At 37.6% G+C, this 144,179-nt stretch overlaps 3 protein-coding genes across 6 annotated transcripts; 2 read left to right on the top strand and 1 right to left on the bottom strand.

Annotated features, from left to right (window-relative positions):
• Positions 1-5,494: 5,494 nt before the first annotated feature.
• On the bottom strand, positions 5,495-29,463 carry HSF2BP (heat shock transcription factor 2 binding protein). The gene is made up of 8 exons (XM_070943581.1): positions 29,413-29,463; positions 28,279-28,429; positions 26,154-26,257; positions 23,871-24,020; positions 21,025-21,163; positions 17,278-17,395; positions 10,204-10,307; positions 5,495-5,703 (listed from the first exon to the last, which is right to left on the bottom strand). Exons 1-8 carry the CDS (start codon positions 29,461-29,463, stop codon positions 5,495-5,497), a joined length of 1,026 nt encoding a protein of 341 aa, XP_070799682.1.
• A 4,876-nt stretch (positions 29,464-34,339) lies between these two features.
• On the top strand, positions 34,340-52,609 carry RRP1B (ribosomal RNA processing 1B). 2 transcript variants are annotated; one of them, XM_070943476.1, is made up of 16 exons: positions 34,340-34,537; positions 34,923-35,005; positions 37,876-37,933; positions 38,791-38,876; positions 40,988-41,049; positions 42,802-42,931; positions 43,960-44,024; positions 44,419-44,585; positions 45,198-45,289; positions 45,838-45,935; positions 46,102-46,121; positions 47,482-47,607; positions 48,913-49,622; positions 50,715-50,849; positions 51,230-51,296; positions 51,706-52,609. In XM_070943476.1, the coding sequence occupies exons 1-16, from the start codon at positions 34,393-34,395 to the stop codon at positions 51,894-51,896; spliced, it is 2,235 nt and encodes a 744-aa protein (XP_070799577.1). In that variant the 5' UTR covers positions 34,340-34,392; the 3' UTR covers positions 51,897-52,609. The 2 variants fall into 2 exon arrangements, with proteins under 2 accessions (XP_070799577.1, XP_070799578.1); XM_070943477.1 differs by lacking the exon at positions 51,230-51,296 and having other exon boundaries at positions 51,706-51,828.
• Positions 52,610-71,486: 18,877 nt separating this feature from the next.
• Positions 71,487-140,655, top strand: PDXK (pyridoxal kinase). 3 transcript variants are annotated; one of them, XR_011600377.1, is made up of 12 exons: positions 71,487-71,883; positions 86,603-86,657; positions 98,028-98,132; positions 103,275-103,358; positions 105,771-105,817; positions 106,601-106,686; positions 107,788-107,833; positions 109,688-109,799; positions 110,965-111,101; positions 111,584-111,650; positions 113,341-113,448; positions 140,605-140,655. XR_011600377.1 is itself a non-coding variant. In XM_070943475.1 (11 exons), exons 1-11 carry the CDS (start codon positions 71,791-71,793, stop codon positions 113,260-113,262), a joined length of 945 nt encoding a protein of 314 aa, XP_070799576.1. In that variant the 5' UTR covers positions 71,487-71,790; the 3' UTR covers positions 113,263-113,334. The 3 variants fall into 3 exon arrangements, 1 of the variants encoding a protein (XP_070799576.1); XR_011600378.1 differs by lacking the exon at positions 140,605-140,655 and adding an exon at positions 116,638-116,677; XM_070943475.1 differs by lacking the exons at positions 113,341-113,448; positions 140,605-140,655 and adding an exon at positions 113,150-113,334.
• Positions 140,656-144,179: the final 3,524 nt, after the last annotated feature.

Raw genomic sequence — 144,179 nt, 5'->3', positions numbered from 1 at the left:
TCTGTCCAAACTGGGACATTTTGGAAGCAATTTGTTCAGCTCAAAATGCTAGTTAGTTTCTTAATAGCCAAATCCTGTATGCCAGGAAATAATTGCCAATTGATTTCCTTTCTATGGATGGATTTTATTAGATTTATACAGTATGTTACCCATTGGGTCATCCTTTCAGAGATATTTTCTTACCAAATGTTATCAACAATGGCAGAACTTCTAATGTGTTTCCTTTACTGAAAAAGTTGGGATACATTCAGAGATGTATCTGCCTTGAAAATAGCACACATAGAACTTTTTAGCACAGTTAAACAGCAGCACAGGAAAGTTTTACATTTTGTAGTATGTCATAAATTATTTTATGTTAAAATATTCTATTTGTATAGTGATTATAAAATTTGTTTAAAATGCACAGGGTCAGATTAAAAACCCAGCAGAACTTTTTAAAAATACTATTTTTTTCTCCTGAACTATTCACTTTAATGATTTTTTTAAAAGTATGTCCATCAATATACTAGCTTAGCATTTTTTCCAGCCACTGCAGATAGAAGTGTTTCCAAACAGCTGGAAAAAAACAAAAAGGCCCAACAAAAAAATATTTTAAATTATTCTACCATGTTCCTAACCAATTATCCTCTGCCTGTCAAGCAAGATTTATAACTAGCTGCAGTCGACATTAAAGTGATAGGCAAATCCGGGTGAGGGGGGCAGAGGCTCTGTGCAATAGCCAATCAAAATATATGTTTATCTTAAATGGAGTAAAATGCAGCAGTGCTTGAGCCAGCTCAAAGTAGAAAACACTTCTTTTAATATAGAACAGGAAAATATGGGAGGTCTCATTTTTATAGCCTAGAGTAACAACCTTGATTCCTGTGCCCCAAATACAGCTGATGGACTATACTCATGATGGGACAACCTGGCCGTGCAGATATATCCACAAGCAAACTCACATGAAACCTAAGCTAGGAAACATAGAAGTCATACCAACTACATATCATATATAAGATATTTGAAATATTTAAAGATTCATTTTTCTTCCCCCTTTCCCTAACAGAATACTCAATCTTCTCTTTTAGCAGACTGGCTTGCTTCCATCTGTTAATATAGGCAGGTTTGTTTTTATCTTGTTTTTCACTGACTCCATGAAAAAGACTTGCATAAGCAGGTTCGGTAAACGCAACCCTCTGGAAGCAACATTTTTCAAATCATTTCATAGGACTATTGTCTCCTGAGAGATCAGTAGGCTTGTCAAAGAAAGGTATCCTGACATACATCTACATCAAACAGCCCCATGAAAAATTCTGCCCGAGGGATTATATGAGCTGATCTCAGAACTACAAATACCTTGTCCGAAATAGAATGCAGACAAGCCTAAGCACCATTATACCTCTGGATCTTTTTTCCATTCTTCCTTCTGAAGCCAATTTTCCCTGCTAACCATTTTTGATCACCAAAAAACCTCTTCTCTTAGCCATCCATTTCTACTTTTGTCTCTTGTACGTATGCATATTATGCACATTAACTATTTTGTTTTTTAAAAATCTTATTATGGCCCTTTTTATGGCATATGAGCTAGCTCCATATGGCTCTTAGCCATCAAGCCACTGGTACACAACTTGAGGCCAAGTGTAGAATAGACGTCAAAGCTGCCTACTATAAATACCTACTGGCTGCTGCTACATGTCTTTAAACTCCAGAATGGTTTGAATCTTAGCCTACAATTCAAGAAAGCATGTACGCAAATGGCAGAAGTCATCCCAATTCCATTTTAATTTTGTATATTTCTTAGTATTTGCTGACAAAGAGTTGTTCAATGAAGTAAATTATTCCCAAATGCTTCAAATCATAACAGGAATTAAACTTCATGTCTACAGACTTCCATTTTAATGTTAGAACCTACTTTTACACTGTAAGCCTAACCTTAGTTCTTTTTAAAATTTTTCATCTGACTCATATTAAATACCAAATTTGAGTATACCTCAAATTAATGCATAGTCCATTACTGCAACCCATGAAGGCATGATTTTTTTTGATACCAAAAATTAACCTAACAAACTATTATATCATCTTGACCATCCAGTCACTACAGTATTGCTCATTTCAAATTATAACACAATCTTTGTCAACATAAAATCATCATTGTAGTATTTTAGTAAGCCAAAAGACATGGAGGATGTAGTTTTATGTGAGCTTATTTGTCTAGTGTTAGTCTGTTAAATATTCACTTCCTTTTCGTTTATGTGATTATTTATTTACAATTAACAGCTATAGTCTCTTTCAATTTCCAATGTCCTTAAAACTACTTAGGAAAAGCAGACAACAAACTATGAGGAAAAATGCTACAATAACTAAAATAATTTTTTAAACAAATTAAAGAAACATAATATTAAACATTAGAAGAGGATGGACTTTTCTTCATATCTTAAAAAATAACACCACCAGTGCGAGATAAATATATCTTCTCTATAACCACTTCTATAATATTCAAGTCATATTAAAGAACAAAAATTATTTTGACTTGAAACCATTTAAAACTAGAAGGAGCCTATGACTTCTATGCAGGTATATAACTTTCTCAATGTTTCCAATATTGTTATCAATGAAGATAAAACAAGTTATATCATAACTGGATCTTCACTTAAATTAGTGAGTGCATTTACTTCTGGTACCTATTGGCTACTGTATTTTTTAAAATCAGTTTTGAGACTAATATACCATTGGCCACATAAATGGGGATAGCAGTGGAGAAACAGGACAGCCTGCAATATAACCATTCTTTTTGGTTTTATTATTAACTTCTCTTACTGAAAAAAATCACATTCAGGTCTCAGCAGATTTATTTTTTAAGTTAAATATATTTATTATTCCTGTTAATTATTCACCTACATCTCAGTGAGCTGTTGAGTAACTTAATAATTCTCACTGTCTAGTTAAAACTGTATAAATTAATACCATGAAACATACCCTTATCAGGTGGATTCAAATAATTTTTATCTTGTCATTTTATTAGCTTTCTTTTGGTGTTCCCTTTCTCCAGAGAATAGGGATACTCTTTCTAAAAAAACTGGTTTTCCAGATGATTTTTAGACTGCAAATCATTAATTACTTTTAAATATGATAATGATGTGATGCCTCTTTTAATGAAGTGTGTGCTCTTTTTTAGTCTTCGCCATTCAAAATTATAATATCAACTCCTTCCTTGCTTCTAACTAAGATTAATCCCTTGTTGAAAAGTAAAATTTCTGACTATTCTAAAATTATAAACTTTTATAGATTTTAGGTTAGCACAGTGAGTATTAAAATTTGAAACCAGAATTCAGCACAAACTTGAATGGACATAATTCAATACATCACTGAGACATAAGGATAGATTAGATATAATCAAATGCAATTTTATTCATTGTATTAAATCTTTGCCTTCTAACAATTTTAAGCCAAAATGGCAACACACTGTAATTGGGGGGGGGGGATGAAAATGTTAACATATCAGGACTAAAAATATTCAAGCACTCAAAACTATTTTTATAATAAGTATGCATATTACTTCTTTCAAACAAGACACAATAATTCAATATTATTTTCACAATGCAACTGCATCTTCACTACATTTGTATTTTTCATAATTTCTGAATTTCAAGTCAAAATCCATCTCAGAAGAAAATTGGAATTCATAAAAACAAACAATTAAAGCCAAAGTAGAACTTTTGAAAATAAGTTAAATTCTTAGGACATGTCTCTTCAGTTATATTTCTTAAATGTAACAAGGCAAGAGCTTGGGGGAAAAAAACATAAAGCAGAAATATCAAAATCTATGTTTTGCTCTTACTCATTCTGGATGTTTCCTAACCACAGTGGACCTTTGCTCAAAAGAGAACCCAGAGAAGTGCAGAACTAGTTACCCAAGTTATTTATTTTATTTCCAACAAAATTTCCAGTTTTCAGCTTTTTCATGTTCAGCCATTATACAATATTGGCATGTTTTGAATTCTAAATAATGAAAATTAAAAGAGAGCAATACTTTTACACATTCTAATATAAATAGCTTATAACTTCAGAAGATAGGTATTCTCAGTGCAAAGACAATTATGAGGGGAAGACATGGAAACTTATCAATAAAAATGCCCCCATTTCAGATTGAAAATTTTCTTATAGAAAGTTACACTGCAACATTTTAGACAATTTAAAAACAACATGAAAGACTCTCTTAATCTTAAGGAGACAAAATAAGTGATCCTTTTTCATTTTAGCAAGGTACAGTCAAATTCTTATATTCTTAATAAGTAACTATTGAAAAATTGTTACTAATATATTTGTACTGTATGTCCATGAATTATTTATTACCATACTAACAACCTAGCAAACCTAGGCCTAGCAAATTGTCCTAGTTACTTAAAGCCCAAAGGAGGATGCTAGTGTCTCTTTTTAAATTAGTTAGCACTATACAAAATCATAGATACAGGATAAAAAGTAGCTATCTTTTCAGTTTCCCTGACTGACCCTGGAAATAGGAGGAATGTGGCACAGAAGCATTGAAGAGCAAGAAATATGATAGTACCAAACTGAATCAGCCAGGCTAATAATCAAAGAGAATGCTTGTGCCTAGACCACTATGGGTGAGGTGCTAGGGTAAAATGAGCTGTGACCTTTTGTTGGTTGTCTCCACTTACATGCTCTCCCTGTCCCTAGAACAATATAAGAGGCAATTTGCAGGAGTCACCCACTATGCTGGTAAGTTCAACTTTGGAAGGTACAGAATGAAATGAAAGTCTACAGCCAGCAATGGAAAAAAGCTTTACAATTTATGCTACTCCATAGCTAATCTTTCTAAAAATCCTAGGAGAGTACCAGGAAAGGAGGAGGCTTTTCTAATGGCAATGTTCTTTTGTCCCTTTCCAATGCAGTAAGCTTACATAGTGTGAGGAAACCAGGGGTGGGTGTGTGTGGAACAGACAGCCTTCTGCCCAGCAACCTTTCACCCAGACAATTCTGTTGATAATTTAACTTACATAGTTTTGATATAAATATTTACAAAAAACGAAGTCTCGCCATCCTTTACTAAATTTTTAAGCTAAGGTCATTTTTGATGTTAAAACTCAAAATTTAAAGACTATTCTCACTGTTACTAAAATAAGAGGAAGTCGAATGAAGAATAAAATAGACCAAAGGTACTTGATTTTACCTTAACAAGTTATGATATGGAAAATATAAATTCTGAACTATATCCCTTAGCTATCAGGTAAGATTCTAATTAAGGGAGGGTTATTAGTAAGTCTACCCATTCCTTACATATTAAACTCAGTATTTCTAAGAGACTTGATACATCACAAGCCTATAAATTCTGAGGTGCTATTTATGGTTGGGATTCCTGTGCAGGAATGCCAAGCATATAAACTATTTAATTACAATGACTAAATGTATTAGAAAGCAGGTATAATATTTTACAAATTATTACATAACTTAAAAGTATGCTTGAAAAAAATTAATGATATCCTCAGAAAGAGTCTTACATTTCACCTTCTAATACTCTGAGGTCCTCAAGCAGTTCTTGGGCCAGAATTTGTAGATCTTTATTACAGCTCTTTGATAGCAAAAGGATTCGTGGAAGTGGTAGGGAGTCACGTATTTCGAGAGCTGACTTAGTTAATATCTCTGGCTCCATAATCATGGACTGGAGAAGTCGTAATACATGAAAACATACTTCTGGATCTGGATCTAGAAGAAAAAAAGAAAATAGTATAGCTATGTGGCTTTAAAGAATGGTCACCATATAAATACAATAAATGGCAATAATAAATAATTACCATTGTTATAATTTAAAGAAGCAAAGTTCTAAATTATTCCAGTGAAGTCCTTCTAAAACTAATTTTTCAGCTGCCTATTTACCAATCTTCTTTACATTAAATCCACAAAGCACAGAGATAGCAGTGCTGCCTTTAATGTTCACTGACCCTGAACTCAGTGTTAAAATGCTCTCTGGCTCAATATGTTTGGTAAAAATCCTAAATTGGAACACTATTCCAGACAACTGGGAATTCTGATTGTGCCAATAAGTGCAATTACAATAAGGGTAAAGACAATCAGCATGTCTAGGTTCCTTTTTCTCTTATTCTGTGATGCATGGAGAGATATTTTTAAAAAGGCTGGTTAGGACTCCCTACATCAGACAAAAGGGGAAAAAAACAAAACAAAAAGATCCTGGATTTTTTTATATATATATCTAGTATTTGCAACTCTGGGATCACATTTGCAAGTATCATATTCTACTCTGAATTAATGTTAAATAATTTAAAGAAAATGTTTATACAGTATACTCCTACTTCAAAATTTCCTATATAAGATATCTAAGGTATTTATCAGAATTATAAAATGTCCAGTAAAATTTGATGTAACTAGCTTTTAAATATTAACAAGTGCAACTGATAGGCAAAATGAGATTGTAATCACGTGTCATGGCACTATATTCCCAGATGAACTACTCTCTGAAATGGCACTTATAGAATAGAATAGAATAGAATGGAATGGAATTTTTTATTGGCCAAGTGTGATTGGACGCACAAGGAATTTGTCTTGGTGCATATGCTGTCAGTATATAAAAAAAAAGATATGTTCATCAAGAATCATAAGGTACAACACTTAATGATAGTCATAGGGTACAAATAAGCAATCAGGAAACAATATCAATATAAATTGTAAGGATACAAGCAACAAAGTTACAGTCATACAGTCATAAGTGGAAGGAGATGGGTGATGGGAACGATGAGAAGATTTAATAGTAGTGCAGACTTAGTAGCTAGTTTGACAGTGTTGAGGGAATTATTCGTTTAGCAGAGTGATGGCGTTCAGAAAAAAACTGTTCTTCTGTCTGGTTGTTCTGGTGTGCAGTGCTCTATAGCAAGGGTCCCCAACCTTTTGGACCTCAGGGACCACCAATTTCATAATTTGAAATCCCGTGGACCACTAATACGAATCCAGCGCGCTGCTTACTGAAGCGCCTGGACTCCCAGTGACTGGATGGGGTCCTTTAGGCACTATCCCTCCTCTCTCTCCCTCTCTCTTTCTCCCTCTCTCTTTCTCTCCTCTCTCATTCTCCTCTCTTTCTCTCTCTCTCTCCCTCCCACTCTCTCATTCTGATTCTCTCTCTCTGATTCTCTTTCATTCTCTCTTTCATTCTCTCTGATTCTCTTTCATTCTGTCTCTTTCTCTGTCTCTCATTCTCTCTCTCTCTCTCTCTCTCTCTGATTCTCTCTGTCTCTTTATCTCTTTCTCTCTCTTTCATTCTGTCTCTTTCTCTCTCATTCTCTCTCTGTCTCTTTCTCTCTCATTCTCTCTGATTCTCTTTCTATCTTTCATCTCATGGGCCAACTAATGTCTTGGGGCTGAGAGGAAGTCAAGCATCTCCCCAAAAGACCGAGGTGCACAGAGCACCAACAACGGCCAGAAGAAGTGTGGGAGCGAAGCACTACTTGCACTTACGCGGCATCAGCATTCGGCCTCAGTATATTTGCCGGTGGTGTAAAACAGCCTCGTCTCCTGACGCTTGGAACTCAATGGACTCTCCATTGTGGACGCCAGATTGGCCCCCTGCAAGCTCTTGTCTCTCGAGGAGCACTCACTGAAGCAGTGCAGGAAACTTCAGCCGGGCTCCTCGAGAGACAAGAGCTTGCAGGGGGCCGATCCGGCGCCCGCAATGGAAAGCAAAATCCGGCTGCTATCCGGACCAGTTGCCGTTTACTGTTCCGAGTCCCAAACGGCAGGAGATGAGGGCTGCTTTACGCCACCGACTGGTGCAAATATACCAAGGCGAAATGCTGATGCCGCACAAGTACAAATACTGCTTTGCTCCCACAGCTTCCAGTCTTATAAATGTGAAAAATGGTCATAAGACACTTTATGGAGTGCCACTGTAACTTGAAATGGACACTAAACAAACTGTAAGTCGAGGATTACCTATACCTACTAAACCTCAAGAATTGTATGGTTAGAGGTTATAATTTTACCAGGTATTATCTGTAAAAACAATGGAAAAGGTAAAGTAAAACAAGAATTAAACTGGAGATACATATTTTGAGATATTTGTGAATTATTTCCTCTTTTAATTCCCAGTATCTTTTATGAGTGTTTACGTCAGATACCTATGCACTTAAAACCTGGAGAGAGCCACAAAGAAAATAGAGAGGACTTCCAGTGAATATGGCCAACTGATCAGTCCACAAAGTTATTTTTGGACTGAAGTTTTCCAATCTTCAAATAGGGAACTGAGTTCCCTAAGTTTATATGATTGTCCTGTGCTAGGGAGGTTAGTTAGCAGTTTGAAAGCAGGCAAATGTAAGTAGATAAATAGGTATCACTTTGGTGGGAAAGGTAACAGCATTCCGTGATGTCATGCTGGCCACATGACCACAGAAACATCTTCGGACAGCACTGACTCAATGGCCGTTGAAATGGAGATGAACACCACCCCCTATAGTTGGCAACAACTAGCAGAGTAAAATTCACACGGACTCCTTTACCTCTACCTGGGTTAGGAAGAGTCCCAGAATCACCCACAAGTGGCAGCTTGCGAGAAGTCTCTGGAGTGGCACTTCGAAGTTCTCAGGTGAGTTGTCCAGCTGAGACAACTCACCTGAATTGGTTGCAATCACTTCATTGTTGAAAAAGCAGCCATTTTGGAATTTATTTTTCGAACAGAAAATAAGTCATAACTTTCACTTCTTAAACACTTTGATTATTATCTTTACTAAACTAAAAAAGGCTCTTTTTGATCACAGACTGCTACTTCTTTTTGAAAGTCTGCGCCATTTTGGGGACATTACAGGGATGAAATTCAGCCAGTTCTATCCGGCTCGGGTGAACTGGTAGCGGAAGCTGCGGGAGGCTCCACCCACCTGCGCGGACATCATGACATCGCTTTTTTGCGACAATTTTAAGCCTCTGTGCATGTACAGAAGGCTTTGGGCATATGCAGACAACAGCATGCGCGCATTTGCGAACCAGTAGGAAAGTAAGTGAATTTCACCCCTGGGACATTGTTATTGTTAAACAAGGAGGAGGATTACTGGAGGCGAACTAAAATAAGGAAGTGTGGAGTACTTTTTCCTTTCTAATTTTGATGGACAAACAAGGATTTTAAAAAATTCTTATTTTATTTTTATCGTTTTCATGGATTTGTATTTGACATTGGGAGTTACAATTTGCAATTCTGGATTGTTTGTTTTGGGAGGCTGAAATCTTTCCAATTTTTAAGGGCCAGGAGATACCAGCTGATCTAAAAAAAGTCTTTTAAGAAAAATATTTATTCTTTGACCAGCAGAGGGAGCTAAAGAGATGAACCAATATTGAAAGTATCTAAGTCGTCACTAGTTGAGATGGGCAGCAATTGAAATCAAATAACAAACTAAAATTTCAATGTCAGGGCTCTACAGCAGTATTATATATATAGTGCAGTCCTATGAATGTTTGTTTAAAAATAAATCATATAGTACTGTGTTCAGTGATCTTTTCTGCTTAGGATTGCAACCTCCATTCCTATGTACATTTATTTGAAAATATATTCCAATGAAAATAATCACATAGCTAAATAAGCATGAACAATATTGTGATTTTAAATCAGAAATAATGCATACTGGAGAGCCAATGAGCATAATAGTAAAGACATTCAGTTGCAAATCAGCCCTCTAATTTCAATGTTGCTTCTGCTTCAACTCACTGATGCAACTATGTGCTTTCTTAGCTTCATTCATTCCATGTGCAATATTAAAAATGGCAACACTGAAAATTATTCAGTAAAAATAAAAGCCTATTACAAGGATTACAAGATAATGTATCTGTGAATATTTGAAAGGGCAGTAACCATAAATATAATAAAAATACTAATACATTATATTAACATCATTCATCATTACACATCAGAATTTAAACCTTGGTTGTTCTCTGTATCACATGCTAATTACAACTCTGATATGTTTTTCATCATACAGAGAGCTCATCCTGTTGCCTTTCTCTTTCTTGTCCCCTTATATAAACCTATCTTTTACACTGATCCTAAAATACACAATTTCTTGGCAACATTTTAGGTATATAAAATATTGTTCTAATAAATCTAAAGGAGCAATTTTAAAAGAGTAATGCTATTGAGCATTTTAAACTTCTATTTATTGTAGATTAAATATTGTACAATAAAAACTATTTTTATTGTATTTATAAAAATCTTACCATTCAGGAGCCACCAGATTAACGGGAAGAATCCTGCATTTTCACTGATGTACTTCATACCTTTCATGTTGATACTAATATTATATAAGGACATCAGCATCAGCCTGCAATAAAAGTTTAAAAAGTGACTGAAATGCATAGATGTATTTTTTGGGCAAAGTTTATATTGTACCTTTTGATTTGATGATCTTCAAGATACTGTAGTAGCATATATATACATACATACAAGTAAACCCTTGAGTAAACTGCATTTAAAGAAAAATGTGCTAGATTTGTTTTAAATGTAAGGGCATCCTGATAAATGAAATTAAGTATAAGGGCTTAAAACCAATTTAACTGATTATATTTGCATATGAGTAAAACTAAAACTTAATCTTTAGACTGTACAACACGAATCATATTATAGAAAGTATCATGAGAAAGAAAAAGTGACATCCATATAAATATATGTGTATTTTTAAAGAAAGTTTCCAGTTGAATTATTGTTTCAATCAGCTGTAAGTATTTTTAAGTATAATTAACAGATGATTTCTTAAAACTCCACTCAAGAATTGAGAATGAACGATGGTCTTGAAAAGTCAATGCCTCTATAACAAATCAAATTAGAACTGGAGAAATTTTTTCAAAGAGCTGCTTTGTAAGGCTAATACAGGATAAACATGTCATGGCCAGAATACAAGTCACAGTGCATCTTGTCTGTTATTGTCAGCAACCCTAAGAGTTTCATAAAAATTGTACCACCACAAACTGGATGTATTTGTACAACTTAAACCTTTGTTGTGCGCAAAATTTCTTAACAAATAAATCAACTGCTGCAGGAGAAGTACTTTTTAACTATCAGATCCTTTTAGGATACCTTTTAAAATAACTATAGAATTTTCTCAGTTTGGAAGAAAGTAATTTGTCTTGTTATTGCTGGATACTTTATATTGAAATAGCGCTATCAATTACCTATTTAGAAACTGATGAACTGAGAGACTCATTTCTAATTTCTCCTATCTCAGCAGAAACAAATGGTACTGAAAGAGGGACCACAGAATTGTTTTCTGACACTGACATCTTCATGCTCAATTCTCTCAAAAATTAATCAAAAGAAATCTAAGAAATGCTATCAAGCAAATACTATACATTTTATGGCAGAAACATACCATGGTGAGAAAAATATATGCCATTTAAAAAGAAATAAATACCAGATACCAAGATACCAGATACCAAGCAGTCATACTACAAGCGGTGAGTAACAGCCATATTCATGAAATGGAAATTGTTTTCCTATCTAACCGTTGCATTGGAGTTAGACACTATGATCACAGATAGGGAGAAATATAAATTTTCCTCTCATTTAAAATGCTGATACCAACCACCATAATCAGGAATGAAGGTATTATTGCTCAAAATACCAGAGGGGAGAGGGGAGAAAAAATATTATTTTTTTTATGCCTAAGTAGCTTGCTTCTCATGGAACTGCTGTCCAAGCTGACTCTTTACCTGAATAACTTCATCAGGGGAATGTGTATCTATGGAAGAATGAAAGACAGAGCTATTGTTCATTACTAATACAATGTACTTTGTATTAGTACCTGTTTGATCAGGAGCTAGCTAAAATCTTATTCCCCCTTAAAGGCAGGAAACAGAATGGTATTCCAAAGAAGCTTCTTTCATCAGAAGAAATAATCAGTTTTACTCCTACCTCCTTTCATCCTAGATAACATAGTCTTCCACGTGATTCAACTTTTATAGAAGAGCAGACTCACATGGGAGAGGCTTTTCTGACCACATTTTAAAGAAAAATAAGACAACATGTCATCACATGGCTCATTTTGAAAGCTCCAGTCCTTTGATTTTTTTTACTTAAGATTAGTTTGAAGGATCAAATACAATAGTCCTTGACTATGACTATAATGGAGCCCAGAATCTCCGTGGTATGTCATGAGGATCATAAGTTGAGATACCCACATGACCAACATGATTTTACAACCTTTTATGCAGTGGTTGTTACATGAACGCCACAGATTTAAAGCGAAAGCGGCAATTATTAAGTTAGTGCCATGGTTGCTAAATGGTTCCATTGTCTGCAATGGGTGTTTTTTGCCAGAATCCAGAAGTAAATATTAGTTTCCAGTAAAAAATGTTGTAAATTGTGGTCATGTGATCACAGGATGCTGCAAACTGCTATAAATGTGGACCAGTTGCTAAGCACCCAAAGTGCAATCACATGACCACAAGGGAGTTCCTCATCTTGAAAGAGTGCTTCAATGAGTATGAAGTTACTCTGAATAAACATTACAAACCTGTAAAGTGAGAAATGGTTTTTAAACCCCTCCAAAAATAAAAAAATAAAAAGGGGCCTTTACAAACAACAGCAGTAAGATACACATTGACAGTCTAGCCTCTCTAACTTATAGATCAGTATGCCTATATGAAGGAGTAGATTCAAAACATTCAGATTCACATCAGAAACAGTTAAAAAAAGACTTCCTTACAGAAATACCTGAATTATTTGAAACCTCTTTATTTCCTTACAACACATCTGGTTAATTATCTTTTCTTCTAGTTATTGTAATAATTCAATCTCTGAAGTAAAATCCCATCACATTTCACTGCCCATACTCCACATCCTTTCCATATCACCTCCCTTTACTTCGCCATAGAAGCAGCATATCTCATACTTGTGTAGTTTAAGAGGACTACTACTTCAATGTGCACTGTACTGACCGAATAGGTACTGGAAGAACCAATAGCTCTGAATCTGAAAAGTCTGCCTCTTTCCTGTAAGTACTCCTCTACCCAGACCAGCTAAAGATACAAAATAATGGGCGAGTGCCCCTTCAAGTCATTCTTGCCTGGAGGACAAGTTTCTGCAGTTTTCTTGGTAAGTTTTTTTGGAATTGGTTTGCTACTGCCTTCTTCCCAAGGCTCAGCCCAGTCACCCAGCTGGCTTTGTGCCTAAGTGGAACTATAACTGACTGCCTTTCAATAAAGAAATGGCATACATGGCAAAGTCATAGATAGAAGTGTTGTTGTCAACCAATCACATCCAATAGTTTTTATGCTTAGATATTAACTTGACAGTTTAACATGGTAGAGCATCAATGTTAATATATCTTCATCTGAAGTAACTACTGTATATGCCATGCAACGATGCAGTAATCTGCTTGTAAATCAGCAAACTCAAAGAAGAACAGACAAATCACTCTGGGCACTGCTGCTATGGGACCATGGAAGGATTTCTCATGACCTGCATGGTATGTTTATGAATAAAAATAGAGAACAACAGTAAAGAGGTGAAGCACATTTAAACCTGGAGGTACTGCAGGTACTTGTAAAAAAAAAAAAAAGAAAAGGAATGGGTTCTTTTGAGAGCTTTGTAATTCTCATGCCTTCTTCTCCTCACTACAGAAAGGAGATAGTAATGGTTCTAAATGTTTTGTTTCTTCTTCCTTCATGGGTTGTAACAAACACCACAGTGCCTGGAGGCTCTGCTCCATGCCTCCAGGCTAGATTTCATTTTGAATCCTCAAGTAATACACCTCTGTAATTTCTACATATAGAAGTGCTCATAAAGTCACCTTGTGGAATAACATTGTGCAAAAAGCTCCCTTATATGCTGTTTTCTTACCATAATTACCTATCATCTGAATTCCCTGATATGAAGTTAGAAAGATACCACTCGAAGCTGCAAGATTTATCTGAATTTGCTTCTCTGTGGGTTTATGAAAGTATAGGTGTCTATAATTTGATGGCCGCAAAATGGAAGTTCACAGAGACATCTAGTTTCCTATCTCAGCAAAGTCAACTGCAAAAAAGTCTTTCTCCAGATCTTGGTGACTATTCTTCCAATTATAATAGAACTTTGCACATAGACTAGAAAATTTATGGGTTTGGTGTTTTTCTGGGTGTGTTTTGTTAACACACTTGATTTTTCATAAATACAATGAAAAAATGTTTGTTAGCAGCAAACAGATCTAGAATATATGACTGTGCATTACATCTTTTATTATTTACTTTTCAGGGAGTAAAGTTTTTTATTTATTTTATTTATTTACCATAAATTACAAGAAGTAATCTGCCATTATTTTTGCATTTGATTTGATAACTCTTGTCAAACTACTTGTTGCTGTTTACACAGCACTCTCAAAATATACAGTGTGCAAATATTGTTCTGAATTCAGCAAGTTTCAAAAAGCCTAACAGAAGTCTATTTCACAATGAATTCTTACACAAACTTGCAGATTTGCTAACCCTCAAACATATCTTTAAACTTCTATTTGATCAATTGAAAGTTATTTCTATTGCAATATTTTTTCCTAGGAAAATATAGATTGAATGCCAATATAAAGATTGTAATAATTTCTTGTTACTTAATAATATACCACTTATGGGTCTTAATTTGCTTTATATTTTCTCTTACGTTTCAATCTTTTTAAGAATTTTTTTTAAATGAACTCAGAAGAATTTCGATCAAACTAGACAACCGATGAGTCCTTGGGTCATTACTTCAGAGATATTTCCTTAGGAGATTTCACAATGCCTTCAACAAAGGCAGAACTTCTAATATGCTTGAAAACTTCTTTAAAATTCAGGGAGATATTCAGAGATGTAGCTGCCTTGAAAATATGCAGTTGAACTGTATCCAATCAAATATCCAGAGTGGACCATAGGAAATGTTTAATGACATTTTGTATTATGTCACAAAATGTTTTATAAAATTTGCCAAATTTTAATTCTATTGGAATCATGGATTCTGGATTTTGGACACATTCTGTAAGTTAACCCATTGGAAATATCTAGATTGAAAAAGTATTGCCCTATGAGTGTCAGCCATCAAGTAGATTATAGAATTTTATGAGGGAGTAAAAATGCTAGACCACTTTGAATAAGAAACACATCTGAAATTACAACTGCATTGTACCTGCAACCATTTTTTCAATATATCATCATAATAAAGGAGAAAATTAAGAGCTTGATTTATAGAAACTTCTTAGGGAAAAAAACTACAATAATTATCACAGGGCTAGAGTTCTTATTGAAAAGAGAAGCCAAGCCTGTCTGTCTGCTGAAGATCATACATAGCAACATTGGGGACAATAAAGCTTTTTTTGCCTGTCAGTATCTGCTACTTTGTTTCACCATTCATACTCTCCTCAATACTAAATCATATTTGTAATTCAGCTTTTAAACTGAGAGCAATCTTGGTGTAATTAGGAAGTTGAACTTCAAGTAAAATCTCCTCAAATGTTGATGTGACAGCCATCTCATTCCCCTTCTTGATAGTCTTTCAGTATTTGATAGAACAGCATCTGAACATATATATGTTTCTGGTAGATTTTGCCTAGATAGCAGGCTCAGATGTAATGGTATATGCCCTTCTTCTTTCTTCAGGGTAAGGTCAAATAAGCTCTTATCCATGGCCATAAAGGATAAAACACATTCTAAAACAGCTTGGAGAAAAATATAGAAAAGAATAAATATTTTCTCCAATGAAGAACAGAAATGAGGGGAACAATAAGAAAAATGTTCCAGTTTGTTTCTATTTATCAACTTCCAGAGAAGGCCATATACTAATTCAAAGATCTTCTTGCTTTCCCAGAGAAAATATGAACAGCTGCTCTACTAAATCATTAAACAAAGAAAAATCATATTGAATTTCATATAACAGAAAGGATTAACACTTTGCAATACATTTTTACTATCTGTTTATCAGCAGACACAGGACACCAGATTAAAAAGAGTTATAGAAAAGCATGTCTGTGCTTGTGTTTTTCAGCTGTTATTTTTCTAGGCAATTGATAAAGGTGAGCAATGAGGAAATGTTAAAATATGGAAGTTAAAGAGTTGTACAAAGAGCAAAGCTCACTATTTAGAATAGGGGTGTCAAACTCAATTTCATTGAGGGCCGCATCAGGACTGTGGTTGACCTCTGGGGGCCAGGTGGGCAACCAGGTGGACGTGGCCACCTTGAAACCACTCCCCAAACTGCTAGCATGTTTCCTCTTCACACTGGGTAGACTGGGCCAAAGATACGTTGGCTTGATCTTTCCTCTTCGCGCTGGGTAGACCAGGCCGAAGCTACACTGGCTTGATCTTTCCTCTTCGCGCTGGGTAGACCGGACCAAAGCCATGCTGGCCTGATCTTTCCTCTTTGCATTGGGTAGACCAGGACAGCCCCATGGGCCGGATCCAACCACATCAGATCCGGCACGCAGGCCTTGAGTTTGACACTCCTGATTTAGAACATTAGCCTAGGAAATGCTTAATTCTTTAGAACTTCGTCCTATCATCACTACTCTAGCAACTTTTACATCACAATGTTATATTTATACTTGCTTAAGCATTTTCATTAGGTATCACTTTTTTATATATAGTCTCTTAGCCACAAAAATATAGTTCTATGATCCACAATCTCTGAAAATCTTAATTTAGAATTAAGCCTATAACACCCTCTGCTGTCCATCCTTTAGAATAACATAAGACACTAAAATCTGCATAGTGTAATTTTGTTAACTAGCAAATGAAAATTAAATAAATTATTTGTAATTAAAAACTAAGGAAATTTTTTCCAGGCTAAGTTATATCAAATAATTTATTGTAGAAACCTTTTGTTAATATATGCGTAAATAACAGTATTCATGAGCTGGAACTTGTTGCTTTATCAGTCCACCCCTTATATCTGATAATCTTTACACTAAGAACAATATTTCTGGAACTTCCTAGAGTTTTGAAGATGGCTTACAAGTTTGCACAGAGTTGTCTTTTCAAAAAGAAACAACTTAGAAGTCCCAATTTATGTGTGGATAGGTTTAGTATTATTCCATTTTTATTTCAGCTTGATAAAAAAAAAATGCTCTCCTAATTGGATTGATTAGATTGAGGGTTTTGGATTGACTGGTACTTTCTTTTCTTTGGAGAATTTGCTATTTACAGCATGCATTTTTAACTGTTCTTCCAGAACACTTTAGCAGTGGCATATTAAGATAAATTTGTTTAATATAAGATTAATATTGTTATTTAATGTAATATTAATATAAGATATTGAAAATAACACTTTAATTCAAAAATAACCAATTATCATACACTTTCAGTTTGGTGCAACATCCTGGCTTCATGTCTTTCAGCAGCTGAATCATTGTGTCCAGCAGTACCTGATTTGAACCAACAAGGAATTCACGACCAACTGCTAAAGCAGCAACATCTAAGAAAAGACAAAATAAAACATAAAAACTTTAAATAAATTGTGTTCTTATTTAAGAGCACTACTGAAAAAGTAACTTTCAAAAAGGCTGCTAATTAGTTGTTGAACACACACACACACAAATCATTCATTTATATTATTATTACTTAGATTTACTGAAGATTTATATCCTACCTTTCCTCCAGTAGATAGTTATTAAATAATTAATTAAATGTATATGCCGCTCTTCTCACCTACAAAGCAACTTTCTTACTAATATCTACATTGAAGGGAAAGGGATCAGACTGATAAAATCACAGCACAAGTTCCACCTCTTTCTATATGTGTCAAGAAACACCAAAGATGTTGTACATTCCAAAGAGGCGGAACTTTGTGGTTTAATGCTGTGGACACTGCTGCATCCCCTATAATTTTTCACACAAACACCTTGTGCACTTGGGTAGGTTGGACTCAAAGACAATTAATCCAAATTATGGTTTTATTTGTTAAATTTATATCATGTTCTTTGTCTGAGAGGGAAGGGAAGGTTTTAAAAGATTGCTTGACAGTAGGCAAGAGATCCACACCATGGAGGGAAACTGCTCCAAAGGCAAAAAAAAATTGGCTTCTGGGTCCTATTGAAGGACACTGCTTAGTCAATGAGACCTAAAGCATGCTGACAATGTCGAAGCATGCAGGACAAGCAGACAGGCAGACATTATGGGAGACAGGAAGTCCTTCAAACAGCTAGGCAAAAGGTGTCACTCAAGACCCGTAATCCAAATCCTGCCCGCAAGGTGGTAAGATCTGGCCTGCAGGGCCACCCGAGAAAGTGAACTACTAGCCTGCAAGGCCTCATCCAGGCCAAGCCAATAAGGCACTGATCTGCAATTTGGTGGCAGCCATCTGGGCCGTACCGCAGCCAGCCTTAGATCTGTGGCGCCGCCTCAGCCCCATCCCTTGGGTGTGCGCACAGGAGGCAACGAGCGAGTGGGGCCTGGCATCCCTAGGAACTGCATTCTGAGAGATTCCCTTTCATCCAGGATGCCAGCCCTCGTGTGCTCGCTGCCTAAGCGCATGGCTAGGGAGCAGGGCCGAGGTAGCACCACAGATCTAAGGCTGGCCGCAGTCCGGTGACTGGCCGTCACTAGGCTGCAGATCAGACCTTGCGCACCTGACACACCTCGGCACCTTGGTCTATTAGGCTGTTGCTGTTCCTGCTCAAAGCACCAGGCCCACCAGCACGAAGAACGCAAAGCGACAAGTTAGAATGCCAGCTGGTAGAGCACACTCAGGCCCAGTAGGCAAAAGGCAGCCACCGCAAGTGGGGAAAGCAGGATCCCCATTGGCACCATGGCCACACAAGCCCAGCTGGGATCGCATGTCTAGCCCCCATCTCTGCTGGGCCTGGGCGGCCATGGCACTGATGAGAATCCAACTTTCCCGGCTCGGGATGGCCGTCTTTTGCCTGCTGGGCCTGGGCATGCTCTACTACCTCTACTCGGCCTTTCTAGCTGGCTGCCTCACCTCCTTCTGGTTGGGGAGCTCTGCCAAGTGGCGATGGCAGTAGTCCACAAGGTGCATCAGGTACACAAGGGGAACACACTCCATGCACTCCATGCATATGCCAAGGGCAAGACCCATGAGGCAGCCGAGGAGATGACCAGCGGCAACCTGCTCTCCAACCACAAAACAGACAGTGGGACAGAGTAACATGTCCAGCGATCTGTAGCACGTGCCTACCCCCGCCTCTACCTGCTGCTTGGACAGTCAGCCTGGTGGTGGCAGCGGGCTCTGGAGCCGCAGAGTGCACCAGCTGAGGGGCCGCAGCCTGCCAGAAACCATTGGCCCCCACGCACAAAGGGTGGTGACCGTGTGGGGGCCGTGTGTTTCCAGCTGCAGCTGCCCCGCCCCCTGCCTCACCTCACCTCACCCGACGGGATGAGCCTCCCACCCACCCGCCAGAGACACCTGGATTCCATTCCCTCCTCAACCCTGCCCAGCCTCCACAGGCGCGCCCCATGCGAGCAATGTCAAGCTGGCCACATCCCAGGTACACCCAGTTGGCTGCGACCACCACGGCCACGCCGTCCTTCCCCCAGGCCTCCAGAGGACAATCACAATGCTGATCTGTCCCTCAATGAAATCAAGTTTGACACCCCTGCCCTATGCCATGCCATATGAAGCACTCACAGCCATTTAGTCTTCTTAGAGCTGAACCTGAGTCTATTCCTCCATCCCTAACAGTCTCCAGGTAATGGGACAAGACATCTACAAAAATTAATAATCCAGAATAATTGTAATATGCATATGAATCCCAGTTCGCAAACACGTCACCAGCAAATCATGAGAAATAATATGTAGCTAATAAATAGTTCTGCTACAGAACATCTGAAGTATTTTAGTTTGTTTTTTTATTGAGATGGGACAGTAATTTGTACGAATTGTATAAATATTTAGAAATATGTTTTTAAAATATACCTATGTATATTTTAAAAACATATTTCTAAATATTTATACAATTCTTCTACAGTTTTACAGTTTTTACTGTTGTTGGTCTAGAATTTCACCTGACATATAACAATGTGACTCACTTTGTTAAGAATTAATCTTAACTGGATCTGTTCTAAGCAGCTGCTAAATTCCCCGCTGTTTTCTAGATAGAAATCCTGGTTAGGACACAGAAACAAAATGGTCTTTGTCTCCCTATGTATCACTATAAGTTTTAAAAACAACACTGCTTTAGAAATAAGCACATGTAACTTTGGGGAGAATTCTAAAAGTGTACAGGAAAAATATTTTGATTTCACTAATAGTACATGTAACTGCCTAGAACATTTGGGATATGTCCTCTGTCATTATTTCTTTGACATATTATTTATACTGCATTAATCACTGAAATAAAATTTGAAAGAAATATTAAACTATATAAACTATAAACTATGAACAGGTTATGTTTCCTTATTTCAAAGAGAAAACTTTGACTGAATATCAGAAATTTTGAAGATACAGCATAGCATAATCTGAGGCAGATATAGCTCCTATAGCTTTTCTACCAGAGGGGAAAAAAGAAATATTTTATTTGCCAAATATGGTTCTGGACAAAGTAAGTAAAGATCAGCGGTGAAATCCTCTGAAGTCTGCTACCGGTTCTGTGAGTCTGCTTACCAAGCATGTGCTTTGCACGCACAGGCGCATCTAAGGCGCATGTTTTAGCAGCGCTAAAAAAGGAACATTTTGAAGCCTTCTGAGTCTGCAAAGGTAAGTAGAACAGCAAGGGGGGTGAATCCGTTGTGCCACGCGATTTAGATTAGCTAGAAAGCAGGAAATCCGAGGATTCTAGCTAATATAAATCATGCATCACAGCTGATTGTCGCCCAGCTGATTGTCGGAAATACCTGTTTGCCCAAACCGGTAGCATTTTTTACTACCAGTTTGGGAGAATCGGTCCGAACCAGTAGCATTTCACCCCTGGTAAAGATGCATTAGTACTAAATATATTCTCAAGGAGAAAGACATTAATATGGTATGATCAGTTTTCATAAATAACATGGTTATACTAAAATAAGCTAAATTAAAAAACAAATTTGAAGTTGTAAGTCAACTTAAGTGATTTCTTATTACTCTATAAAGTATTAGAAGTTACTTACTTGTAACAATTCCAGCCAAACCTAACACAAACTGACTTTCATCAGAATCCATATCCTGATGTTTGCTATCTTCATTTAAAGAGCGGACAAAACTCTCCATTGTTTGTCCAGCAATATTAAAAAACTTCACAGCTTGAGCCTGAAATTTCACAGGGTAAAATAACTATTTAATAAGCCAACAAGTTTATAAAAATTAGCATTTCAAACAATGAAATGTAAAAGGAAACATATAGTTACATATTATCCATTTTATAAGGTATTTCCTACCCTAGGACAAAGGTTTTTTTAATTATATAACATAGCAAATCTAGTAGGATAAATAATTTTTCCATAACTAAAAAATTGATGTTTATAAATATTTTAAAGCTAATAACCAACATAATTCTTCAGTTCATATATCATAAATAATTTATATTCAACGCAAACTTCGGTGTGCACTAGAGATGGCTTCATTGACACATTTTGAGATTTGATCACTTATGTAATGGGTAAGAAATTTTAAAGAAGTAACAGTTTGTTGCTAGCAAAACAAATCTTGCAATAAGCAGTCTAAGTTACTACAGTACAAATTACTTTGTATTATGATAAATTATTAGTCTTTAAAACAGTCCAATCTCAAGATTTAAAAACAATGTTAAAACAACCATTCACCATGTTTGTTAGGGATAACAGCAGCTATATTTTAATAAATCTAGAGAAGATTAAAACATATGAAGAATGGTTTTCAGACTGAAACATATGATGAACGGTTGCAGGATTTGGGTTTGGGTAGTCTAGAGAAAAGGATTGCGGGGACACAATAGCAGTATTCCAATATTTGAGAGGCTGCCACAAAGAGAGGGTGAACTTATTTCCCAAAGCAGCAGAAAGCAAGACAAGAAATGATGGAAACTAATCAAGGAGAGAAGGAGAGAGAGAGAGAGAACAATGACCACACAAAGAAGACAAAATTCAAGTACCAATAAAGGATAAGACAGGTCCTGAAGAGTCATCAAAGCCCTGAGCACAGCTGCACAAGTACAGGCCCTAAGCACCAGATCCATAGAAGCAGGGTCTACCACGCTAGACAGGACCCAAAGTGCAGACCTCAGAAATAGTCCAATACATAGTGGCAGGGAATAAGATGCAAGCAGGAGGATACACTGAATGGCACAACCGAGTAGCTGGCATTGTGTACAGCAGGGGGTCTGCAGCCTTAAACACTCAGAGCCATTTGGACCTGTTTCCCACAGAAAAGAAAACACCAGGAGCCACAAAACCCTTCCCGTGCCTGACTATTTCTTGAGCGGCCACAAAACTAGCATATATAGTTGAATTAAACGTTCTGTTTTCTTTTGAAACTTTTCTTTTCTTGGATTTATCCATGGTTGGCCTACCGAGGATTGAAAAGCTAAATAAATCACGTGCCGGCGGGTGTCACACATTGGTGGTTGTGACGCATATTTTGAGTGAAAGGGAGCTGCAGCAGAGGGGTGAAAGAGCCACATGCGGCTCCAGAGCCGCAGGTTGCTGACCCCTGGTGTATAGAAACATCTGCTTGGTGTATGGGATAGACCCTCCCAAGTCCAGATGGGAGATTCCACAGAAGGTTGTGGAGAATAATAGGGCTAAGATCCCGTAGGACTTCCAGCTCAAGACAAACAGGCAAATTAATCAAACAGTATGATAGCAGACAAGTATAAGACAACAGCAATGGTGATAGATGTAGCATTGCTAAGCAGCAGCAACAACATCAAGAAGGAGTATAAGAAGCTGGTGAAATACCAGGGTCTAAAGTCTCCTTTAGACCCTGGTAAATATCCTATATTTAGGTAAATATCCCTATCCTGTAAATATCCTATATTTACAGGATAGGGACTGTAAAGACCAAAGTCGCCCCACCACTGATAGGATCTTTATCCAGTCTTGGTACATCTGCTCAACAGAAATTAGAGGATCTTGCAACAGTAACTCATAACCTCACCAAATGTCTGGACTATAATGAACTCTACATAGAGCTCTTTTTGAGAACTACTCAGAAACTACAATTGATACAAATTATGATAGTCTACCAACCAGATGTTACTGGGAATACATTACACCTATGCTGTAGGCCTTGCATTGGTTGTCCATGATTTTCTGGGTGCAGTTCAAAATTCTGTTTTACTTATAAAGCCTTACATAGTTTGGGAACCAGCTACCTGCATGATCATCTTCTCCAAACAGAATTGTATCTGTGTCTTAGAAGTTTATTGTTTCTCTCCATTCTCTTTTTATGAAAATGAAAGAGTGGCAGTTTCAGGCCAGATTTTTGTTATAGCACCAAGCTTATGGAATAGCCTTCCCTTAGAAGCTAATATGCCCCATTCAAAGAAGCATTCCTGAAGATGGTAAAGACAGACTTTTTCTAGATACCATTTAGAAGTAGTTAACATTAGTATTGTTAGTTATTTATTATTTAATATGGTTCCATCTGTATCTGCTTAACAACATATCCAATTTCTGCTTATTTCTTTTGCATCTGAGTATTCAACGGATAACTTATATACAAAAACACAAATTTAATTCCTAAAGATGTCTTCTAAATTTCTCCATTTACTTTAACATTATTAAGGGACAGCTTAAATTCTACCAATCTTGTTGACTTAGTTTGGACTAATATTTCACCTCAAATGGAACAAATTTATCATAATGTAGGCTCTAGAAAGTCTTTAGCAAATATGTCACATTTGACTGTAGTGTGTTAATTCCAACTAAATTGAGAAAAAAAGTAAGCTCTTTTAAAAAGGATTTTAACAAGGCTGATAATGGTATAATCTTCAAAAAGTGACTAAATGATTTAATATCCCCAAAGTGGCTAAACTTACACTTCCTAGAATATTTTTAACTGCTTCTTCATTATTAGAAACACTCCATAGTAATGTGCATACTGCAGCACCCATTTCTGTACAATATTCAGCTTGTTGTAATAACTGATGCTTTGCATCGTTCAGCTGTTGTCGAATATTTAATTTTTCCTGAAAATAATCAAAATATGAAGAGGTGATCAGTAGTACAAATTATAGTATTCAGTTAGTTCTAATGTTTCTCAAGAAATTGCAAAAAATCTCTTAGCAAATTTTAAATAACAATTATTTAAGCATAGCCGTTGAGAAACTTAAATGCTTCATATTGGATGTTAAAAAGAGAGTATAAGAAGCAGGTTAGACCTGACCATAGTAACCAAGTTTATTGTATTATATGTAAAAAAGAAATTATAATTTTCTCAACTAAAAAGGGGGTATGGGTGAAGGAACTAAATGCTCTTTTCTACTTTTTTGTGTTGCCCAACATTTTGTTTGGTTACAAAATAATAAAACAAAGACAATAGACTAAAATAAGACTTATAATTCTAATCTTTTATGATCTTTAAAGAAAGACAATGTAAACCTGAAATGCATTATATTATTTGTGATTACTTCAAATGTATATACCTATACTGTGTCTGATGTTGCTTAACTTATGGAGAAGACTTCAATATGTTCATCAGCAATTCTTTCCAGTTTTATACATCACTACTTCAAAGAGTTAACAGAAAAAGTTAACAAGTTTATGCAGTCTTCTATAAATGACTTAAACCAAAGAAATGTTTTCTGCTCATCAGTGTACACCTTCCTAGAGAAATGGGCAGTCTTGTATCTGATATCACAACGAATTTTTGGCTGATTCATTAAATAATTGTTTAAAACTTTCTATTCGATTCGCATGCAAAGGGTAAGTATGCAAGAACTTCTGACAACATCTGATATTTTAAACAGTTTTCTTATTGGCCATGCAACCTGGAAATAAGGAAAGTTGTATACCAACATGTGCAAAGACATTAGATTGGCGAAAATTGTTTAACTATAGGCAGCAATATCTTGTGGAAAGTGGAAATTTAATTTAATTTATTTATTTATTTATTTATTTATTTATTTATTTATTTATTTATTTATTTATTTATTTATTAATTAATTAATTAATTATATTTCTATACCGCCTTTCTCCCGTAGAACTCAAGGCGGTGTACAGTCAAGAAAAATATAGACACACAAACATCACAAAATTGCCAATCAAAATTATTACTTAGTTTGGTCAATTAAACAAAACCCGGAATTAGATAACATTTAAAAAATCATTCACATGTTTGTATGTTTAGCCCTGCCTGTTGGAACATCAGGGTCTTGAGGGCACGGCGGAAAGCATGGAGATCAGGGATATTCCGTATCTCCGAGGGCAGTTCATTCCAAAGGGTTGGAGCCACCACAGAGAAGGCCCTCCCCCTGGGAGTCGCCAGTCGACATAATTTGACTGACGGTACCCTGAGTAGTCCCTCCCTGTGAGAACGAACTGGTCGGTGGGAGGCTATTGGTGGCAAAAGACGGTCTCGTAGCAATAATAAAAATAACTAATAAATATAGAAATAACATAGCAGTGAAATTCTGAAGATGTCATCTCTTTGAGTCCAGCTGGACTTATCTAGATATACATATACATAGGATTGGCATCTTAATTCTACAAACTCTCTATGAGAGAATAGAACAATCATGCTAGAAAAAATATCAAGTTCGAGAACTTATTTAGTACAGTTACTTTTGTATACTAGTGTCCTCTCATACAAAAATTCTTTGATTATTTGGTTGTCATGAAAATCTTACAACAATAAGCATGTTTCACCTTATTAAAAAAGCAATCCTAGGAATAAAATATTAGCACATATTGTCTCACATAACTTTAGCCTGTTTGTGTATATTAAGGTATATATATTCCACTGATTTATAAAAGGTAGTATTCTCAGGAAAACAAATACAGAATTGCAAAGTAAAAGTCTAGTTAAGACTGAATTTTTAACCTTATTTGCCAACATCCAGCGTATAGCAATTGTCTATGACAAAGCAGATCTATGATCCAGTCCATCATCAGCCATGAAAATTCACTGGCTGGGTTTGGGCCAGTCATTCTCAAGACCACAAACCTTTTCCTTTACGGATAAAAGGAAAAGCACATTAAGCTTCAGTAGGAGAGCTAAGATGTAATTTTAATAAATAATAATGATTTCTAATAAGTCCCAGCAAATTTAACAGAGTTTTTTAAATATATAAACTTGGTAATGAATAGAAATCCTCCTTTACCTTTCTTTCTCTCACACAGTCTGCCTGGGCTGCTTCCAAGCGAGCTTTATAGTGTTCACAATCCATTCTCAATTGTTCCAGTTCATTACCTTTCTTTTCTACAACTAAAAATGGAGGACCACAAGCAAAACATTGCAAAACAAATCAAGTCATTCAAATACTACCACTTAAACTGCAACTATCAGATAATATGTTAGACATCTTCAAATATTTGAAGACTAGTCATATATAGGACAAAGCAGTTTTATTTTCTTGTGTGTACTACTTAAACTAATAGGTTCAACTTATAAAAACAGACCTTTTTCTTAAACTTTATTAAAAACTCAATTTGTATAAGCTGTTTGACTGAGAAACAGGCTACTTGATAAACTAATGGATTATTCTTAAAGATTTTCAAATAGTGACTATAAGGTCATCTATTCAGTATGCCTTAGCAGGACTCTATAAGTATATACATTTGGTAAACAAATAGAAGCTAGACCACTGATTCTGTAGCTTTCAACATTTCATTATCTTCAAATCACTTGGATGAGTGATTGGAAGAGGAAGAAAAGAAAAAGGTTTTTTTAAAAAATAATGTTGACAAGTCCTGCGAGAACAGGATAATAATCATAGACCAGCTCATGTTTTAAACCAAGGGTGTCAAACTTGATTTCATTGAGGGCCTCATCAGGGTTGTGTTTAACCTTGGGGGGCCGGGGTGTGTGTGACCGGGGTGGGCGTGGCCACCTCAACATCACTCATGTTGGGAGCACCTGTGGTGGCTAAGTGCTAAGGCAGGACTTCCCTCAGACCCTCCCTCCCTCTCATTATAATCTCCTTCCTTCCTTCTCTTTTTCCTTCCCTCTTCTTTCTTTCTTCTTCCTTCACATTTCCTTATTTTTCCTTCCTTGCTCTTTTCCCATCTTTTCTTCTTTTTCTTTTTCTTTTCTCTTTCTTTCTCTTCCTGTCCCTTCTTGCATGCTCAAATGCAAAAGGAGAAACATTTCTCATTTTGTTTTTAGTTTTAATTTGCCCTCTGCCAGCGAAAACCAAGCTCGGGGGGAGGCATGCACAGCCCCCCCGGGCCCCATTTTTGGTCAGGATGTCCTCCTACAACCCTCCACAAGTGAAAACGGAATTCCGTTTTTGCTGGCAGAGGCACCCCGGATTGGTCCTTTGCTGTTTTCAGGGCGGCCGAGTGGGCCAGCTCTAAGTACCCTGCGGGCTGGATTTGGCCCCCAGGCCTTGAGTTTGACACCTCTGTTCTAGACTGTTATCAGTCTGAATCCATAACATCATGGATTCAGAGGCGTGGTGGCACTGTGGTTAGAATGCAGTATTGCAGGCTGATTCTGCCCACTGCCAGGAACGGCTCAAGGTTTACTCAGCCTTCCTTCCTTCTGAGGTTGATAAATATAAATATATACCTCTTAGAGAATGCTGTAAAGCACTATGAAGTGATATATAAGTCTTAGTGCAATTGCTATTGCTATTATATTTAGCTCAATTAGGCAGCAAGCAATTATGTCTCCTCTCTTTCGCTCAGAAATCGCAAGAATATGAAAAACAATAGTACTGAGCCTGAAGTAACTAGACCAGTTATAATCAAGTGTAAGGAAGGAAAAGCAATTGTACAGTTCCTCTTTAATTTAACTGCTTATCGCTATGTATCATGTATTACTTCCACAAATTCCCAGTGGAAAGCATAATGCAGTACAAGTTGTAAAGTTAGAATTTTAGTTTCTGTCATAAAAAGATCATATGGTAGGGAAAAAAGCAGGAGGAGGAATGGTTTAATACTCTTCGTATCAGCCTTTTTTCCATTCCAAATTTGTCCATTTTTCAACTCGATATGAAGTAGGAGATTATTAGGCAAGGAAAATGTAATTCCAATATTTCATATTACTTAACATTCTTCACTCTTGCAACTTAATTTCTTTTGAACAAAAAAAAGTAGGGCCTTTTGTAAGTTACAAATTTTTGTATTATATTTAAATATTTTTACTATATTCCTGTCTTGCATACAGAATATTAAAAAAACAGAAAGCAGGATACAACCAAACAATATTAACAATTATCTTGTTTTCACAGAATTTTCAATACTATTCTATGAATTAATTGTGCTTAATATAAGAGAACTTACTTGTTTCAAGGGCATCTAGTTTCTGGAAGCTTTCTAAGATATCACTATTCAATATCTTGGGTAGAATGTCATGCAACTGCATTACTTCAGTTGTCAATCTCTCCAAAGCTCTCTTTTTGACCTTAACAAATTCAACTTCTACCTCAGTTTTCTGCAACAGAACAAAACAATTTCCTCCTTTTTTCTCCCTGCTATTCAACAAATGTCTTTAACAAAAAAACAATCTCTTTTTTATTTTAACATTTTGGACCATATTAAACCATAGTTTTCATACATTGTTTGGATTTATATATTTCAGAAGTATTAAATTGTGGTTTATAAAAGAACAGATAGAAGGTGAGTATTTAAGTGAAAAAGAACATTGAGAAATTACACTATTTATTTTATTTTAGTTTATTTTAGCTGGGAAAAAGCATTCATCTTATAAGAAATTAACATATACCGCATACAATGCTGAAAAAGCAGTTAGTTTTTCATACAAGGCAACTTGTTCCCCCTTCTACTTCAAGAAGATTGAGAATCACATTAAATGCTCATCTTCCATGTGAGGAATGTAGAAAATTGTGAAACAATTGAGATATACAAGAATGTATCTGGTTCATTAGTTATATTTCAGAAAACTAGTCTATTATTAGTATTAAAATGCAGCAATAAGTTATTTTACATACCAGACTAGGTATTTTTATTTGCTCCTTTTTAAAATTTATTTCTAAGCAAATTTATTTCTAAGACCATATCCTTAAAATGCACATCACTTAATACAAAATCCTTAAGCACCTCAGGAGTCAACGATTACCATCGGCTCACTAAATTCGCAGAATGCACGGTGCTGTCAATAACCATCCTTGAGCGTAGTGAAAATTCAGCCACCCTGTATCCATATTCCTGTAGGATGCCGCCTCTGGATGCATCGAAATTGAAAAGGGGAAAAAACCGCCACACAGTCGGTTTCTGGAGGCCAGGAGCCAATTTTTATCACCACCAAATTGTGGCTGATGGGGCGGGGGTGGAGGGGGGGGACATTACGAAACATCGCTTGTCCCCTGCCGTCTTCCCCTAACTGAGGGGAAAAGGCTAATTTCGAACGTAGGATCGAGAATCTCGCGGGAGAGTAAAGCCAGCACCTTACGCTACCTGCTGTCCGCCTTCTGAGCAGGACGGGCTGGCTAAGCTCCCGCGCTTCATCTCAACACACGATCAAGAAAGAACGCCCCCTCTCCTTTCAGACTCGCTGCACACCACGTGACAGTCATCTTGTGGCGGGACAACTCTCGAAAGTCGCCAGGACTCTTTTGCCGCTCTATATTGTTATCTTGGTGGTTAAAAAGTCAGTCTCTTGCGTTGGAAGTTCGAATTGGTAACCCGATAAATAAATCTTTGCTCGTTGTCTCCCTGTTTGATTCGGCCGGGATCTCCTAATTTTGGAGAGGTGATATCTCGGTGTAACCCTGTGAGAACGTATTATACTCAATGTATAACAAGATTTTTGTTTGTTGAAACCACCATCCTTTAAGATAATATAGACCTTTCTAATTGGGCATATTTAATTTATGGTTAATCCACATAAACACACACACACAAATGAAGCTAAAGAGTAATGCTTACTTTGAAGGCAACATAGTAATCCTCTATCAAAAAAGAACTTTGTTTAGTGTCTTGCTTTTATGAATTTTACAAATAACTCAAGGTGGCGAAAATATCTAACACATCTTCCTTTTCCTACTTTCCCACAACAACAACCCTGTGAGGTGTGGTGGGCTGAGAGAATGACTGACCCAAAGTTAACCAACTGGCTTTCATCACTGTTCTGCAATGTTACATCTTAGCGTTACAGACTGAGTTTGCACAAAACAGCATAAAATAATCGCCTTGATGAGGGGATCATATTAACCACAATCATAGCATCCCCACAATATGCCTGGAATTCAGTTGTGCCCCTATTCTGCCCAGCTGTATGTGTGGCACTGTAAAATATTTGGCAGTTTTCCTGGTTGAAATTCCCATCTCATCCAACATCATAAATTGCAGGAAAAGTTGCCACCTGTCACCAAAAAGAATATAGTGCTTGTATAAATCAACTGCTCTGTCCAGTTTTTTTGCCAAAGGATTATTTGTCAATGTTGGAAGAAACATCCTTCTAGGTTCTGCTCCAAGTGGGGAAACAGACACTGGAAACATGGAGACTGCTTGGAAAGATGGTTTAATGGTGGACAGGATCACATGGCTTGAGTTCCTGAACAGAAAAGGGCAGATACAGTAAATCCTCGGGTTTTTATGCTCTCTCTGGCTCTGCATTTCTTGGGGTTCCGAAAGAGTATCCTGATTGGTTGTCAGACTCCCAGGGGGTGGGGGCCTTGCTGGCTGATGGTCACATGTGCTTCCCAGGTCACATGTGGTGAGTTTCTGCTGCTATTGTGTAGAGGGCTAATCCTATCTTTGGCAATTCCTACTATGGCTCTGCCTGAAGGAGGCAGATCTTTGTTATGTAGAATAGACTGGCCCAGGCCTTAATGGCCCATTGACAAAGGGTGGGGGCAGGAAGGTGGGAGCTGCTTTGTCTGTAAAATGTGCTTCTCATATTTCTCATACAGGGAAATATAATATTCTGCCTTTTTCATATTTCCCAAAACATTTCACTCCTCCAGGAAAGGGGTGGGTGCCAACTTCCTACATCAACTAACCACTATACAAGAACAAAGAATTGCTTGTTTTCTGTTTCTTAGCTAATGGTTAACTAATGATTGTCTAGATTTCCGTAGTCCAGATACAGTGTTGATAAATAGTTTCAATGCGTATGAGAAAAAAGATGTCAAGGTGTGGAGAACTGTCATATTGTAAGAAGTTAGCACCCACCCCTTTCCTAGAAGAATGAAATATTTTGGGAAATATTAAAAAGGCAGAATATTATGTTTCCCTGGATGAGAAATGGAGAAGCATGTTTTAAAGACAAAGCAGCTCCCACCTTCCTGCCCCCACCCTTTTGTTAATGGGCCAGATGCAGAAACTCAATCTTTGTCAATGGACCTCATCTGCAAGACAATGGGACCCATCTAGGACAAAAACTCACCACATGGCACCTGGGAAGATTACATCAGCCAGCAGGCTAGCTAAAACCCCCACCCCCTGGAAGTCTGACAACCAATCAGGATACTCTTTCTGGGCCACAGGAAGTTCAAAGTCAGAGAGAGCATAAAACCCGGAGACTCCACTGTATCTGCCCTTTTCTGTTCAGGAACTCAAGCCATGTGATCCTGTCCACCATTAAACCATCTTTCCAAGCAGTCTCCATGTTTCCAGTGTCTTTTTCCCCACTTGGAGCTCAACCCAGAGGATATTTCTTCCAACAGTATTTTTACTATTATACAAGCAAGCATAGGTCAATAGGTTGATATTTCCTTTAAAAAAAATAAAGTGGCTGTAGAAGCTAGGATTCCAGCCTCACTTTGAGCCAAAACAACAAAAAGCAAAACTCTACCATAGTACTGTTGCCAATATTAGAAGTCACTTTACTTTATTTCGTGATTTGGTCTACATAGTGTGGCTGACAGCAATTTTTCAAATCAGATTTTGCCTTACATATCCCTCCTTATACATGAGAATTAGGTGTCTGCCTAAGTCAATTGTGTATAATTTGATCTTGTTTTGACCTTAAGTCATGATTTCTGCTTCAATAACAGATCTGACTTATTTCAGTCAAGGTTGTCTTCCTCACTCTTCACAAGTACTTGGACCCCATTCTGCTTTGGCAATAGAAACTCTGTGCATTGAAATTCAGGGAAATGGGGTAAAGAATGTTTTCTCTGAGGCCAGTTACTGGCAGAAGTCTCATGTATCTGGAGCTGCTAGTTTTCTGATCTTATGTGTGGGATTGGTGAATGGTTACCAAGGAAGACATTTGTCACAACTTCTCTCTGCTTACTTCTTTTCCCTTTGGTTCTTCTGCCATCCATAGCAACAAAAACAGGGGAAAAGAAGAATACAGAGGTGAAAATGGCAGGAAAAATTGAATTACGAGAAAAGGGAAAAAAAACCCTAAAGGAAAAAAATTAAAAAACAAAAATAAAATCCTATAAGCAGCTGGGCAAATCTCAAAAAATCCATCTAAATTCTGATGGTTCGTTTAGGGAAATATAGCTGGATCTCACACTATTACCAATTACCGTACTTTTCAGAGTATAAGACACACTTTTTCTCCCCCTAAAAGAGGGTGGAAATGTTGGTGCATCTTATATACCAAATACAGCCATTTTTGGCCTCCCGAAGCCCCGCCCCGCACGTCCCGTTTTGTGCAAAAACAGGCCCGTTTTTCACATAAACAGGGCGCGCAGAGGCTTTGGGAGGCCTGTTGAGTACTCCTGTGGGCTGGGGAGGGCAAAAACTTTTTTTTCTTGCTTACCTCTTCAAAATCTTGGTGCGTCTTATAGTCCAAAAAATATGGTATATAACTTTAATTTTTGCAACATTATGATTCAATCTTTAAACAATTAATACATTTCTATTATTTTTGTTATTGTTTTAATTGTTGTGAGCTACCAAGTCACACGCATGAAACGGGGAGCAATAAAAATTAATTAACTAAATATTGTCTGGTTTTTCAGATTTCATTCTGTAAACAGCTGATTCAAAGAATGATAGCTGATAGATTTTGTTAAGACATTAGGCATCTGGGATGTAAATTTTCAGAATTGACATTTTAGACCATAAGGGAGGAAATTTAGAAATTTAAAAAATGTAGAAATTTAATTAGTGAATATCTAAGGTTTATTTTTTGTTATGAGATTTCAAAATATCTGAACTTTGAGAAAAGTAGGAGGGGGAAAAATGTTTTTAGGTTTGAATGTTTAATATTTGTTAATGGTTTTAAAACTCTTAGAGTTATTGGATTACATGCTACTTTGAGTCTATAAAAAGGGAGGTTGATGAAATTGTAAAAGGGGAGTTAAGGGGTCTTGGGAGTTATTAAATCTTGCAGTTAGCTAGTTTATTTTAGCGAATGTTTGGTGAAATCTATGCCCTGTTTTTGTTCTGGGAAGTCGGGGGTGGGGGGTGGTGAGGAGGGGTTGAAGATTGAGTTTACCAAGGATTGATTTTTTTTTCTCTTTTTCTTGATGATAGTTTGAATGATTGTTTATATTGTATACTTGTTTGATCAGAAAATAAAAACTTTTTATTAAAAAAAAAAGAAACTATTTAATATTCTTTAAAAACTGAAGCTCTGGATTGGGCAATATATAAAATTTATATTCTCTATTTCAAATGTTTATCTTATATGGTACTCCAACTCAATCCATATGATTAGTTTGTTGTGTTGTGCAGATTGAGAAATATTTAATCAAATCACTATAAAAAGCATTGAGAACACTTCTTTTTCATGGGCCCATATGAAATTGCATTACAATAATTTTTATATACTACTTTGAAAGTATAGCGATTATTATAGTACATGAGGTACTTTTTAGTTTAGAGGTTTCTTATTTTGCCTTTTATCTAATTATAATATATTGTTTCATTTATTTTATTCTACAAAAGTCCTGCTGTTATAACTGCATAATTTAAGTATTACTACTATTTACCTGAAAATATTTTTCTCCAAAATTGAATTTCAAAATATAAGACTAATCTTTGGGACAATAAGGTAATACAGGAGATTTCTTCCTAATCTTCTGACAAAAGACACTTAAGTTAAATGCTGGTCAATTTCAAATAAATACAGTACTGGAGCACTTCATAATTTCCATCTCCATTGAAAGCTACACTATCAGCTTGGTTATACAAACAGAAGTCTGTTAACAGAAGTAAATATTGACGCGAAACTACAAGGTATAAATTCCTGCTTGCTTAAGAATCACTACCAGCGCCTAAAAGCGACACTGCCTTTGCAAATCAGATTCCGGTGCATTTCTTCTCTTCTCTCGATTTGCTAGTTACATAAGGCTTATTTTAACGACTCCTTTCCTCGTATCTTCTAGCCGCTGGGCTACTATTAATGTTACTTTAAATGTGTGCGACCCATTTTTGTCCGTGACGCCATTCACGGGCGCCAGGGAGAGGCTGGCTTCAGGCCGATCTAGCTGCGCCTCCTGTTCGGGAAGAAGGACGTGGTTGTTGGGGATTATGGCTCCTGCTGCTGTCGTCTCTGCTGGGCTACCTCCTGAGATCCAATTTGCTCAGAGGTTGGCCTCGAACGAGAAACGGATTCGGGATCGAGCGCTGAAAAAGCTACGTGGCTACATGACGCTCAGGACCCAGAGTCTAGAGGGTAAGGTTGGAGAAGCACGTGGGACAAAACTTCGTGTCAGGCCAGCGGTGAAGACGAAAATACACGTGTTTGTTATTGATAAATACGGGAAGGACCATCTCCAAAGCGTTTGGAGCAAAAGATGCATTAATATGATGTTTATATGAATAACAAGTGACATACCTACTACCTTTTAACGGCTAATATGACAAATGGATATTTGTATGATTGCACAGTTCTACATAGTTCTCTGCTAATTGTTGGCAGATTTTTGGCAGATGGACATTTGTATGATTGCACTTAATTATACATAATTCTTGGCTGATGTGGGTATTTTCCATCACCTAAGCAGTTGCAGGGCAAGTTTCAATTTACTTTTTTAAAATAATTTCCTTTTGTGCTATAGGTTGCTTCAGTCAAGAAGAATTGTTAAAAATATGGAAAGGATTATTTTACTGTATGTGGATGCAGGATAAACCTCTCTTGCAGGTATGTTATATGGAGTTGGAAAAGATCACAGTGATCATTTAGTCCAGGGGTTCTTAATTGGCAGGCCCACAACCCTTTGAGGGTCCATGGATAGATTCCACAATGTCTGTGAATTTATATGGGGGAAAACAATTTTATTTTCATATATATTGTGATATTACATGTTTTTTTAATATTTGAGCATTGTATTTGAGCATAATTGATCTCCATAGATTTCACCAGACTCAGAGGCACAAAATTTTTTTATGTAATCCATGGCACAAAAAGATTAAGAACTTTTGATCTAGTCCAATCCCCTTTGGTGTATAAGAAAGCTAATTATTTTAAAGTTAAATATTCCATGAGACATGACTATCCAGTTTTTTGAAAGCCTTAAGAGATGGATACTCCACAGTTCTATAGATTGATTAATTCATTATACATTCAGTACAGATCTTACAATAGGAAGAATTCTCTTATACTTAGACAAAAGAGCATAGACATATATCCATTACCTATCCCAGTTTCTGTGAAATGGAAAACTTACCTTTTGCTTATCTGAATCTTGATATGTAGTTTTCTTTTCTTCAGGCTGAACATCCCTAGTTCTTTCAATCTGTCCTCACAGGCATGTCATCAAGTTCCTGTATAACTTTTGTTGCCCTCCTCTGAATCTGTTGTAATCTCTCAATGTCCTTCTAGAAATATGATGTTTAGAATCATACATGCTACTCAGATGTCGTGTTACCAGTGCAAAAGTCAAGGGGGATAAGGACTTCATTTCACTGCTTCTAGAGATTGCTTTACATTATTGGTTTATACCTTTTTCTCAATTCAGCATGTGTTATGTATTTTTTATTTACTAAATTGAAAAGGTAGTTCTCAACTTAAAACCATTTGTTTAGTGACTGTTCAGAGTTACAAAAGGCACAAAAAAGATGTCTTATGACCATTTTTCACACTTACAACCATTGCAGCATTGTCCTGGTCATGTGATCAAAATTTGGATGCTTAGTAACTGGCAAGTATTTATTTCTGTTATAGTATCCTGGGAACATGTGAGCAGTCAGAATGCATACAAGTAGCCTGTTTTATTTGTTCTTTTATCTTTCCAGGTATAACTGGAAAGCAATTTCTCTTGGTTATTCCCATTTAGAATTTCTGAGGTTTTTTTTCAAATACATGGTCATGAAATTTACTTTTAAAGCTGTGCTGTATGGTACTATTTTTTATTATTTTTGGAAACCAGGGAGAAAAAAGAAGTCAATAAATCTTAGTTGCATTATAGAGGTAGTCCTCAATTTACCACCACAATTGGGACCAGACTTTCCATCATAAATTGTTGCAGTTGTAAATTGAATCATCCTGTGACTACTGAATTTTTCAACCATTCTAACGATGGCCATAAATCAAGTTACACAATTGTAAGTGCAAGTCCATCTTAACTAATGGTGTTTTTGCCACTTTTTATCAGAAACCAGCAAAAACTTGTCAAAAATTGTGATGACATGTCACATGACCATGGGACACTGCACTTGGTCATAAATGTGAGCTGGTTGCCAAGCGTCTGAATTATAATCACACGATCACAAGAGCAGAGTGATGGTCGTAAATTCAAATTTAGATTGTAATTGACTTTGGAGGCTTTGTAATTAAACAATGGCTGTAAATCAAGGAATACCTGTAAAACCTTTTTGTTCAATTTTTTTACAGCTATCTTAATGCAGGATACTGCATAATATATGCTCATCTATTAGTCATTTATAAATGTGAGGGAAGTATGTATTCATTGGTATTCATAATAATTTACTTGCATTCTATGCTACCTACTCCATGGAATTCCAGGCAGCAATAATATTGATGGGCTCAATAAATAGGTATTTTGACTATTATCCGAACATTTTCATTTCACTTCCACGGACTGAAATAGACAGAATTTTTTGTCAAAACATTGAATACATACTTGAGATAGTATTCTTCTTGAGACATGATAAACTTGTCAGCTTTTCCAGACCTATTATTTTTCCGTTTTGTTTAGGCAGCAGTTCTTATCATCCTAGTTAGCATAGCTAGTGCCAATTTGGAAAGGCCCTCTGCAGTTGAATCATGAAAATATGGTTCATAAATTTAAGCCATTATATTCATTTTTGTTTTTGTTCTTAAACATGATTTTCTAACTATTTGTATAATAAATTATTTATTGATTCTGTTCTGATTGCCAGTTTTTAAAGTAAATAACAGTAAGTAAAAGTAAATAATAAAGACAGGCTATCTGGATGCATTGTGCGGGCCACGGGAAAGCTGAGAGTCGGTGGGTTGCCGTGAGACGCTCAACTTCACGTATCAGCTGCAGCCTGTGCGGTCCGTCCAGTTTGCCTGCCTCGCGCCTCTGCCTTAGTCTGCTGCTTGGACAGGAAATCAATGCACCTGCGCTACACGGGCTGCGAAACTCCAGAGTGCACCAACCAAGGGACCAGCGGGCTGCTACCAGATGCCGTCAGTCCCTGTGTGCTTGCTGCCTCTTGTGTGCGCACTGGGGGAAGGGTGCCCAGCCAGGCTGATCACCCTGAAATTGTGTTTCTCTGAAAATAAGCCCTAGTGCTTATTTTGGAGCCCAAAAGAATATAAAACTGGGTCTTATTTTTGGGGAAACACGGTAGGAAATCTCTGCATGTTCTACCTTCAGTGTTAGGTTGTCTTTGTATTTAACTATGACAGAAGAGCTTAATCAAGCTCAAATTGTATTGGTGCTTATACCCATCATCAGTTTTCTATATTTAGGGAAGGTCTGATAGCAAGGTCAGCTTTCTGAGAGGGGAATTTCCTGAATATTATACTGATAGGAATCTACTTTTGTGATATTATTACTAAACAAAATTCTACATTTCCAGGAGGAGTTGTCAAATAATATATCACAACTAATCCATTTATTCGAGAATATGGATACTCGTAAGTGTCTTTATTTTTATTTCTTTTATGTTTGGGGGCTTGTAGCCAAGGCTTTGTGTTGCAGATAGAAATAATGCAAGGAAGAATAAATTATGGAGCCAGAAGTTTATTTCTTGGAGATTTATCAGAATCCTTAAACAGCAACAGCAGCAAATATATTTCTAGGACATACCATTCTGGAGCAGAGTACAGTATAGCAAGCTAGTATTTACTACAGGCCAGTATATTAGTATTAATACGAAGGATTAAATGGCAACCAAGTTTAGATTCTTTATAGCTTAATGGTCTAGAAAGAGGTAGCAAAAACCCCAAATTTGGATGTTTTTAAAAAGGGCTTAAATATTTTTAGACAAAACTATTAACTGCTGCAAATCATAACTTTATAAGGATGCATCTCTGAACACAAACTGCTGTGAAATATAGTTAGGAGGATTCTGTTGTGCTTTTATTCTCCCTCTGTGTACTTTACTACCCACAGGGACCTGATTAACTGTTGTGGAGGTGGAATAGTAATCTGGACAGGCCTTTGGTGTAATGTTCTCTGAGAACAGGTGAAGAGAGAATACATAAAGGTTGGGTTGCCTATTCTCAGCTTTGGCACTATCTATGCCAAGATTTCAGCTCAGGTGGATGAACCGTAAGAGAATTCAGTGTTTAAGGTCTCACACACACACACACACACACACACACACACACACACACACACACAAAGCAGGCTATAGATACCCAGCACTTTAGTTCCTTTGGTGTATCTGTTGCTGGGATTCTTAAAAGATTAATTTATCATTTATGAAAGGTGACTGAAAATGTTGTAGAAGAAAATATGGAATTTAAACATATTTATTATTTCAAAACAGGACATTTGTTCATTCAGACTTTCTGGCAAACACTGAATCGTGAATGGAATGGATTAGACCGATTGCGTCTAGATAAATTTTACATGGTAAAGTTAAATTCTTCTTCCCTTTTTAAAAGTTCCTTGAAAAAAAGAGAATCAGAATCAGAATAGAGCTGGAAGGGACCTTGGAGGTCTTCTAGTCCAACCCTCTATCAAGCAGAAGACCCTATACCATTTCAGATAGGTGGCTGGCCAGTCTTCTTAAAACCTCCAATATATCCAGAGATATATTGTTCCACAACAAAAGATTCACTTTGAGAAATTGGATTGATAATAAAACAAATTAAACAAATTAAAATCAATTTAAAATGCATTTTCTCATTTAAGTGTGCTATTGCCATATGTTTATATTCTTATAAACTTTCTAAACAAAAGTACAACTTACTTTGAAAAGAATTTCTAAATGATAGCACAGGTCGTTAATTTTAATCCAGATTTCAGTTCCCTTTATTTACTTGAATAATTAATGTACAATGCATACAGGAGTAATGTAACTGGTTGTTGGGTTTTTAGTATTTTATTATTTAGTGAAATTATGTTTAGATTTTATTATTTATTATTGATATTCCAAATATTTCTATTATGAATATTAATGCATTCATAATGTTAATGTAGTATAAACAATTATGAGTCTTTGGTAGGTTCTATGATATAAAAATAGAAAAATATTCATGCCCTGTTATACAATTAAATTATTAATACTTTAGTCAAAACTAAGAAAAAAAATTATGTAAACTAGCATACACAATTAAAATTTCTATATAATCCTTCAAATAGGATTCCTAGTTCTTAAATGCTTGTTCAGATACAGCAAGAGATATGAGTTATTTGAACTATTACAGGTAGACCTGGAGTTATGATAGCTAATTCAGTGACCATTATTACAATGGTACTGAATGAGGGGGACTTACAACCGTCCACACCATTATGGCTGTTTCAGTATCCCCAAGGTCACATAATTGCAATCTGGATGCTCAGGCACTTGACTCGAGATTATGACATTGCAGCAAACTACAGTCACAATTGCCTTTTTTGACCTTATCTACAGCTTCCCACAAAAAAATCAGCAGGGAAGCTGGCAGCGAAGATCATAAGTTGCTCCTGCCACTTTTTATCCCAAGCACCCCACTATGGAATATGAGATTTCAAGAACTTCATACTCTGTAGCACCTCCCATGCTCCATTGCATGCACATACCTTCTGCCAGCTCACTCGTGCTCCCTGGTACCTCTTGTTAGCCCATCTGTGTTCCCTAGTGCCTACTCTTGGCACTTGCAAACTCCCATGTGCTCCTTGCCCAAGACTGAGGCCTATTGTTTTGTAAATAACAAGTTATTTACAAAAGTCATGGTAATGGGAAGTCTGTTGTTGTTTTCTAAACAAATGTTTAATTTGATTCATAATGTTCATATGACTGCTGTGCAGCTCTGCTTTTTGGAGATAATAGGAATTATAGTGCAATATATCTAGAAGGTGCCAGATTTGAGAAAATTGGCCTAGTCAATTTCATAGATTTTAGTGATACTTAGGAAATAGAAGTGTTATAAAACATGCTATCTAGAGCCCTATGCTATATCTCAACCTCCATATCATTAGTCAATTTAGCAGCTGGCAAAAATACTTATTTGAGGGAATGGATTTGTTTAACAACCATGTGATTGCTTAATAACCACTTGGTTTACTTAACAACCATGATGGCTAATTTTATGGCTGTCATAAAAGCAGTTATAAAGTCAAGTCAAGTCACATGATGACCGACTTAATCACTGCAACAAGTTATGACCAAGAGTCTGGGCTCAGTTGTGGCCATTAAGTGAGGACTACCTGTACCTCTTTTCCCATTGTAAAAATGCTGTCCTGTATTCAGTGAATGAACAAGACATTGGACTTGTTTTTCTCACTCCTGCTTTCTCACTTATGGACCACAACCAAGACCTTTATTCCACTCAGAAACAGTGGATGCACAGAAATCCACTGTGCATTCAGCCAACATAGCACTGGGTCATAACGTGTGAACATACAGGGGTAGAATTTAGCTTAAAATGTGTACAGAACATCCCTGTTTTGTTCAAGTTCTTTAAATACATTGAGTGCTGTCCTATAAACTTAATAACACGGTTGGAAAAATTGTATGCATCTTTTTTTTTCTAACCTAGTTGATCCGCATGATGCTGAGACAGTCCTTTGAAGTTCTGAAAAGAAATGAATGGAATGAAAGGTAGGCCATATCTGTTGTTTGTATAGTATGCCTGTCTTTTGTGCTTTTGATTTTTCTCATTATAAATACCTCACCATCATGTTTGTAAATCATGCTTTATGGTGCACCTAGTTTTGTAAATCAGATCGTGTCTTAGCGTGATGGATATATGCATTGATTTCTGTGAGATCAATATTTACCTGCTTAACTACCAAACATAGCATTTCATCTATTAAAAATGATGTCGACATGACATTTTTTTTAACTGAGTGTTCTATGAACATCAATAATCTGCTCATTGATTTAATCTCATCTGATCTACAGGTAGTCTTCGGCTTATAATCATTTCAGTGACCATTCAAAATTGTAATGGTGCTGACTTTGAGTATAGATTGTACAATCTATACTCAAAGTTATGACCACTACATCTCCCTCAAAGTCACATGATGAAAATTTGACAGCTTGACAATCTGCTTGCTCTTACAACTGACCACAGGGGCACTACAACTGCCCCCACCAGCTACCTTTCCCCTCATTCTGTCCTTCTGGGTGCCTTGGGGCTGCTTCCCACCCAGCTGAGTCCCCACAGGCTTTCGGCCTACTTTCTGCACCATTGGGTCTCACCGCCTAGGTCCTTCTCCCTGCCTTGTCATGTCTTGCTACACTTACCTCTTCCAATGATTGCCTTTCCAAAAGATAGCCCAACCAATGGTTTCCAGGGACCATGTGTGAACTGGGGAAGTGCTGCCATCCTGGACTTGGGTGCCATTTGTGGAATCTCTCAGAAGGATGCAATTTTCCACATTGGCACCCACTTCCAGAATGGTTCAAGAAAGGCTGCATATTCACATCAGCTGGGTGCTCTTTTGGAAAGCTGATCTTCAAAGAGGTAAGTGGAGGAAAGTATGATAGGGCAGTGAGGAGGCCCTAAACTGGGACTCAAAAGCGTGGGAAGTGGGCCTGAGGCCTGTGAGAACCCAGCCAGGTAAGAAGCAGACCTAGGTTCTGTGGGGATCTAGGCAGGTGAAAAGCTTTACAAAGAGCACCTTGGGGTGGGGGAGGCCCTGGGAGCACAGGCCATATGTGAATTGCCGAAGTGCTGCTGTGGGCGCATGGTCCTGAAATAGAATGCAGGCCTGCGCCAGGTCCCAGGACCTCCCCCACCCCGAGGTGCCCTGTATTCCCCTTAATGACCACAATGGGAAGAGCTGAGATTTCAATTGTTAAGTGAGGGTGGTGGGTCATAACATCCACTTGCTTAACATCCACTATGACTTAAGTATCAAAATTTTGGGCTCAATTGTGGTTGTAAGTCAAGGACAACTATATATAACTCCTCCCATTACTCTATATCAGAGAAGACACAAAACTGAAACCAAGCTGGGAAGTTGCATTGTACCATTAAAATATACAACTGCATATGTTTATAAAATACAGTAGCTTTTCAATTTTAATTACAACACAGATACTACTAAGTGAAATTGTGATACAAGATGTAGGATCGCCTTTTAAAATGAAGTTATAAAATCAGGTCTCCTCAGCTAACTATTTTTTAAAAAAGTTTATACTGGTGAGAGATTTGGACCCTGTTTCTGTGTCAGGGACGTGCACTTCTCTTTTCTTGTTCCTATATTATGTGGAGATGAAACCATTTGGTCCATGCTTTGCCAAATGTATTTAGGTGAGCACTTTTTGGATCTGACAAAAGATTTATGATGTAATGCAGCTGAATAGAATAAATGCCACTAACATTTTTTTTACATTTCTTCCCAGTTTAATTGAACAGTTTCTGAACATGTTAATAATGGAAGTTATGCATCCAGACAGCCATGCTCCCATTGGTATTAAATTGCATTTCATTGATATCTATCTGGAAGAACTGGCTAATGTTGGAGCTAAAGAGGTCAGTAGCAAATTGCATGATATTTAGACTTCTCTATGCTGCCCCAACACCTGAAAAGCATCAGGTTAGGAGAAGATTATTATACTTTACTTCTTTATAAAATGTGTTAAAATCAGTGGTGTCAAGTTTTTACTGTGTGATGCGTTAAAGCTCAGTTTATTTTATTTTGTGAACAATACCTTGGTTTCCAATTAGTATTATATATATGAAAGGACTAAAAGCAAATAAGCGTACAAACAGAAAATGCAAAAAGAAACAAATGTGAAAAAGAAGTGTGAAAAAAGTTAACTTTACCCATTAATCCCAGTATGCAAAAAAACATTTTAATAGCTTGTCACCCTCCCTAAATATAACATAGTCTCTTTTCCCTATTGTTTATCTTTTAAGTCAAAAAATACAAATCCATAGGCTTCACCAAACAAATCCTGTCAGCAAAAGGTGTTCACCGAAGTGTGACAATGCTCTGTTTTCTATGACTGTAATACTATACAATATTTTAGTTTAAATTTCAAGAGTTGGCTTATCTGAAGCTATACATAACAATATTTAAAATGTATATTTTCTGTATTATAGAGTTATACTATTAATTTAACCAGTATCTTTATTTTGGAACATCTTATGCCAATAATCAATATTTTCTCTTTGCTGATAGTGCTTTGCCCTTTCTGTCTATTATATATAAATAATAAACTGCAGTTGTGCATGGAGCGAAGGTAATAGAAATGTCTTGACCATTTTTTCTGCTTTTGACTGTTTATATTAGAAGTAGTACACAGTCATTGCAATATTGATTATATCAGTGCCACTAACTGCTGAAATAACTATTGTATAAGAATTGCTCAAAATTCTGAAAGCATTTCAGTTGATTATGTAATCATTCCAAATAAACTCTACCTTTTCTCATTTTTTCTTTTTTACTTCTGGAATAAGTTATTTCAGTTTCAGGTAGCTCTTGGATTTTAGATAATGATTTTAGAAGTGACTGATAAAGATTATGTTGAACTAATTTTTGTATTTTATCTTTACAGCTTACAGCAGGCCAGAACATTAAGTTTATTGAACCATTCTGCAAAATCATTGCCAGGACCAAGGAGTATGTTCAAATTTTGACAATATTTATGTTAATCTACTGTTTTAAAAATAGTAAATAAAAATCTGAATGGAGGTGCAGAACAAAGGAAAAGCTACTGTGAAGGATAGCAACATGCTGACTATGAGAAATATTTTTTTAAAATGCCTGAAAGTAAAAGTATGTGTAACTATAGCAACAACATTTCTATGTAGCCATTATAGAAATGATTGTTCTTGATCCTCCTACATACCTTGGAAAATTAGAGAACTATAATCATGCGATTGTCTGTTTTTCCTTTCTTATTTTCTGAATGACTCAGAACTTGTTTAAGAGTTAGGCTACAAAGAAGTTGTATTAATCACATTCTCTAAATATATTCTCTCCTTTCCCCCCCCCCCATCTTTTAACTGTTCAGTCATCTTATGCTGCAAGCCATAATCTGTGGCATCTTTGAAAGCATTGTGGATCAGTCCCCATTTGCCATAGAAGATTTAATGAAAGAACTAAAAACTGGCAGTGATGTTGACAGTTCCTCAGAAGACGAAAAATGGAGTGACAGAGAAGATACAGAAATGGCCAGAGGTGAGAATCTCATTTCTCTGATACTTGCTTTGGAAAATTCTAGAAAAATTCTTCCAGTGTTTTCTTCACAGAGATTTCTTTTAGCACAAAAACTTCTGTGAATCCAGTTCATTTAGTAGGAAATTGAAATTAGAGAAATCCATTATTGTAAAAAATATTTCCTGACACATTTGTTTTCTAAGCAAAATTTAAAGTTTTGCTTTGTCTTCTAGCAAGCCTCTGTTCAGTATTTATAAAAGACTGTGTTCTCTTTTATTTCCTCCAGCTCCTATCATTGATTTCAGATTTACCATCTCTGCTAAAAACGTTACTTATAGGCTATGTTCAGTGTTAAAGGAGAGTTTTTTTTTCTCATATATCAGGACTTCTCCTTATTTCCTCAAATTACATACTCAGATGCTCTCTAAAGGCCCTCTAACAGATTTGGTCATACGGTGACAAGACTTCACAAGATAAATCATGTAATCTTTTTATTGGAGATACTCAGCTTCATTGGCTAAATGAAGGCAGGAAATATTTTCCCCATGATCAGCTGAGTGAGTGGGACTGTAATGGATAGGGCCATCCATTCGATCTCTGACACCTCATTTTTGTTTTTTCTTCATAATATAGGCAGGGGGTTGTCAAACAAACAGCCTCCAAATTCAGAGGCACATGCTAATATTTCAGAAGATATAGATGTTAACATTGGACCTGTTCTTCAGGTAGGCTCCACCTTTATCAAACAATACTAGTTTTAGAACTCTAGTTACTGAAATTATGGGAGTTGTGGGACCAGATTGGGGAAGGCTAATGCAGGGTTTGAAAGCTTCTGATTTAAAACTGATAAATTGCACTGGCTACTTTATTTTCAACACCTGAAAATTAAATCAAGCTATCCGTTTTTTCCCCAATGCAATATTGGGAGGGGGGAGAGGGGTGCCATCTATAAGTTGTATGTACTTCAAGTTCTGAGGAACATCAGATGCCATTTGAGCAATTCAGCATGTATTGGCTCATAAAAAGTGATGATCCAAGTCTTCCTGAACTGCGCCTTTATATCTTACTGTGATTTTTTAAAGAGGATACTTAATGGTTCATCAAACTGGGTGAGGACATAGTAGGAATTTGTGTGGATTTAGACTGGTGAGAAATAAATAAAATAAATAAATAAAAAAAGAAAAGAATGGTGTTATGATACTAACATTTTAGCATTTTTGAATGATACGATTGGTAAAACCGATCTAAATTTCTTTCTTTCTTTCTTTGACAGTTTGATTATGCAGCAATTGCCAGCACAATCTTTGAGTTGAGCAGCAGAAAAAACACGCCTGCTTTTAACAGAAAGCGCCTCTACAAATTGGTTAAAAAGTATGTTTCCTGAAATTCTTATGATTTCCCTGGGTAATCTTTTTTCTCTTAACATTTAAGTCTTTTTTTAAAACTCATTTTTCCACATCAATAAATACAGTACTTTCTGTTATGGAAGGTTTGCAGATGAGTAAAACAATATAATTTTTTTCACTTCTCTTTCCAGATTTCAAGATCTTGCAGAAGGTAAGACTTCATCATTTTGTTCAAGCCTTTGAAAAAGCATAGCTTGAGTAGAAAATAGACACTAGGGTTGAATGTATTGTCCTTTGAAGGAATAATCATGATTTTCCACATCAATGCTTAAGTGAAAGTAAAGTATCTTGAGTTATTTTCTAATTCTGATGGCTTTGTGGTCATGTCCATGTAGTGATCTTGGGAACAATATGGACGTATTTGCCATTTCATTTTCTGAGATAATTTTGGAATTCTCAGACAACTCTAGGGTTTCCTGGTCTCCCAGTCATGCACAAACTAAATCTGATCTTTCCTAGCTTCTTTCAAGTTCAGGCAATATACTGGTACCTGAACTGGATTTACATTATCACCTAAATCAGATTAAAATACTCTTTACAACTGGAATTTGAGAACCTTTTCTCCCCTTCATGAAAAGCCAAATAGTCATTACGGTTGCTGGAGTCACTGCCAAAAATATGTGGGGCCAGGCCCTTTTCCCTCCACTCTTCCTTACTATTAGACTTCTGTAAGATGAAAATAACTGGCAGTCTATTGTTGTATTGTATTATAAAATACAAGTAGTACATTTTATTGTTTGCGTGCAGAGATATTTACTGTATTTTTCAGAATATAAGATGCACCAAGATTTCGAAGAGGCCCCCAGGAGCACTCTGCAGGCCTCCCAAACTCTCTGGGAGGGCACCCAAACCCTCTGCACATCCCATTTTTGTGAAAGGCCCATCTTTGGCCTCCTGAACCCCCCACGTGTCCCATTTTTGCCCTTCCTAGCCCTCAGGAGCACTCTGCAGACCTCTCAAACCCTCTGCATGTCCTGTTTTTGCGAAAAATAGGCCCATTTTTGGCCTCCTCAACCCCCCATGTGTCCCATTTTTGCTCCTACCCAGGAGCACTCTGCAGGCGTCCCAAACCCTCTGTGCATCACATTTTGCAAAAAATGGGACACGCAGTGGGGGTTTTGGGAGGCCAAAAATGGCCGTATTCGCTCTATAAGACGCACTGATATTTCCACCCTTTTTAGGGGGGAAAAAGTGCGTCTTATACTCCGAAAAGTACAGTATATAGTATTGACTGCAGACTATTAACATTCTGATAATTTAGATAACGTATACTTTTTTTTTCTTTATCTTTATCTTTAAAGGCTCTTTGCAATTAAGCCTGGGGTGCTGATTACCTACCATTGATTTCAATTTTGCTCCTTCCCTTCTTATTCAAGTAAATGCTTTATTTGCTATAAAATATTCATGATAGAATACATGCATGAGTTTAAAAAACTCATGGATGTTAATGTGGGTGAAGAATCTTTCCAAGAATATTTGGCTTATGGCAGTTATTCCAATGTCCTATTCAGGGAGTTTCCCTCAAGATGATTTCCCTGAAGATGTCTCTACAGATGAGGATGATGATACCTTCAGCAGGAGGAAATTGAAAAGAAAATCTGGCAAACCCTTAGATAAAGCTCAGTTGGGGAAAAAAGGTAGGAAAAAAAATCTATTTGTTTCCTGATCACACGAAACAATTATTTTTAATTACAGTTTGTTGAATCAGCCATAGAGGTCTGGTTTGTACATACCGTGTTTCTCTGAAAATAAGCCCTAGCCTGATTTTTTTAGGTGGGCCTAATATAAGCCCTACCCCAAAAATAAGCCTGGGAGATGGGCGTGGCCAGCACAAGAGGCGACGAACGCATAGGAGCAGCAGGGGTAGCCTGCTGTCCCCTGGGTGAAGCGCAGAAAAGTCCAAGCTTGGAGGCAGAGGCGGGGGAGATAGGGGGAGATAGGTGATCCAGATGTGCTGCACGGCTGCCAGGCTCGCAGGAGGCTTGCGCAGTGGCACCGGCAGCAGGGGGAGACAGGTGATCCTGATGCCCCACGTGGGTGCCTGCTGATGGGCGCAGGCAAGCTGAGAGACGGTGGAATGGAGTGGGCGGCGCAATGGGATTGCCTGCCTCCCCCCCATGCCTCTGGCTCTGCTGGGCACTCTTCACCCAGAGGGAGACAAAATTTCATCTGCTTGCAAATGGGGTGCTTTGAAATGAGTTGATCACTCCATTTCAAAGCATCCCATTTGCAAGGAGACAAAGCTTTGTCTTCCTCTGGGCGAAAAGTGTTTGGGCGCCTAAAGGGTCTTTTGCTTTATTTTCAGGGAAACACGGTAACACTAAAGCATGATCAGTGGGTCTGCCAACTATACTAAACCAAAAATGAATCATATTATGGTTCAGCATTAGACATAAAACAATTTCGTATAGGCTGCTGGTATAATTATTTTCATGGAAGGAAACCCTATTGAACTAAGTATGATTTGGTAACAAGCAGGCAGTAATAACTTTATTGTCAATAATAATATTTTGTATTAAATTTAACTGAGTGCCCTCAGAAGACAGCAGAAATGGTTTTGCTATTCAACTGTAAGTATTGACTGAAAACCACAGAGCTGTGTGGATAGGCCTAGAGCTTTTCTATAAGTATAAAGAGTTCAGATGTGAAAGTAATTCATTGTAATGATCATAATCATCCACAACTGCCAATCCTTGCTAACACAACATGCTACTTATTAAAAGCATAACATTTGCCATGGAGGGTTCAAAGGTTCTTTCTCATCTTTTCCCCAAATGGTTAAACAAACTATCTGAAAATACTTAAAGTGGGAATTAATGGCAGGATTAATCATGGCTTTTATAATTAGATATATTTTTCTTTTCATTTAAAAGTAGAGTTGTTGTACCAACTTGTCACGAGAGATGCTATTCAGCATAATATCACTTAATTTTTCTTGACAGAAAACAATCAAACGCAAAAGAATGATAATGAGGAAGAAGAGGCCAACACAGGGCTACAAAAAAAGAGGAAGAAGAGAAAGAGAAAATCCTGTCAGAAAGCTGGTACTTGTATGCTCTCTAGAAATAATGAGAATAGACCAGTCACTGTTGAAACCAAGACACCAGATCCAGCCAACAAATCCTCAGATATCAGAAAACGGCAGAAGTCTTCAAGTACAGAGAACAATGAAGTTGCTTCGGTGATTCCCATTGAAGGACTTGGTGATGATTCTTCCTTAAAGTCACTGACATGTTTAGCCAATGGCATAAAGAAGCCTTCTGCACACAAAAATGAGAGCCTGCCAAAAGTTCCTATAAAAATTGTGTGTCAGAATGGACAGAATTATGACAGTGAAGAGGACCCTAGTTATTATACTACAGGAGGCCACACTGGTAAAATTATGAAGAGGCAGCAGAAATCAAAGCTAGGAATCACTGGAAAGCTTTTGTCTGAAGAGAATGTTAATCTGCCAGAGAAAAAATGCCTTGTAGAGACAGAACCTATTGTGCTCCAGAAAGTCAAGTTGAAGAGAAAAAAAATGTTGGGGAATTTGGGGAGGATTATATGCTCCAAACAGAAAGCAATTGGCTTGAAAATACAAAGAAAAAGCAAGAAAGCCCCAAATTCCACAGAAAGAAATGAACTTGAAAACAAGAAGAGGAAGAATGAAGTAGGTGGATATACTCTGTTGAATTTTTCAAACTAAATCATTTTCTAAATTTCTTAATTCATTTTCTGAAATCGAAAAGGGCATTCTTACTCTAGTGCAGTTGGTTAGTGATAAAGGTTAGAGTGCAGTACTGCAGGCTACTTCTGCTGCCTGCCTGCTGCTTGCAATTTGGCAGTTCAAATCTCACCAGGCTCAAGGTTGACTCAACCTTCCATCCTTCCGAGGTGGGTAAAATGAGGACCCAGATAGTTGGGGCAATATGCTGACTCTGTAAACCGCTTAGAGAGGGCTGTAAAGTGGTATATAAGTCCAAGTGCTATTGCTATTGCTATCAATATAATGCTATAATTTCACAATTTTAATTTAAAATTCTATATTAACCTTAGGCTAATCAATTGGCTAACTGAAAGGAAAATTTTTATATAAGTCTAACATCAGCCCTACTAAGGCATGTTTCTGAACCACATGAGAGTTAAAAGAAAATAAACAGACAATGTAACATGATTCTGCCCAACATTTATTCTTCTATTTAGCTGAACACTTTTAAATATCTCCTGCAAGCTTCATCTGGTGTGTACAAAGGTCTAAAGGAAGAACAAACATTTAGGGATATTGAGAATGTATGTGTATGCCCCCCCCCATTTATTTTTAGATAACTTCCTTATCAGGGCTACATTTAAGCCTTTCATTTGTTAAGCAAATGTGAATGGTTGGAGAAATAAGGGGGTGGGTGGGGAATTAAAAATAACATTTTAAATTGAACAATTTTTGCATGCCCTTAAATATAAATTATTTTATTTGGAAATCCTAAATAAAATTGTTTTGTTTGGAAAAAGAACATCATTTTGCTCTTTTCAAAATATTTATTTTGTATTCTTTAACTTCCCTGAAACAGACTATGCATGTTATTTCTTAGGCCTGGTTCTCATGGAAAGACATTCAGGTAGCTATTGGCAGATTTATAAATCTCTCAACTTGGATTTAATGTGGCTGTACAAAAACAAAGTGGGGGTCGAGGGATGGAATGAACATATGTGCTATTTGTATTATTGACTATGTTATGCATATTTTCTGTTCTTTTTCTTCTTGCAGGAAGCTGGTGGTATTGCTCTTCCAATAAAGAAAACAAAGGCAAAGGTGGAGAATGATTTTGTGAAGTTTGAAAAGACAACTTTACCAAAGCCAGCATTCTTTAGAAAAGCTAAAAGAAGCATTACCACCATGCCGGTATGATAACCTTTCTATAGTTTTTATCTTGAGAATGTTTAGAATAATAGTTTGAGTCCCTTTTAAACAATGGCATTTTTCAAGATAGAATTGTGATGAATCACTGCGTAGGAGACCTTGTTCTAGATTGCTTGCTTAGTCTCAATTCTGAGACTAAATATGCAATTCTACAAACTTCCTGCTTTTAGAATGGCTTTTGCAATCTTATCTGTGGGCCATCTGGCCACTTGCAGGACATTGGCAAATTGGATGATGATGTATGTTGGCTGATGCTTTCTAACTATTATGATTTGGTTCAATATTCTAATAAGGATATTGAAAAATACTTTAAGCAATAAAGATTTAATTGGCCCAGGAAAACAACTATATTTGTCTTTTAGTTAAGCAAACTACAATCTTCCAGCTCCAAAAAGGTTACCTTTGGATTGAATAAGAATATGACTGCTGGTAAGACATTTTCTTTCTTGCTTGAAAGGCCTGTGTTATTATATCATTTGTGTGATAAACTGAATGTTAAAAGTTTTTTTGCTGGCCAAAGATTTAACTTCATTTGAATTATTACATAAGCATTGGTGTTGTTAAAATGGCAGTAATGCATGTATTTTGCTAGCATATTTTGCTCTGCTGAGATCCCCATCTATTTTCAAGTAACGTGAAAAATAAATTGGTTTAAAAATAATTTTAAACATTAAACCATGTCTGCATTCTGAAGGTCTTATGAATGAATGCTTATATAAAAAACCATCTAGAAGGATGTAGTTTTTCTCCCTTCACTTACACATAAGTACTTTACATGCCTAGTAATAGAATAACACAAGACATGTAATGTTTTTCTTTCTAATCTTTTGCTTTACAGAATTTAAGAAGACAGACAAAAGTATCTTAGTCAGTCCAGAGGGAGTCTCCCGGGTAGCTTTCAATCCTAAACAAAAACCACCCCATGGGGTCCTGAAGTCTTCCTCTAGCTCTTTGATGGAAATCCCTCAAATAAAGAAGTCTCTTATAACTCCAGCTAAGAGGAGACCAACTGCTATGGATTTTTTCTAAGCCCAATAAAATGGAAGAGAATTTCGGAAATGTTCTGATCATTTCAACATCCAGCTATTTTTGGTATAATTTTCAGAATCTTATTTTCCCAGCTAATACGATACTATATATATGGTTTCGATTATGTGGCCTCTGGTTCTTCAAAAAGCACCTCTTTAGCTGCAGATTAGAACTGCTTTGTATATGTTGTTAGCAATATATATATATGATATGATATATATATCGACTGACCTCAGGTTTGAAAATCAGTTTTTTTAAAAACAAGTTATCTGATGAATATTTTTATAAAGCTTTATTTGAAGCTGCTTTTTGATGTACTCTTTATTATTTTAATCTTAAATGGGCTCTGTTGTTTTCTACCCTGTTTCATTTTCCCCCTCATGCCTTCCATCTTTCTAACACTTTGGGTTAAAATAACAGTATTTATTGAAAACAAGTTTTTCAAAGGGAAAAAATCTTATAGTATACATTAAAACTATTACTATTCAAGCACATGGTGCACTTTGCATATAGTGCTTAAGCATGTGTGGTAATATTCTTAGCAATTTGAGAATTGCTCCTCTGTTCATAAAATGTGTGTGTTCTAATATGATGACCCTCAGTCAATTTTGTGACTAAAATTCCAAGCCAGCGTGATCCATATACTTATGTGGAAGATACTGTATATTTTCCCCTAATAAAAAATGCATGTTTATGCAGTTTGCCTTCACAAACATATTCAATCAAGGCATTGTTCTTCCTCTATTAAAATGAACTAAATTATATTATAACTTTTGCAGAAGCCTCTGTGCCTTTTGATTACAGGGTAAGGATGGTTAAATGGCTATCTGAATTAAAAAGGGGATGGGGTGGGATTCACTATATCTAAAGTTCTGCTGATGCCAGCAGGATGCAAATAGTATTTTGCTGGGAATCTTTCTCCCATCTTCAGAGTTCCTGTCTTGTTAATTTGCAATACATGGAAACAAATAGTTTTATTGATTAGATTCATTGTAATTTGGGATCAAGCTGAGGAATAGAAAGGTTTGAGTTCCCGCTGTTAGAACCGTGCCACCAATTATCTTAGATAAATGGTAAAACTTTTTTTTTTTTTTTTTGTGCTGCTGCTGGTATTGAAGTTTCAAGGATAGATTTTTTCCCCCCTTCCTTCTCCATCTTTACAGAATGATTCAAAAAGTTTATATAAAGTTTGGGATAACTTCCCAGGAACCAGTGTCTTCAGTACGTAATATGCTGATGTCACCATGCCTCTCTTCATTTTTTTTAAAATTAATTTTATTAAATATACAATTTAAAAACATTAGACTTGGTGCGACTTGTCTGATACATACTTTTCTAGCACTTTTTCTTTCATGTATATTACAATATAATATCATGCATATTCCATATATACTTTTTGTACATTCAATCACACTTCAGTTACATACATATTCCCTTCGCACCTATTCAAATCCAATTTATTCCTATATTAATATTTCTTAATTTAATTTTATTTATTTTTCTCCCCTTTCGTTCACTCTGTTTCTAATTCTCTATCCCTACATTTCTCCTTTTCTCTAGCCATTTATAAAATGTATTTCAGGTTACATAGAATTCCGATTCATCTTTATCTTTGAGCTCCATTGTTAACCTGTCCATTTCTGCACAGATCAATATTTTGTTAATTATTTCTACCTCCTGTGGGTTCTCTCTGCATTTCCAATTTTGTTCGAATATCAACCTCGCTGCCGTTAGTATGTATACTGTAAGATATATTTCTTCTTTTTTGTAATTATCCCTTACTATACCCAGAAGGAAGAGTTCTGGCGTCATATCTATCATCTTGTTTAACATCTCTTCTAGCCACTGTTTTATTTGCACCAGAAGTCCTTGGCTTTCGGGCACCCCCACCACATATGATAATAGGTGCCTAATGTTGCTTTACATTTCCAACATTTCGGTAAGCAATTTTTGCACATCTTGGCCAGTCTTGTGGGTGGGTAATGCTACCTGTAAAACATTTTGTATTGATTTTCTTTATATGCAGTGGCTAGGGTAAGCTTTCTATTCCTCTCCCATAGTTTTTGCTAGCTATCTAGATCTATGCCATACCCAAAATTCTTACTCCAGGTGAGCATGGTCTCTTTCACTTGCTCTTCTATCATGTCATAATCCAGTAAATATTTATATAATTTCCTAATCATCTTCACATCTGTCCCTTGTAAGATTTCATCCAATTCTATTGGTTTGGTTCTTATGCCCCGTTCATTTTTATCTTTCACGTATCGGGATTGAATCTGAAGATATGCCCACCATTCTAGTTCTATCCCTTCTTCTTGTAAGTCCTGTCTAGACCTCAGTTCTCCCTTTTCATTCAATATGTCTTTATACATAATCACTCTTCCTAATTTCATGAAATTTGGATCTCCAGAGTCGATAGCCAATTGGGAATTTCTATATAATTTTGTTGCTTAGTTTTAATCCAAATGTCTAATAGAGCTCTTCTGATGAGGTGTTTCTGGAAGTATTGGTGTGTTTTATGTTTCCCGTCCCAGAGGATTGCATGCCACCCAGTTTGCATATCATGTCCTTCCAGTGCTAGCAGCCTCCTGTTTTTTAAATTAATCCACTCCCTGATCCATGTGAGTGCTGCTGTCTGGTAGTATTTTTCCCAGTCAGGGAGTCCAAATCCACCTCTTTCTTTCGAGTCTTGCAATAATTTCAATTTAATTCTGGGTTTTTTCCCTTGCCAAATATATTTAATTATTATTTTATTTAAATTTCTAAAAAAATTATTTTTCAATCTTATTGGTATGGTTTGAAATAGAAAGAGTATCTTTGGCAATATAGTCATTTTGACTGTCGCGATTCTCCCCATAAAGGAAAGTTACAGGTTTTTCATCTATCTAAATCTACCTTTATTTGATCCACTAATTTATTGTAATTGTCCTCCTTTAGTGTAGCACATCTTGACATCAAATAGATACCTAGGTATCTCACTTTCTTTACTGTCTGTATTTTAATTTTCTCAGCCAATTCTTTTTCTTGCAGTTTACTCATATTCTTGACTGAAATTTTGGTTTTTTCCTTGTTCACCCTCAAACCTGCAACTTTCCCATATTCGCCCAATACTTCCATTAACCTCTCACCCGATTGTAAAGGGTCTTCTAGAATGAACATAAGATCATCAGCGAATGCTTGCACCTTGAAGATTTCTTTTTTTATTTCCAGACCTTTTATTTGTTCATCTTTTTGGATAATTCTAGTGAGTACTTCTAGGGATAGAACAAACAATAACGTTGATAATGGGCATCCCTGCCTAGTTCCTTTCTGAATTTTGAAACTCTGTGTCGTTTCACCATTAACAAATACTTTGGCTTTTTGGGTGGAGTAGATTGCGTTGAACATATTTATGAAATTCTCCCCAAATTCCATTCCTTGTAGAACTCATGAATTATATCTTTTTTCCCTTTGTTATATTATCTGCCCCTCTTTATTGCATAATCTACTAATGCACTTTTTATCTTTTTGTTTCTTCAATTTATAAGCTAGCCAGCGTCCCGGTTTGTTTGCATTTTTGAAATAATTTTATTTTAAGTATTTTAGTCATTGTGCCAAATCCTCCTTCACGATCATATTCAAATTATATTTAATTATGTCTATCTGTTGCTTCAAATCCCTTCTTTTGGGTTCTTTTTAATAGATCTCTTTCTAGTCTACCAAGTTCTTCCTCCAAATCTTTTTGACGCTGTCTTTTCTTTTTATTTTCTTTCGCCATGTAGGGGATCGCAATCCCTCTCATGTAGGCTTTTGCCGTATCCCATAGATTTTGAATATTCGTGTCCTTCTTTTTATTATCTTGGAAGAACAGATTCATCTGTTCTTCCATCTTTGATTTAAATTCTTTATGTTTTAAAATTGCTCTCTTTAATGTCCATCTTGTTTTTTTTCCCCCTCTCCATCTAATTGTCACTGGATTATGATCTGCCCAAAGATTTTTTCCAATTTCGATTTCTTCTATTTCCAAATTTAATTCCTTTGACATCCAATCCATGTCAATCCTTGACCACGACGTGCCTCTCTTCATTGTGATGTGTTTCAACGTTGTATTAAAACACTCTTATTAAATTGATGCTAATATTTAAAATCAAGAAGATTAAGATATTGCTTTAAAAACAACTCAGTTGAATGTGGAATTGGAAAGATTCAGTCTAAATTATCTACTTATGACAAGGACATGCCTAAAATCAATTAGATTCAATAAGTTATAGATAATTATTTTATACAGGGTGTTGCAGGGCAAACCTCTAGACCAGCATCAGCAGCTGCATCTATAAGCAGCTTCTCTGAACATTTCATATTATTCCACTGACCAGAACCAGTTGGTTAAATCTAGGCACTGTTAGTATTTCTAAGAAAGCCTCTATTACACAGCATTTTAGAGACCAGTACACAGTGCAAAAACATAGTGGATATCTAGCACATTGGGAAACTGTTAGATAAGACTATCAAGGACCATGTGGGGGTAAAAAAGCCAAAAACAAAAAAGCACTTTTCATAGGCAGTTTTTAAACCTGGAGTTGACCATGACTAACAAGATAATGTTGGCCATTGCAGTTCCCGTAATGATTATACAATTGAAAACAAGATAAGTACATCATCATGCTGTCTGTTAAACAGTATATATTTTTCTGTCCAGTTTATACACATACATTCCATTTTGCAACAAAAATATTTATCACATTTTTAAAATGATAGTCAAATTCGTCCATGGGCTTCTTGATGACTATCCATGTATTCTCACAAACATCCAAAGTCATTGTAATGGGTTTTTGATAAAAGAAGCTGAGATTAAGTTGATTTAGTTTTGTTTCTCATTGGAGAAACATACAGACAAGTTGCATACAGAGCCATGTCTCTGGACACGCAAGCCGTCAACTGTTGCTCTTCCGGGTTCCGGCACACCAGCCAGCTGGTCTTCACATGCACGAAACAGAAAGAGCAGCCACCTGGTCCGCGTGTGCGCACCGACCACCTGGTGTTCCGGTTTCTGGCACGCATACACGTGCGAAGACCAGCTGCCCAGTGTGCATGCGCACGAAGAGCAAGGGGAGCAGAGCTACCAGCCAGGATGGACAGGACAGAGCTAACTTGCAAGCATACACAGTTAGAAAAGTTTTAAAACATTCTGTAGTAGAGGAAAAAAGTTCTGTGCAAGGCAATTTAAAAAGTCAAGTGGCACTGTTACTAAGTGAGCACTGGAAGTAATTAGCTAATCCTAACCTCTGTTGCAGGGCTAGATTAAAGAAAACAAAACTACCATGACATTAACTGATGCATTTTCTTAATAAATGGAAAACTAGGAGGAGTTGTTTCACTGGGTCAAGTCCTATAGTCCCACAGGAAGCCCCTGTAACATTTTTTTTTTCATGTTTGTGTTATTGATTGGCCAACTGGATCAGAAAAGCTTACCATGTGGCAAGTTGGTCATCAATTCATGAAAATTGACCACAAAATTTGAGAATCCTGACATACTTTCATATATTTTTAAGAATGATTGGGACTCACACATTTTGTGCTCATTTTATAGAAAATGAGGACTGCATATTTGATAAAACCCCACTAACAGGACTAAATGCTATTCAAATTTTGAGGGAAGCTTGCCAACGTCTAGGCTGTGCACATGCTAGGGTTATCTCACTTGCTGTCTAGATAACTTCTGAAAGGAACCCTGTTAAGCTGGCAGAAATGTATTAGCATTAGCAAACTGCTGATTTGTTTCTAATTTTTAAAATGTATTTGAAAAAGAGTCTGATTCAGAATATCCCAAATATGGGTTTTTCCAAATCAAACTACCTAGAAAATTTAAACTATACGTGGTTTCCCCACTTGAAAAAGGAAAAGACCTATTCAATTCAAATAAGCTTTGAATAAACCTGTATAGGATTATACTGTTGTTTCCTAAAGGTATTTACAAATTCAAAACCAGACAGTTAAAATGCTTTTAAAAATACTTAAATTTCCATTTTTGTTTTTAGAAGAAAAGCAGCTGTCTTAAATATTACATTTAAAAGTTAAATTTGAAAATGATGAAATATAACCATCAGAATCAGTAAAAAGTGCAAAAAATCAATTTAAATATAATTAAAATCCTATTTATATGAAATGTGGAGGGGTTGTCTTCAAAAGCTTATTTTTTATACTAATATGTTTTAATAAGACATTTACAAGTTCAACTACTCCAAATGCAATTATTACTTCAGATTGTATCTAAATTATGTCAAGTACACAAAGGCAATACAAACTAGCAGAGATCCATTAGTTCACAATACTTTTTGCAAACTTCTCAGTGTCAAAACTTCCTAAATTCACAGCTGGAAATCAAGGTTTTAACCTGCTTACAGTAAAAACAAATAGGTAGTATGTGAAAATAAAAATAAATATGCAAACATTTTAACAACAAGTGAATTTACAATGCAAAGTGAGCACCTCCAATATGTAGATATACAAAGGATATATTATTCAATACAGATGAAGAGAAAAGGGGTCTAACTTTTTCAGGAACCCTTATGTACATTCAAAATGCTGTCTCTCCATAGGCTGCTACAGAAATGTCACTGTCACATTCTTATTTTTAGCCTGGTATTGCTGCATCTTAAAAAAATAACAATCATGAAGTCTTGAAATCATATTGACCATGCTGTTATTTGCTGAAATTGCATCTAAACAACTTAGTTTTTTAATGCTAATTTTAATCCAATCAAGAAGCAGGCTTTTTGTTATAGTAAAAGAACAAAAGCTAACTGTCTCCCAGGTAATGTGCCTGAAGTTGAATATTATGCACCAAATAGTACCACATAATAATTGCGTACCACAAATAAATGTACTACATAGTAATTGTGTTCCTCATCAAATGCATATAGTAAGAAAAATGAAATTACAGTCATGATCAGTAATATCTATGGAAAATGATATTGGAAAAAAACATCTTTTTTTAAAACGGTTGTTTTTTCATTTTTTAACAAACATATCAAAGCTTGAACAGTGTGGCACCTGGGTGTCATACATTCTAATATAAATAAAATTAATAGAATTAATCATAGTTATTACATTCAATCAACTTATATATTTCTAATAATGATACACATTTTTATTAACTTGCAGTCATTCAATTATTCCATGCTTCCTCTCGGAGCCCACATACACGGAGAGGTCAGCACAGGAAACATGGAGACCCATTTCCTGTGTCTGATATTGCTGCGACGTCAACCGGAATGTCGACGTCTCTGGAAATAACATCTTGAAGAGCCGTGGTATCACAGTGATTAGAATGAAGTACTGCAGGCTATTTCTGCTGACTGCCAGCTGCCAGCACATTGGCAGTTCAAGTCTCACTGGCTCAAGGTTGACTCAACCTTCCATCCTTTCGAGGTTGGTAAAATGAGGCCCCAACTTGTTGGGGGCAATATGATAACTCTGTAAACCACTTAGAGAGGGCTGTAAGGCACTGTGAAGCAGTATATAAGTAAGTGCTATTGCTAGTGCTAGAATTAGTGTAGAATGCAGTGGCACAGGCGGTTCTTGGGGCCCCTCAGCTGGCCCATAGTACATTGCTCTTACATGAGCTGAACTAGCTGCTAGTTTGTTTCCAGGTACTTTAATAGTGGTTATCACTTTTAAACCCCTTCATGGCATCGGTCCAGGCTATCTGAGGAACCATCTCATCCCAGTATATTTGGCCCGCCCACCCATGCCAGTAGAAGGGGCATGCGGGACTTCTAGTGGTGACATGGTGGAGCGGAGCAAGGGAACGGGGCTCTGTTCCTGTTGCCCAGGTTTTTCTGTCTGGAGGCCCTACAAAGGGCACAGTTAATCCCAGAGGGATCGAGAGGACAGAGGGGAAACTCGGAGGGCATCAGGGAGAAAAGCGATCTCCTGAATGGACAAGAGAAACCCCTTGAGACCGGCAGAAAAGAAATTGGCCATCTTGGCTGATTCAAAACCGTGACAGTTCCAGAGCAGGAAAAGAATATAAAAAGGCAACTTGATGAAATCGGTGAGAGAAGATATCCCTAAAGTACGGTAAAAATTATTGTCTAACGGTGCACCTGTAGAATTGAGATTCTAAAGAGTCAGGCAGGATTTCCACCCCAAAGACAGCAGTGACTAAGAGATCAGAGCAGCTGAGTGTATCTAATAACCAATGACAGTGCAGGGTGGAGAAGACAGACAGATGGGAAAAAAGAAAAAGGACCTTCGGATTTATACTTAAATGGACATTGACCGTGATATATAATATATTTTGCAACGGATTAGATGTGTGACTATACTGAACTGGTGATTATAAAAACCCTACAACTTTATAAACTTTAAAAATGGGGGGGGGGGAAACCTGTAAACTACAAGAAGAACAAGAGCTCCATCTAGGGGTTAGAGGAACTACAGAACTAATTCAAACGGTTTCATTAAAGAATTGATACAAGACTGATGCAATACGGAACTGATTTGTTGGACGGAACATAAAAAGAGAAAGAAGGAGACAAACTCAGGCGAAGAAAGTTGGAAAATATAAAGATATAGAAGATAATAGGCACCAGGTGATTGAGACTGAACGAATTACCAATGAGGACTTGTTTAAGTACTAAACAATAAAAGTATAAATCCTTTCAATAAGGATTGAAAGATTGTTTAAAATAGAGTAAATATTACATGAACTATAGGAAATAGAATTAATTGAAATAAATGAAAAATAATTGAAAAAACTGTATAAAATATATGTGACTAAGTTAGAGTTTGTTGTTCATTAAACTTATATATTTACATAGCCTTTATATATTTATATATCCATATAAACCTGTCTTAAAGTCTTAAAATATAAGGATATTATAACTATATTAATTCACGTATCAAATCTATATACCTACATAGCTTCTATATATTTATAAATTTAAATAGCTACATAAACCTGCTTTAAAGTATAAGGAGATTATAACTATAACAATTTATATTATATATATATATATATATATATATATATATATATATATACACATACACACACACACACACACACACACACACACACACACACACACACACACATATATATATATATATATATATATATATATATATATATATATATATATATTTTAAGGCATATTGAAGATATTATTAAGGCACTATTGTTTAACATTTATAATTAGAATTGGAAAAAGAAAATATAATAGTGAAAGAGAGATTAGGGGACCTAAAGAAGAAACTTAAATACCCAGACTATTATATGTTGTTTTGGAAAAACGTTTTCCGAGCGGTGAAGATGACGAGCACAAGAACTATCACCAAGATAAGTAAGAAAGCATCTTCAAACCCTGTATCCACAACATCATCGCCTTCAAATCAGCGCCCAAAAGAGAGTATGTTCGGAACAGAGAAATCAGGTTCAACGTTGAACATACAGAGCATGCAAGCAACATTACTTATGATACAAGAAACAAGGACAAGGACACAGGAATCAATAGCAAAGAATCATGAAGAGATAAAAAGAAACCATGAAGAGATTAAGAACAACATGGGAGAAATGAAAGAAGATATTAGAAGAATAGATGATAAAATAGGAAACATCCAACAAGTCATCACTAAGAACGAACAGAGAATACAAACAGTAGAGAAAAAAATGGAACAATCAGAAAAAAAATAGAAACAAAGGAACAGTAGGGACTTAGAGGAAACTATCATCTTCTTAGAGATGGAAAAAGCTGCCTTTTTCTTAAGGTTCCAAAATGTAGTGAAAGAAAAGGAGGAAGACCTAGGTGAGACTATGGCAGAAATACTCACAGACACATTACAGAAAAATAAACAGTATATACGGAGAGACATAGATGAATGTAAAGAGTACACACAAACTACGCAAGGAGACATAGATAACCAAAAGAAGTACATGTGAGGTTTACGAAAAAGGCAATAAGGGATGAGATATACAAAAAAAACGAGGTAAGAACCTATAATATATAAAGGAAAATAAATACAAATCCTGAAACAAATACCTAGGTGAGTGAGAAACCAGAGAAGACACTACCAATCCCTAACCACACAACTAATTAGATAGAATCCAGGGGTGGATTCTACTTACCTTTACTACCGGTTCACATCATGCACGCGCGTGCGCTTTTCTGCACATGTGCAGATCACTTCTGATGACATCTGGGTCAGTGAGCAGAGCCTCCCACTGGTTTTACTACCAGTTCTATAGTACCGGTCCGAACCGGGGGCAACCCACCACTGGATATAACGTGATGTTCAGATGGCTTGTTTCGGAAGGCATTTTGATTACCTGGCAGGAGAAGAAATTCAAAATAGACACCCTTGATAAAGCCCATAAGTTCTTTGAGCATCATTTTGCAAATGAGGAAGAACAAGAGAGTAGAGAGGAGGTAGAGAGGAGGAATCAGGAGGAACACCAAGTAGAGGATGATGAGGTAGAACGAGAAGAAAGAAGGAAACAGGGAAAAGAACGAGTAGAACGAAAGGGGGCAAGAGAAATACAGAGGGAGACAAGACATCCAAGAAAATTAAGAATGGTATATAAGTAACGAAATGGAGGAGGGAATTAAGATGCTTTCAATAAACATAAACGGACTAAACTCACCTGTAAAAAGAACACAAACTCTCACAAAACTACAAAGATTGGACATGGACATTGTTTGCTTGCAGGAGGTACATATCAAGAAACAATATGGCAAATTACTAGAAAATCCCAAAATAGGGAAGCTCTACATAACACTAGCACAACAAAAAAAAAAGGAATTGCAATATATATTAAGGAAAGATTAAAATTGAAACACGTATATGCAGACGAGGAAGGAAGAATTCTAATGATAGAGATAGAAACAGATCAAAAACAAATGCTACTTACCACAATATATGCATCAAACAATAATCAAAATGAATTCTATAGAAAAGTACATAATAAAATAATGGAAACAGAATATGAAAATATATGTTTAATTGGAGACTTCAGTGCAATAGTGGATGTCAAAAAGGATTATAAAAGCAATAAAAGAAATAAGAAAAAGAAAAGAACATTACCAAATTCATTTTTCGAGATGACGCAAGAATTGAGCTTACAAGATGCATGGAGAGAAATGAATATAAAAAATAACCAATACACATTCTATTCAAACCCATGCCATATCGGTCAAGGATCGATATGTCATGGATGACCCCAGGACTAAGAAGAGAGATTGAAGAGGTAGAAATAATGACCAAAACTTGGGCAGACCACAATCCAATAAAAGTGACATGGAGAGGACAGAAGAAGAAGCGGAAATGGACAATGAACCAAGACATACTAAAAGATAAAGAATATATACAAATGATGGAAAAGGAACTGAAATTCTTCTTCAAGGCAAATAGAAAAGAAGATACATCACTACAAAATTTGTGAGATACAACAAAAGCATATATATGAAGATTGACAATAGCATATTTATTTATTTATTTATTTATTTATTTATTTATTTATTTATTTATTTATTTATTATAACTTATATGCCGCCCTATCTCCATAGGACTCAGGGCGGCTCACAACAATTAAAATAAACCAATAAAAACATAAAATACATACATAAACAAATATTAAAACCCGATAAAATAAGCGAAAACCCCCTCAGTCCAGGCTAGGCGCTGCGAACAGCCATGTTTTTAATTCGCGGCAGAAGGTGCGGAGGTCAGGAGCCAGCCGGAGCCCTAGGGGGGAATTGATTCCAAAGGGTGGGCGCGCCCACAGAGAAAGCTCTACCCCTGGGGGCCGCCAGCCAACATTGTCTAGCTGACGGTACCCGGAGCAGGCCCTCCCTGTGGGAACGCACCGGGCGATGGGAAGCTGTTGCTGGTAGCAGATGATCCGCCAAGTATCCTGGGCCTAAGTCATGTAGAGCTTTATAGGTCATTACCAGCATCTTGAATCTCACTCGGATATACAGAAAGAAGAAATAAAAGAAAACAAAAACAAGACACACTACAGGAAGAACTCAAAAAATTTGAATTAGACTTACAGAAAGAACCCCAAAATAATAAAAGAAAATAACAAAGAGACTTGATAAAACATAAGCTTAACCTGACCACACAAGAAGAAATGGCACATATAGCAAAAATGGCAAAGCAAAACTTTTTTGAGCACGCAAACAATTCAAAGTCAAAGAAACCATGATAACCTGAGCCAAGAATTTTGGTTACAACATAGAATTAGAGAAATGGGAGAAACTCTGGGAAAAAATTACAAATTGACCATGTCAACAGTTTATAAGGAAAACCTGTATAAAATATTTTACAAATGGCACCTTCCACCAGCGAGATTGGCAAAAATGTTCCTGAACAGATCACCAGATTGCTGGAAATGCAGACAAGCTCAGGGAACGTACTATCATATGTGGTGGAAGTGTGCTATAGCAAAAAAATATTGGATTAGAATAAGAAAGTGGCTCGAGGAGATTATTAAACAGCAAATGGAACTGAAACCGGAATTATTCCTATTAGGCATACTTACAGGAAATTATGATAAAAAAAACACAATACTTAATATTACATGTCATAACCCAGCCAGAATTGTGTATGCACAAAACTAGAAAAATAATACTATACCATCAGAGGAAAGTGTGATAAGTGCTGGAGTGCACCAAGATGGATAGACTGACAAAAGAAATAAAAGATTAATAAGAAATGGAGTACTATTTGGTATGGAATGTATGGTACAATGGTTAGAGGATAGGTGTAAAAGTTAAGAAAATATCAAATAAAGAAGACTTAGGAGTTACAAAATAGTAATAAATCTGTATAAATATATACAACATAAAATGTATGTTCATAAATCAGTATATTAATATATTAGTATGTATAAAGAATAATGGAACCACATGTATAGAAATATAGATATAAAGGGAAAAACAGACACATAGTGGATGTATACCGATACAGAAATATTGCAAAGAGGAAAATTGTTAAAAACTTTTAAAAATTGTTTAATAAAAATATTAAAAAAACAAAAAAGAAGGGGCATGCTGTGGACCTCATTAATCAAGGAATTTTGGCTTGCTAGGTCCAGCAGAAGAGCCTTTTCTGCCATGGCTCCTGCCCTTTGGAACATCATGCCTCCTGAGGTGAGATCCACATCAGTGGTGGGTTCCGCCTGGTTCCGCCGAGCTGGTAGCAGTGACGATATGACGTCACCGAACCAGTTTTGCCCCCCCCGCCTCCCCGCCCACCCCCCGGTTATTCTTACCTTTTATTTGGCCCCACCCCCAACCTATTGCTGCCTCCTGAGTCCCAGCTGATGGCTAGAGGGAAAAAAACTATTTAAACTCTTGCCGGGGGGCTTCAAAAGGCCGCCCTACAGCTGATCAGTGTTAAAAGAAAACAAATGAGTAGACTGGTGCCTACAAAAATAAATGGGTAGACCCAGTGGTGGGATTCTACTTTGGTAGAACCGGTAGTTAAGTAGTTAAGAGAACCGGTTGTTAAAAGAAATCTCCTTTTGTTTTTTTCCACTTTACAGGGTTAATCCTGTAAGGATTAATTACAACATTTGGTGGTGTTTCCTAGCCTAATCTTTATTACAGAAACTGCTTCTCCGGCAGTATGCCTAGACTTACTGTCACTTCCCTGTGGCTATTTTTTTGCTTGACTTTTTTAAAGGGGAAGGGTTGTTTTAAGTTTTTTACACCGCTGTTGGGAGGAAATACTCCCCTGTTGGAGTTCTTCCAGCCAGGGTGCAATCATCAGCACTTTGAAGAAATAATTGAATCTTTTTGTGCATATGGACTACTCAGAGAGCTGAAAAAGTTATTTTTGACTGGTCCTCGCACTTTGACCAGTCCTCAAACTTACGACTTTCCTCACATTTTACGTTTTTGCCCTATCTTGTCACCATGGTGAAGAAAAGCAGTTGTGAAATGAGTGACACAGTTGTTAAGAATCTTACAATGGGCATAAATGATGACCAGTCGTAAGTGTGAAGACCGGTCAAAAGTGCGAGGACCTGTCAGAAATCACTTTTTTCTGCCCTCTGGGTAGTCCTTTTGTGCATATGGACTACTCAGAGGGCTGAAAAAGTTATTTTTGACTGGTCCTCACACTTTTGACCAGTCCTCGAACTTACGACTGTCCTCACATTTTACGTTTTTTGCCCTATCTTGTCACCATGGTGAAGAGAAGCAGTTGTGAAATGAGTGACATGGTTGTTAAGAATGCTGCATGGGCATAAATGTGAGGATAGTCATAAGTGTGAGGACCAGTCAAAAGTGTGAGGACCTGTCAGAAATGACTTTTTTCAGCCCTCTGAGTAGTCCCTATACACATAGCCATGGCCACCCGGTCACATGAGCAGCTAGCCACACCCACCCAGTCACATGACCTCCAAGCCACGCCCATAAAATAAGCCACACCCACAGAGCTGGTAGTAAAAAATTTTAGAACTCACCCCTGATCCACATCCATCCTTCTGACTTTCCATAAGGGTCTGAAGACCTGGTTCTGCCGGTTCAATGTATCATGCCATAAGTGCTGATGATTGATGATTAAAACAAGACCACCTTCCCCTATGTGCATCTTGCTCCCTTCTTTCCCATCGTTTAATTATAAATCATTGTTATTAAGATTATTTATTGCTTCAATGTTTTATTGGCTTTTAATATTTGTAAGCTGCCCAGAACCACTTCTTAGTGAGATGGTCAGCAAACAAATCAAATAAATAAATAAAATTTGAAAATAACCAGGCACAAACTTGTAACAGTTCTTGGTAGCAGAATTTCAGTTAATGTAATCAAATTTCTTAACAAAAGTTATATTTTAAAAAGAGTGAAAAAGAATTTGTGCACCCCAATTCAATGAAAGTTGTACAATGCTAAGTAATTAACAAAGAAATGGCAGAGATATACAAACCCTAATTTATTTCCTAACAGAAGTCTGTGTGTGGGCATGTGTATGTACATGCAAGCAAATACAGGGAACCAAATGAAAGGAACTGAATTATGGCAATTAGAAGAACAGAATGTTGCAGGCTAAAAAGCAGAATTGAAGCTTGAGAATGACAGAAACATTATCAGTTAATATATATTTACTTTGAGCTTAATCTTTAAGACAAGATGAACTGTATGATAAGGTGCTCAATTGCTTTCCATTGGCCATTGTGACACAGAATGCTGGACTATGGGGACCTATGCTTACATTTCAAAGGGAAAATGCTAAATTTGAAATACTATCTTGCCAGAAATTAGACTTAGGTTGGTAGTTTAGAAAAAGAAAACAAAATTATTCAATTGCTTATTCTACTATCAAAAAAGATAAAAGAGTTATCAAATCTAAAATTAATTTTAAAATGTATTATTATAAAGGAAGCACAGTACTTCACAGTACTTACAACAACTAGTTAAACTAGCGTAAAACTTACTGATTTTTTCCCAGATCCAGTTTTAAATAATGTAATAATCTGCTCTCAGGAAACTATCTGCTATCCAGTAGTGTGTGTGGAGGAAGCGTCATTAACAAAAGGAAAAAGGCAAAGCAAGCAGATTACATATAGGCAATAGCAGGATAGACAATCTTGAAGAAGTATCTTGAAGCAAATTCTAACTGATTTGATAAGTTAGCACAATCATCATATTACTCAAAACCAGTTCTTATCTACTGTCAAGATAAATATGTCTATTCAGTGTACAAATGTAAGGAATCCTCAGAAAACCAACATAAACATATTTATGTAATTTATTAATTACATGAAAATTAGTTAAATTAATATGTATAGTGGATAAATATATAGTCTGCTCTTGTTTGTAGCAAAGTGCCTTTTTCTTTTTGCAGAACTGCCCATTATCGTTGTCCCTTTTTTATAGACTAGAAATGCACTTTATTCACTCTTTCAAGTGTTTTGGTTGTTTTGCTTGGAATATTTCCTTAACAAAGGTAGAAAAGGGACATTTGAGAAAATCCACAGAATATCTCCACTAATTAGAACTCTGATTATTGTTACTTTAACTGTTATTTTAGTTGCTTTGCATATTCCACATTTAATTTTACTTGTACACACTTAAACAGAAATATAAAACTTGTCTTACTTTTAGCTCTATCATACCATAAATAATGATGCCATCAAAACCTCAGCTCAAGACTGCCGGTTGACACAGCACATTTCAGACACAGGAAACAAGTGTCCGCATTTCCTGTGCTGAATTCTTCCTGTTCGTGGGCTCCGAGAGGAGCCAAAGCTGCCCTGCAGGGGCGGTGAAGCAAAGAGGGGCACCCTGAGAGATCGAGGAGAGTCGCAGGTCTCCTGTCGGTCCCAGGGTTCTTTCTCCCTCTCAGCCACAGCAAGAAGAAGAGGCAGCGAAAGATTACTGCTACAAAGCTGGGACAACCGATGAACATCTAAGATGTGCTGGAATTGGTAAACCAATCCTCCTTAACATGTTCTTTTTAATTTTGTTTTGTGCCTTAACATAATCATTTTGAATTAACATAAAATTCACATTTGTCGTAATGATATCCAAGTATTTTATTTTTTCTCAATTTTAAAACAAGTTTTCATCAGTTCTATTTGATTTTCTAATTTCATATTTTTGTTAATAATTTTATCTTTTGACTATTAATCTTAAAAAAATGGTTAACATACCAAAGTCCCTGAATTTTTAGTAATTCTTCTACAATTTACACAAAATCATCCACAAATGCCTTATAATCCAGAGTTAGATTTTGGAAGTCAATACTTGTGGTGCCCAATATGCAATTCTCTTCAGTCTTGTAGCATTTGTTTGATCTCATCTATCATTGTCACTTCCATTTGTATTTCTTCCAGTTCATCTTTAAATTTTTCCAAAAATTTTGCTTTCTCCAGAATTAAATCTGAATCTCTGTTGTTTAAAAATAAAAATCACCCCTTCCAATTTATCCTGTCTAGATGAAATTTCCAATGCTCCCTGCCAGCTTCCCACAAGCAGAGTCAATGGGAAGCCATTGGAAATAAGTAGTTACTCTCACTCTCACTCTCACTGCTTTTTTGCCATCCTATAATCATTCTGATTATCTGTATAGGTAAGTAAACATTGATTTATTACTGAAGTTAATTTGCCACTATGGTTTTTTTTTCTATTTATGATAAATAGTTTTCTTAGATGATCATGGGACTGCCCAATGGATTATCTAATTTACATTTAAAATCTGCAGATATTTTCTGAAGATACCAATATTTTCACAAAATCTTAAACATCTTTCTGTGGATAATTTACTGGATTCAATAAAGTGTATTCCCTAGTACATTTTGTTCATTATACTTCATTTCTGCTTTTCTGTTTTAAATGGCCAATACTTGCTTTAAATGTTGTGACTAGAGTTCTCCTTTTTTATTTTATCCTTTTTCCTCTTCCTTTGACTTTGTTTGCTTAACATAATAATCCAAGAGCAACAAAATGAACTGTAACCAAAGTAATAATTGAGATTAATAATCTTATCTTGTTGCTTGACTTCAGCAGAACAAGATGAACAATGCCAAACAATATAATCTGCTCTTGAAGCACATTTTGTGCACATTTTTTCAGTGCCTGAAACAAAGCCAAAGATACTGAGTTTAAGCATAATAAATGTTACATAGGGAAAAAGAAAACCATAAAAATAAGTTCTTACAGAGGTCATACTAAATTATAGAACACAGAAACACTGTGAACACTGAGTCCTTCGGGAGTAGGGCGGTATACAAATCAAATAAACTATAACTATAACTATAGAAAAAAGATATTGATTTTATATGCTGCTTTTTTATTTATATTTTTATTGCATGAAGTCATAAAAATGGTTTTGATAAAATTGATTACAATTTGTACATACTTTTACAAAACTGACATATCTAAGAAAATCACAAATCAAATGTGGATTAAATCGTAAGGGTTGGATGCAGATTTAATATTAAGGATTTATAGTCAACCTCTGAAGTGAGTGGTGTGATAGCCTAGAAGTAAAGACCAGTGGTGGATTGCCCCCAGTTTGCACCGGTTCTATAGAACCAGTAGTAAAATTGGCAGAAGGCTCCGCCCACCGACCCCGACATCATCAGAACGCTTCTGCGTGTGCAAAGTAGTAAAGGTAAGTAAAACCCACCCCTGGTAAAGACACTTGCCTCCCACTTGGAAGGTTGAAAGTTCAATCCTAGACCGTAACAGATGTTTCCCTATCAGGGCACAATCTGATGCCAACTCTGCTTAGGTGTCAGGAAGGGCAACTCCATCTAAAAGGGAATAAAGGACTAAAAATAATAGTAGACCTCTGATGTGCAAGTTAACATGTTCAAGTTCCAGTTTATTTTAATGAGTAATATAAGTAAGTCAATCCATGGTAATTCATACTATCTATAAAAACAGTACAACTATTCCATCTTTTCTCCCCTAATGTTGTTTCTTGAGAGAAAATGATGGAAGTGGAGACAAAAAACAGAAGGCTACAATTGGAGGATGAATATATGAGCTTTTTGTGAATGAATCAAGTTGATCACACATTCCAACCAGTTACCTGCCTTTTTTTTCAGGAATGGCTATTCACACTATTCTTCTCCAAATCCTGTCAGTATTCTATGCTCAGCATGCTCAGTCCCCTCCTTCACTTGTTTTGTTTTCCCTAAATATTTGTTGTGCTTTGCAAATGTGCCAGGTAATTAGGGGATTCTCAGAGATCTCATGGCCCCTGAAATCAATTCAGTTGGTTTCTATACTACAACCTTATGATCAGTTTTACATTCTTCTAATCTAGTGGTGCTCACCATACCTTGTGACCATTAATCCCATAATTTATTTGTGTAAGGATTATCTATTAGTTCTTTGTCTTCAATCCATTTACGGCGGCCATACCAAGAGTTTGCTAATTCTGTTTGTGCTTCCAAACGAACAGATCCTTCATATCCTATCGTTGCTATCAAAACCAATACACGCATGAGAGAAAACGGTAGCGTATACCCATATTCCAATCTGAGCCTTTGATTATTGGACACAATCTGAGTGGATCACCCTGCTAATATTTTTCAGTTATCAAGAGTACCTCAGATAACTAGGATTGTCAAATCAGAGCTGCAAAAGTCCAGACGACCCCTTGCTGGCAGCAGAGAAATAGAGCTGCGTCCTGTATCACCACCTGAAAGCCTTGGCAGATGGGGGTGGGATCTAATATTGGGCAAAGCCCTGCACGAAAGGCACAGCAACTTGCTGTGCTGTGCCTTTAAAATGTGTTACAAGACGCCTTTAAAATGTGGCTTCTCTCGCATCCCCCGCGTTCAGCCTCGTCCACGAACAGCATGGGGAGCTCCAGCACTGCCGTGACCTGGGAAGGTGAAGGCGGACAGGAAGCTCCGCACGGGGGCGTTTCGGCGTGAGATTTCTGTTTTTCCCAAGTGGGACGTGGGCACCCGCAGAGACGCCTCTGCCGTAGATGCCGCACGTCGGCGGCTGACTGGTCACGCTGGCGGCGGCCGAGGCAGCAGCAGCAGCAAACCGATGGGGAGGGGGGGGAATCGCCGTTCCTGCGCTCCCCTCCTCCTCCCCCTCCTCGCGTGTCCTCCGAGGCAGCCTTCTTCTTGCTCGAGCCACTCCCTCCCGCTGCAGGGCGGAGTGTAAGGGTGCCTTTAAATTGGGTGCGAGGGAGCTGCTGCCTGCTCAGTCTCATCTGTGATGTAAGGAGAGGTTTTAGGTGTCTAAGCCGATCGCCTGACTTCGCCTGTCATTTTCTGCCGGGCACCCTTTCTCTCTGCCATTCCGCCGCTGGGTAGATGTGCCCTTAAACCACTTCCGCCGCCGAGCAGTAGTTGGCCCGGACCTCGTCTCTGTCCGTCTGCCCAGCTTGACCTGCTGGTGCGCGCTCCGCTCCGTGCTCTCCCGGGTGCGCAGGCATGGAAGAAAAGGAGGAGTGCAGGGTGCTCTCCATCCAGAGCCATGTCGTCCGGGGCTACGTGGGCAACAAGGCGGCGACTTTCCCCCTACAGGTAGGTGGAAGAGCTGAGCCGGCTACTCACGCGCACCCGAAGCTTCCGCCGAGCGGGAGGCGAGCTGTCTCGCGTCTGCAGCGCCGGGCAAGCCTGGAGGAGCGCGGAGTGCACGTGCCGGGCTGTGACGCCGTCAAGGGATCTGCTCGCTGTTGCCCTCAAGAACTCGCCTCTCGCTGTTCAGGGGGAGCTGCCAAGTTTATACGTGCAGATGCACTCTTCTCTTTAAGGCGAGGTTTTGATGGGGTGACTTGAGAAGCCCTTGATGGCCCAAATGTCAGGCCGCGGGTCTCTGAAAGGAGATGTCCAAAAGCCTTTCACGCTTGGTTTTATTGTATATAGTAACGCCGCTTGTTTTTGTAGCGGTTGCCTTCCGAGTTTTTTTTTTTTTTTAATGCCAACATTCCCTTTATTCCAAAGCAAACAGAGTGAGGTTCAAGGAGCGTGATAGAGTAAGAAGAGAAAAGAAGTGGGCCTCTCTTTATTGTAGGGATCGTTAGAAATTGCCCGTGGTGGACTTAGTTGACCCGTATGATTCCTTTATATTTTATGGAGCGGTAGAAAAAAAGAATGGGAAATGTATTAATTAGGGCACCTTGAAGACTTGCCAGGATATGTCATCAAATTCTAGGGAATGTAATGAGTGATACTTTGAAGACTTCCTCTTTTTAAAATTAATATATTTATGTCATTCCACTTTATTCAGTATCATCAAGTTTAGTTTGTTCTTTTTTCAAGGTTAGGCTGTTTGGTGGCATCATCTTAAAATGCTTTTAATAATAAAACAGGTAGACTATACTACATGTTCACTTTCTGGTGTTTTAGATTATTTTCATATCTCTTGAACATTGGCTATTCTAGCTGCGACTTAGGGGGGTTGTAATACAAAGCACCTTTTGCTGCTCTCTGCTCTAATCTGTTTATTATGGCACAATAAATTGTACCCCTTTCTGCATTGCAAATGAAACTAACTGATCTGTTTCTACAGAAGAAAATAAACAGGACAAAAATCTGATTTCACAAATGGATATATTCAAGAATTAGTTTTTTAGAAAAGCCTTTTACTTTCCATGACACTCTGCCACTTTATCAAGGCAGTCATTCATGAGCAGCATTTTTATTAAAATGTACTGCTTTCATTTTGAAATACACTACAATTCGTGAAGCAGTTCAGCTTTTATCTCCTGAAACTCATAAAAAAAAAAACTTCGATATGTATGTGATTTTACTTTCTTTAATAAGCTCACTATCACAAGGAGCTATTCCATGAATCATAACAATTAGGTAAGTTATCAGAAAGTATTGTACATTTCATTTTCTATTTTTACCTTCTTGAATTCTATCCGTTACCTAATTTGGGGTGGGGGTGGTTTGACTCAAGTTAATGTTTTAATTTCTGGTAGCTAAAATCCAGAAAAGTTTGTACCAAGTAAATATGTTCACCTTTAAGGTGCCATGACATCTTTAGTTTTTGCTGCAACAGACTGATGTGATTACCTCTCTGGAAAATGTAGATATGCTAGAAAAAACTATTCCCCAATTAAAATACTGTGTGGTTTTTTATGTAACTAAATTAATCATTGTTGCAACTGAAGCATTGATTTCTGTACATGAAATTAGATTTGAAATACATATTGCACAGCACATGGACAGACTTAGCCATAGTTTCAACTGGGAAACTGAAAATTGTAGACCAAACTAAGTTCAAAAATGCTAGAAAGTTTCTGGAAGCCTGGCATTCAGAAATAAACCATCAGCAGGCACATACAGATAAACAACATTTACACATCATTCAACACCAAGATAAACAGGGTTTAACACTAGGATTAATACCAGACCAACAATTGAGCAGTACATAATACCCCAATCAAGGAACTACCAACTCAGTTATTTATTCAAATGGTAAACAATAATCTAATCAAGGAACTATCAAGAAGAAAACACTCCCACCAATACTGATAGGGCAAGCCAGTATATATAAACAGAGAGTTATCTAGATGTTATCTAGTTGAAGATGTTATCTAGTGGATAATGAAACGTCTGCAAGAAAAGAACAAAGTTCAGAGAACACCAAGGACTCACGTATATATTTTGTATACTTTTGAGGGGAAATGGGAAATTGTTTTGCAATATTATTTCATATCATTTTTCAAATTTGAATTACATTTCTTGAAATATGTGGAAGAGTGTTTTTATGTGACACAGAAGAAAAATAAAACAGTATAATCTATATTCTTCACTTTTTATAGTTTACATATTCAGAATGGAGAAAAATATTCTGATAATAAAACGTAAAAAAATATTTTATATGTAGAATGGGGGTGTCAAACTCAAGGCCCAGGGGCTGGCTCCGGCTCACGGGGTACTTAGATCTGGCCCACAGGGCCACTCTGGAAACAGCAAAGCACTGGCCCGCAGTGCCTCTGCCAGCAAAAATGGAGCTTGCGAGGGCCACAGGCAGCCCTCCCGAGCTCCATTTTCACTGGCAGAGGGTTGCAGGAGGCTGTCGCAGCTGAAAACGGAGCTCGGAAGCCTGTTTTCTCTGGCAGAGCACTGGGGTCACCACAGGCACCCCCGACATGAGTGATGTCGAGCTGGCCACGCCCATCCTGGCCATGCCCATCCCAGCCCCCGAGGTCAAACACAACCTTGATGTGGCCCTCAATGAAATCAAGTTTGACACCCCTGATATAGAATGTTTTTAAATTATCCAAGATTAAATGTCCTAAAAAATGTAGTAGCCTAAAATGCGACTGTTGACTAGCAGCAATACATAAATGTCTGACTTATTATCTATGTCCCTACTGTGTTTCCCTGAAAATAAGACCCTGTCTTATATTTTTTTGAACCCTGAAATAAGCGTTTGGCCTTATTGCCATGTACTCAAAAGCCCGATTGGGCTTTTTTTTTTTTTTTTTTTTGGGTTTAATTTATATGCCGCCCTTCTCCAGAGACTCAGGGTGGCTTACAATGTGTTAAGCAATAGCCTTCATACTTTTGTATATTTATACAAAGTCATCTTATTGCCCACACAATCTGGGTCCTCATTTCACCTACCTTTGAAAGGATGGAAGGCTGAGTCAACCTTGAGCCTGGTGAGATTTGAACTTGCAGTAATTGCAAGCAGCAGATGTTAATCTGTTAATAACAGTGCTTTAGTCCACTGTACTACAGGCTCTTTCTTATTATCGGGGAATGTCTTATTGGGGGGGGGAAACAGGGTATGTATTGGTTGTCAGGGGAAAGCCTAGAAAACAATTCCTGTTCTGCCATTTTAGTAGCTTTTTATGATAGAAAGGTAATAATATAGCAAAATAACAAATAGTATGGCATGAAAACTGTATTGCTGGTAAAAGTGCAGGAAGCAAAATAATATTTGGATTATGATAAATAGTTCATCTTGTTTGTTGACATTTTCCTGCCCTGCCCCACGTCCCCTTTTGTTGTTACTTAAGCACGGGCAGCTTGGACTACTAAGCTTTGAAGCATATGTCTGCCGGACAGAAGATATTCCATATTCCTCTCTGGTTTTCAATACCAGTCACTGGAGTATTAGAAAGCGGTATGTAATTATCTATGCCATTATGCTGCCTTTTACAAAGCAATTTTGTAGAAATATAAGAAACCAGTATGTTTTCTACTGCAGACATGAACACATAATTCTACTGTCTATAGAATAGTACAAGTAATCCTCGGTCAGTGACTGCCATGTTTAGTGACAGTTTGCCCTTACAATGGTGATGAAAAAGTAACTTTTATGACCAATCTTCACATTTATGACCTTTGCAGGTCTGTAAAGCAAAGGAAAGCTGTATTAAGATCATAAGCACAGTTGCGATTTCACCTAGCAACCAATTCACTTAACAACCAAGTTGCTGGTCCCAATTGTGGTTCCTAAACAAGAATTATCTGTATTTGTTTTTATATCTCTTGGAAGGTTGTCTTTGGTTTCATTGAAAATGAGTTGTGTAAAAACCAGTTGTTGAGTTGTTACAATGGCAAAACAGTACTAAGGCTGGATCACATGCTAAGAATATCACATTGCATAGTCCTCTGCGAACTATGTACTATAAAATGGTGACGTGGCTATCAGTTTGATTAGCTTCAAAGAAGGGTTGGACCAATTCATGGAAGTCATGGAGATGGCTGGCTACTGGTATTAATCATGTTAGCAATGTGATCGCCTTTGAAAGTATCTGCTGGTAGACTAGTGGACTTCCTTGTGCAGTTGGTTTGCCACTGCGAGAATAGTCTGCTGGACTAGATGGGCCATGTCCAATTCATCAGGGTACTGCTTATGTTCTTATGTTAAGTTTATAGGTTAGGATACTACCTGTATCCTACATGTCTAAATTTCCTTCTGTATTCAGCCTTTATATTGGAAAGGAGGATCTTCAGCTAGCCTGTTAAGACATGTTGGGCACAGGCGTTAAAAATAACACATAAGCAAATAAAACATTGCATTGGATTTTTCAGCATTTTGCATTGATCTACAATTACACAGCATTATTGATATACTTGAGCGATTCTTCTAGAGAATAAAAGTGAAAGGTTCATTGAATTCATTGGTATAATTGAACAGGCATGGGGAGCAGAATTCAGAAAAAAGAAACTCTTATTTAGCTAACCAACAATAAAAGCCCTGCTGATCATTTAACAGAATGTTTCTCCAGTTGTAGCATGTAATTGTGGAATTCTCTTCCCAGAGAGATCAGCCTGGTTCTTTTTCTCACTTAGTACTGAAAATTTTCTACAGGCATCAAAATTTAAATTAATTCCATATTCTTTTCCTTGATGTGAGAATTTGTCAATCAAAACAGAATATGAAAATATTAAAAGATGTGGAGTTTATTCAACATATTTATAACTGAACTTTAGCAAATAGAATGGATCCTTTCTAACAACGGATCATTTAAAGTAGCAGTTACGATATGCAAGGATAGACAAAATAAAAATGGAAATATGCACCAGAAACTGCATTTTATAAAGCATAGCAGCTATAATATCTTGAAAACTTCTCATAAATAAACCATAATCGGAAATCAGATTAAATCTAAAATCTGGATGCAGTAACATTCAAGGCCCTTTTGTGAATTCAGCCTGCCTAATCTATAAATGTCAGAGTAGTCATACAGGAGGATGCCTGTAAAATTACCTGTCCCAAGTATAAAACTTGAAATTTGATTATGGTATGCCTTTCAAGTAATTATAAAAAATATCCCATTATAGGGAGTTTTTATCTACTCTAATGATTTGAAAGATGTATTTACAAAAGCCTATTAGTAAGACCACCTTTTTATATTCTTGGATTATGCAATTTATGATGGTATTCTGTGTACTATTGTGCTTCTCCGTGTATTTTTCGTGTATGTGCAAAATAATGAAAAGTCTTATTATTTTGGATAGTTAATAGAAAATATTGACAACAATAATCACACAACACAACAAAATAGGTGAGACTTGTTACCTTAATATCATATAGATTTTTACTAGATCTTACCCAGCATCAGATTTTAGATAAACATTTCCCAATGCCATCTGTGGAAGAATTCTACTGAAACATTTTTTTTCCTTTAATTTTTAAAAATTTCCCTTCTTTGTAGTTAGTTCAGTAGTGCTTCACTTCAATTATTAGCATTTGGGGATGGGAGGGAGAAGGATTTTCAGTGCACAGTTAAAGCACTGCCCTTTTGAACATGTCATATTGACACATGTATGAAGAGGCAAGTCTTTGATTGCACTGCCAGGTCAGCCACTGTGGTTTTTAGGTCCCCAATTCATGGACACTTCTGCTTTTAATCCTGGAAGTTAGGCATCATATCAGTTTTTCCTATTGGAACACAAAAGAAACTATGAATGGAACCAAGGTAAAATAAGAGATTCTTGGATATCCTGCAAAATTTTTCTATTTTTCATTTATGAAGTAAGGTGCAAGTAGATTTTGAAAAACTGTTCCTGCTATTGAATAGAAGCCACAGTAGTATGAATCTACTGTGAGAATATCTAATTTGGAGAAAGGAATATTTTTTTAAAAAAAATCACCAGAAGAAAATTATTACGCATTTTAAGTACTGGAGCAGACGTCAAAGTATGCCAGAATATGCTCCCTTGCAGTGTAGAAGCTGTGAGGTTAATCTGTGCTCTGTAGGGGCAGCTGTTTCTGATGAGGGAGGTAAGTCATGCATTTGAGCACTGAAACCTCTGTAAACTAAATGGCTCTGAATCAGAACTGAAAAACAGTTCAGCATTCTGACTCATGCTGACGTTTTGCTCCTATTTATAGGAGAACATGAAAGCTGCTTTAAACATCCAAATTAACCATAATAAAGAAGATTTTTGAAAAGTAGTCAAAATGTGAGTCTTATAGCCAAGTGAATCAGAAGAATGAAAGTAAATTGATATCTGTCAGTGACAAATCTATTATATAGTTTAAAAATCAAAGCCCAGAACTGTTGTCAGCCAAATGAATTGCATCACTCAGGATTTGAGCAAGCTTGCTTGATTTCTTGCATTTTCCCTTATCTTAAGTAGGACAGATTCCATTTATTATTTGGGGATGGAAATATTTTATTAAACTGCTATCCTGCGTTGTATATTGCTTTCTACTTTTCCCTTGGCTGATGGAAGCCACTGGTCAGAAAGTAAGATAAGAAAGAAAAGCTTTCCATTAAAAATTGGACTTCTTATAATTTTCTAATTGCTACTAATCATTAAAAAAATCCATAGTTTTCCAGATGGATTAGGTATTGTGGTTGTACCATTATTGAGATAATAGCCAGGTTAAACTGACACAGCAAAACCTATAAAATCTTGCTCTGTTAGTATTTGTAGCTGTTGCCCTCTTCTCAATGGCTGACTTATTAGCTTAGCAACTGGTTCTCTCCGTGAGGGAGCTAGAGTCAGTGATGATGGTTGCTTCTTTGAGTTTGTACCACAGGCCTTTGTAAGTGAATCATTTGGGAAATAAAACAAAAATAACAATTTAGAAGAAACTTTTCAATTAAAAAAATGCCTCTCTTCTTTAGAAAAATTCTATTTTAATTAAAGACAACTGTATTTGTATTACAGATAGTCCTCGACTTACAACCACAATTGAGCCAAACATTTCTGTTGCTAAGTAAAACATTCGTTAAGTGAGTTTTGCCCCATTTTATGACTTTTCTTGCCACATTTGTTAAGTGAATCTGGCTTCCCCATTGACTTTGCCTGTCAGAAGGTCACAAAAGGTGGATCACATGATCCAGAACACTGCAACTGTCATACATATGAGTCAGTTGCCAAGCATCTGAATTTTGATCACGTGACTTTGGGGATCATGTGACCATGGAGTTGCTGCAATGGTTGTAAGTGTGAAAAATGTCACTTTTTTCAGTGGCATTGTAACTTTGGTAACTAAATGAAGTGTTGTAAATCAAGGACTACTTGTAATAGCAAGATCCTTTGGATGGACCTTAATCTTCAAAAGAAACAGGCTAGAAAATATTGTTGGCTGAAAAGAAAGATTGTAACAATTTCTATTGTCATCTGCCCTACTTGTATTTGTGCATTGCTTCAATGATTCTTTTCAAGTTAAAGAACAGGAATCTTCATTGAGAAAGAGAGCGTGAAACTAAAGTGCAAATTAGAAATAGTAGAGGATGGTGTGAGGAATTAAAATGAATTCTGTTGCAAATAGATAGGAAAACAATAGTGAACCTGTTTAAAGTTGTGATAATAGTCTATCCTTTTACACCTCAGTGATATAATCAGAAAAATCAACCAAAGAATTTACTCTTCACAAGAAAAATAGGCTGTGAAACTGAAGTTTAGCTTTATAACATAATTATGTGTATATTTACTTAGAAGAAAAGTGCAATTAATTTTCCCTATGCTACTTCTCCCTCTTTAAAAGAAAATTGGAGAGGTAATATGGTTTTCAGAAGCATCTAATTTGAACTATCAGGAAAGGAGTGTGTGATGATCATGAGAGTCAGAAAAGAAGCAAATACAGTTGAGGCCAAGATCCACTATCTAGACTCTAGACTGAACCTTGTGAAGAAAACCCCTAATAAAATTGTGCTTAGCATGGAAGCACAAATGAATCCTGCTATTAGCTGAGAGTGAAAAAAGTAGAAACTGGCCGGACTAGGAACCCATTGTGTCCTTGTATTTATCAATGAGAGCTTTAAAAGCCTCCATTACAATATTAGAAGTTTTATACTAAGGTTGATGAACTATTAATTAAATTGGGGACACATTAAAAAAAGGAAAAATGGGAAAACATTCAAAATCCAGGTTAAGGACATTCTTTTCTCAGAATCTTATTTTCCCAAACTATTTTGAAAATTTTGTGTTGGCCTGCTAAAGATCACTTTAATTTGAAAAGTATTAAATTTTGCATCTCTGATTTGTATGGCTCTTTATTATGATTACCCTAATCACTTGCCATGACCATGTTGATGTTATTCCCTTATCAAATTTTTGCTCTAATGTAATAAGAAGCCTCATCTTTTTTAAACTTGTACTATTTTCTCTGATGGAATCTTCCTTTTTTCCACTTGGCACACATGAGGATTAACTACATCTAAAACTACAACTAGGCATCCCCTAGCTTCAATTGTGGATGCACCAGCCTCTATTAACTACATTTTGAGTCTCCTTAAATGTGGCCTGTATCAATTTACAATTACAAAATATTGCATTATTTGAACTTGTACTAATTTTAATCTTTCTTCATAAATTATTTCAGCAGAAATAACTACTACACATATGAAGAATGACTAAAAATGAATCAGCTTCAAGTGAAAAGTTCATTAACAACTTTTTGAGTTACAATAAAGATGATGAACTAAATGCAGCTAATTTAATACAAATGATGGCAATAGAGTATCTTAGTACAGGAGAGAAAAGATTTTTAAAAATAGCTAAAATCTTAATTTATTGCCTCAGGCTCACACTTAAAAACATATTCAAAATAAGTACTGGCTTTCTATGTTTTAATGAAGAACTACTTTTACAATGCATGCTTTTAATGCTTTCATTTTTTCACACTTTGAGAATTAAACAGTTGTTTAGAATATGAAATGGGCTATCTGGAGCATTTCTTGAAAGTGTTTCAGATTTAAAACAGCTGGCTGCTCAAAAGTGGACTGTTTCAAAAGTGGGGTGTTTTATGACATTTTGAATCATAAACATGTTGCATGCTGTTACTAAATATCTAATCATGATGCCCCACAGGAGCATCTTCTTTGTTTTATCTCTACAGCAACAACCCTGGGAAATAGGTTGGGCTAAGCCTGAGTGATTGATCTCAGATTTATCCACAATGCACATTATTTTTAAGTAGGTAAATGGCTCTTTCATCTCTGAATCTCTTTTGCAGATGTTGATAGGGTAGACATAGTAAAAGATATAAACTACAATGATAAAGCAAAAATAACTCCTGAAAGAAGCTTTGTAACTTCATATTACGGGTTCAGAAAAACTATTTTATACTCTTAGGATGCTGGAGTTAGTGTCATTATGCCTAGTTAACAATTTATTGTTCCAGAATAATATATAAACAAACAACATATTGCACTCAAGACAATAATTACATCACTTCAAATAAAAAGCCCAAATTTGTGATTTAAGTGTGACACATTTTTTTTTTTAATTTGATTTATATGCCGCCCTTCTCCGAAGACTCAGGGTGGCTTACAATGTGCTCAGCAATATTTGTTTGAGAAACATTTGTTTTCTCAGATGCCAATAGTAACACATTTCTGGTTTCCCTAGGAGAAACATCTGTTGTGTTGAGAACTCTGTTCTCAATTCAAAATGTGAGAGTGGGAACATACACCCCCAGGATTTAGTATACTGCAAACATTATTCCATAACCTTTGCTCCTGACAGTACAGTCCAACTTTTCTATAAGCAGCCATGTAAGATACTGTAGTACAAACACTACCCTTCCCCCCAGTATTGAACTACTAAAAATACTTTCACATTTCTGGTCTGTAAACAAATGATATATAAAGTTAAACTCACTGATGAGATTTAAATTTGTTTTACTGCTTTATCCTTTAAGGTCATAACAGAATATAAGTAGTCCTCAACTTAAAACCATTTGTTTAGCGACTGTTCAAAGTTACAAAGGTATTGAAAAAAGTGACTTATGACCATTGCAGCATCCCTATGGACATGTGATCAAAATTCAGACGCTTGGCAACTGACTCATGATAGTTGCAGTGTTTTGGGGTCATGTGACCCTTTTGCGACCTTCTGACAAGCAAAGTTAAGTGGGAAGCCACAATCACTTAATAACTGTGTTACTAACTTAACAACTACAGTGATTCACTTAACAAATGTGGCAAGAAAGGTCATAAAATGGGACAAAATTCATTTAACAAATGTACTTATTTAGGGAGAGAAATTTTGGACCCAATTGTGGTCATAAATTGAGGACTACCTGTGTTGTGGCTCCGACCCCCAGCCCATTTTATCGGAGGAAGAAGGCTCCGAACATGAAGGAGAGGAGCCGGCCAGGCCTCCCTCTCCAGGCCCCTCCTCTCTGGCAATGCCTCAGGTGTCTGCCGAGGGAGAGGAGATTGACCAGGAGCCAGGTGTCTCCGATGACAGCGATGAGGGTGATAAGTCGTTCCTGGATCCACGCCAACGAAGGCGAGATAAACGTTTGTAGCAGATGAGGAGGCGTGCCAGGGATTAAGCTGAGTCACTGGACCACACCCCACAGGCTATATAAGAGAGTGTGGTGGCCATTTAGACTCTGTGACGGACAAAGCTAACTTCTGGCTAGTCACTTTGTACAACGCCTAATCTGCTGAAGGTTTCATGTTTGAGCTGGACTGTTTTGAAAACTTTGTGTATTTGTTGGTGTTATCTGGTGGAGGAACACTCCCTCTTCTTGTAGTAAAGCACTTGGCTGACGGTTATCGTATTGCTGCCAAGTTCCTGATAACGAACCTTGTGTGTGCCGAGTACTTCTTTAACCCCCGGCTGGCTGTTTGTGTGTGTGTGGGGACGGGGACAGAACAACCTGTACATGAGATGGCATTGTTTCTATTATTAGCTGCCTCAATATGTGCTCCTAGTATAATTGATTATCCACCATACTGCATTATTACCAGGCAATATATCTCTAAATCTTACTTTGATATCTTTCTGTATTCTTTCAAATACTGCAAAACCTCATAATTATATCAGTTTGATGTGCTGTATTAAATACGAGAGAATAAAAGATATCAGTTTATACCACCAGCCTGGGATAGTTATTACATTCTGATTTTTTGAGGAATTATTTGGACTTTTAAAGTAGTTTTATCTGAGATGGATTTGATTTAACATGCATATAAGTGTTTGATTTGTTTTCATGAGGGTAAGATTTTCTAAAAAGAGAACTCTCTAAATCTCTCTCAGTATTCTTAATCAAAATTTCCATGTTTTCTCTCCACAGCATGTGTTGATGAGGTTGCAATTTTTTTTTACCAACTGTTGCTTTTACTTTGACTAATTTTTTCCATGTTTACTTATTTTTAACTGTGTTATAAACTACTGGGGGTTATAACTTGTGGTTAATTCTGAGAATCTGATGCACAGTTTAACTAAGTCCTTAGTTTTATGGATCCTGGAGTTTCTTTTATTTGTTAGAGGAACGAGGAAATGAAATGGCAGAAGAGATCTGAAGAGCAATGCTACAAGAATTGGTCTTCCCCCTCTTCAAGAAGGCATCTCTGGATACAGTGATACTGGACAACTTTAATCTTGTCTGCACATTTCCCTTTTTTGTGAAAGTTGTTGATAAGATGGTTGAGTTTCAGCTTCAGAAGCCCCTGGGGAAAGCTGATTATCTGGGCATTTTTCATGTGGGTTTCAGACCAGAATATAGTACTAACATGACATTGATCATGCTTGTGGATGATCTCTGGTAGGACTAGGGTACAGGGTGCATCTATCCTGGAGTTGCTCAACAACTTTTAGTACCACTAAGATTTAGAAGTGGGGGACACAATGTTCTTCCTCCTCCAGGGCTGGATACAGTCACTGTTGAGGGAGGACAGAGATCTTGCCTAAGCCCTTGCAATATAGGAGCATCCAGGAGTTCCTTAGCATCTGCCTTAGCATCTGCAATAGGGATTGGCAATCTTTTTCTTCACAAGGGCCAGAATCCATGCCACCACGCAAGGAACTGTGGGGCAGAGTAGTGGGAAGGATTGGGGGGAAGATGGGCTCAAAAAGTAGCAGCTGAGATGGGGTAAAAAGGAAAATAGATTGACTGTGTATAAGAATATTGAGTCCAGAGCTCTGAAATGTAAATGGATAGATTAAAGAATAAAATAGACTTGGAAAATGAGATAGAATATAAAGCAAAAGTAAGATTTTCTGGGAATAAGAAACCTAAGCCAGTTTGCTGAGGTTGAAAAGCACTGGTTTATACTATATACAAGGGCATGCTATCTTCTGCTTCTCACAAAACCTTTTTCACACTTTGTTCTAGCTTATCTTTCCTTATGGTTTAGAAAAATCAGTTCCTTTCTCAAGGGAAGAAAAAAATGAGTAAAATGTATTTCTTGTAGTTTGTTTTTGTTCATCTTGTGTAAATGGAGCCAGTTGAAGGTTTCATCTGAATTCTTCAGCTCTCTTTATCTTGTTCTTTCCTTTGCTCCCATTTTTCTGGCCAGCTAGTAATAATGGCATAGCAGGGTTCCAAGGGAAAATGAAATCTAGATAAATGTTTGTATTCTCTATATATTATATCTCAGTCTACCTTACACACCCGGAATTTTTTGATGGCTTCACATCCAAATATTAACCAGGACCATCCCTGCAGATCTTCTAAGCCCAACAAAACTGGCCAAGATAATTTCATCAGAATTGTAAATAACTCTGACCCAAATGCATATATTTTTCATTTTTTTATAGAATTGTGAATGGATAGGAGTCTGAACTACAGCTTATATAAAATTGGAGCTTCTGCTTGACTTTCTATTTAGCTAAATTCTTTTAGCTTGCATTAAACACTAACATGAAGCAGTTTAAACCTATTGATGTACAACTGATAAATACTGTTATCATAGCTCTTAAAAGTTACAATTATGCCTACTAGTTTCTAATGATTAATTAAAACAATATATTATGCAAATACATTTTTCTTCCTTAAAATGAACATTGAATTTGCTATTATGGAAATGCTTTTTGGACATAATGTACCCTCTATTTCTTAGAGAGTGTACTGCTTCTTAGATAATAAAGAACAACAGGGCTTAACAGTTTTAGCAGCTTTCTATAAACATTAAGGAACAGGATAGTATCTCAAAATGGAAAAATACTATTGCCCAGGTTTTGTAATCATAGATTCTGCATCTTGATGGAGCTAATCACATTCACTTGACTATTTTTGCTATCTTGTGAACCATATTCATATAGTTCATATATATATGAATATATTCATATATATTCATATAGTTACATTGATGAGAGCTATTACGAGCAGGGTATATGGTTGTGATACAGTTTATACCAATCCTGTCCTTAGTTTCAAACAGATCAGTTTCCAGTTGAAGGTAAAACAAAGAATTTGATATTGATAACATTCAGAGAGGTGAGTATGATGGCACCACCAAATTGAAATAATCATTCCAGGAATCAATCAAGACTTAGAAGCCCAAAGTCCCAATGCTATAAGATTGTTCTATAAAGATTGTCATGCTAAGCGTGGTACTACTGTATCAGATTCTCCAAATCCTTTGGTCAGCTCCTGCTCTTCTTCCTACTCAGAAGAGGATTGGTCCAAAGAGGTTATGACAGACAAGGCTTAAAGCTGCTAAAGATGTAGTTTTTAAAAAATCCTCAGCCCTCGAAAAAGGCAGCTAGATTGGTCCTCTGAACTGTGGACTTCCCCAAACAGTGAAACAGATTTCAGAGTCTGCTAAGATTTTGCAAATGTGTGCAAAGGCTTCATTTTTGATACAGTAGCAATCACTGACATAAAGTGGAGAAAGGGTTACCCTGGCCTGGCATGCTAAGCGAACAATAATGCCTCTGGAGCATTATTAGTGTGCCTAGCAAAAGAGTCATTCATTTGCCAGAAAATTGCCTCAAAATAGATTATACACAGTTATTTCTGCACCATTACTATGTCTCCTTAAGATTCATGGTGACAACATGTCTTTTGATCATCAGTTCATGGAGCAGCTCTGGAGAGCAGCCACAAAGCCTAGGAAAAGAAGCAGCTAGGTTAAGTTTGTGCCCATATGTACTTTAATTTTGCTCTTTACAACTAGATTTTTGCGCAACTCTAGTGTATACACATGTATATACATTGCAACTCGACAAAATAATGCTATTTCTTTTGTAAAATATAATGCTTTTGTATACTGATTGATTGTAAACTGCCTTACAGTCACCTTTGGTGAGATAGGCAGCATATAAGATTTTTTTTCAGCTGTCTGAATCCCGATTACTGAATTTTCCATTTTTATTGTTATTGTAGCTGCAGTGTTGTTTGTTTTAGGTTAAACTTATTTCTGCAAATATTTGTACTATTTTTGTTATATTGTGAAGCCTGATGTCTTTTTTAATTAATCTGTCGATGTGTTCATGCATATTTTTCTTATTCAAAACATTTTCCTGTTTGGTTTTGCTTATTCATATCTACTGTCAACTCATATTGAATAACAATATCTTATTACCCTTGAAAAATGAAAGAAAACTCTATAAACATTTTTTTCTTTTATTATAGGTGTTGGGCTTTGAAATAGATACTGTGAACTCTGTCCAGTTTTCAAATCATACAGGTAAGTGTGTGTGCCTGTGTAATTTAATCTGTTATGGTTCAGAACAAATTATGCCTGTAGAAATTCCCTTTAGTGTTTAAACCTGCTACCGGCCATGTCCAATGAATGGTTGTAGACCTATCTGTTCTGTGTGTTGACATAGTATCTCTGACTAAGCATTCTTAAACCAATCAGCTATGTACTTGTCAGCCTTTACTTACATAGCATCTATGTCATACTTAAAGAAGGGAGAAGAGGCAGAGGTTAGTTATCCCGGAGCAGAAACGTGTACTCCCTGTAATTCAGTGATTCCGTCAGAAACAGACCCTTTTCCCACCACCTCTATGGAATCTGAAACAGAGCTTAAATCCATAAGAAAAAAAATGCCATTGTACAGGAGCTCCCCCGCCCCCCCGGCAGTTGAATGCACCCAACTATAATGCCAGGTGCCCCAAGGATAACAAACCCAGCTCTGTGTTGATCTCATGACAGCTGTGCTTTTGGTGGAGAGTTCTCTTGGAAAATTGTTGGAGTCAACATGTGCAGCCCCATCTTGTTGGTCCATGCTTGGAATACTAGTACAAACTACCCATTCTTTGATTCTTGTCTAGTTACTGACTATATATTCTACCTGATTTCTTCTGACTTGGTAAAATATAGTTACAACCGTTAGGATCAGTCTAGCTTTGCTCAGTTGATAATTATTGTGGTAAATTATTGTTGTGCTCCAAATTGGGACTGTCTGATTACTTATTTTAGTATCCCTGGAACAGAACTATATCATTCAGAAGCAAAAGAAATGATAACATAGACTACTTTTGACAGTAAGCCAGTCCAACACATAAACATGACTAAACATGACTTACAGAAAAGTCCAGGTCAAAAGAAAATTAACTTCTTTGGTTCTAAGTACCATGTTTCCCTGAAAATACGACCAACCCCGAAAGTAAGTCCTAGCTTGATTTTTACACGTGCACCCAATATAAGCCATACCCCCAAAATAAGCCCTAGTTAAGACCCTGCCCACTCCGGGGTGCATGGGATGGGGCGAAGCGCAAAGGTAAAAATTAAGCTAGAGTGGGGAGGGTGGAGCTGCCCTACTTACCAGGCCTCGTACACTCCAATACCTGCCTGTGTTGCAGGCCCACTTCTTCTGTGGCCGCTTGCTGCCACTGGTGCGCGTTGCCTCCGGCCTCTGTTTCAATGTCAGAGGCCTTCCGTAAAGGTCTCTGCAGACAAGAAACGGGCTCTGGATTGATGTGTGCAGTGCCTCCCTGGCCTCGTTTTGCCGTCAGAGGCCTTCCAGCACTGGAAACCCGAAGACCAGCTGGCCAGTGCCCATGTTTCATATTTCATCCAATGTTCACGAGAAAATTTCTAAATATTAAAAAAAGACATGCATTATGACCAAAATCACAGGCAAAATAATAGTTAAGAAGAGGTTACAATTTATCCTGTGTTTGCTGCTGTAAACAGTAGTGTACTTGCCAACCTTTTGCAAGTCTTTGAATCAACATGTTATCAGGGAGAGATGCTTTTTCTAGGCTGTGTGCTGAAGAAGAGGTTACAGGTAGTCTTTGACTTACAACAGTTCGTTTAGTGACCATTTGAAGTTACAACGGCACTGAAAAAATGACTTATAACCATTTTTTACACTTATGGCCAATGCAGTATCTCCATAGTCACGTAATTTACGTTCAGATGTTTAACAACTGATTCACATTTATGATGATTACAGTATCCTGGGGTCATGTGATCCCTTTTTGCAACCTTCTGACAAGCAAAGTCAATGGGAAAGCCAGATTCATTTAACAACTGTGTTACTAATTTAGCAACTGAAGTGATTCACTTAACAAATGTGGCAAGGAAAGTCATGAAATGGAACAAAACTCATTTAACAAATGTCTCACTTAGCAACATAAATTCTGGACTCAATTGAGGTCATAAGTCAAGGACTAGCTGTATTCAATCTCCTAAAATAAAAGGTTTCATCTTTTAAAGTGAAAAAAGACTAAGAAGAGAAGTTAGGTATACAGCATCCCATCTCCTCTGCATCGCTCACAATTAACTGATTGAAAACTCTGAGGATCAGGAGGGAAGTTCAGGGTTAAACTGATCTGTTTTAGACTGTTTCAGAGTAGATGTAAAAATAACTAGAAATATGACATAAGACCAATAAGCAAGGTACCATTTAAAAGGTAGGTGAGCTTCTGCTTAGGAATTCACTGAAACATACCATTTGCCCAGCAGCGTGTAAACTTTTGTTGTCATCTGTGAAAACATTTTTATTCAGACTGTCTTTTTTATTTTAATTTGTCAAATACAGTCTTTGTATATTTTTCTTTTCTAAATTATTATATAAGAGTACAATAAAATAATTTTGTGATCTTGATCAGGCTTATACAACTATACAATAAAAACTTTCTAATTGAAATGTTTCTCTGACTTTATCTTTTAGAGTAGTTTAGCCAAAGTAGTTTCTGGACTCCAGAGTTCTGTCTGCTTGAATTAAAAATGTAAAAGTAAATGCAAGCTATTTCTGTTGTTAATTAAGCAAAACTATCTGTCCACACTAAATTAAGGAAAATGTAAGTAAAATGCAAAGAATAAATTTATCCTTCCTGAGGGGTAAGAGTAGACTTTTGAATGTTTCCACAGATAAAGCATTAGCATGCTGACCCACTTCTTGCTTACCCAATTTGCTTGTTGTTCACAGTATGATACTGTACTGTGTCCTTGATTGCCTTGGAGCATTTCCTCCTTCCCTCCCAATGTTTATTCATAAGTATTCTTGGCAAAACTGATGTGTGCATCTTTGAACTTTTGTACTGTCAAGACCTGAAATATAAATACTTTAATAAGAAGGGGTCAGAGAAATCTGGTGATTGAATTTGGTTCAAAAGCTATGGCGAATAATTATCATTATAAACTGATGGATTTCGTGCCTCATAAAACTTGAAAAACCCTTCCTTATGCTTTCAATTTTGTAATATGGCAGACTTTCAAATTCCACTTTTTTAAAACTCCAAAGTATAACAGTGTTAACAGAATATTAATGTTGATTTATTTTCATCTGCAAAAATAAATACATTGGGAGAGAAAGTAATGGATCATCAACTACAAACCTATCCATTTCCGGTCATTATTATTCAACAATATTAGTAGTGGCACTGGGTTGAAATGCATTAAACTATTTCACATGCTACAGCATCAAACAAAGATTTACTGAATTCATCTGCACTCATTATAAATTGTGTGTGGAGTTAGCATATCAGTAGTGGTGAAAGCTACTGGCTTCCATCCAGCAAGACCCCAAAATAAAGGCAGGGCTCCTTCACCACAAAAGTGGGCTTTCTTTCTGTAAATATTTTAACCAATGCACTACTCAAACTCTCGTGTCTGTCTGCGTGTAATCTTTAACTGGGTGAAACAGTGCATCACAGAGGAACAATTTTTGAATCCAGGTACCTCAAAAGTACAGGGTACAGGTACATTCTGTATCTCAAACCAAAAAAATAATAACCCTTACCCATTGTCAGAAGAATAATTTAGGGTTCCAACTCAAGCTAGGGTTAGACAAGAATAAATAAAAATGAGATCCAGACAGCTATGAGGAAAGAAGAAATATTTATTCCTAAAAGCAAAACAAGAGCCTTGGTAGTACAGTGGTTTAAAGCACCCTGTTATTAACACAGCTGCCTGCAATTACTGCAGGTTTGAATCTTACCAGGCTCAAGGTTGACTCAGCCTTCCATCCTTTCTAAGGTAGGTTAAATGAGGACCCAGTTTGTGGGGGTAATAAGCTGACTTTGTATAAATATATAAAAGTATGAAGGCTATTGCTTAACGCATTGTAAGCCACCCTGAGTCTCCGGAGAAGGGCGGCATATAAATCAAATTAAAAAAAACAAACAGTTTGTTTGTGGTACAGTAGCAGATTTTTATAAGGGGAGCTTGTCCGGGATGTCACATGCTGATTCTAGGGTGACATTTGAGGTATGTGTGTGTTGGTATGTTTATTCTTGTGAACATGCAGTTCCTCTAGGAGACCTAATTTAATTAACTCTGTGTTTGTAGACCTTATCCTTTAATATGTGGATTAGGTCTGGGTAACTTATTTGAGAGAGAGAGAATATACAGTATCTGTACGCTACTAATAGGTGTAGTTTATAAAACCATACCTTTTGCCTATTTGTAACATCATAAGGGAAGCATCTTTAGGAAGAAGGGTTCATTAATTAACATTGTTAGAAGAAAAACAGTGGTGCAGTGCTTCAAACTATGCAGTCCTATGTTTTATTTTATTTTATTTTATTTCAAATTTATATACCGCACCTTCTCCCAAGGGACTCAGGGCGGTGTACAGCCAGATAAAAACATACAATACAAACATTAAGAACAATTAAAAGAAAATATATTAATTTGGCTCCAGTTTAAAATGACAAACCAATTAAAAATAAAAAATTTAAAAATATGTTAAGCCAGCCCGGCTTGATGAAAAAAGAAAGTTTTAAGGGCACGGCGGAAGGCACCGAGGTCTTGGATTCTCCTTATCTCAGGGGGAAGCTGGTTCCATAGGGTAGGTGCCCCCACAGAGAAGGCCTTCCCCCTGGGAGTCACCAGCCTACATTGTTTGGCTGATGGCACCCCGAGGAGGCCCTCTCTGTGGGAGCGCACGGGTCGATGGGAGGTTGTCGGTAGCAGCAGGTGGTCTCGAAGATAACTAGGTCCTATGCCATGGAGCGCTTTAAAGGTGGTAACCACCACCTTGAAGCGCACCCGGAAGACCACTGGGAGCCAGTGCAGCTCGCGCAGGAGCGGTGTTATGTGGGAGCGCCATGCAGCTCCCATAATTACCCACACGGCCGCATTCTGGACCAGTTGGAGCCTCTGGGTGCTCTTCAAGGGGAGCCCCATGTAGAGAGCATTGCAGTAGTCCAGGCGAGAGGTGACGAGGGCATGAGTGACTGTGCACATGGAATCCCAATCAAGAAAGGGTCGCAACTGGCGAATCAGGCGAACCTGACAAAAGGTCCCCCTGGCTACAGCCGTCAGATGTTCCTCCAAGGACAGCTGCGTATCCAGGAGGACTCCCAGATTGCGCACCCTCTCTGAGGGGGCCAAAGACTCGCCCCCAATAGTCAGCGATGGAGTCAGCTGACTATATCGGGATGCCGGGAACCACAGCCACTCAGTCTTGGAAGGGTTGAGCTTGAGCCTGTTCCTCCCCATCCAGATCCGCACAGCCTCCAGGCACTGAGACATCACTTCAAGGGCATTGTTGGGGTGGCCTGGGGTGGAGATGTACAGCTGGGTGTCATCAGCGTACTGGTGGTACTTCACCCCAAAGCCACGGAAGATCTCACCCAGCGGCTTCACATAAATGTTGAACAAAAGGGGCGAGAGGACCGACCCCTGAGGCACTCCACAGATGAGAGGCCTCGAGGTCGACCTCTGCCCCCCTGCCAACACAAACTGCGACTGGTCAGAGACAAAGGAGGAGAACCACCGTAACACGGTGCCCCCCATCCCCAACTCTTCCAACCCGTGCAGCATGATACCATGGTGGTTGGTATCAAAAGCCGCTGAGAGGTCTAACAGGGCTAGAACAGAGGAGCAACCCCTGTCCCGAGCCCTCCAGAGATCATATACCAACGCGACCAATGCCGTTTCCGTGCTGTGCCCAGGCCTGAAACGCGACTGGAATGGATCTAGATAAGACGTTTCCTCCAGGAATTGTGGAAACTGTCGCGCGACCACACTCTCAACAACCTTCGCCACGAAGCGAAGGTTGGAGACAGGACGGTAGTTGGCCAATACTGCCGGGTCCAGGGAGGGCTTCTTGAGGAGAGGCCTCACCACCGCCTCTTTCAAGGCTGTGGGGAAGTAACCCTCACTCAACGAAGCGTTAATAATTCCCTGGAGCCAGCCTTGTGTAACCTCCTGGGAAGCCAGTACTAACCAGGAGGGACATGGATCCAGTAAACATGTGGCCGCACTAAGTCTCCCCAAAATCCTGTCCACGTCATCAGGGGTCACAGAGTCAAACTCTTCCCAGATAACGTTCTCAAGACTATTCCTCGCCACCCTGCCCAGATCTACCCAGTCAGAGTCCAAATTCTTCCGGATCTGAGCGATTTTGTCATACAGATATTGTCCGAAATCCTCAGCCCTGCCTTCCAGGGGGTCCTCCCGTGTTCCTGGTTGAAGCAGGGAGCGGGTCACCCTGAACAGGGCGGCCGGACGATTCTCTGATGATGCAATAAGAGCGGAAAAGTAATTAAACTTTGCCGCTTTTATCGCCACTAAGTAGATCTTAATATGCGACCTTACTAGTGTTCAGTCAGATTCAGTGAGACTGGCCCTCCAACCGCTCTCCAGGCGTCTTTTCCAGTGCTTCATCTCCCTCAGCTCCTCGGTAAACCAAGGAGCCGCAAGGGATCGGCACTGGGTCAGAGGCCGCAGAAGCACGACTCGATCCAAGGCCCTACCAGCCGCCCGATCCCAGGCAGCTACCAGGTCTTCGGCCGAGTCATGTGCCAGATCTTCAGGAGGTGGCCCAAGCTCCATCTGGAACCTCTCAGGATCCATCAGGCACCTGGGGCGGACCCATCTTATTGGCTCCGCCTCCCTGCGGCGGGGTGTAGCAGTTCGAAGGTCCAGGCGAAGGAGCGAGTGATCTGACCATGACAAGGGTTCCATGTCTATATCCCCTATAATAAGACCACTCAACCACTGGCCAGAGACAAAAATCAAGTCCAGAGTGTGACCCCCCCTGTGGGTGGGGCCATGAACTAGCTGGGTCAGGTCCATGGCCGTCATGGAAGCCATGAACTCCCGAGCCATCTCGGACGTTTCACCAATGGACGGCAAGTTGAAATCACCCATGACCATAAGCCTGGGTGTATCAACTGCCACCATGACTATCACGTCAAGGAGCTCGGGCAGGGCCGTTGTCACGCGGCAGGGAGCCAGGTACGCAAGCAACAAACCCATCTGAACCCCACGACCCCATCTCACAGAGGGATTCACATCCGGCAATCTGTGGCACAGTGGTCTCCCTCGGACCAAGACCTTCGTTAATAATAACCGCCACCCCCCCTCCCCTCCCCTGGGCCCTCTATGTTCTATGGACTGCAAAATTATTTTGGGAAGAATATAATTTGAAAGGGTCAGTATAAGGCCAATTATTCCCAGCAAGTGACAACCCTCACAATCTGCCATGTCCGGTCTTCCACAAGTTTTTCCTGGAGTTTCACTTGATGGGGGTTCGTTATGCCCTTATGCATTGTGGATACATGGTACATTAATAATAATTGCATCTATTACAACATAACAATAATTACAAGTATACAAATGAACATACAGTTCCTCTGGGAGACCTAATTTAATTAATTCTGTGTTTGCAGATCTTATTCTTTAATATGAGGATTAGGTCTGGGTAATTTATTTGAGGAAGTTTGCTAATTTTAGTTGATTAACTTAGTTTCAACTTGACAGTCAGTTATCTAGTGGAGACACTGATTCCCAGACCATTGTGGATTCTGTTAATATTTTGATGGGAAGTTGGAAACAGCATAAAGAATATAAAACTTGGATATAAAACTTCTTTTTTTAAAGTTTTTTATTTTTATTTTTTTTACAGGCACATCATTGTGTGAACAGTGTGGTACCAGAATGTCTTACATTTTAGTACAAATAGAACAAAATTCTTCATATTTAATACTGTTGACAGTGTTTTAGTAATTTTAGTAATTTAGGTTTTAGTAATAGTACACATATTTTGTTGAATTATAATCTTTCATTCTTTGATTATTAAATATACCAATCTACAAATTCTAAAAGTCACTCCTTTTACTACAGATAAAATATTGATATCCATATTTGTGTTTAACAAACTTATATAGTTCTAATAGTAATACAGATTTATGTTAAATTATAATGTTCTATTGTTTATCCCCTTTCTAATTTTTAGTGATGCCACTGTTATGTTTAAAAAATATCCCCTTTCTAATCACATTTTAATACAAATAAAACAATATTCATATTTACGTTTGACAAGTTATATAATTCTAATAATACACATGTTTTTGTTAAATTATAATCTTTCATTATTATCTTCATTATATCTTTCATTATATATCTCATTATATAATCTCAATATATATTTCATTATATATTGTTTTTATATCAGTCAAATTCCCCATGTCATTCCTTTTACTACAAATAGAATGTTGGTAATCATATTTGTTATATTTAACAAACTTACATAGTTGTACTAATAATACACATATTTGTGTTATGATCTTCAATTGTTTAATTATTTAGTATTTCAATATGTTGTTTTTAAATCCATCACTATATTGTTCTAACATATTCAAATTTACCATCATTAAGATTCTAGGTTCCCTTCTTGTTATTAATTCACTTTGTAATGTAAATATATATATTCCATTAATTCCCCTTTCTCTAGCTTCGAACCCTATTTTAACTTATCTCACTATTGTTTTTTTAAAAATGTTCCCTTTTTTTTATCCATCCTCACCGGCTTTAAAGCTTTAATTATTCATTTCTTAGCTTGCCTCCCATATTCCTCTCTTGGATCTTTATCTCTATATGCTTCCACTTCTTGGCCAATCCTCTTAAACATTTTTCCCTTCTCTACCCTGTTCCATTGTCTAATTTTCAAGTTGTCTATTCTTGCTCCTATCTCTCTCCCAAAAAGTTCTTCCTGCAATTCCAATTCTTGTTTAACTTCCCTTAAAATACTCTCCCCTTGTTTTATTTCATCAATCATTATTATTTTTATTTTTATATCCTTCTTGTCATTACTTTTTATTTGTTGTTTTGTCTGTTCTATTTTCCCGTCTGCCCTTTCAATTAGCTCCTCCTCTTCCTGGGCATCCTGGTTTGTCCTTGTCCTTTGTGTCATAATTTCCAGCTTTTCATCTATGCTCTGCATCTTCTTGTCAAGATGTCAACACAATTTCTTCCCACATTCCACTCATTTTTTTTCTTTTCTTTCTTTTTGTCTAATAGTCCAACAATCTTATATTCAAACCTAAAGCCACTTCTCAAAAAGTTCAATGTGCAAGAATCTTTGTATCCCGAAATTAATCAGTCTGTTCGTCTAGATAATCAATGCCCAAGAGTCTTTGTATCACGAAATTAATCAGTCTGTTCGTCTAGATAAAGTGGAACCTTCATAAGTCTACTTATAAGTGGACTTATAAGTCCACTTATAAGACAACTTATAAGTCCACTTATAAGACGACTTATAAGTCCATAAGTGGACATGAAGGTTCCACTTTTAGATAATCGAAAAGTGGAACTTTCATAAGTCCTCTGCCAGTTCAGTCTTATATTGAACCTTTCAGGGGTCTTTTTAGTAATATTCTCCCATTTAGATCTCCCATTTAGATCTCCAGAAGCCAAGTCTTTTCAGAGTTTTGGGAATATATTGTACCTTTCTTTGACAGCAGGTGGCACTCTTGAATCAGATTTCAATCTTAGCCATTCTTATCCAGTTTTGCTATAGTACTCCAAAATATAAATGTGATATTGGCTTTTTATATAATACCTCCAGCATTTTAAAATGCCTAGCCCAAGCCAACATCTGTCCAATTAGAAAATCCAATTTTCTATATTTTTAACAAATTTTCTATTTTCTTTCTTTGATTCTTTTCCCTTCCGTTTTAAATTTTTAAAGTTTTGCTCAAGGTGTTAGGTCACAACCACTTTATAGATAATTGTGAGACTCTCTTTTCCTGAATATTCTTTCAATATTCAGGAAAAGTTACACTTTCAATAAAAAGGATTCTTCTCACCCAGTTCCAAACACCGTTCGCCAAATCTGCTCCAGCACTCTTCTTAGATGTTAGCTGTCTCCGGCTCTGTGGCAGCCATCTTGGCTGCCTCTTCTCCTTGCTGTGGCATAGAGGGAAGAAAAAGCCCTGGAGTTCTGCAGGAGAGTTGCGCTTTCACCTGCAACCTCACAGGACATCCCTCCTTAGCTTCACTGCCCCTCCAAGGCAGTTTTGGCTCCTTTTGGAGCCCACAAACAAAGAGAAGCCAGCAAAGGGACGGAGAGCTCCCTTCCCTTGCAACTGTATTGCTGCAATGTCACTTCTGGTTTCTGGATATAAAACTTCTCAGACCATTATCCAAGAAGGAATATTCTTGGACCCTTTGTTAATGTTATTTTATACATTACTTAAAACTGTCTGTATCTGTAACCTTATGTGGGCAAAATGGTGCATCGTAGGGCAAAACCTTTTGAATCAAGATACCTCAAATGGGTTAATGTACAGAATGTGTCTGAAATACAGGACCCATGACTCCTGTGGAATTGAAATTTGACAAATTTTATTAAATATTTTATGATATAAAAATTATCATAAAGCATTTTATGACATAAACATTTTACAATGTTATAAATGTATAAAACTGTACCATGCTGTACAGTTCAATTTATTTATTTATTTATTTATTTATTTATTTATTTATTTATTTATTTATTGGTTCGATTTATATGCCGCCCTTCTCTGGAGACTCAGGGCGGCTTACAATGTGTTAAGCAATAGCCTTCATACTTTTGTATATACCTGCTTAGTAGGGCTTTCACACACACCCCAAGCGGTGTTCTTTTTTATACAAAGTCAGCTTATTGCCCCCACAAACCGGGTCCTCATTTTACCTACCTGGAAAGGATGGAAGGTTGAGTCAACCTTGAGCCTGGTGAGATTTGAACTTGCAGTAATTGCAGGCAGCTGGTGTTATTTAACAGCACTTTAGTCTGCTGCGCCACCAAGGCTCTTAATAATTTGGGCTACTTTCAAAGCAGATATACTTCTAAATACAGTATCACTTTGAATTTTTAAGAACTTTTCAAGTACACTAGAAGCTCTGCTACTGTTGAAGCCATGGAAGAATCTGGTAAGGAAATATCTCTGAAATAATGACTCAACCGGTCATAGGTTGCCTAGTGTTTGTTAATGTTAAAATCTAAAGGTTGATCTTTGTCTCATGTTGTAAAACTGGGCTGGATAATTCATGGTTTCCATAATATCCTTATGTGGTCTCTAGAACCTCCTTTTATTGAGTGGCCCAAATGTAGCATTTTCTCCAGCATTAAACCGCCCCCCCCCCCTCCAGTTTTTCTCTCCAGCTCCGATGGTTAAAATATTTAATTTACTTTATTTCCCTCCAGACATTATTATTTTTAGTATAACAGTACTAATGCAATAGCTTTATTTGAAGTGTTCAAACTATAGCATATGTATTGCTGAGTGGCCATTGTTACTTTCATTTCCATTTGTTATCTTTACATGAGATCCATGAACCCAAATGCCATATAACAGCACTAAGTCTCTGTTTTCTTTCTTTGTTCAGGTTATGATCATTGGAAGGGGCAGGTATTAAATTCAAATGAACTTCATGAACTATATGAAGGACTGAAACTGAACAATGTGAATCATTATGACTATGTACTTACTGGTAAAGTATCTACTGCTTTGTTTTTTGTAACAGTTTAGTTACAATGATTAAAAAACTAGAAAGATTTAAACTGGAATAAAATTGATCAATCTTATTAAATTAACATTTAAGTGGGATAAAGGCAAAAAGGGTCCCTTATTTAGAGAGGGAGTGCATGATCATAAATAGCTTTAACTGTACACTTTCTCTCTATCGGTCATTAATTTGATTTCACCTCCTTGCAAAAAGTACAATAGTTTTAAATTTCCTTTTTATTCATGTTCCTTTCTGTAGTGACTAGTCCTGTTTTAAAACTTGCTAGATGAAATTGATTTATATATTGATTTATTTAACTTCTACAAGATAAAGGGTGTTTTTAAACCTATAAGATAACAGGAAAATGTAATCATGCAAGTCTGGAATCATAACCCATAAAGGATTGCCATGAAGGGCAATTGACATTTTTTCCCTTTTTTGGTTTCCATGAAATTTTTGGATATAAATGAATGAGACTGCCCTGTTTCCTGTGGTGGAAATGAATTTTCAGCATAAACATACTTTTTATTTTGGAGATGTTTCTGTTATTTTCCTTGAGGAAAATGTAAGTGAGCAAAATACAAGAATAACTTCACAGAAATTTTGCAAGGTGACTGTTTTCATTTCCTGTGGCTAACCAGCTAAATAATTTCTTAAGCTTTCCAAATACTACAACTCTCTAGCTGGGGTTGATAAGCATTAGAATCCCCCAGTATAATGAAGAGCCACAGAAGATTCTTTAGCATTTAAGAATTTCCCTACCTTAATAAAATTTAAAGAATACCCTACCTTACAAAGTTACATGTTTTTTAAATTTTATCAAGAATTTTTACCTCCAATTGTTGATTTGTCTTTCTTGAAAGTATGTATCATTTCAGGTCGATTTGAAAATAGTGCCTTTATTTTTTGGTTACTATGTGCAACTGGATTGCTTTGGTAGCTGATCTTAATGAAGCAAAACAATTCAAAAATTAATACTTCTGTTCAGTTATAATAAAATATATATTATTAATGTATATTCAATACCAAAGTTTAGGCAGTGTGACTAGTATTATGAGATAAACCCAGGAACAAAAATACAGCACCCAGCACACAGAGCCTTTAGATAATTAACAGTGGTTTTATCTACAGCTAAATATATACAGACTTATACGTGGTAAATACCTTATCATATAGCTACTGACACAAGGAGAGCAATGGGATACACGACGAGAAAGAACATGAGGAGAAGGGAGATGCCCTCTAATGGCTTACCTTATATAGGCAGCTTCTTACCCAGCTTCTTAAAGTGGCAGTAACCCTGCTGCCTCATTCCCATTGCATCAGCTTCCGGTTGCCTCCACTTACAACCTCTCATCAGCTTACAGCAATTAAACCTGACAAGTTCTTAAGTGAACTCAATATGGGTATGGCAGAACAGATATGTAATTGCATCCATATGAACTGATTGCACTTGTAGATTAATTCTGGTGGAACTGGGATAGAAATAGTGTGTCCATCCTAGCTTTTTTTTTTATCTCTTGGTGGGTTTCATTACCATAAATCATAGTATATTTCTAGACTGACTTCAACGTACAATGTTACATTGATTCCTGTCCTTCCTTCATGGCTATATCTACTCCATATTGGGGGGGAGGTGATCCAGCCCAACATCATTCCATTAGGATGGTCCCCAGTTCCTAGTGCTCTTATTTAACATCTACATGAAATCATACAGTGAGATCCATCAGTCAGTATGAGATCAGATATCATCAATATGCTAATGATACTTAGTTATGGATCTTTATCCTTAGTTGACCAAGTAATGCCGTCTAGGTTCTTTCCCAGTGTCAGGAGTCTGTGGGGGTCTGAATGGGAAATAATAGTTTTTAGCTCAGACCTAGCAAGGATGAGTGGCTGTGGGTTTTGGGACCTGGAAATTATTCACCTTTGGTTCTAGATGAAGTTTACACTTCCCAAACCAAAAGTAGTTCAGGAAGGCTTTGGCATCAAGCTAGAAACTGTGACTCCAAGCAAATATCTAGCAAGAACTTGCATTGCTCACTTCAACCAGCTTGTTCCTCTATCACTTTACCTCTAATGTTGCCCTTCTCTAGATTAGTGGTCTTCTGCTCAGAATCACAACATTGGCACAGCAAAAAGTCAAAGCTATAGAATATTTGTATATTTATTCATGTACAATACTGAAAAGAATGTATTATTAGAATCATGGAATGCTTCTGGCCTACAACTCTTTGTTCTTTTTTTCTTGTTTATATTACATATGTACTGAAACAGCTACTATTCATTATGAATGTTCAGGTTTTGCCTCCCATTATCAGCTCATAGGCTGGTAAATTCAAAATGAAGGTTGCACAGTGCACAATACTGTAAAAGTTTTCCTTGTACCATCTAATACAAATAGAATAAAAATAAAATATTTTTACAAAAATCTTTTTATAAAAATAAAGAATAGCCACTTCTCTCTATTTCTTATAGTAAATTGTGTTATAATTCTCACCAGTCTTTCTTATAATGTATATTGTAGATGCATACTTAATTTGAATTAAAGAGGAATCTATTTTAATATCTTTTTCCAATATAGCCATAGATAATTTGTCTTGTGTTTCTATATTGGTTCATTGTAATATGCATATATCATGAACTTTATCTGAAAGAAAAAAGTAAATCATATTGGTTGATAGTTTGGGAAAAATTTTGGGTAAATAATTAGCCACAATCGTAAACTCTCAAAGATTATCACTAGCCATGTTAATCTCAAAGCAATAGTTTAAGTTTACTTAAATAGTTAAGTAAAAGGTATAAAGGTCATTCTGGTATATATGCTTTGGTTTAATGCAACATTTGTCTTTAATTTAGCCAAGGCAGAAAAGCTGGTCACATCTACTTTATTCAGAACAGGGGTAAAACAATCTTACCACTAAAAGGGTAGGGGAAGGATCCAAAAGTAGAATGCCATGCTCAAAGCTCTGGTAGAGTGAAAAAGAAGGGTTATCTTCTTTTTTCTTTTTTTTAAATACCATTTATTTATTTATTTATTTATTTATTTATTTATTTATTATTATTTATTATTTATTATTCGTATTACTATGCCGCCCACTCTCCGAGGACTCTGGGCGGCTTACACCAAAGACAGTATACTAAATAGCATATTGCCCCCAACAATCTGGGTCCTCATTTTACCCACCTTGAAGAATGGAAGGCTGAGTCAACCTTGAGCCGGTGAGATTTGATCCGCTGATCTGCTGAACTAGCAGTCAGCTGAAGTAGCTGCAGTACTGCACTCTATGTCTCATCTTTACCATTTGTTTACAGTTGTCTGTTTTTTTTCTAAGAAAAAGGTTAACTGTCTGATTTGTTTAACAATGTAAAGGAAACAGATATAATAATCATACATAAATAATTAAGAGTACCTTAGTTTCTGAACTGAGAAAAAATGCCTTGGTTTTTTTTGGTGAAAGCCAGACATCTTTGCCATCGGTAAATTTTCTATCTTCCACACCTGGACTAACTGGGTGAATCAAGATAAAAATAAAAATATTATTGCTGGCACTATATTATTCACACCAACAAAGAAATCAGCATGATTCAGCTAATCCATACATGAGCTGGCCAAAAGGCTATTCTGCTGCTTGGGGTGCAAGACTATATTGGCTTTCCACCAAAGAAAAAAATGTACATGGGAAGACAGCTTGGAGGCTTGTTATGAGAATATATATAGATACCGTGTTTCCACGAAAATAAGACCCTGTCTTATATTTTTTTTGAATCCCGAAACAAGGGCTTGGCCTTATTTTTTTGGGGGGGGTTCTTATTATTTTGGGGCACAATTTGGGGGTGGCAGTGGGGAGGGGAGGGGGAGAAGCGAGGTGCAGGAAGCCCTGCCATGCCCAGCGAGAGAAGAGACGGCAAGAATCACAGCTGCTTTTGCAGCCAATTGAGGCAAGAGAAATGGTGAAGGGGAACCAGGTAGACAAGATGCCGGGCATTGAGGGTTCTCAACTTCTCATGAAGAAAAAAAATCTCACGAAGTTGGAAGGTGTTTTTACCGTAGTCCCATAGAATACTTTTCTTGCCCTGTGTGTGACAGTGAAGAACAGAGCTGGAAAGCCAGTTAGTGAAGGGATGTGGCTGCCTTGGGAAGTTTGGGGGGGGGTGAGGGACCTGTGTGTGTGTTGTGTAGAGGGGGGGGGACGGAGAGAATGTTGCTGCCAGCCCTGGATAACTCTCCAAGATTGGATCGGATCTCTCTCTCTCTCTCTCTCTCTCTCTCTCTCTCTCTCTCTCTCTCTCTCTCTCTCTCTCTCTCTCTCTACACACACACACACACACACACACACCGTTGTTTCTTTGGGATCACAGCACAGATGGCCCTTCCAGGATTGCAAGGCTGAAGGCTTGGGATGGAGCATTTGGGGGATGTGTGTCTGTGCTGCAATCCCAAGTAAAGAAAGATCGGCAGGAAAAGGAGGAGGAGGCCGGCAGCTGGGGAGGTGCTCTGTAGATCTGGGCCGAGTTGCACAAACCTCGTTGGCTCAGCTGATCAGCGGGCAGCAATTAAGGGGCTGAACCTCCAGGAGGTGGCCGGGGAAGGGAAGCACTGCCTCCTGTGATGGCCACGCCCACCCCTTCACTAGGGCTTATTTTTGGGAGAGGACATATATTTATGACCACCCCAAAAATCAGGCTTGGCCTTATTTTCGGGACATGTCCTATTTTCGGGGAAACATGGTGTATATATAGTATCCCCAAATCTCAGAAAGTTTATGATGGTTCATAAAGGATCAGTCATTGAGATGTTTACTGTGGACACAGATTATAGTTTGTCATACTATTACAAATCCTGTATAATGAATATTGAAAGTTATATACATCCTTAAATTTCTACAAAAAATAAAATGTAAGGAATAAAAAGAGAAGGAAAAAATAGAGGAAGAGAAGTGCAAAGGAATAAAGGAAAATCAAAAAGCAATAGAAAAAGAGAAACTTCCAACTTTCTTCAATACAGTTACAAATATAAAAATGTTAATTTTTTGATTTAAAATTCAAAATTGGTATCCACATTGAAACAAAGCTAGACAAAAGTGGTTTATATAATCATAATTTCCCCTTCTTGATTTATCAAAGGCTATACCCGGGATAAATCATTCCTTGCAATGGTGGTTGATATTGTTCAAGAGCTGAAGCAACAAAACTCCAATCTGGTCTATGGTAAGTTTATGATACATAAGCAATTTATTTTATGTCAGCCTTCCCAGCCTTAATATGCCAACTAGGCATGATAGATATTATGACTAACAGCCCTGGAGAACACTAGGTTGAAGAAGGCTGCTATTCAGGTGTTTATGTTAGAAGAAATTAGTATTAGTCATCTTGACTTACAACTAAGTTTGGAGATAAAGGAAAATTGTACTTCTTAATTACAGTTCACATATATTTCAATTACAGTTCAAAAAAACACATTCACTTAGAATGCCTTCAAAATGTGATTCCGCAGATTTTGAAGAAAATGGTAGTAATTGAAGAGAAGTAGTCCAGCTTCTCTTCAAGAAGCCATTACTGAATCCAGTGGAACTGGGTAATTTGGCAGAACTGGTTAATCCAGCTCTAGAGATTTTCCCCATTGTTTCCAGGCAAGATTGCACTCCATTAATCAGAGCCAGTTTGCAATTTGGGCTCATGGCTTCTACTTGAGGAACAAGTGGCAACTGCAACTCAGAGGGCCTTTGAGTAACAACTCCATATTTTTTGCCAATTGAATTTCTGGATCAGGAAACCCAATTTATGGTCACTCTTGTCTTTTATCATCTCCTGATTGGATGTTGCAATGTGCTCTCATGGACTACACTTGAAGATCAACCAGAAACTGCAAATGCTCCAGAATTTGGTGGTACTGGTAGTAATAGATGTGCCTTGATCTGCCCACATTACATCGTTGGTTCTCAATAGATATTTGGGTGCCATTCAAGATACTTGTTATTATCTATAAAGACTTACATGACATAGGATTTGGTTACTTTCAGCACTGCTTCTACCCTGTGGTCTCTAAATGTCACACTAGGTACACAGAATGGGCATGCCCCAGATCCCTTCTCTGAAGCAGTATCATCTAATGGGACATAAGCTATGTGCCTTCTCTATTACTACAATCCCATCCCACATTCCGAGGATTGGATCCTGTTGGCCCTCCCTAGAACCATGAAGACCTGGCTAGTCTCTTGTGCTCTGAACCAGGATGGTAGATGAGCCCATTGTGTGATGTGTGTACAAAATAAGTTTTTATCACTAATCTCAATTATGTATTAATTATTTTGTATTAATTAATTATGACTTTAATTTTGTTTGGATTTTTTGGGGGGGTTTGCATTGCATTTATTCTTTTTTAAGTTTTATTAAGTTTTATTTTGTACTAGAGTACAAAATATTGTACTCTATTATTTTATTTCTGTCTAGAGTACAAAATTGTGAGAGGGATGGCCTTATAATTCTTTTAAATTAATAATTCAATATATCTCCATCACATTAATAACACTACTGAAAACTGTCCATAGGCTTCAAAAAGATACATGGGTTATATAAGAAGGCTCAAAAGCACTACAGACTAAGTTGGATTTGTAATGTTATCTGGAACTTGAGATAAACCTGTTAAATTACTATCTATTTTTAACTGCTATTTGCTCATGAATATAGAACAGAAAGCAAAACAATAACCTTATCTGATGTTACAAGAGACAGCTACCTATTTATTACATACATTGTCTTATCTCTTCTAATATTAAAGAGGCAATTCATACCAGAATGTAAAGAGAATTTGAATACAGCACTCATTGAGAAGCTTGTACCACACGTAGCTATTACCTGCTGTCCTTGAGTTTTCAAATAAGGCTGTGTTGGATCAAATTATTATTATTTCTTTTGAAGAAGTAACACATTCTATCATGCTAAAACAGTCTTTCACAATCAATTTTCCTCTAGTTATAATGAACTGCTAAGTTTCCTCCAACTGTCATTAGCCAGGGAACAATAGCTCAAATCTATGATAGGCTGTTAGACTGGGAAAAGTTGTTATAGGGCATTGGACTGTTCCTGCTGTTGTTCTGGTCATTTAGATGGTCCGAGCTTGAGAAGTGTTTCTCTGATATTTTAAGATAGACACACTACTTGTGATTTTGCTTGATTTCTTATGGACACTGTAAAAATGCACAAATGACCATTCACACTTTGTGGAGAGAGAAAAGTTCTCCGAGAATGGACTCCAAGTCCAAAAGCGTGGAAGAATAAACCTCCCAGTGATCAACTCAGATTGGCTTCTGCCTCAAATGATCATTTTCTATTTTTTTTTTGGTATTGCTTTTACAGAGATCCACTTCTCAGCACAGGACAGGAACAATTTTTTAAAGCAATGAATACCACTATCATGTCATTTATCATGTTATTTAATGTGATACTATTGTCATTATAGAAGATCTCACTTACATCCCATTTCTGTACACTACTGGAAGTAGCATTGGAATTTGAAACAAGACTGATAGAGTTTTGTTTTAATTGTTACTAATTTTAAAGCATCCTTATGTGCTCCTACATGTTCCCTTCTTATGATTAAGTTTTAACTTTCTTTTGTAGTGTGTGATCCTGTGATGGGTGACAAATGGAGCGGGGAAGGCTATATGGTTGGTAATCCATTATGAATTTGGCCCATCTTTATAAACAAATGTGTTATGCCAAAGTAACTACACTTTGCAACATATTGTATGTTTTAGGCATAATAAACCTTACAGTATACAGCATTCATCAGAAATTATTAGGACAATCCCCCATACATGTATTTCCATACTTATTCTAAAACAAATCAGTGTCAGTTTTCTGTGAAAAATATACCTAGGCATCTTCTATTTCTTCAGAACATTGCTTAAGACTAAACTGCTTTTGAACAGAAAGCTAATCCCAAATTTTCATGAATGGACAGAAGAATGAGACTGCTTGAAGCATGGCTGCATAATGAGTGCTTCCATGAAAATCTATTTATTGAAAGTGGCTTGTCAATGAATTTGAGTTATTTTCTTTGCCACTCTGACCTTTTTACAATTTTGCATTTTATTGTGTGGATGTGATGAGCAAATATCTAGAGTATTGTTACTATGCACCTCATAGCTATACAAATCATACATTTTTTTGCAAATATACATGAAAGAGCTGAACCATAGATACCTGAAGATTAGGAGACTGTATTGTACCTAGTTTGGAGCTTTTACAGCCTTATGTTGGGGATTGTCAACATTTGTTTTGACATTCCTTCACATGGAAACTTTCTAAATATACTTTACTTATGTGTGTTAGCTACCAGTTAATTGAGTGGAAGTGTTGCTGCATGTGTTTGTATTTGAACCCTTTTCACTTTCCTAGAATGAACTGCCTAACCTTCTAAAATTATTATAACTTCCTTTGTTTTACAGTATGTTCCAGAGGACCTCTTTCCAGTGTATAAGGATAATGTGGTACCTGTAGCAGATATAATAACACCAAATCAGTTTGAAGCTGAGTGAGTACTGTTACAAATTTTCCCAAAAAAATATTTTTTTTCATTGTTCAGCAATGAATAGCAACAACAAAAGATAATGATGATGATGAAGAAGAATAGGCTTAGGAGTTTTCTTGCCCTCTGAAAAATCAAACTTTAAAAAATGTATAAACTCAGTTGTTGATTTAAAAATAGTAAATTAGTGTCTCTTTAAAGGACACAAGTACATTTTTCTCTTCTTTTCTGGATAGTTTTTTTAAAACTATCGTGGGAAGGAAATTCAAAAATACTTTTATGGAGTAAAACTGTTAATCCTCTTACTTGCATTCAAGCTAAGATAAAAATAAATCTATTATGCATTTACTGTTCTTCAAAAAATGCATTTTTGAAAACTACTGTTGCCAGTTGCACAGTGTGTAAATAGTGCAATATGTAGATATATCCTTAATGGGATTGTTAACTAAGAAGATTGGGAGGATCTACTTTTTCATATAGATGCGAGTATTGGAATGTCTACATCAGTGGCTTCATTTTGGGACCAACATGTTTCAAAACATTTCATTCATCAAAAAGTGGCAAAATTACTTCAGAAGTAAATTATACCTGCTTTTGAGAGACACTTCAGCAGAATTCAACAGAATAAAGTTAAACTTGTTCTGAATTCCTGAAATAATTAACTCAGTGAAGAGGTTCAATCTCTGTTGGGAATTCTGCTCAAGTGCCTTTGAAGCTAAGGTAGCTGCAGAATCATTTTGAGTGGATAGCGATTCTGAACACAGGTGCAAAGGCTAAATGAGAAGGAATTAGAATCATACTTTGTGGAATTATGGTAAGCTTGTGGAGTTACTGATAGTTTCTTTAAAAAATCCATCTTGAGCTTCCATTAAATTAGGTTTTAGCCAGAGAATACCATACTTTGGCTTCAATAATACATCTATTGTATTGAATAGAATGGGACAAGAGAGTGGTTAAATAGATTGGTACAATTTTTTTTTACAAATTTTATCTCATTTAGCACTAAAAGAGATTTGATATTTTTCACCAAAATGTTCCATGAAAAACATGGAAATTATATTTCTAATGGGAAAAATAATGTTTAAAATTTTTATTTCCTTACTTTAGGTTACTTACTGGCAGGAAGATACACACTGAAAAAGAAGCAATAGAAGTAAGTGTGTTGGAAGCAAGGCTTCTCCTTCAGTGTTTTAACAGGATAAGCTACATCTCTTTTCTACTAAAATCCCACTATCCATTATACAGAAAATTATAAATTAGAAGTGACTGTGCTATCTGTCAGCAATAAATGAATTGGAGAATATCAGATTTGATCTCCAGCTGCTATGTAGTACTGCTCCTGGTGTTTATGCCAATTTTGTAGTAATGATATTTGAGCTCCTGTGATAAACAGATTCCACTTTACTACAGAGGTTACTTATGCTAGAACATTTCATTAAGGAAATATGTTAATACATCTATATTTTTTGTTTGGGGTATCTATTAATTTCACACCTTTAGCAGATAGTAAGACTCCTAGTTCCTGATAATTATTTTATCCTTCAAATTCCTGACAATCCACATATAAGACTTCCAAAATTATTGCATCAGCCACATGAAAAGGTGACAAGTAGAATATTTTGTTCTCAAGCTAATGCCTTGATGAAATTATACAGAAAGAACTCTGCATTTCCTGGTATTACTGTTGTTAACCTATTGCTATTAAGGAAGGGTATTTAAGGAATTAGGCTCTTTTGGGAAGTCAGTGTACTGTGGCTAGCTATTTCTTAGATTTGGTATTACCAGCCTTTTTCTAAGATACTTGGATTTCATCTTCCAGAATGCATCAACCATCATAACCACATTTTAGAATGTTGGGAGGTGAAGTCTGTGTAGTTTGATGGAGACCAAGTTGCAGAAGGCTTTGCTAAATCAAAATAAAATCAGTTGTATTATATGTTGTAGAGTGCATGATACTGTTTTCATGGCATAATCCTGCCAATAATGTATGTGGAAGTGCCATTGATATCAGTGACCATTGGATGTCCCGTCCTGTTATTATTGCTTCAAGATATGTAGGTTGGATTAAAGGCAGTGTATCTGATTCTTGCAGTAAAATATTTTGACATTAATTTTACTAATTATATTCTGTCAAAATGAAACTCTCATTCTAAGACAATATTATCAAATGTCAAATTAACTATTTTAGCTGCAGAAGTGAAAGGCCCAACTTTAGTAGCCTCAAGTTTAAGCTTTAGCTTGGCCACCTGTTAAAATCTCTATTGAAAAATTTTCCTTAACATATTGCTTTATTCTCATATAATATTATAGGATGTAGGAAAATCTACCAACTATAAAACAGGGTTGTTGTAAAGTCATCTCAGTCTTTTAATGTTCTATGTTAATTGGCTTTTAGGAGATGAACACTCATTTTGTGACAAGATATTAGTTGGAAAAGACAATTCAACATATTCTATAAAGCGAGCTCCAATTGCTTTGCAGGCTAGTTGGTATGAAGGACATAATCTTACCATCTCTGTCTCTACTTCCAAGTTCCTTTTACTATAACCAGAACCAAAACCAGTTTTAACTAATTCAGTTGCAGCTGCTTTCCTAAAGTCATTCTAGAAAATAGTCTCACATCAGCATAGCTGAAATGTTGGTTCTCAGAAGGAAAATGATGCTGCATTTTGCCATCGTGCTCTTTTGTTCAGATATTCTCATTTTTTCTGTTTCCTTGCAAAAAATATCTTTCTTTCTATTAGTGCCATAGATCTACTGACTGAAAAAAACAGATCTAAGAGATTTATACATGCCTGCATGCACTGAAGCAGTTTATTGCCAGAGCGATTTGACCTCTCATAAGGATAGTTTTAAATAACTGAAGCTGTGAAAAAAAAATTTCTTTGTATTATATTTTATATTAAAAGGCATGCAGTTTAGACACTTATGTCCCAAGAAGCATAGTCACCATCTCACAAAACACACATATTAATACTAACATATTTCCCCTCATATATTTGGAAAGGTAATGGATATGCTCCACAATATGGGACCAGAAACGGTTGTAATCACCAGCTCAGACCTTCAGGCACCTTCAGGAAACGATTATCTGATTGCGTTAGGAAGCCAAAGGAGAAGTATGTTTTATTTTTAATCAATCATCTTTCCTATTGTTAGAGCATTTACAGGTAGCTTGACACTTACCTATTTTTTCCCATTTCTGTATAAAGTAATTAAAACAAAGCTTTGTTTTCAGTTACTATTCAAATGTATAAAGCACTAATTGCAGAAACATACAAATAAATATTTAAGCTGCAATCCTGTCTCACTTGAGAGTATGGACTTTTGAATTAAATAGAGTTTGTTTTTGAGCAGGTATCACTTAATATGAGTCAGTGATTTTCTGCTTAATAGAACATTGCTTTGTTGTTGCAATAATGCTATATAAAATAATCTTATATACAACATGGAGGAAGACTACAGATCATGGAATGATTATAACTTTGCCCTCTTCAATAATAGTGGTGATGCCAATTATATTCAAGAGATATATTAGGCAATTTAAAAAAATAATATTTTATGTTCTGATAAGCAATTTGCATTCTTTTAATGCTGATTTGTTTAAAATGGGTGGGATTCACCATTCCATTCTCTAGCTCTCACTCCTTTTAAAATAATTGGTTATATTGTATACCGTTAGTATTTACTAAAGGAAGTCAAACTGTTCAGGTGCTGAATCACTTTATAAATGGACTTATGTGAGTTAGATACATCGCCCACATCATGCAGAAGCTGCACAGGATCTAAAATGCCAATTACACAGAATTCCATATCATACGTAGCTGTATATTCTACAGGGTGAAGGAAAACACTGTGAATGAAACAGCTTTTCAGATGTGTTGACTCATTGGAGCAGGTTATCACAGTTCAAAAGGTGTAATTGAGCGAACAGAAAGTAACTAATTTCACTTGTAAACTTTTCATTCCACATTTTCCAAGAGATTCCAAGTTTTCATTGAAAGAAAAGGCATACGTGCCTAAAGATTGCGGGGGGGGGATCCTTAATTTTTCAAAGTCCACTAGCCCAATTCAGTGTCAAAGTCCAATACTTTATTTTTTTTCTTGTGCTCCCATGGAATTGCAACATGCACCCAATATTGTTCATAACTTGTTCACTATCAGTGCATCTAAATTTGGGCTCTGATTTACTGTAATTTATGACAAAGCCATGCTAAGATGTACTGTTCTATATGATTACATAACTGAGAAAAATATAACTAACATGTAATAATACCTTATTAGCTACAGCAGATGGCACTATAGTGACACAAAGGATCCGAATAGAATCTCCCAAAGTAGATGCTGTCTTTGTTGGAACAGGAGACCTATTTGCTGCTATGCTCTTGGCTTGGACTCACAAACACCCAGACAATTTTAAGGTATGGATTGATTTTTGTTTTCATTTCTTCTCTGTATCAGTTACAGAAAAAAATATTTGCATGGTTCTCAACAGGATCAAGAGATTAGGCAAAATAAGGCTATATATTAGGTTAGTAAAAGTCTGGATGGCCATAAAAAAATTCTAAAATAAAGTGAGAGCCTTATCTGGAAATGATGCTAAGGTTCTGTTTTAACATAATTAGAGTGATAATGGACAAACTTTGGATGTTAAACCACAATCTATAGTTTTACCCACCAAAGAAAAAAACATAACAAACCAACTTCTGTCAGGCTTAGTATGGTGTGTCATTCAGGACAGCATTTCTATAATAGGGAAATAGTTTAAAAAGTAAAACACTTTGATTTGTATTTTGTATCCAATTTAAATAATTATTTAAACTGTAAATCAATATTCAATGTGGTCAGAATCAGTGAAATGGTAATATCGTAAAACTTTCCCCCCCCCTTTTTACAATTGCAGATGGCCTGTGAAAAGACAGTATCTGCAATGCAACATGTTTTGCAAAGGACCATCAAGAGTGCAAAGGGTAGGTCAATTTTACAATGATTCTTCAATGATTTATTTATTTATTTAGCATATGGTTCTACATCCAGTATATTCAATTATTATTAGAAGGTTTACTAAAAAGTATCATTGCTGAGTGAATGAGCATGTGATTTGTTCAAGTCCCCAGTTCAGTTTCCTTTACCTCTAGTTGAGAGGATCAAGTGGTCAGATAATAATGAGGCAACTAGACTTCTGTGCTGACTTAATGGTTATATTCATATAACATAGTAACTCATGGTATACCTTATGGTTTGTTGAATTATGAGTTTGAACAACACATTAATCATACAGACAAAACTCACACAAGGAGCTAATTATCACATTTAGCCTAATCTGTTATGTAAATCCAATAAATTGCTGAGTCCCATTATGACTCCCACTAAGCCATAATATGATTTGGTGTGGGGGGGGAGGGACATTATATAATGTGAGAATCCACTCATATATTGGTTTACATTATGTGTAAAACAAACCACCATTACTTCTTCAGCAATAGTGACAACAATATTATGTAACAACCCAACCAAAATAACAGTCAAGTTTATATGCAAGTGTCCTTGCAGTTCTGATTAAATTAATCCATTGTTTAATATGCTACAGATAGTTTCCAAACTTCTGGGGAAAAGTAATTTAACTTTTGATAAATCTGTCTGTTTGATCTTTAAAATTTGTTGGATCCAGTTACTTCCTGAACTGCCTTAATTTGGGCCACAATTTGTAGCTTTATCATTAGAAACAGGAAGAAAAAGTATGATGCTCTATTTCCAGCCAAAGTGATGCTGGGATGGAGAAAGTTGCCCCATTTACAGAAAATTGTTCTGATTATGAATATTGGCCACAAGATGGATTGGCATGGTGCTGAATAACTTATACTAGAGAGAAATACTAGAGAGAAAACTGCAGATGTTTTTTAGTCTGCTTTTCATTGTAAAGCAACTTCAAAGTACAAATAAGTAAACCATAAAATGCACTTTTCAATGTATGAAATTAAAACAACAAAACAAAAAAAAGATAGCAATAATTCTGACACACACACACACACACACACATATACTACTTCACTAAAACACAAATACAAATTGGGTTTGTTATGTGGGTGACTCATTTTATGACCATCATGATTTACGACCGAAACGGACAGGCTCCACTTTGATCATAGGTCTACCTGTAAATAAATTGTTAATATCTTCCAACAGTCAGAGCAGACTAGATTTATTTCCCAGAGACAGGCATTCAAAGATTTGGGGTCATCACAAAAAAAACCCCTGCGTATCCAAGACTTACAGATTTCACAATTCTTATTAATGTTCTATATATTAAAACTTCATGCACTGATCTTAAAACTGTAGTAGAAGGACAGTAACGTTTATTGATGATGGGAGAGTTGTAGATCTAGGAGAACTGAGATTTTCTGCTGTGCTGTTTTATATTAATATTAAATTTCCATGGTATTGTGTTTTTTGTTTGTTTTCTTTTAAGACCAAGCTGGAGAAGGAAACAAACCTAATTCAGCCCAGCTGGAACTGAGGATGGTCCAAAGCAAAAAGAACATAGAAAATCCAGAGATAATAATAACTGCTACTGTGTTATAAAGGTTGTGTATCTCCTAACAACGCACAATGTATTGATGTCCTCATTTTCTTTCCTGTAAATTGTGATGTTTGCCTTAGATCTGTGACAGAAACCTGACTTCCATGAAATAGTGCCCAGCATAGATGAGATCCACTACCAAGCACATGTGCTGGCCTTGCTTGAATTAAGAAGAGAAAAAAAGTTAGGTGTGTATTACAGCTCCCTCCCAGGTATGAAAACGGCTGTCAAATTAATTTAATCTCATTATAAAACCTGGGTATAAGCACACAAGGTTTCCTGCCTTGCCAAAGATTTCAAGACTGCATTTTTAGTGAACTGATTGACTGGAGTATATAAACTGTGGTAAAGTGTCATGTGCCAATTAAGTAGTTTACCATTTCCCTTAAATGAAGAGGTTTGGTAGCCTGCTAAAATATTCAGTACCTCAACTGTTCTGGAGCATAAGAGAGGTTCAGGCAACATAAGGGGATGGGTGGGTGGGTTTTTAGGTACCGTACACAGGCCTTGGAGGTATAACATGTCTGAACCATTCGCATCTGTGAATAAATTCAAGATTCCACTGTCCAGAGGTGCTAATACTTTACTATCAAACTATTAAAAATATCCCATGTCTTATTTTTATTTAGAAAGAAATGATGATGTGTAGAATATAATGGTAATTCTACCTCTGATAGAATAGGCTTGATTCAATTTTATCAGCATTTTCCTTAATCAATACTTACTGTGAAATCTGAGTATCCCAGTTCATCTTCTGACAACTAGGAGTGACGTGAAAGGCTATGTGTTACATATTAAGACCAATTCACTGTTTATTGCTGCGGATGAGGGTATTCCTGCTCTATGAATGGAGAATTAAATTAAAGCACCATCTAATAAATCAGTTACACCAGAGGCAGAGTTTTAATACACTAAGCATTGCTGTTGTAGTTTCTATCCCTTTCAAAAACATAGCACACTGTCTGGAAAAGAACATAGATTTTTCTGGGAGTTTAATGCCCATTAATATTGATTAACCAGTACAGACCAATCTCATGAATTTACAGTTATTAATGTTTTACTCTAAAATAATTAAGTTGTACATTGCATGAAATGTAAACATGCCTAAATACTTTGGAAGTCAGTAGAGTACAGGACTTCTTTCACATGCAATCTCTTCAAATATACTGGTGTAGGTTTTCATGGCCAGTATCTGTTGTGATGTGTTGGGCTTCAGGGTTTAGTGATGGTGGCCTAGACAGACAACAGATTTTCTGATGTTTCACTGGTGACTGTGGTTGTAGCCATCTTTGCCTCTGAAGGTACCAGCCACAGTTGCCAACTAAGCATTAGGAACCTGTTGTCTAAATCTCAGTCATTGAACTCTGAAGCCCTACACTGCCCAATCTCTTTGAAATTACTAAATTAGCTTTGATTCTCTTTATCTATTAGGCTTAAGATCATGCACAGTTAATTTTAAATTTTAAGTCTCATTTCTTTGCCCCCATTGTTGATTTTTCCATAAGTAATATGGAACAGATAAAACAGGGTATCATATCAATCCACGATCCTTCTTTACAGGTAACCAGGGTATTTTCATTATTTCTATTAAATATCCTTTTCTTGGGACATCTTTGAAACTCAGATTCTTGCAAAAGTGCTGTCATTAACATGTGAAACTCTTGAACCAACCTGTGAATTCCATTCTTAGAATCTTAAAGACTTATTAACTTTCATTTATTAAAAATATTTAAATGATCTAACCTTCATACATCTGAAGGGTTTTTTCTTTCTTTCTCCAAAGTGGTCTTCAGCATCAAACAAGTTTTTCACTTGTGGCCTGTTTTAGGGCTAGGGCAATATAAGACCTTCTCTGTCTTCTGGAATAGCCTTTCACTAATGTGTAGGCATTAATGTCTTTGCTAAGCATGACATGAGCAAGGGCGGTAAATAGTAACACCTACGTCTTGCCTGTGGAAAGAATTAAAATATAAACAACACTAGCACATCATTGATTGCTTTCATAAACTACATTGGCCAAATATTGCCTACATGCCCTGTCCCAGCCTTTTGATATGCAATCATAGCATCTGTATTTGAAGGCAAAAGACATTTTGAACCACTTCCTAGACACTACACTATTTTGGAAGCCATGTTTGCTTCTCTTACTAGAAAATGACAGTATAAGCCCTTTTTCATAGTTTCAAGCATTCCTTTAGATGAATCAACTTCATCTTGGTAAAATTCTGATTTCAGGTTTTCAGGTCAAAGCACAAGAGATTCCGACACTATCTCCCAAATCACTGTATCATCCAGATATAACTTGACTGGATACCTGGTTTGCTATAGAAATACCACCTTTAAAAGTTTTATTTAATAGTTTAGACCAATGGAACTATTTTTTTTCCTTTGTCTCTTTTTCAGAATGTTCACTTTGAATAAGAACTTCTTTCACTTACTCTTTTTAATTGTTGGAGGCAAAATACAAACATGATTCCTGTTAAAACATATTTAACAAATCTGAGAGAAATACATTCCCTTTAAGATTAAATCGAAAGGCAAACTCTGTATCTGAAAAAGTGTTTCTCTTGTTGAAATATGGAAAAATTCTATAATTGACTGAAATTTGCAGTCATTTTTCTATTGTTTTCTATTGTTACAGTTTCCATGAAATAACCTTTAAGCAGTTAAAATGTAGGAAATCTGACAATCTATTACCGCATGAGATTCCTGCCAACAGAACCAAACAAAGCAGTTATGTTAACAATTGCCATTCTAACTTTTTTTAAAAATGCAATATCAGTATTGGATACTGATTGGATTGAATCCCTAGGTAGGGATTCACTGCCCTTCCTAGATCCAACATAGTATTTGGACTAGGGGAATATAGTTTTGGGAAAAAAATACCTGAGTACAGAGACTTTACATCTGTTAAGCTTATCTGGACATTTAAAAGAATATAGAACATATCAAGGATTAAAGTTGCATTCTACTTATATCACTACTCACAATTTGGGGAAATTTGAAAATTGATAATCATCATTCTTGCCCTGTGCTCTTGGTAGGTGAATTAGTGCCATAATATTCCTAAATCTGGGGCAACCTATATTGAGACTCATCATCTTTCATAGAAAAATAGATATTTAAAGCTGCAATAATAAAAAAAATATGCTACCAGTTGAACTGGTAATTTTCTAGGAGAATTAGGCTTTTACAAAATTAGCTCTCTTGTCATAAGTTAACCAGTATGTATTAACTCAAACTGAGCATTTGGAATTTGGGTTGTTTTTTTTTTTTTTAGATAAATGAGAATCATTTTATTTTTAAAGAAAAAGTGAATGTTTATTCAATGCAGAATTTTAATTATGTCAAACCTTTTCAAATGCCTTCTCTTGTAGAATAATCACCAAGCCAGTACAACTGTAACCTTAGCCAGGCATCCAGCTAGTCTGGAGAACAGCAAAATATTCCTTTTGGAGGAAAGAAAAGATCCCTTCAAATTCAACCTTCATCTTCATTATATAATAAATTTTATATATTACTTTAAAATGATGTATTTTAATACTAAATATTATTTATCTGTATTTTTAATTCTGTGCTGGCTAATTTTAATCATTCCCCTAATTTTGAGGAAAATTGAGCAAACATTGTTGCTCCTGCTATAGACATTGATTCTTATGTTTGAGACTCAACAGGAAGTCACTAAAGAAAAGGAAATATAAAAGTTCAGTGTTATCAAGAACATTGGTAGTTGCTGAGATTTTTAATTGCTTTACATTATCTGATTATATATACAGTAAATCAACATATTGCATAGAACAGTGATTCGGTTTTCCTATGACTGTTTTTTCTTTTAGCAACCAGTTCCAAATACTTTTGGAATCAGAAGTACACAAAGCTACTAACAAATACTTCATATATTGGCATATTCATTTAAAGGAAAGAACATTTCATAGAGTAGTTGTCCTACTTACAGGCCCATCCATGTCATTTTTATCCTCAACTGAGTTTCAATATATATATATACTACAGATGACTGTTCCCCGAGTATACATGTCGGGCACCAGCACTATCCTCACACATCTGCTTTTATCTGGAATGAGATATAAGGAAAGAAGATGCTGGCAGTATTCAATCATCTCTCTGTGTTCATTTTTTCCCCAAAGAGCAGTGAAATGGATCAGATGAGAGGCAAGGATTTACTATAGCATAGGTGGGTTTGAGTAACACATAGGCATCAAAATTTCTAAATAAGGCCTGCAGAATGCTACTTCTTTTAAAATGTTGAGCTCTCACATGGAATCTTACCATTCTTTTGTGGGAACTCAGGATGAGATAATTGTATATTATTTTGGCATTACAAAAATGCAGTTTTGGCATTTTCACTATTGTGTGAGATTGTATAATGATAACCACCATTTCTAAAGGTTACCAGTCCCTGTCATAAACCATAGCAAAATCACTGGCTGAATAATACAAACAATAAAGTGGTTTCTTGGCTTGGCTTTAGCCATTTTCCTAAAGTGTGAACCTAATTATGTTTTTCAGCATCAGCAACTTAAGATACTTTAATGCAAGGAACTAGACTCATTCTCTCTCTCTCTCTCTCTCTCTCTCTCTCTCTCTCTCCCTCCCTCCCTCCCTCTCTACACACACACACACACACACACACACACACACACACACACACACGGAAAGACATATGGATACAAAGCTGATCTGGACTAACTGATCTGGCCTAGCTGGATAAGAAACATGTTGGATCTAAAAAAGTTAAATAGTGTGTATTTTAATACTGGCAGAAGTATAACCATATTGACATATAACACTCAGTTGAATAACTACTACTACCATACTTTTTAATAGTTGTTTTAACAAAAATGAATGGTGGTGATAATTTCTTGCTCATATGCATCCCACTTTTGGCAAGGACCATTTCAGTATATCTATGAAACTAATTTTTATTAATATGGTTTGAATTGTTTGTGATTCAGAAGAAGCTAATTATGTTCTTAAAAAACGTGTAACTGAATTCTAACATGCTTAGATTTTAAACAAAATGGCTTCAGAAGATGACAATGTTGTGCACAGAAATCAATAGCGGGGAAATAGTTAAGCAATTAATTATCTTCCTGAAGTTATTTTTTTCTTTAAAATATACTGAGTGGGGAACCTCGACTACATTTGCACATACTGTAATCTTTTACTAGCTCCCCAGCAGGACCAAAATTCATATAAAATGAAGCTTAAATTAACTTTAATGTATTCAGTTCTTTCTCACAACCTTGAACATAATAACATGTAGAAAATAAGTAGAAACACGTGTGTGAAAACATACAAATCCTTGTATTTTAACATGCTTTTGAGAAGCATGTACATATATTAAAACTGCTTTATTTTGATATTTCTTTACCAAATTGTATTCAAAATGCAGCAAATCTGATCAACGCAATACTTTACAAAGAATTTAGAGGACCAAGATTTCTAGCTAAAGATACTGCCTTGAGTTCCCTGATCTGTAATCTTGACTGGGTGGTGTTCATTATTGTCTTTCTGATACTGTGATCATACTTGTTTCTTGATTCATAATATATAGCAAGAAAGATTGTAATAAAATTATCTTTATTCAATACTACTGTGGATAACTATGGTTAGATTTTCTTTTTGTTGTAAGGTACGTCAAACTTAAACAAAACCAGATTAGTTTTATAGTGCTGTTAAATCAGGTGGCCTTCATTTTTTTTTTTTTTTCATTATTTGATGTAAACATGTGGATGATGATTGAGGATCATAATGTGAATGGTGGCTGAGGATCATTATCAGCATGTGAACTGTCTAAAGAGAATCAACAGTCAAATAACCATGAGTTCATACGAAGGGTCCAATCTACCCTGAAGAATGAGCATTTTCATTCTAAAGTGGCATGGTTATTTGTATCCTTTAATTAAGTTGTATGGAGAAGAACTATACAAAGCTTTGGTTGTTTTATTTGGAATATTCATGAACACAAAGGTTGCACTTGTCTGCAGTGCATTAAATCAGCCATTTTGTTTCCCAAGACTAAGCAGATGTTTTAAAGTATTACATGCAGGACCAAAAGTACCTTTTGGAGATCAATTCCAAAGGACTACATAGCCCTTGTAATGAGGTTTTTATCTATATAAAGTGTAGGTAAAATGGATGATGAGCATTTCATTACATATTCTGCACATCTACGTAGTTCGATATGTTTACAAAGTAAGGTAGGGATATTCAAAGTGACTGAATCTACAACTGAACTTTAGAAATTGCCAGATATGTAACAATGAATTTAATCTTTTCCCCTCTTCTGATCATTGTTGATTTGGTGGCTCTAATCCCAGCAATAGCCCATAGCCTTTAGATTAAGGCTAAGAGATAGGGGATTGATCAGTGCTTGCTACTACATTAAATTACCTTTGCACTCTCACATTCAGTACGAAGATAGTTGGGAAAAAGTATACAGAAACTGACTATATTATTGATCAGTTATTCTGATCTCTGAGCTGCTTACACAAAAATCTGCATTTATAAGAACTGGAAACTTCTAATGGGAAAAGAATATTAGAGCCAGCAATATCAATTAATTAATAGACCACTCTCATTCCATTTTTTTCCCAAGAGTCTCCTGCTTTTAAACTTGAAATGTGGACCATGTCTGTTTGTGATGTAAACTGTGGCCTAATATTTCTCCTTTCCAAATGGATCATAGTTAGAAATCATTCTGTACAAACTTAAATCATATTAATCACAAGGTAACAAGACTTGGAGTGCTAATTGAACACAGTTGCAATTTGAGAACCTTATTGAACTATTTCATTCAAATGTAAAACACTGTGTTAGGTATTAAGTAGTTAGTAGATCACCTGCATGGGAAATGGCATCCGAATTCCAGCTTAATTAGAATACTGAACTTCCTCCTTTAGAGATGGTACACATGCAAATGCATTTGTGCTTTCTCAGATTTTTAAGAAGTGTAAAATTTAATCCTTAAAATAAAACCTAAAAGAATGGAAGTGGCGTTTATGGTGAAATTGGCAAAATATAAAAAGCAAATATAATAGCAAAGAAACACATTACCCTCCTACTGCTTTAGATTAAAGTGAGGCTATGGAGAAGGGTGTGATCTTTTGGCCAACTGCATATGCTATTTTCCAAAATTCTAGCCCTAGGTCTGGATGATGCCATCCAAAGACAATAGATACCTGTGCAACTGGTACTGGTACTCCAAGTTTGCCTGCCTTTTTGAGCAAAAATGTATTCTTGAACTTAAGACTTGTATTAAAAATCATGGTTTGGGTACATTTAAAGAACACAAAGTAGAGGAAGCACATAAAAGATACTGCTAAATTGTGCCATATGTTAATAAGTGGAAATTATGTGTATCTTTGACATATTGCCTTTCATTGCATTGCTAATTAGAATAATAGTTGTGTCTAGAAGAATGTGGCATGTGTACTCTGTGTGTGTCTTGAAGTTCTATGTACATGAAATTAACGTAGAAATTGAAGGCTTAGCAATGCAGGCCTTCAACAAGGGAAATAAAATTATATATTTTTATAGACAGTTGTACAATTTTAGGTCTCAGCTACAGTACATCATATCAGCTTCTTCCAAGAATGTAAAGCTGCAAGATTGGATAGAAGAGGGTGGCTGTGGAAATGAGAAAGAGAGTTCAATCAACCCCAACAGCCCTAGATGGATTTAATTAAAGATGCCTTTGAAATATATTTTTAGCTCTAAAATATTAAATGGAGAATATTTGCGAGCAAACTTTCTATGTCTATGACATTTGTGTAGTGCTTTGTATTGAAGAAATCAAATGGTTCTATGTTTATACTTCTTATTAATTGTTCTTGAGTTGTAGGGACAATAAGTAGACAAATAGTTTTTATTCCAGAAAAAAAGAATCTATGTGATGTGCAGTTGTGTATAACTGTTAGTGGCCACTGTCCCTATGAAGAATGTTGTTTGTATATTTTCTGGTTTGGCACATGTGACTTTTATCCATTTTGTAGTAAAGTTTACATGCTAAAATATGTAATAAGTAGAAAGATAATAAAGTCAATGAACAATCTAAGTGAAGACCAAGATTTAATTCCTGTTGAACAAAGTGCGATGGTTATTCTATTTATGTACTTTTTAAAAAAAATTGAGTCTCCTAAGTCTTGGGCTTCATTAAAATGAAGCATAATAACTGAGCTAGTGATGTTATGATTCTCCAGAAGGTCCCCTGTACGTTTACTCAAATTAATGCGGGACATACTTACGTCCAAAAAAAAGCATATAAAGAGAAAATTATTTTCTGGGAGAATATATTCTGTAGATGTAATCATAAAAGAATGGAAACAGTTAAAAGCATTTTTTAAAAGCCTCAAATTTTCTAGATTAGATTCTATAAAATAATCAAAAAGAAGATTACAGGATATTAGTTTTCTATTTTCTTCTTCAAGAGAAGAATTATCTTTTGCATTACGGGTTACAGTATATTCTTGCATAAAGCCATCCATGAATTTTTAACTAGTATACCATGAAAAATGTGCCACCTGCAGATAAGCCAACCCTCAATTTTTTTCTATATTTTAATATTCACAATTGGCTTATCTGTGGGTGGCACATTTTTCATTGCATTTTGATTTAAAATTTGAGGGTCTGTTTCCACAGGTGGGCTTATTAATGAGTATGTACAGAATATATGGATAAAGAATATTTGGATAACAACTTCCCTCTCTCCATATATACCATGCAAAAGTCTTAGGCCACCATTAGAATTGTTGTGGCAATGGTATAATAACCATATATAATTATGGCTCAGTCTCCTCATTAGAATACAACAGGAAATTTGTAGGCAGTATTTAAAAATAGGATAAAGCAGAAAAAAACAGCTTCCATAGGCTAAAGTGGCAAATATGTAGCATGACCTCCCCTTACACTTGAGCAACAGCAAACACCTGGCTCCCATAAACCTAAATGAAATGAAACCCCAAGTGTTGTCATTGCTAACATCTCTATGTGTCCTACCATTTTATGCCAAAATGGACGTTGGTCTTAACCTGATACCTCTTTTCTTGATCAGAAGGAAACGGCAGTCAGACTGGGTATGACTCCTCTATGCAGCATGGGACTGAGTCTGCTAAATTTGAATAGCTCCGCCCTCCTGGCCCAGTGTTTCAGCGAGGGCTCTGGTGCAGACTGACGTGTCTTCCTGTAACGAGAGAGAATATCCACCCACCCCGCCAAACCCACCGGGCCAGACTCAGATGGGTGGGGCTGACTGCCGTTTCCTTCTGATCGAGAAAGGACGTATCAGGTAAGACCAACGTCCATTCTCCGGAAGGAAGGAAATGGCAGTCAGACTGGGGACATACCAAAGCTGCATGTCCTCCAGGGAAGGATAGCTCCGGCCCGGAAGCCATTAAGAGCGATGCACTGCCTGCAAAACCCGACGGCCGAAGGCTGCGTCTGCCGATGCGAATGAGTCCACTCAATAGTGCTGGATGAACGGAGAGATCAAAGTCCACGTGGCTGCCCGGCAGACTTCCTCCAAGGGGGCCTGGGTCGCCCACACAGCCGATGTGGCTGCACTTCTGGTCGAGTGGGCCGTGATGTGGCGGGGCACCAGGAGTTTCAGTTGTTGGTAGGCTGTCGCGATGGTGGCCCTGATACAGCAGCCCAGGGTAGGACTCTTGACGCAGGAACCGATAGATTCCGGCTGGAAGGAAATTAATAGTGCCTCCGTCTTGCGGAGGGAAGCGGTCCTAGTGATATAAACCTTCAGGGCCCTGCAGACGTCAAGGGAGTGCCAAGAACATTCCAGTCTATGTGCTGGGCATGGGCAAAAGTCAGGGAGAACCAGCTGCTGCGCTCGGTGGAAGAGGGAATTGACTTTGGGGAGGAAAGCCGGATCTAGGCGAAGGACCACCCTGTCATTGTGAAAGATACAGAGGTCACTGCAGACCGAGAGGGCAACTAACTCTGAGATCCGACAAGCAGAGGTGATGGCGAGGAGGAAGGAGACTTTGAAAGACAAGAAGCGGAGGGAGACCTGGCGGAGAGGCTCAAATGGAGATGAATTCACCGCCGTAAGGACCTTGCTGAGGTTCCAGGTAGGATATCTATGGATGGCTGGTGGGCGCAGGTTAGTCGCTCCTCACAGAAAATTGCGGATGAACGGGTGCCAAGAAAGGGAATCCGGTGAGTCACAGGAGAGGACTGAAGCGAGAGCTGCCACTTGGCGGCAGAGCTTGTTAGGGGCCAAACCCACCTCGAAGCCATCCTGAAGGAAGGAGAGAACCTGAATGACAGAGGCGGACAGCAGATCAGCATCGAAACGCTGGCACCAGGATGAGAAGGCATCCCACGTGGCCTCGTAGATGCGGTTCGTTGACGGGTGGCAAGCGGCTTGAATGATGGAAATAACCCGAGAAGGAATGCAATCTGCCATCAAGAGGCGCCACTCAACTGCCAGACGGTTAGCTGGAGCCACGTGGGGTCTGGGTACAGAGGGTCCCCTGGGAAAGTTCTATCTTGGCGTCCAGGATGCGCCAATGGTTGGCTGTCGACAGCGAGATCAAGTCCACATGCCATGACCGCCGAAGCCAGTGAGGGGCGATGAGGATGAATTCCGCTCCCTCGTCCAGCATTTTCCGGACTACTCAAGGGATTAGCGGGAGAGGAGGGAATGCATAGAGCAGGCCGGCCGGCCAGGGACAGCGCAGGGCATTCGTGGCTTTGGCTCGCAGGTCCAGGAACCGAGAAAAGTACCTGGCCAGTTGGTGATTGGCTGCCGAGGCAAAGAGATCGACCACCGGGCTCCCGAACCGGGTAGCTATTTCCTGAAAGAGAGCTGGAGAGATGCTCCATTCTCTTTGGTCCACGTGAGTGCGGCTGAGGGCGTCTGCCTGAATGTTTTTCTCTCCTGATATGTGGTCTGCCTTGATGGAGTTGAGGTGGGCCTCGGCCCAGCGGCCCAGTAGAATGGTCTCTGTCAGGAGGGCCCTGGAGTGAGTGCCCCCAATCTTGTTGATGTGCGCCTTTGTCGACATGTTGTCTGTTAGGACCAGAATGTCTTTGCCCTCCACTAAGGTGCGGAAGTGGACAAGGGCTAAGTGGACCGCTCTCAATTCCAGAAAATTGATGTTGCGTTGACGTTCCCGATTGGACCACTGACCCTCAGCCATGTGATGTTGCAGGTGGGCACCCCAACCTGATAAGCTGGTGTCTGTTGTGAGCTCAAGGCGGAGAGGCTCCCTGTAACTGCTGCCCCGTGATATGGCATCCGAAGTCCACCACCGGAGAGAGGAGATGGCGGACTGGGGCAGTCTCAGGCAGGCCAGTGAAGTGCTTTGTCCGGACCTTTGGTGTGGCAGCAGGAGCCACTGCAGCTGTCCGCTATGCAAGGGAGACCAGGGGACAATGCCGAACATGGAAACCATTTTGCCTAACAGGCAAGAGAGCTTCAGGATGGAGGCAGAACCCTCTGACTCACACTGGCTAGCTAAAGCCCGAAGGCTTACCTGGCGATCAGGGGATAGAGACACCTGGGAGGACACCATGTCAATGGCCGCCCCAAATGTAGGATGTGGGTGGACGGGGAAAGGTGACTCTTAGGCCAATTAACTGAAAACCCCTGCTTCTGAATGAGAGAGAGGACTGTAGAGAGATCCCGACGGGCAGAAGGGAGGGAGGAAGAAAGAATGAGGATATAATCTAAATAAAATTGCAGATGGATAGGGATAGAGCGAATATGTCCTATCAGGGCAGCCATGACCTTAGTAAAAACCCTAAGGGCAAGGCCTTGTATTGGAAATGTTCCCCTTTGTAGTGAAAACGAAGAAATTGGCAGTGCAAGGGGGTTATGGGGATGTGGAGGTAAGCCTCCGTCAAATCGATGGAAGAAAGGAAATCCCCCGGCCTAACCCATTCCAAGATGGAAAAAAGAGTGTGCATCTTGAACCGGTGATAGATTATGTACCGCTTCAAGGCCTTGAGGTCTAGGATAGCCCTCCAGCCCCCCAAGGATTTCCTAACAATAAAAAGCCGGGAGTAAAACCCCTGGCTCTATTGGTCTGGAGGAACCCTTTGAATTGCTCAGATAGTGAGGAGATGCTGAATGGCCAAGGAGACCAGGACCTGCTTAGCCAGGTTGTGAGAAACCGGGCAAGAGAGGAAAACGGGAGGGGGAGGGCTGAGAAATTCCAAATAAAGTCCCGATTTAATAGTAGACAAAACCCAAGCATCAGAAATGGAAGCTTGTCATTGGTCATAAAAGAATATTGGCCACCAAAAGGGAGATCTACCTCTCCTGGAGAAGCGTCCCCTTCCACCCTGAAAGGATCGCCAAGGCGGAAACTTGCCCCCTGATCTGACCTGAGAGTCAAGTTGCTGGGATCTGGGCGGTGCGGGACACTGGTAGCGAGACTGGTACGAGTTGGAGTCAGAGACTCGAAAGGACTAGAACCGAGGATAGGGTGAGTAGTGGGTGTCCGCCCGCCTGTGGGCCGAAGGAAGAATCTTGCGCCTGTCCCTCATCTCAATCACAAGGGGCTCCAGGGGAGGACCAAACAGGCTTCCGGTGGAATATGGTGCAGAGGCTAGCTGCCATTTACTGCCCATGTCCGCTTGCCAACCTCTGAGCCACAGAAGACGGTGCGATGTGACAGAGGAACCAAGGGCCTTTGCAGCAAACCTGGTGGCATTCAGTGTTGCGTCAGCCGAATATTCTAGAGCTGCTGAGATCTTATTGAGGTCTTGATGGGCCCTGGTGTCAGAGTGGGGAATGCGGTCCTGGAGCTGCTTGAGCCAGAGAAGGGCTGCCCGATTGAAAAAGAATGCCGAAGTGGAAGCCCTGATCGACCAGGCAGCCACCTGGTGACCCTTAATTAGGGTCTTCTCGGCATGCTTATCTTCCAGCCAGAGAGTCCTCTGGGGGCCCAGTCGGATGAACAGGATTGGAAAGAGCCACTATGGCGGGATCGACGGTAGGCAGCTGCAGGAGATCAGAGAGGGTGGCTGCAGAGTTGTAAAGGCGTTTGTCCAGGCCCTTGGGGCTGGGCCCAGCTCCTGGTAAAGACCATTGATGATGGAGGACATCGAGGAAAAGCCTGGGCGCTGGAATGGTCTCCGGATCGATTGTTAGCTTAGCAAATAAGGCTGAGGCCGGGTCCAAGGAGGAAAGTGCAGTCGAGGACGAGGGGACCTCCCCCAATCGAGTGGTTGCCATTGCCTTAAAAAGCAGGGAACGGAACATTTGAGGTCGGAAGAGGCCTATGAAAGGGGATTGGTCAGGGAGTAACCCCTCATCATCTGAAAGGGCTGATTCCGGGACCTCGTCTGTCTCAGAAAGGGACCCCTGGTCCTCAGAAGTAGGGGACCCCGCCAGCTCATGATCGGAAATGTGGTCCTCCATATCCCTGGGGCGCTGTGGAGGCTGTGGTGAAGTCACCTCCGCAAGCAAGCCCCCGTTGCAGGCATTGGGTGAGGCTTTGTCTAATGGCCCTGGCTAGAATGACCTCTAAAGCATCTAGTAGCTGAACTGAAGTTTCTCGGATAGGAGGAGCCTGAGCGGCTGGAGCAGGAGAGGTGTCCTGGGGGGGTGGAAGGTTCAGACACCGTTCGAAATAAAGGCTCCTTCCCGGGGGAGGGGCTGGACGTTCAGGGGCTGGGCGGTCTGGGGATAGTTCCCTGGAGAGGTGGTCATCCTCCTGGGTGAGAGAGCCTGAAGTAGAGGGCGCTCGCGAGGCAGGCTGAGGAGCCTCTGGCCTTGACTGTAATTGGGCCTTGGAGAAGGCTCTTTCCATCACCTTGTGCCTACGCAGCTCCTCCCTGAGCGAAGGAGGCACGGCCATGGTAGAGGCAGTCTTTTTGGCCCTGACCTTTTTGGTCTGAGAGGGCTGCCCAGAAGAACCCTCCAAGGGGTCGCTATGATGGCGGGAGCGCCCTGATGAAGATGTCGCTGTGAGGTCCTTGCGCCTCGACGCGTCCACCATCTTGGATAGGCTGAAAGTCTCGGCGCGCTTATCCCCCTGACTTAAAATGGCTGCTGTGGCAAAAACGGCACTCAAAATTGAAGCCGAATGCAATAAGGGAGACTCACTGAAAGGCGCTCGCTGCTCCGCCGGCTCTGCTAGGTGAGGCAATCAGAATCACTAGCTCACGGGCTATTAGCGCAATTAAGTCCGTCGGCGAATTGAGCTCCAGCCGAATCCAAGCTGCTAGGCAATGGCCGTTTCCAATGTTAGTATTTACACAATGAAGTTAACTTTGCTTTCTGTAATAAAGAAAACAAATTTAATTATTCTCACCTGGCACTTTCTTACTAAACATATTCCCAGGTGGATTGACATTAATTGGTCTCCTTAGTGCCACTTTGTACATTATTTCTTTAACAGACAATTTTTGTGTAGAAGAAAGATATACAGTATGATTATATGCCAAAAACGTATAGTATCATCAAATTACCCCAAATGCATGTATTATTGAAAATAAAAGTTTTTCTCCATATTGCTTACATCAGAAGATAATCTACTTTTCCTACTAGATATAAATTAACCCTAGGAAGGAGAAAATGTATTGATTACACAGACTTTTGGAGGAGGAATAGCAAATTCTCATGTGTTAACAATCAATCCTTAAAACAATTATGTTTTGTTAAAGTCTTTCATCAGTAAGTTAAATGTTGTGTTTTTGAAACAATTATATACTATTCTACACAGAACTACAAGTCCATCCAGATGGAGGCTGCTTCTTAACAGATTTTCTTCGGAAACAAAAGTATTATGAAGAAACAATGGGAAAAGATGTGAGCATTACAAACAGAGGAGGACATAATCAAATCCTATGAATCCAACATATGATAACATCTAGTATGAAAGCACCCCATATTTGCTTGTAGAGTTTATTTTGAGAGGACAGACCAAGAAAAGTAAATCTAAAACTCTAATCTCATGGTCCAATTCTTCAGCAACTTTGCTTGTAAACAATTGGGAATTGTTTGCTCAGTCTAAGGATGAGGATTGAGGACTAAAAATTTAGTTATAAATGGAGGATTTAAGACAAGGCCGGCCAAGAAGAATGAAAAGGTACAAGTCATCTCATGCATTACAACTGGTGCAAACATGTTTAGCACCTGATATAAGAAACTTCTTGACAAGGACATCTGGGGAAAATAGGAGTATCCCTAATATTTGATAAGAGTACTCAAGAAATGATATACATATGCTGTCTGGCAAACAAGACCATGAAACCATGGTCTTTTTTAAAAGAAAAAAAAATTAAAGAAAAAAATTAAAGAAAACAATTGATACATAATAAATTTAGCAGAAATTCCCCACACTTATGCAGGGAATCTAGAAATTTTAAAAGAACTGCTGAGATTATATGGAGGAGGGAGGGAAGAGGGAGACAGACACATAGACAGACAGACCGATAGACAAATAGACAGACTACAAAATGGCATTGAAACTGCTTTATACCCATTTGCTGCTGCATTTTCTTCTTTTTAGTCATATACAGACAGATCTGTTTTTAAAGGCTAGTGCATTTATTTTTTGTTTCAGGTAGAATATATTGTTGGAAGAAAAATCTGGTCTGGTTCCAAACCAGGAGAAAGGCGCTGGAAATAAAATGGAGGCTATTTGCAATGTAGGGAGCTTCATGTCTTTTGCTATTCTAATGGTGGTGGGTTAATCCTATTATGTTCTAAAAGTCATGTCTTGTCCTTAATCCCATCAATTGAAGCTGTTTTGTTTGTGAATAGATTGGCCCAGTCTTTCTTAATGGGCACAAAATATCCATCTCTAAAGACTTTAGGCATCTGCTGGAGGCTGTTGGGGCTGCTTTCTGCCTTTGTTAAGATTTTTCTCCATTTCTCCTTTGGGGAAATATAATATTCTGCCTCTTTTAATATTCCCAAAAATATTTCATTCTTGGGGGAGGGAGGCTTCCTGCAATATTAAGTTAATTAGGAGGAGACAAAACAGACTGTTCTCCTTTTAACCAAGAACAGGGCAGGGAAGTAATACTATACTGAATAGTCTTGAAACCTCTCTGAAGTTCAGTGGAAATAATAGTTATGGTGAACTGAATAATAATGGAGTTCTTAGTATTGTTTAAAGTATGCTAAAGCTCCAGTTTTGCTTGAGCTTTGGTTCAAGCTGAATGATTATTCATTTTCTTTCACTTCTCTACATTTTAAAACTATTGCAAAGGAATGAACCTGCTTCATTTCAATTTCTTCCAACACAATCCAGCCCTCCAGAACATGGAGATTGGATATGTTGGGATAGTAACTGCCAAATTACAGACATGACAAAAGAAGCCATGTGATCACTGTCACTGCAGTATAAATCTATTTCCTCTAATCTGGCAGTCATTACTTCTGGAGGATGCCAGGTTAGAAAAATTTGCCCCAGAAAGCAAAGCAATGATGACTCTGGAAAATCTAAAAAAAACTCTTACATCAGTATTTCTCAATCTCAGCAATTTTAAGATGTATGGACTTCAAGACCCAGAATTCCCAGCCAGCATTAAATCATCCTCCTGATCCATAGGTACTCATGTCTTATTTATTTATTTTATTATTGTTTCACATTATTTTTTATGACATTTTGATGGTTTATCATAATTCTGAAATTTAACAGTTATACATATCTTATGGTTTAGTACAGGCTTGAGTGGGGTGGGGTGGGGAGATTTACAGGGCTCCCAGCTTGCAGCCTGAAAAAAAACATTGCTGCCACCGATCAGTTTTACCTGCAAAGCTCTCCAGCAGGTTCCCAAAGTTTTGTGGGGGGATTTATCTTTGCAAAGTACTGTACTTACAAACATAATAATAGTTTGCAAAATACAGTACCTAAAAAGGAGCAGAGCAGTTTTCAAAGTGTTTATAAACAAAGAGTACTCTACAGTAACCAAAATATTATTTTAAAATATTTACAAAAACAACTATAGAACTCCAGTCCTATCCTCCACATAGCAGAATGAGAAACAAAACCATCAATGGCTGCAAAATCTCTGAATCTTGTTTGGCCATGTGACCGGAGTGAGGCATGTACTTAGATCCATGGATGTAAAAAGCTCCAGATAGTTGGCTAGGCCTGTTTCAGCAAATGAGAATTTGATAGTCAGCAGACTATGGTGGTGGGGGACTCATTGTGGCTGCTTCTAAGATTACTGGTTTTATGAAGATAGGAAGTTCTGTGTGATGAAGGGATATATACACCACCTGTGAGCATTAGGATGGAGAGACACTATTGATGTCTGTAATGGAAGACATGAATATGCATAAACACTGGATTACTCAGGAGATCCTGGGAGGCAGGGGTTGGTGATATGCAGTGGTGGGATTCAATTTTTTTTACTACCGGTTCTGTGGATATGGCTGGGTGGTCATGTGACTGGGTGGCCATGGCCAAGTCAACGTCATGGCTTCCTGCATTGTAATATATCTTATTTAGCAGGTCTGGTAGCATTATGTAAATAAGGGATTACTATTTTTGATAATGTTTAATAGTTTTTAAAATTTTTAATTATGTTTGTTAATTGGGATTAGATTTGGATTACTAAAGAGAGGGATTAGGGGATTTAGATTAAATAAAGGGAGATTACTTACATTATTAGGCATTTCTATTAATTTTTACTGGATCTTTGTCAATTAATAAGAGCTGAAGGTTTAGAGATGAGTTAATAGAAAATGGGGTGTTTTACATCAGCCATGAAAAACCAGCTAGGTGACTTTGGGCTAGTCACTCTCTCTATAGGAAGGAATATTAGATAGGTTTGCTGTTTTGAGTTATTTGTAAACAATAATAAAGCAGGGGTGAAATCCAGCAGGTTCTGACAGGTTCTGGAGAATCGGTAGCGGAAATTTTGAGTAGTTCGGAGAACCGGCAAATACCACCTCTGGCTGGCCCCAAAGTAGGGTGTGAATGGAGATTTTGCAATATCCTTCCCCCAGGAGTGGGGAGGGAATGGGGATTTTGCAGTATCCTTCCCCTGGAGTGGGGTGGGAATGGAGATTTTGCAGTATCCTTCCCCTTGGAGTGCGGAGGGAATGGAGATTTTGCAGTATCCTTCCCCTGCAGTGGAGTGGAAATGGAGATTTTGCAGTATCCTTCCCCTGCCATGCCCATGCCATACCCACCAAGCCACACCATGCCCATCAAGCCACACCCACAGAACCGGTACTAAAAAAAAATGAATTTAACCACTGTAATAAAGGCGGGATAAAAATTAAATAAATAAAACAAGAAAGCTATAATTCGGAAAAACAAAATGCAATTTTTAATCAGGAATTTGCTGATTAAAGGCCAGAGGGAGGGAAAAAAGGAAGCATTTATAAACCTCTTATCCAAGAACAGGAGAAAATACAAACTTGTTAGACTGCTATCCAAAAGCCTTGACTTGCTTAAGCCCAGCAAAAGAAAAAGGCAGATAGGAGATAGAGCAATGAATGCTGGAGCATATGGGCCATCAGATAGTATCTGTTTGGATTTTGCAGCAATCTCTAATTTTATCAAACAGAAAGAAATTTACAGAACTCAATTAATGTATATCAGACATTTGCTCTACTAATCCGCATTTAATAAAGAAATTGGTCTATAATTCTTTATTTGTTGAAGATCTGATTCTTCTTTCGGTATAAGAGTTATGTATTCCTCCATCCACAAGTCCGAGATCTTAGCTTCTAATAATAAGTCATTAAATACCTGCAACGTTACATTACTTAATACATCTTTTTATTTTTATTTTTTATTTTATTTTATTTTGAATTTATATACCGCACCTTCTCCCGAGGGACTCAGGGTGTACAGCCAGATAAAAACATACAATACAAACATTAAAAACAATTAAAAAGATATATATTAATTTGGCCCCAATTTAAATAACAAACCAATTAAAAATATTTAAAAAAATATGTTAAGCCAGCCCGGCTTGCTGAAAAAAGAAAGTTTTAAGGGCACGGCGGAAGGCACCGAGGTCTTGGATTCTCCTTATCTCTGGGGGCAGCTGATTCCAGGGGATAGGTGCCCCCACAGAGAAGGCCCTCCCCCTGGGTGTCACCAGCCTACATTGTTTGGCTGATGGCACCCCGAGGAGGCCCTCTCTGTGGGAGCACCTCGATGGGAGGTTGTTGGTAGCAGCAAGTGGTCTCGAAGATAACTAGGTCCTATGCCATGGAGCGCTTTAAAGGTGGTAACCAACACCTTGAAGCGCACCTGGAAGACCACTGGGAGCCAGTGCAGCTCACACAAGAGCGGTGTTATGTGGGAGCGCCAGGCGGCTCCCGTGATTACCCGCACGGCCACATTCTGGACCAGTTGGAGCCTCCAGGTGCTCCTCAAGGGGAGCCCCATGTAGAGAGCGTTGCAGTAGTCCAGGCGTGAGGTGACGAGGGCGTGAGTGACTGTGCACAGGGAATCTCGATCAAGAAAGGGCCGCAACTGGTGAATCAGGTGAACCTGACAGAAGGTCCCCCTGGCTACAGCCGTCAGGTGTTCCTCCAAGGACAGCTGCATATCCAGGAGGACTCCCAGATTGCACGCCCTCTCCGCGGGGGCCAAAGACTCGCCCCCGAAGGTCAGTGATAGAGTCAACTGACTATATCGGGATGCTGGGAACCACAGCCACTCAGTCTTGGAAGGGTTGAGCTTGAGCCTGTTCCTCCCCATCCAGATCTGCACAGCCTCCAGGCACTGGGACATCACTTCAAGGGCATCGTTGGGGTGGCCTGGGGTGGAGATGTACAGCTGGATGTCATCAGTGTACTGATGGTACTTCACCCCAAAGCCACGGATGATTTCACCCAGCGGCTTCAATAAATGTTGAACAGAAGGGACGAGAGGACCGATCCCTGAGGCACTCCACAAATGAGAGGCCTCAAGGTCGACCTCTGCCCCCCTGCCAACATGAACTGCGACCTGTCTGAGAGAAAGGAGGAGAACCACCGTAATACGGTGCCCCCCATCCCCAACTCCTCCAACCAGTGCAGCATGATACCATGGTCGATGGTATCAAAAGCCGCTGAGAGATCTAACAGGGCTAGGACAGAAGAGCAACCCTTGTCCCGCACCCTCCAGAGATCATCTACCAACGTGACCAATGCCGTTTCCGTGCTGTGCCCAGGCCTGAAACCTGACTGGAACGGATCTAGATAAAACGTTCCCTCCAGGAATTGTGGAAACTGTCGTGCGACCACACTCTCAACAACCTTCGCCACAAAGCGAAGGTTGGAGACAGGACGGTAGTTGGCTAATACTGCCGGGTCCATCTTGCAACATTTTGTATAACTCTGCTGGTAATCTATCCAGTCCTGGTGTTTTACCGTTCTTTTGTCTCTTAATTCCCTCTATTAGTTCCATCATTGATATTCTTTCTTCAAATAACTTTTTAATTTTTTCTGGAATCTTGGGTATTCCAGCTTTTTTAAAATCTTGTTCTATCTTCCTCTCTGCAACTGTCTCTTGCTAGTATAGTCATTTATAATATTTTTCAATTACTTTTTTCTTTTCCTCATTTTGGTAGCATATATTCCCATCTTGATCTACTAGTTCGTTTATTAACTTTTCTTTCTCTTTTTTCATTTTATATGCCAACCATCGTCCTGGTTTATTTGCATTTTTAAAATTTTTTTAGCTTTGTTGATTTTGTTTTATTTGCCAACACTTCATTTTCCATTAAATTCATTTTATGTTTTTGAAAGTCCATCAAATTCTTAATCTTTTTATCATGTAGATTTTTCTGTAGTTCCATCTCTAACTTTTTTTTTTGTATTTGTCTATTTTGTTTGTTCTGTTTTCCTAGATAAGTCATTGTCAGTCCTTTAATCTAATTTAATTTATTGGTTGTGATTTGCCCATGTACTTGTTTCTATATCAATCTTGTGTATTTTAGATATTAATTCTGTTGACATCCACATCATATCTATTCTTGACCATGACATGTGTCTGTTTGAGTAAAATGTGTACTGCTTTTCTTTCAGATATCTTCTTCTCCAAGCATCCTGCAAGCTCAATTCATCTGTCATTGTAAAAAATGCTCTAGGAAGAGTCTTTCTTAACTTCTTATTCATTTTTGTGGATTTGTGATATAATTCATTATTTACAATCGCATTAAAATCTCCTATTATACATATATCTTCATATTCTATTATGTTTCTATGTAATTTCACATAAAATTCTTCTTGATTTTCATTTGGAGCATATATCGTTACTAACAATATTTTTTATGGTTCATTACTATTTCTATCATTAATACTCTTCCTTCCTCATCCTCAAAAATTTGTTTGGATTGAATTGTCCTTTTAATATATAGTGCTACTCCTCTTTTACTCTGATAACCAAGTGTTGTATATAATGTCCCTAATTTAATCTGCTCCAAAAACTTCTTATGTTATTTTCTAATATGGACTTCTTGTAAGCATATTATCTCTAATTTTAACTTCTCTAATTTATTAAATATTCTTCTTTTTATTGCCAAATTTAGTCCATTTATGTTTATTGATATCATTTTTATTTCTTCTTCCATATTTTACTTATTTACTTTTTTAGTAGATCTAGTCATTCTTTTTTTTTATTGAAAAGTTTTACAAAAACAACAGTTTTCCCCCACCCCTTTCCCCCCCCCTCCCCCGACTTCCCAGAGCAAAACACAAGGTATTTCAATTAACAATTAACAATAAACTAAATTGCTTAACTATCCTTTAAACTGTCATATCCCCCTTAAAAAAAATACTTAACCCCACCATAGATAATATAATACTTCAAGGATATAATACTACTAGAGTTAAACATTCACTCATAAGCTATTTGGTATTTTTTAGTCTGATACTTATTTTGAATATAATCAATCCATTTTCTCCATTCCAGTATGTATCTTTCTTGGTTATAGTCCTTCAAGTATGCTGAAATTTTAGCCATTTCAGCTAGGGTGGCCACTTTCAGTATCCAGATCTAGTCATTCTTATCTCCCTTTGTTCTTTTGCTTCTTTTGCTCTTGCTCCTTCTCTTATTGCTCTTTCTTCTTGCTCTTTAGCTGTCTCTTTTGGTTGTTCCTTTTTCTCTTCCTGATATCCAGCCCCTCTTTCTTCCTCAATCTCTCTTCTTCTTGGAATCCTATATATTGTTCATAAAATAGTTCTGCCTTCTCTATTGTATCCAATCTATGTTCACCAAGATTCCTTCTGGAACCAACCATCTAAAACGCACGCCTCTTTTAATCAAACATTTTGTCAGGAACTGGTATTCTTTTCTTAAGTCTCTAACTCTTCTTGGAACTTGTTTCAATGCCATTATCTCTCTAGTAGAGGGATAGGTAGGAAGGAGAGAGGAGAAGGAGGAAAAGAGAGAGAGAGAGAGAGAAAGGGGAAAGGAGAGGAAGAAAGGGAGGGGAAATAAGAGTAGGAGAGAGGATTAGAAAGAGAGGAAGAGGGGAGGAGTGGGGGAAAGGAAGGGGAAGGAGAGGAGGGGAAGGAGAGAAGGAAAAAAGAAAGTTGAAAAGAATAGAAGAAGGGAGGAAAGGGTAAGAGGGGAGAAGGAGAGGAATGGTTGTTGTGGAAGAAGGGAGATATGGAATGGTAGAAGAGCAACTCCGAATATATTTTAAAGTTTTAGGATGAAGAATGAACCAATTTGGAAACCAAAAGATAATATGTATGATAAGAATGCTTAAAGAGATTGTACATTTATATATGTTTTATGAGAAATAAAAATAAAAAACTTTTTAAAAAAAAAGACATTTGGTCTGCTAACAGGAAGACATCCCCACTATATTCAGTTGTACATGAGGCAAAGCAGAGATTGCCTTACATTTAAAATGTAAGTCAGTGGTTAGCACAATGTATCATACAGACTGGGTGTGAAGTAAGCTTTAAAGACAACCATTGTTACCTAACTGAGAACAGAGAATTGCTGCAGAAAAAATATTTGAATTGGATTTTGCAGAAGATAAAGAAAAGACAGCGAAGATTGCAATCACAGAAATTGCATAAATATATGACCCAGAAAACAGAACCGGGAGATCTAGATGCTATTAGTAAAGGGGTGGGGTGTGGGCAAATGTAAGCTTACAACTATGGTAAATCAGTCCACGTGTGCATGTTGCGTATAGGCCAAGCTACTAAGCTATTAAAGCTACATCTGGTGGAAATGTATACAATCTCACATTCATAAAGAATTATAAAAGTTATCCATTTTGGTTCTTGCTCAAGTGCTAGATAAAAAATAAAGAATATGTGGTTTTAGTAAGGAATACATTGGGAAGAAAACCTTAAAGACTTTCCACAGACAACGGGGGTGCATACATAGTAGGCAATATTAAAACCTACCTGAAAAAGAAAAGGATTAGGCATAAAACCACACTGTGCCCTATACCCCGGAAGAGAAAGTTGTGGCAGAGAAATAATTATGTGACTGAGAAAGAAGATGAGGTGCCTGCTGCAAGATGCAGACTGGAAGACAAATACTGAGGTAAAGCAGCTCATGTAGCCAAGTACTTGGAGAACAAGCTCCCAATAAAAGCCACAGATGCAATTCTTACAAGCTAAAACACAGAAGGAAGCCTAAACTAACAACAAAGGTGAACCGCAGAGGTGAGAAAAGAGAGGGAATTTTTGATACTCACAACCAGTCATTTTTGGGGCATTTTTTGGCTGTTTTTCAGCCATTTTCATGCCGTTTTCTGGGTGGTTTTTTGCCCGAAAAAATGGCTGAAAAACAGACAAAAAATGAGCCAAAAATGGTCTTTTTAAACCCACTTTTTAGCCATTTTGGGCTGTTTTCCGGCCAATTTCATGCCATTTTTCGATTGGTTTTTCACCCCAAAAATAGGCCAAAAAGCAGCCAAAAAATGAGCCAAAAAAGGGACAAGAGAGAGAGACCCTATGGTGTGAAAATCCTAGCTCCCAAATCAGGAGCTCAGGGAGTGTTTGATGCCCTAATAAGAGCTGCGGTGGTACAGAGGTTAGAATGCAGTACTGCAGGCTACTTCTGTTGATCATTGGCTGCCAGCAGTTTGGCAGATCGAATCTCACCAGGCTCAAGGTTGACTCAGCCTTCCAACCTTCCGAGGTGGATAAAATGAGGACCCAGATTGTTGGGGGCGATATGCTGACTCTGTAAACTGCTTAGGGAGGGCTATAAAGCACTGTGAAGCAGTATATAAGTCTAAATGCCATTGCTATTGCTAATAGAATCAGGCTGTACCCGATGCTTGATAAGCCTACCCACAGTGCTGAGGATGGGGATACAAGCGAGGAGGCTATCCAGAGCCACGAAGTTGAAAGAGGTCGATGGCTCACTAATCAGAGGGGCCCCCATAACCCACTTAACCGAGCCTGTGAAACTGGAAATGGATCAGCACTGGGAGATGATCAGGTTCGTGGTCGTCCCGAAAATGATAGAGGCTGTGATCCTGGGACTGGCTTGGCTGGACAAGTGGGGCCCAATGATATGGTAGGAAGGGGGATACAGGAAAGTGAAACTTGGGAAAAATCCCTTGCCTCTCCCACACGACTGAGTTGTGCAAGCCCCGTTACAGAAGATGGAAGCCGAGACCCCAGTATGCTCAAGGGCCAGATCAGACCAGCTTCCAGGAACCCAAGTCATCCCCGAAGACTACCAAGACCTGGTAGAGGTGTTTGGGGAGGAAGAGTGTGACGTGCTACCCCCTCACCGGCCCACAGATTGTGTGATCGAAATCCTGCCAGGAGCAAAACTGCCCAAACCCAAGATGTACTCCATGACCCCCAAAGAGATGCAGGAACTGAGGGAATACATTGACAAAAACCTAGCCAGGCGCTTCATTCAGCCAGCAAAATCACGCATAGCAGCCCTAGTCCTGTTTAAGGAGAAAAAGGACAGGATGATGAGATTGTGCATGGATTTTAGGGAGATCAACACGGTATGCATGGAAAACATATACCTCCTCCCTCTCATGAAAGATATGCTAGCTCACCTAGCCAAAGGGGAGATACTTACCAAACTAGATCTGAGAGGAGTGTACTATCACGTCAGAATCAGAGAGGGAAATGAATGGAAGACGGCATTCAATTGTCCACTAGGGAGCTTCCAGCTTAAAGTGATGCCATTTGGATTACAAGGGCCCCCTGGCAGTGTTCATGCAACTGATCAATGAGGTGATGCATGAGCACTTGTTTAAGGGGATCCTAGTTTACCTAGACAACATTCTCATTTTTACCGAGATGACAGAAGAGCATGTCCAGCATGTCCTTAAGAACTTAAGAAGCTCCCAGGAATGGACCTATATGCTAAGCTGTCCAAATGTGAGTTTCACTAGACCCATCTGGACAACTTGGGCTACCAAGTGTTGAGTGAAGGGGTGGAGATGGACCCTGGGAAGGTGAAGGTCATCCTATACTGGCAGCCCCCATGGACCCGTAAGCAGCTACAAAGCTTTCTAGGGTTCACTAACTTCTACAGGCAATTCATTCCCCCTTTTGCAGAAATAGCCTTGCCAATCACCGAACTGCTGAAAACGGGGAAAATGAAAACCAAGCCCCAACATTCAAAACCCTAAAGAGTTCTCTTCGTGAAGAAACAAATCCTGAAGCACCTCGACCCCGAGAAATGCTTCACAATTCAAGTTGACGCCAGCGACATAGCCGTGGGGGTTGTCCTTCTCCAGAAAAATGAGGAAGGGAACCTGCAGCCATGTGCTTACACCTCCCAAAAATTCACTGACACAGAAAGGAGATGAGCCATATGGGAGAAGGAGGCTTTTGTGGTTTGATGGGCATTATTGACCTGGCACTACCTCCTAAAAGGAAGTAACAAGCCATCCAAGGTATACACAGACCATAAAAATCTGGAGGCACTTAAGACTCCCCACAAGCTCTCACTGAAGCAAGTCAGGTGAACGCAATACTTTAACCAATTCAACTTCACCCTGAAGTGCCTTCCAGGAGGGAAAAACTTCCTGGCTGATGCCCTCTCACGGATGCCCCAGTAGAAGAGCAATGGGATGAGGTGATTAATGCAATTATCCCCCTTCCCCGGAGGGCAGCCCAGGTGACCATGTGATGGTGAACCGTGTGACAACTTACTAAACTGGGAGAAGAGCTGACCCAGAAGGAGCACCCGCAACTCCTGACCATAAGGGACAGGCTAGTTTAGAAGGGGACAAAACTGTATATCCCTAACAATCTGTGGCTGGAGGTCCTAAAACGGAGCCATGATGCCAAGCCGGCTGGCCACTTTGGGTTCTTGAAAACCTTGTATTTGGCCAGGAGGCAGTTCTGGTGGCCAGGGATGAAACAAGACATTCAAAGCCATGTAAAGAGCTGTGCAACATGCGCCACAATGAAGAGAATACTGGGGAAGCCTACAGATTGGTATAGCAAGTGGCTGGGCCTACCTGGCCCTGGCAAGAGATTGTGATGGTCTTCATAGAGAAACTGCCGTAAAGCAGCAGAAATACAATGATTTGGACAGTGATTGACCTGTTTTACAAACAGGTCCATTTTATCGCCTGCCCTTGACTACCATCCATCCACAAGCTGGCGAAGTTGTTTCTGAAGCATATCTACTGGCTGCATGAAGTACCAAAGAGAATTATTTCAGATTGGGGGGCCCAGTTCACGGCTAAGTTCTGGAGGGAGTTTTTAAAATCTATTGGGTCCTCCCAGGGGCTTAATTCGGTGTTCCATCCGAGTACCAATGGGGCAGCAGAACAAGCTAACACAATGGTGGAGCAATACCTAAGGTGCTATGTCAACTACCAGCACACTAACTGGGCAGATCTACTGCCTTTTGCTGAAGTAGCATACAACAATGCAGTCCACAGTAGTACAGGGCTCACCCCATTCACAGTGGCTAACGGTGTAGACTTTGTTCCCATGCCAGAATACCCCCAGGAGCCCCCCTCTTCAGTTAGTTTGACAGAGTGGGCGGATTCCTTTACTGCATGGGGAAATGTAAAGCAAGCACTAACTAAGGCAGCAGAGACCATATATCTTGATTTTGTATATACTACATAAATCATAAGCAGCCAACTCAACTAGTACAGCTGTAAATGAAACTTTATTCATAGTTTCTTTATTATTCATAAAATGTGTTGATTAGAACTGTAAGTGTGAGAATAAGTTATACTTAATTTCTTGGAGGAAATTCACTGAATTGTGTCTAGCTTCCCAGTGAGCCTATTTGAATGTGTTTTTTTATTTTTTCTCCAATTCAATATTACATATTTTAAAAGAATATAAGAAATAAGTAAGCTAACGAAGAAAACCAGGCACAGATGTGATAAATAAACAAATCTGAACTATCATAAAACTAACATATTCCAAAACATCATTACAAACATATAATATTTCATATCTATTTTCTGATCAGAATCCACATATCTCTGCTGAGCTTTAAAAATCCATGGCTAACATTCTTCCGATCATTAAGAGACATGGTAAGTAATAAATAATGCATTCTACTAATACTATAAATTATACAGCTAGTTGAAATATGAACTCTAGAAACCAAATTTTGGATGCAACTCAGAATTTGTTGTATTGGAATTTTAGCAAATACTGCCTAATGAAGTCAAAAGCTCGCAGATTTAGTGAGCTTAGACTCAGAATATTTTTGCAATAGGTTAACTGTTCAGAAGGTCCATCAAATCATACTCTACCTCTTAATAGCATATGAAGGAATTACATACATTTTAAAATTTAGAACTAAATCTCATTTTATTTTTGTATCATTCCAGAACATATTGAATGTAGCATTTGCAAGACATGCAGTTACATAGCACAAGATTTAATTGAATTGAACAGTAGATGTTCGTTTCCTTAGGGTTTTCCCCCCTCAAATAAAAGTTAACTTTTTGGATTTGATTTCAATTTGGCCACAAAATGATGTTACAATCCAGCAATATGTTTACTTCCTCATCCTCTGAGGCTGTTTTCTTTGATTTTCTTGCTTGTATTATTTTTTTTCATGCACCAATAAAGTCCCCTATTGTAATGGTATGTAGGAATGACCTTGAGAGAAAGGGCAAACAGAGGCAGCCAAGGGAATGGTCAGATAAGAGACAATGTAGCCCACAGCAGGAATGTGGGCAGAGCAAGTTGCTCAGAAGGGACCTTTCATAGTTTCTTGGCTGTAAGAGGGGGAAAGAAGAAAAGTATATTTTCAGACTTGCAAGATGCTGTTAGTGCAATCTTACAATAAAGTAGAATTAGCTCATTTGCTCATGTTTCCTACTGATCTACATTACAAAGCTGACATATGCAGCAAATACACAGGGAATAAAGAAATGAGTGGCTTTCCCTGTACACATTGGATGACAGAAATCGGACTAAAACAATCAGATATACCAAGCTACAGTTAGAGCATACAATAACAGACCTGCTGGGTTAAAAAAACCCCCGTTCTAGTTCCTCCTATTTTTCTCATAGTTCCTAAGAAAATGCCTTGTGCTCACATTATTGAGTGAATATTATGCTATATTGTTACGTACCAAACTGAGCAAGAGTTGTGTTTTGAAACATGCCAGGGAAATATTTCCTGCAAAGCTAATTCATGCAATATTTGGCACATTAAGGCACTCACGTATTCAGATTTTAAGATAAACAGTTGCAATTGCATATAGCCAAAGCACAACAATTAAAAGTTTTGTTGTACAATATAATTCAGGGTTATGTTATTTTATAATTATATTATTGCTTTCAACTGGCTTTAGCAATTTATTAAGATCTATGCAATCTATTAAGACGCAGATCTGTTAAAAATTTCAGCTGATAATGTCAAATAACTAAAAATTGTGAAACTCAAAAAGAGGCATAGAATTTTGTCCTAACAACTGACTAACCTTCAAAGATCCTTGTTTATAAGAGAATGTTTAACAAGCAATTTACAGAGATGATCTTTGATCTTATCCCATCTGCTTGGCATTTTTCTAGTATCTAAGAGATAGTATAATTTGACCTACTTTTTAAAGCCATGTTTGATGAAACTGTAGAAAGTTAGCACTTACCCCTCTTCTAAAAGAATGAAATATTTTAGGAAATATTAAAAAGGCAGAATATATTTCCCTAAAGGAGGAATGGAGAAACATGCTCTTGCAGACAGAAAGCAGCCCCCACCTTTCTTAATAGCCCTCAGCCGATGTCAGCACTTAAGAGATAAAGAGCTAGATAGCTCTATTCATAAGCAAATACTCTCACCAAGTGCCACAGGATGGAAGCCATTAAGTCACAATAGGAATTATTGCATCACTCTAAGAAACTTCAACCAAACCTAGCTCAGACAAACACCTAGAATTTGTACTTTGCCTATAGAGCCAGCTATGATCCCTACATAACCCCTACATGGCCCCATGGGAGTCTTGACAACAGCCAATAGAATACATGTTCTTGCACAGGAATAGGAAGCTCAAATACAAAGCCCAGGGAAGGTATAACTGCCCCCCCTCAACTTTATGTGGTCAGATGCACCAGAACCATGTGCTTGGTGGTTCTGTTCATCATTAAACCATCTTTCCAATCAGCCTCATGTTTCCAGTGTCTTTCTCCCAGCTTGGAACTGAATCACATGGATATTTCTTCTCACAAAATGATGGAAGAACTATGCTGAAAGTCAATGCAATCTTTACTGCATTACAGAAAGGTAATAGAATGAAGCTGTTTTATGAAATGCTGTAAAACAGTGGTCCCCAACCTTTTTATTGCCGCGGCCCGCTGAGCGCGCGCAGGGGTGGGGGCACGGCCCAGGAGCTTTTGCGCACGGCCCATTGCGCACGGCCCAGGAGCCTTTGCGCTGCAGCGTTCATGTCCCCCGGCCGCTGCGCGGCCCGGTGCCAGGTACTCCACAGCCCGGCACCGGTCCGCGGACCGGGGGTTGGGGACCACTGCTGTAAAAGTATTGATTAAGCAGCACATCCATGCATCCATGGTTGCATGCCATGCTGTTTCATTTAATATTTCTTTTAAATATTATCTTTACCCAACATTCAAAAGATTACATATTTATTTATGACAAAATATCTTGAGATCACAAATCCTAATGTGACTGCGCAACCAGGAGGGTGGGGGAGGGGCCAGCCAGAGGTGGTATTTGCCGATTAAAATTTTTGCTACCAGATCGCCCGAATCAGTCTGAACCGGCTGAATACCACCTTTGGTCATAGGAAAATTCCAATAGGAAACAAAGACAACACAAGCAATAATCCTTACTTTAAGATCAGAGGTTTATTGTTTCTAATAATTTGGAACGTAAGAAATGAATAGATATGAAAGATATAAAAGATATAATAGCAGTAATACACTTACATTAACAAGCCATTGCAATGTGGTCCAATGACATATAGCAGATCCTACAAAGATTGCTATAAATCAAAGGGCCCCGAGCTGATCTCGAACCCTATCCTTCATAGCTTCACTAACCGTCACTTTCCATAAACACCTGTGTACATTCGAAGCTCTCGGCCATTTGTTACTTTCAGTTCCTCTTTTTCCCACAGTTTCATTCTTCGTGTTCTAAACGTATCCAAAGAACATACTTTGCAAAAATATGTTTCACAGTTACCAACAGCTCAGCAGGATTACAAATAGTTCTGGTACATTTTGAAACTATTCTAGCTGAAAACTTTGGTTCGTGTCTCTTTCTTCTGGGGCCTGCTATCATCCATAGGACTTATTGAATCTAATAGATCAATGGGCTATATTTTTGTTCCCCACAATTCTTTGTATTCCTTGAATTCATAATACCATAATGTGCTTTGTTTGATTTTGTCTTTGCACGTATAATTTGTTTGTCTAATTTATATAGCCCCCACAATCTCATACAAAATGACTCTGAGTAGCATACAACACCAGCAATTAAAACATTCTACAAAACCAATTTAAACATGTTAGATAAAATGCAGCCAATGTTTATTGGCTTTGTTGACTTTGTGTTCTATAAAGTATTTTTAT

Source organism: Pituophis catenifer, unplaced genomic scaffold, assembly GCF_029215685.1.
Source record: "Pituophis catenifer annectens isolate HBS135680 unplaced genomic scaffold, rPitCat1.0.hap2 SCAF_4, whole genome shotgun sequence".
Taxonomy (NCBI): Eukaryota; Metazoa; Chordata; class Lepidosauria; order Squamata; family Colubridae; genus Pituophis; species Pituophis catenifer.
This window is presented reverse-complemented; position numbering and strand designations above follow the sequence as displayed.

Excerpts from the sequence above, each read along its gene's own strand:
- HSF2BP (XM_070943581.1), bottom strand. The coding sequence starts at position 29,463 with ATGAAGCGCGGGAGCTTAGCCAGCCCGTCCTGCTCAGAAGGCGGACAG. Across the intron at positions 21,164-23,870 it reads TTAAAAATATTCTAGGAAGT|GCTCAAGCTGTGAAGTTTTT; the intron begins GTAAGTTTAGCC and ends GTGAAATTTCAG. Across the intron at positions 17,396-21,024 it reads TTTGGCTGGAATTGTTACAA|ATGTTGCTGCTTTAGCAGTT; the intron begins GTAAGTAACTTC and ends GTCTTTTCTTAG.
- PDXK (XM_070943475.1), top strand. The coding sequence starts at position 71,791 with ATGGAAGAAAAGGAGGAGTGCAGGGTGCTCTCCATCCAGAGCCATGTC. Across the intron at positions 71,884-86,602 it reads CGGCGACTTTCCCCCTACAG|GTGTTGGGCTTTGAAATAGA; the intron begins GTAGGTGGAAGA and ends CTTTTATTATAG. Across the intron at positions 105,818-106,600 it reads GGAGCGGGGAAGGCTATATG|TATGTTCCAGAGGACCTCTT; the intron begins GTTGGTAATCCA and ends TTTGTTTTACAG.
- RRP1B (XM_070943476.1), top strand. The coding sequence starts at position 34,393 with ATGGCTCCTGCTGCTGTCGTCTCTGCTGGGCTACCTCCTGAGATCCAA. Across the intron at positions 44,586-45,197 it reads AGATACAGAAATGGCCAGAG|GCAGGGGGTTGTCAAACAAA; the intron begins GTGAGAATCTCA and ends TTCATAATATAG. Across the intron at positions 46,122-47,481 it reads ATTTCAAGATCTTGCAGAAG|GGAGTTTCCCTCAAGATGAT; the intron begins GTAAGACTTCAT and ends TGTCCTATTCAG.